At 40.9% G+C, this 144179-nt stretch overlaps 1 long non-coding RNA gene across 1 annotated transcript; it reads left to right on the top strand.

Moving 5' to 3' along the window:
- The first annotated feature begins 43060 nt into the window (after nucleotides 1-43060).
- Nucleotides 43061-127364, top strand: LOC125439704. The gene is made up of 3 exons (XR_007245566.1): nucleotides 43061-43122; nucleotides 122862-122980; nucleotides 126799-127364. It is a non-coding gene; the product is annotated as an uncharacterized LOC125439704 (long non-coding RNA).
- The last annotated feature ends 16815 nt before the right edge of the window (nucleotides 127365-144179 follow it).

Raw genomic sequence — 144179 nt, 5'->3', positions numbered from 1 at the left:
CAAAGTCCCTGCCCTTGCCTTAACCCTAACCCTAACTTATTATTTTTATTTAATTAATTCAGTCAAAAAATGTTCCCAAAATTGTAACAAAAACTCTAAACCTAAAACTGACTATCATGCTAATATTGGACTGTGCCTTAGAACTCAACATAACACTAAGACAAGCCTGAGTCCCTGCCGTTGCCTTAACTCTAACCCTAACTTATTATTTTTATTTTATTTATTCAGTGATAAATTGTTTCCAAAATTGTAACAAAAACCTGAAATCTAAAACTGACCATAGCCCTATTCTCATACTGCGCCCTAGAACTCAACGTAACACTAAGGCAAGCCCGAATCCCTGCCCTTGATTTAACCCTAACCCTAATTTATTATTTTTATTTAATTTATTCAGTGGATTAAAATCATGTGCAGGTTACTATGAAGATGACATTCCAGGAAGATATGAGACATGGTTTCAGGAGACCCACATCCGCAACGGCACAGTCTCTGGTGCTTGGGAATTTGGTGGTATCTCCCAGAAGTAACCACTGATGGGAAGCTGTTGAGGCGTGCTAACATAAATGTACAGTGTTGCTTAATAGATGACAGAGATGTGAAATAGTTAGCTCTTGCTGTGTAGCTTGGCTGTATTCCAAGGGAGCAGGGGGAGCATACAGCTGCCTTTGTGGGATAAAAAAGGTGATGCTCAGAATCCCTCAGTCCTTCCCGGATTTGGTTAAGGATATAGAGTTCGCTGTCAGTCCCAACATTATCCAAATCGATCCCTATGGTTCTGATTTTGTCTTTGATGACTTTAAACCAGCAAAACTGAAACTTATCTTTAAAAAGGTTTAAGTTTATGTCACCTGCAGAAGATCTAAAATGTAATTTAAACCAACACTTCATGGTGGCAATCCAGGCTTCTGTCTCAACAAGTGAGAGACCAACTTCAAGATACAACCTTATAAATGAGTACAGGCCTTTTTTTAAAAAAATGAAGGAAGCACTGCATAATACAGATGTCCACAAAATAAATTACCATCAGGCAATAGTCTCTGTAAAATGAAGACACAGAACAACTATCCAAGGTCTATGGAAGTTAAACCAGATAGTTGAGGCTAACTAGTCTTCTTGCTGCCAAGGACTAACCTGTAGAAGGCAAGGTGTTTTTAATGAGCTAAGTAAGTTTTAATGAGCAAGTAGATATAATATCTCTACCTTAGCTACTTAAACATTATACAAGAATCTGCAGTCACACAAATCAAATGAAAACCATTTATTCAGTTATGTATTTTGATGGTTTCATACAGAAGCCTACCATATAAATAATTTCTTAAAGGGAGACACCCAGTCTGACTGCTTTTTTCCCAGTTACAACTGCATAATGCTGCAAAAAAGGCTTCTGTTTTCCAGTTTTCATGGCTCTTTGAATACCAAACATGCAGCCTGTATTGCACTCCTGGCTCCCTGATCTGCATTGTAATTCCTTTCCTGTCATTTGCTTATGCTATAAAATGCCATCATAGAGAAAAGTCGGTTACAGGAACAGATCTACTGTTTTTGGATGTGTTCCCCCCAGTCCAAAATACAACATTCACAGTAATATGTAAAAGCAAAGGGAGAAAACATAGCATCAAACAGCTGCTTGAATAATACAATATTTTAATTGATGATTCTGAACAGATGCTTTGAATAATGCTCAGTTATATCCCAGAACATTATTTTTATTTACATGAGCAAGAGCTCCATAAGCCTCAGCTTTAGTTGATTCTATACAACATTTTGAGTCAACAGGAAAAGGATAGTAATACTAATATGCATAGGATAGGCACAGGGAAAAAGAAAAAAATTCTTAGTGCACATTTGACATCATCAGGGAATGTATATTTGTAATGTTGATTTGATGCTGTATTTTCCATTAATTATCTTATAGCAGATTCTTCCAGCATCAGACATAAAAATGAAAGGCTTTGTCATTTTGCATTAATTGCTGTCTTTGTGATAGAGCATTTTTTTGCTCCTGCTGGTGGTAAAATAATCAATAACAAGGGTATGTATGAGACTATTTGCTTTGGATTCATTTCAAAGTATATAAATGAGGCAGATTTTCATATGCATGAAGAATTGGTTTAAAACACTATAACACGTTGCTTGATAAACACTTCAGAGACTCACATTACGGTTTGCAACCTACCAACTGAACAGAATGCCCTTTTCTATTAGAAGCACTTTTAATCAGGAAAACCAATCTAGGAGTTTTATATTTAGGTAGCATATTATCATGATGATTATGAAATCAGAAACTGACACTGCCAAAGTGTTCATAGAATTTTAATGTATCTAAAAAATAATTGCATCGTTATCTCTGAGCCTGTGGAATAACGGATATTGGGGCGACAGTCATGTTGTTAGCATGGAGGATTATGCTACCTAGGGATGAACAAAGGTTTTTTCATTGATACATGTTCATTGATACTGTTGCCAACGATTTTAATTTTCTGTTTTCACTGTTGGTTTTTAGATCTATTTGTATTTTGTACGCATGTTTTAGGGTTTTTATATAGAATGCATATAATATGATTGTGACACCCACAGTATACATCAGACACAGACAGACAGACAGACAGACAGACAGACAGACAGACAGACAGACAGACAGACAGACAGACAGACAGACAGACAGACAGACAGACAGACAGACAGACAGATAGATAGATAGATAGATAGATAGATAGATAGATAGATAGATAGATAGATAGATAGATAGATAGATAGATAGATAGATAGATAGATAGATAGATGATATCTAAGATGGTAATTTATAAATACACCAAGTGTATTAAAATGCAGATATATTGTAGGCAGGAAAATTTTAGTGTGAGTAAACAGAATGATATCAAAGGAGAGAAATGTGGATCTTATACAACAGAGAAACAAAATTGAAACAAGGATTTTCAGGCTGAAATGACATTATTAAGAAATTAAAATCATCCCTAGGGAAATCTGGTATGCACACTTCCACATTCTCAAACTGGTTTATGAAAGGGAAAAAATAATCTCTCAAATTTAGGCAGCTTTTGCAACACAGCTAATAATGTCCTGATATTCATTAGCTCATTATATGTAGCTGTGTTTGTCTGTAGCAGTAGAAAAGAGCAAGAGTCCAGTAGCACCTTAAAGACCAAAACAATTTCTGGCAGGATATGAGGTTTCACAGATGAAGAAGTGAGCTGTGACTCAGGAAGGTTCATGCTATGCCAAAAATTATATTATTTTTTAAAGTGCTACTGACTGGACTTTTTCTCTTTTCTACTGATAACTGTGTGTTTGGAGGGGAGGGGGGAATGACTAGCCCCATTCAGCTATTGCCATCTGACTTCTATGTGTAAAAATAGTCTTTTAATAAGATGTTTTAATATTAAATACTTTCCCATTGTACCCTTATTTTGTGCTAAGTTACTGTTTCAAATTTCTCAAAGTGCTTTTTATGTTCTTCAATTTTTTTGATAAACTACCTACTTCTATTCATATTCTTTCTGGGTTTTATGATTATTTTAAACTTTCAACAATTTAAATAATTTCTAATGAGAACATAAGATGTGTCTGCTGAATGAGATCACTAGTCTATTTAGTACAAAGTCCTTCTTCATGCAGGAGCCATAGAGGTCAGTGAAACAAGGCTTCCCCTTGATCTTGTTTTCTAGCACTGGCAGGCATAGATTTACTACTGCTGGATGTAGATTCTCCCTTTAGTCATCATGGTTAATAGCCAGTGATGAACCTATTGTCTATGAATCTCTATAATCCTTTTTGAAAGAGAATCTTTACTAGTGGCTCACTGGCAGCAAATTTCACAATTTACAGTGCCAATCTAAACTGAATTATAGTGTTCTATGTCCATTGATTTCAATGTACTCAGAAGGCTATAGCTTTATTTAGGATGACACTGTTAATTCCTCATTGAGTGAAAAGCTTCCTTTTGTTTCTCCTGTCAGGGAGTTTCCCTGGTCCATGAGAAGCTCAGGCAAAGACCAGAACCCTCAAAAGGCAAGCCCTGCAAGGTAGGCTCACAAATTCTTAAGCCAAATTGGTAGAGTCTCGCCAAGGGTTAGCCGGGTTTTAGACTGAAGATGACTGAAAGCAGAAAAAAGATGTATTTAAAATTGTGCAAGAAAAATGTAGCCAAATACAAGGAGGAAGAGCAGCACAGATACAAAATACTGAACACCTGTTTCCAGAAATGAACTAATTAAACATAAGCACTTACTGATCCAAGCACAAGACAGAGTCACAACAAGATGTTACCATTCCAAGGTCCTTTCTGTGCACAGTAAAGGTTTTCATGACCAGCCAATCAGGTGGTCCTATCACCCTAATCCAGGGGTCTTCAAACTATGGCCCTCCAGATGTTCATAGACTACAATTCCCATGAGCCCCACCACTTGGCCATGCTGGCAGGGGCTGATGGGAATTGTAGTCCATGAGCATCTGGAGGGCCATAGTTTGAAGACCCCTGCCCTAATCTAAGGGTTCAAAGTGGCGACCTGGGAATTTGTTGTAAGACAGCACACCTGGTCAAAGAAAACCAGCCATTTTATCACATATGCCCACGAGGACCTTGATACGGCAATCAATTGCATGAAGGCTGGATGGTCAGGCATTAATTCTCGCGCCCCTCAGTTTGATTGTTCATTATTCATTAATCAGTTTCATCAATCTGTTTAATGAAAAGTTCTAATATTATTTCTGTTTTCACTTGAATTCAGTTTTTGAAACAATTTTTTGGTTTCAGAGAAGGCAAAGACTTGGCTATATATTTTGCTACAGAAATCTTGTCATGTCCTTGTAGGGAAAGCAAAATAAAATAAAAGTTAATTCTCCTAGGCTTTGTTCTCCCCTTTGCAGTGCAGAGGCTAAACATGGGTCCCACGTTGACATAGGAGCCTGGCTCTTGCAACAGCTGGCTCCTGCAACAACTGCTACTAGCTTGCCAATAACATCATCAGCAACAAAGTGCATGGGCACAGGATCAAGCAGAGGAAAGTACCAGTGCCAAGAAAGCCTTAGTGACTATTCAGAGACAGGACAGCTGGGACACAGTGGTGTGAGGGGAGCATCCAGTGAGATGCAGAGCCAGTTGAATTGCAGGCTCAGAAGCCAAAAAGAACCCAAGGGATTGCTTACAATCAAGCAACCAGGGCCCCTGGATCTAAAGCTATTGGTGTCAGCCAGCCAGTGGTGGGCTGTTCTAGTACTTCCCAATTTTTCTTTGTTGAATGGATGAAATGTTCATGTTGACTGGAGTGTTGTATTGCAAAACTCTGGTGATCTGTGCATGAATAGCTTCTTTCTTCCCCTTCATTTGGCAAAAGTACAATGGTTCCCTGCAACACAACCTGATGGTCTTCTTGCCTTGCACAGTGTTTCTCCTGCTGTTTTTGTGGATCCTTGGGTACCATAAGGAGGGCACATGTGTGTGAAAAATCAGGATGAATAAGTAAAAAAATACCCCTCTCCCTCAAGCCCCATGTGATTGCCATAAGATGACACTTTGCAGACATACAGTACTGGTGAAAGGAGGGGTGGTGTATCCAAAAGAGATGGGAGAAATGAATCTCTGCCAAACATGGTTCTCCTGTTACTATGACTGAAAATGTGAACCAATCTTCAATTTGGTCACCAAACCTATATGTATTAGTTTTATTAAGATTTTGAAACTTTTATTAAAATTTTAGTAAAATTTTATTAAGATATTAAAATTACCTAGTGTTACCATGGCTACACTAGAGGCAGTTTTGAGGGAGAAGGAGGAGAGTTAAAAATGCAAATGACAAACTTTGTAAAACCGTTCCTGCCCCAAAAACATCTGTGTTAGATTTAAACTTGGCTGCAAAACAAAGAAATCTGCCCACGTGGCAGCCCAATCAGACTGTAAAAATATGCACATGTGTATTTGTGTGCTGTTGAACAACCAACCCCCCCCCCCCAGCAAACTCTGTGGTATGTGTTAGAAAATAGCCACTCCGATCATTGATAAACTGGTGGCATAATTTCCACTGGTAATAGGGGCATGATTCAAAGCTGCAGGACTGAATCTGTGTTTAAAAATAACATGCCTATACAAACCAGGATACCAGCAGTAGGAATGAATCACCATGAATCATCAGTGTGTGCTTGTACTGTAATATCTGCGGGAATCCTTATGTACAATGGGCAAAGACTATCCTGTATGTAGTTCAAAGCAGGGACATTTAGCCCTATATTTGGAATTCTGCATGTACAAAGGAATTCACAAGTTTGAATAGAATCACCTTATTTTGACAGAAAAACTAACTTGGGGTAATCCCCACTACAACATGGAAAAAGTGCATAACAAACTCTTGGGTGGGCGGGGGACAACACTGCCTCTGTATTTTATTGGAAAGAGTGGAGTAAACCAGTGAATGAGCAGTCCAAGTACAGATAAATCTAAACAGATGCTGCCCAGCATAAAATGCAGGGAAGAAACTGTAGGTGTAAGGTGGAGAATGAAGAACCGTCAGTCAGTCAGTATGGTTTGTGTGGAAGTAGAGCCAGGGACAAGAAATAAAAGAACAGAATACCCTTCCCAGAGGTGGAAATGCAATGGGGACATCTGGGGCAGCTTACCCCATGCGCTGCCATTGCAGTCACATGTAAAGGCGGGGCCAGGGGCGTGTCGGGGGCAGGGTGTGGCAGAGGGGGCTCACAGGCAGTTCATGTCCCAGGCACAGTTTCCCTTCCCTTCATCACTGCCCCTTTCCCATGAGTCTCTATGAGTCTCCATTATTTAATTTCAATTTGTGTGTCTGAGTGGGCGGGGATATACCTGTATATATATGTTGTGTTTTTATTGCTTCATCTAAATCTAATCTCTATCAGTTGAGTGATAAAACATTGCAAGAGAGACACCCCAAGGATTTGTAGAGAACTCCATATTTAACATCCTCATTATTTTCCTTCCCTGGCAGCCCTCCTAGCACCTTTCTGTCCTGATTCCTTCTATTCTTCCCATCTATTTACCATTATCTCCCTTCCCCTTTTAAGCTTTCACCCCTTCCATATCCTTTTCAGTCTCTGGTCTGGAAAACTATGGGCAAGTTGCGTAGTGATGGCTGCTAGGCTTTGTTGCACTGTAGGGAACCCATAAAAATTTTCAGGGTATACTGAAATTTTCACTTTCCCCACCCAAATCCTCTTCTCCACACTATGTTCTCTTTCTGTCTCCTGGCAACATAACCTTTTCCTGCTTTTTTGATTTTGTGCCCTTTCCACACAACAATCCAACAACCAACATTTTTGTCCCCACTCCCCATCTTAAGTTATATTGATATTTATTATTTCATTTATACCCTGTCTTTCTCCACAGTGGGAACTCATTGTAGCTTACATCATTTTTCCTTATCTCCATTTAATCCTCACAACTACCCTGTGAGTTAGATTAGACAGAGGCCCCTTCCGTACATGTAACCTCTAACTGTGGGTTCTGTGGGGCAGAACTTGGAAGGAGTTGCAAAGAACTGAATTTTAAAACAAAATTTAGTTTACTTAACAAATAAAACTTTTAACATTTACATTTAACATTAACAATTTACAGTCCTTCTAAGTTGCATTTCAAGTCCTTATCTTGAAAAACTACTGATAAATGCAAAGTCCAATTCTTCCTGCTGGTGGTTGGCTTATGAGACTTCAGAGGCTTGGTGAATGGGATCCAAGATGATGAAGGTCCCCAAACGAACTCCCATCAATTACATACATAGCAAGCCCTGAAACAATAAATTCCTAGCATTTACAATTATGGCAAAAATAACCAACTCCCTTCCCACTGATTTCCAACAACTTTGCAATTACCTTAAACAAGGTGTTAAGAGCTTATAACGGATTAAATCAAGGTCCCAGCCTGGTAGCCTTGCTTCCTCCAACTTCACCAGTTTTTTTGCAGCCTTCTCCGGCTTAGAGTCTCTACCCCTTTCTGGGTCAACCCATTCTGATCATAGGGGTTACATACACACAAAATAATGTGTTTTCAAACCACTTTCACAACTGTTTGCAAGTGGATTTTGCTATTCCTCACAGCTTCAAAGAGCACTGAAAGCAGTTTGAAAGTGCATTATTCTGCATGTGCGGAATGAGCCTAAGAATGTGTGACTGGCCCAAAATCAACCAGTAAGCTTTCACAGCAGAAGGAAAATTTGAACCTGGATCTTTCAGATCTTATTCTGAAATCCTAATCACTGCACCATATTGACATTTATAAGGCGATTGCTATTGGAAAGCACTAAACAGTACTATGATTTATGCAGGTCATGTGGTATGAAGTTGCCGAGTGGTTGTTGGAGTTGGTCGTGATGAGTCCTTTCTCAAAGTCCAAAATGGTCTTATAAAGGGTCCTATCCCTCACCCTGCCTTTTACTGACAGAAACTTAGGATTGGATGCTGCCACTTTTGTGGTGATTGCCTAGAACTGAGTGTATTCATTTCTTAAAAATAAAATGCTGCTTCTATTATTTCAGAAGGTTTTATCCAGCTATTCATTTATTTGTTTTCTTTTTTCATTTATTTTAGATTTTTATCTAAAACTAAAGCTTTTTCAGGTTTGCAGAAAGATCTGTCTAACTGGTTCATGGCACCACTGTGAGTTTAAATATCCACAGATCTGTCCATGGTGAGAATTAGATACATTGATCACAGAAAAAGCATTTGAGATTGAAACCAATGGAAATGTCCCCTAAACAACTGTCAACACATGGACATAATTCAAACAGAAATGTTAGTAAAAGAAAATGCATCAGACCTGAACAAAATTGCTTAAGATTAGGTATTGTCTGTCCTTCTTTATGATTTTCCAGTTTCATATCTATATACTCTTTCTTCTAACCTATACTCCAGTGCTTCTTGATTTGTTCTGTTTTCCTTATTATTTGATCATATCACACCTCTTATTTTTCCTTTCCTCTTGTTGCTTCCTTTATTTTGGTATCTTTTGATTTGCAAATATTTACATTCTATTGTTTCAATATAGCTTTTGTATTTTCTTTGTTAGTTTGCTCTCATCTGCTTTACTTTGTTAGTTTACTGGTATGTCACCAACTACCTTGGACTTTTTTCCTCTTTGAATTTGTTTTCTTGGGAATTCTTTCCCTTTTTGCATTTGCATGGTTATGTTGCTTCTTTTATTTCAAATGTGCTACTTTTCAAAAGACTCTTCAAAAAGTGTTTATTCTTTGGACAATCTTCCAGTCCCTCATTCTTATGTCTTCTATTATCTACTTTAGCTAGAAAATGGATATCCTGTCTCTCCAGAGACCACACAAAGGGTCTCTAAAACTATATATCAATATTCAATGAGCCATGGCATAAAAACAGCTCAAAACAAATATTTCACAACTTAAATTGACATTCCTAAAATTATTAGAATATGAATACAGCATAAAGTAACAAAAATGGGTAAATTGAAATACTGGGTAAATATTTCGGCTTGGCATCTTATTGACATTAAGAGAGTTGTTAGGTAGCCTCTAGAGAGGACATTCTTCAGGTGAATTTCTATAATTGAAAAAACCCTGTTTCTAGTTAACCCTCAGCTCAGCTCTGAAGGTGGGGCTGTGACCCAAAGCGAGCAAAAAGCCAAGGTAGAGCAAGGTAAGAACTAGCACTGTGAATTGTGATACAATCCGGGGTTTTTTTGTCACTCACAAAGCCTGGCTGATGCATTTTGGACCAACTGAAGTTTTTGAAAAGAGAGCTGCAGATACAGTACATTACAATAATCTAACTTGGATGTGATAAGAGCATGCATTGCTGATGGCCAGTTCATTCTTTTTGAGGAACAGCTGTAGATGGTGTATTAGATGATGCTGATAAATTGTACTGTCTCAAAGAGCCTCCTATGATCCAGAAACACCTCTAAGTTATCAATCTACAACTTCAGGGGAAGGGAAAACCACTCACTCCTCAGTGCCATTGTGCCATTGACCAAAGAGGAGGTATGGCTTATTTAAACAAACTATCCACACTCTAACTCTACCAAGGCTCCACCAAACTCCACAAAGGAGTGAAAGCAAATCTTCCTGCAACAGGCACTCAGGAACTGGGAAACAACAATCTGTGTTTACCAGTTTACACTGGATTTGCTCTTTGGCAGAAGGGTAGATGTGGGTCTAGTCTCAATTGATAGAATGTCATGGTCAGACCACTTTGCCCTGAATGCTCAGTTGGGTACACCAGTTCCTCCCTGCATAGGTGGCAAGCTGATTTATGGTAACCCACAAAGCCTAACGGATCCTACTGGATTTCAGAATGCTCTGTGGGATCTGAGCCCCTCCCTACAGCAACTTGTTGGATGTTCTGGTAGAGGACTGGCACAGCTTTCTTTCTGAAACCATTGATGTGATTGCGCCCTGATGTCCTCTTCACATCCGATCCAAACTAGCCCCATGGTATACTATAAAGATAAAGGAGAAAAGAGGAACTTGGAGGACTAGAACAAGTTTGACAGTGTACTCTTGATGAAGCTACAAGAGCACCTTTAGGATGTTTATGCCTATTCAATGGCAGTGAAGGCCAATAAAAAGCAATGCTATGTGCCTCCATTGCATCTGCAAGCCCTCACCCAGCACAGGCATTTAGATTAATTTGCTCTTTACCCTCTCTCAGGGGGATTTCAGTGAAATGGTGATTTGGCTATTAGTTGTGAGATTTTTATGAGAGTTTTGTGTGTGAATAAAATCTTGCTGTTGTACCAGGATTTTCTTTCCAATGTTGATACAGTGAGCAAACTGGAGATCCCTTGGCTGCCTTCAGGTCCAGGTTGGACCAATTCAGTCAACTCTCCTGGGCCTATGTTGACAGGATCCTGACAGCTGCAAAGCCTACCATATGCCCTTGGACCCATGTCCATCATGGCTGATGAAAACCAGTGGTGATAGGATATAGCCCCCTCTAGTAAACATTATTAATCTGTCCCTAAATTCAGAGGTATTTCCAGGAGGATTGAAAGAGACAGTGGTAAGGTTGCTATTAAATAAACTATCCTTGGATTCTACGGATGCATCCAACTACAGCCCAGTATCAAATTTTCCAATCCTGGTTAAAGTAGTTGGCAGAACAGCAATGAAACAGTTCCAACATTTTCTGGAGGACATTTCTCTGGACTCATTTCATTGCAGCTTCCATGGAACAGAGACAGGACTGGTGATCTCTGTAGATAGCTGGATCAAGGCTGATCAGACATTTGATCTGATGAGCATTTGGCACAGTAATGAACTATTGGATCTTGCCAGCATGGGTATACGTGAGACAGCCTTGCAAAGGCTAGTCTCATTTCTCTAAGGTCAGGGACAGAGGACATCACAAAGGCCAAAGATGCAAAATTTCTCAAGGGATATATCATTCCCTCATATTATTTGAGATCTACATTTTTAGGCTCCTCAATCTTCATCATGTCACAATATGTTCTACAAGAATTCAGTTTAGAAAAATTGTTCATGTTAATCATTTGTTATTAGCATTAATAAGCTGGTTATACTTCTTATTCTAATTCAGCATGTTGCTCATTCTTCTTTTGCAGTGCTGGTCTACTGTACAATTTCAGATAAGAAAAGTCATTATGAGAATTGACAGCAGCTTTTCTGCCTGAAACTATGTGCATCACCTTTGTTTTCCAGTAGGAAGATTATACTGAAATACCTAACATCATTTTCTCAACTGTGTGCACTATGGAATGTATCAAGGTGCTGTTACATTTTCCAGAACATAATATAAAACAGAATATTCTGTGTATGACCACTTACATATAAGATTAACTTCATTAAACAAATGTCATATACACAATCAAGCAAATAATATATACATTTCAATCACTTACCCTTTCAGGCAAGGCAACATAAAAGAACCATGGTTAGCAATAATGGAATAACACCAATGAAGATTGCTGAGTTGGAACAAGATATGTTATTTCTGTGATAAGTATTAATGCCTTGTTACATTGCAAAGTCATTAAGCAGATCAGTTTGCTGACTTTGGTAGGCAAACTCCTGTCAATCACCTGCACCTCGCCGCTGCTGCACAAGAGGGTGGTGAGAAAAAATAGAGTAAAATGGTATCAAACAACACCACAACATCACTTGAAACACAATGGGAATCCCAAGCTGAAAATATACATGAAAATCACTGTTTTGGTTATTATGGTTGGTTACTGGAACAGTATTAGAAATCCATGATTTTTAGTGAGATGAAATAACCATTGCTGGAAAAAAAATCTGTGTTGTTTTCAAGTTTGGGTGCTTAGCAAGTTCACAGCAGAATGTCCAAATAGCCCCCTACTAAACAATGATATCCTTGCAAGGATAAATGAATGGTGTCTGCAGTGTTCCTATGTAAAAACTTGCCTACTGTGGGGCTCATTAAAATGACAACAGTTTGCTAAATATGTTTGAAAGTCGGGATTTTGGGAGAAAAGTCAATTCACTCATTCAGAGTACATTTGGTGGGGTTATCTATAATAACTGCTGCCCCTTGAATTGGCTGTCCATTGAAAAGAATAGTTCCAGTAATCTGGAATCCAGAAGTGGTGTCATATCACTGGGGTGACATTGAGTTGATTTGGACAAAACTCTACAGTAAAACCACAGAATTTTGTCCAAATTCTACAACTTTGCCTGATCATCATTCTGGCATGTTATGTCACTTCCAAGTATTTGCCATTCAGGGATGTAGCTCTGCTGTCATGATGCATCTTAAGACAAATTTTCTCCCTCTGGCCCTCAGCAGTCTGATGGCAACATAAAGTAGGAGGTCTACCCAGAAATAGATTTTGCTAAGAGTGTAAATAGCAGAAGATCATCCTGCAAGTTTCCATGGCAGAGTGCAGATCTGAACCTGGAGTTTTTCATATCGTTGTCTGACATTTTAACTATGATACCACAGATAACACTCAGGTAAACACCAAATGGTAAGACATGGCATTTTTCATGAAACTATTATTTCTTATGTCTATGTGTTCTTCTTTGAAACTGTTGGTAACTGTGGGCACAGATGGTGGTGATTTGCTTCACTAATATAAGTCCCTAACATGAAAAACGACCCAGACAACAGGCTTATTTGTGAATAACCTGTGATGGCCATGCACAATTGAACTGGCAGTTGTTTGAGCTTGCCCATTTGAAATAGGGGTCTTCTTCAGACTACTCAAAGCAGCAGAAACACTGTTTCTTTTGGAATATGGCCATCTTACTCAAGCTTCATTCTTCATTCATTCCCCTCTTGCCACAGTTATGCTGATCCAGAGCTTGTTTTTTGTGATATGTAAAATTATTTTCAGTCTCTGGAGTCTTTAGCATGCATAGTACTGTTTATTATAATGTGAAGTTGTCAAAGGCAATTAACACCTTCATAAATTATATGTCACAAAATACCCACAGAATGATGTTTTTGTACAGTGTTTCATACACTGTACTAATCAGCTTGAAGAGTTCACAAACACTTGGTTCATCTCAAGGACATTGTGGCATGTAATTATCTTCAAATAATTCATGGTGGCTTCTTACAATCTGCTGCATTTGATTTTTTTTAAACTAAAGAAGGTGTTGGGGAGAACTTTTTTAAGCAGCAAAGTAGGAAATTATCTGGGAAATATTAATAAGCATGACTGATGCTTGATACTTGAAAAGTATTGCTTTAAGTATTTGATCCATAGCTGAACTTCATTCATCTTGAACTACTCAAGGAGATAATGATGAATAACAGAGCTACAGAGAAAGACAACATAGAGAACTTACTGAGATGTTGTTAATAGACATTAACAGTTTTGTTTACAGGAATTTAAAAAAGTTTTTATTCTGCTTCTGGGGATAAATGGAGATTGCTTATTTTTCCAGTCATGACTTTGTAAAGAGCAAAGTCAAGCACAGTAGAGAACATTGTGGCAAGGCACTCCATCTTAATTAACTGTCTTAAGTCTGGTCAGTGAGGTAAACTTTAAAAATTCCCGGTCCTCATATTGTATTCCAGACGTTTTGAAGAAGACTGGCTATTGTAACTGAGCTCTAGTGTAACTGGCTATTGTAACTGGGCTCTAAAATGGTGAGTCTGTGGTACTATGCTGAAAGCCTGAGGCATATTTCTTCTATGAAATAACAGGCCACAGTAGCCTATGACTTTCTCTGCCCCCCACCCAGTGGTGGGATTCAGCAGGTTTGCACCACTTCAGCAGAACTGGTTGTTAAAATGATGCTTGTAAACAACCAGTTGTTAAATTATTTGAATCCCACTACTGTCCCCACCTCAACAATGTGTCCCAACCAAAATGTTCAATTACCTACAGTCAACCTTTGAACAAACATAGTGTTTAAATTGTTTGAGCATGCTTGATTGTGCTCAAATACCAATCTTGTATGCATAAACTTATATAATTTTTTCACAGCTTTCCATCCTAGATGTTACTGCATCTCTCACTGCTTTCTCTTTTTAAGTAAAAGAGAATCCTTATGGACATGAGACATCTCTGTATCACTTATGGCTGCTTGACTTTTGTTTCATTAATACCAAAAGCAGGGGAAGTATATGGATGTGGATGAATTTGTTCATGCTTGTTCTTACACTGTCTCATGGAAATTTTTGTCCTGTGTCCTGGCATCCACTGAATTTCAGAGTAAAGTCTCAGGGAGGCAGGGTTTGGGGCAAAGAGAGGCTTCAATTGGATACAATTTCATGGAATTCTGTTGGTCCATAAATCCTTCTTAGTTGACCCAAAAGGGATCAACAAGGAACTCCTGACTTTCCTATATTTTCCTAAGAATTACCACTTGCTCCCTAATTACAATTATGAAATTATAATTCCATTAATTCTTTACTATTATTAGTAATTGAGTAATAAATTATGGTCAGCAACTACAATGTTTGCCTGAAGGCTTATTGTCTGCTGTCCCAATTCATCAACATAACATAACACAGCCATGATATGCTGGCAAAAAGCTTTTGGGCTGAAGCTGTTAACTACATCCTCAGAATGAGAGAATAATTTGTACAGTTGATATTATTAGTTTATCAATTACACGAATAATTCACACACTAAGGTCAGATACCCATGTCTCTCACTTGCAGATTCAACACATTCAGACATGTCTGCTAACTGATGGAATCCAAAGAGCGCACAAGGCCCATGGCACAGTGGAATTGTGTATATGCTGCTTAAGAAATTCAAATTCACACGAAGCCTTTAATCTTAATAATAAATCACAGTCTCAATAATAAATCACAATTGTTTAATAATAAATGACAATTGTTTGTGTCTGTTGTGCTCTTTTAGTCTGAGACTGCTTCTTGGGCAGGTCTGACTGCCTTCCTCTGCCCCACTAGGGGCAGTGATCCCTTGCCCAGTTGTACTTTGTCTCTGCCATGGTTACCTTATTCATGGTAACTGTCTGGGACTAACCAACTCTCTTTCTTTTCTCCCCCACTCTCTTGACAGCTTCCCCTGAACATTGTCCCCCTGGAGAGTTTTTAGAGAACTCTAGAGGCCCAAGCTAGCCCCATCTCATAAATTCTCAGGATCAGCTCCGATTAGTACTGAGATGGGAGACCCCTCAAGGAAGCTCAATGTTGCTACACAGAAGCAGGCAATAGCACCTTTGCCCACATGCCTTGAAAACTCTGACATCACCATAGGTCAGCTATTACTTGATGGGACTTTCCACCAGTATAAATATACTGCTTTTTTATCAACACATTTCAAGTGGATGACTAACAAAAAGCCTTGTGAGATAATTGAAATGACAGAGGGGTTCCCCTTGGATATGTCCCTCTCCAACAACAGTTCCCCTCTGCAGTGAGATGGGCACAATGTACACTCTGACATCCTATCTGCTGGCACATAATGCACACTGTTTCAGTATGTTTGCTCAAGAACAGTTGTCTCTGGGTTCAGTGGAGTTTCTACCTTAGGTAAGTGTATGTTAGGATTACTGGACGTGGGGAGGATGAGATCTTAGCAGGAATTCTTTGTCCGTGTTTTCCCTTTGTCATGCTTCATGGCTTGTCTGGGTTATTTGGTGTAGTGATGGCATCTTGCTGTAATGGGGCATTTCTCTGTCAGATGTTTGGAGAGGAGAAACACAATTTCAGAGCTTGCCCTGGACACCATTTCCCATAGGTACGCTTTTGGATAGCTACCATTCTGTAGTCAGGAGAAATTTTAATTGCCATTAAAACTACATAGTTTATACACTGAAATTATTGTACCTGACATTTTCCATCTGTGGCAGGAATAGGCACCTCCCAGACAGCCTGTAGTACTGCAGCCCATAGCCAGCTGTGGAACAGTCTGGAGTTCTTGATAACAGTCCAATTCTGCCAGTCATATATTCAGATCTTCATCCATACATTTCAAAGAAGAAGTTGACAGCACTCCTTCCCCATATCCCACATGTTCCCATTGCTATTCCACCAGTAGCCTTAACAAGCACCCTGGCTAGGCTGATCAGGTGCTCCACCTACTCCCAGCAGCTGTTAATTGCTTCTGACTCAGTGGCGTAGCAAGGGGGGAAAGCGCCCAGTGCACTGGTTCCCCAGAATGCCCCTGCCCTGCCCCAGAATACCCCCAGAACTCCCTCACCACACCCCCACAGGGGACCACACCTGGTACATCGCCCCCCCCCCCTGTTCCCTTGGAGCTATGCCTCTGTTCTGGCTTATATGCTTCCTGGGTTGTTAGCCCTCAACATCTTCTCCTGGGGCTTGTCTTGTCTAATCTTGCTTTGTGAGAGTAGACTTCTCAAAGCTGTTTGTACACAATTTTGCTTCTAGATGCACCTCCTGGCTCAGGTGAGTGGGTTCCCTCTCTGATCTGTCCCTGTCACATCACTTATTTGATTATAAAATTTAGAAGGAGAAAATGTGCCACACTACCGAATAGCTTGAAGAATTCCAGAAGAATAGTGAAACAAAGTCAGGATGAAGCAATGGCTGTATTGTTAGTTTTAGATGGGTGAAATCCTGACTCAAATCTTGTCTGTCCACAAAGTGTAGTGGGTGATAATGGCCAGTACTAGTCTTGCAGCCCAACCAACCTCTGTTGCTTGATAAATGCAGGATGACCACATTTTCTACCCGTACAAGGAAAGAAATAAAATACAATATAATAACCAATGCTGATATGCTGGATGCAAAGTGCTTTAAATCCTAATTCATAAACATCATTAAATGAATAACTATTGGATCTCAAAGAACACAGTGCATCAGCAGACAGAACTATCACTTACCATTTCATATGTGTTATATCCCTATGGGATAAATACCTTTATTTTAACAAATTGCTTTTCATTTATTTGTATATACATGTCTGCTTAGTGTTGCTCAGATACTTCAGCAAAGCTTTCAGATGTGCTTATTAGCTAATCAGCCTTTAAAATAATATCTACACTGACACACTTGATTTACACGCAAACTGGAGATTTGATTTCCAGGGCCATTTCATGTTATTATAAGCATCTGATTGAATCAGTCACTGTTTGGTGTCAAGGCTTGTTACCTTCTTAACCATTAGGAATTCTCAGGTGATTTCTCTATAGTTTAACATACTGGTGTTTCTTCAACATCTGGCCTAGTATGCCTACTGCTTTTTTTTTTTATGATGGCTCCCCCAACTCCTTCTATAATACTCACTACGATGAATATTGAAGAAATGAATTCATTTATTTTTATCTTTGTTCCTCCTTCAACAGTCAGGGTATTATTTTGCAATCTCCCCAAGGATGAGCTCTTCCCTTTCCTAATCTCTAGTTTCTAAGGTACTTGGGGAGAAAGTTTTAATTATGTTCACCTCTTGTGCAATTCATTTCCATTCTCTGTATTAGCTTTTGTTATCTTTGCTTAATTCCATTCTGCTATCTCCACATTCCTCATATCTAGCTCTACCTGTTTCATACAGAACATCATCTATCCCTTTTTCATTCTTGATTACATTATGCAAGTCTGATTTATTCACATCAATTTCTTTTTTCCCCTAGTACATTTATGATGTGGCATGCAAGAAAAAAGGAGTATAATGAACATCTCTGTGTATTCATTTGGCTACTGAATCTTCATGTTTGAATATCTAAATAACAATTACATCATGTAGCTAGTCACATCTCTTATGCTAATAAACCAATATCTGGGTTCTTAACCATTGTTGAGAACAAATTATCATACATCTATGACGCAATTTAGATACTGCTTGATTTGCAGTGGTTTTGCAGGATTAGATTGGCTGTTTGATCAATGGCAGTTGAAATCAATGTTTGCTCATCTGTGGGAACATGCATGTTGTCAGTAATGTCTTTTTTGTTCTCAGTAGGTATTTGGTAAGTGGAGTGAAAACATTGCTCTAAGACTGTTCCCCAATGGATCAACTTTCCACCCCTGGGACTCCTGGCATATTTTGAGGTCTATCAGGGGCCCTTTCCATACAGACACTTTAAAACATTTTGGGGCAGAAAATAAAATGTTTCGAAGAAGAAGAAAGAAAGAAAGAAAGAAAGAAAGAAAGAAAGAAAGAAAGAAAGAAAGAAAGAAAGAAAGAAAGAAAGAAAGAAAGAATTGGATACATATTCCCCCTGTCTCTTCAGTAAGGACACCCAAAAGGATTGACAAACTCCTTTCCCTTTCCCCCTTACAACAAACACCCTGTGAGGTAGGTGGGGCTGAGAGAACTCAGAAGAACTGTGACTAGCCCAAGGTTACCCAGCTGGCGTGTGTGGGAGTACACAGGCAATCTGAATTCCCCAGATAAGCTTCCACAGCTCAAGCAGCAGAACAGGGAATTAAACCCATTTTCTCCAGATTAGAGTACACCTGCTCTTAACCATGACACCACTGCTGCTCCTGCAGTGTTCTGCATTGTTTTAAATACATCTACTTTTCTAGCAGTTCTTTTGGTTGAAATATTTTTAAAGCCTTTTGCCCTGTTTTTGGAGCATTTCAGAGCATTTTTGAGATTTTGGGGGGTTTAATCTTCACAGCAACAACTACAGAAGACTCAGGGAACTGCAGCATGAGGCTGTGAAGCATGAAGCACTGATTTGTCCACACACTGAGAAAAAAACAAGGGGAAACAGAATATGAAAGCCAGGAATCATTTCAAGGGGGTAAGTGCAAACAAAAGTGAGGGAGGAGGGTTGAAACTTTTACAAATGTTTTACAAATGCTTGAGGAGATTTGTGTTGAAAGGACCTATTTCAAGAACATCAATGTAGGCATTTTGTCAGTGTTTTTTAAATTTTTACCTGTTATCTCATGGTGACTTTTATGGCTGGGTTGAAGGAACACATTGAAGAACAGCTGTTTAGATTAGTGGAAGAAAGAAGATGAGGTAAAATGACTCCCCTTTCCTCTTCCGTGAATACAGCTCTTGTCTTCTTCCTCCTTACTCCAGCCAATTGACCCTCATGGCATATTTCATCTGTAACCTTGCAAAACAAAGAGCAGCAGTGGCGTAGGAGGTTAAGAGCTCATGTATCTAATCTGGAGGAACCAGGTTTGATTCCCAGCTCTGCCGCGGGAGCTGTGGAGGCTTATCTGGGGAATTAAGATTAGCCTGTACACTCCCACACACGCCAGATGGGTGACCATGGGCTAGTTACATCTTTCCAGAGCTCTTTCAGCCCTACCTACCTCACAGGGTGTTTGTTGTGAGGGGTGAAGGACAAGGAGATTGTAAGCCCCTTTGAGTCTCCTACAGGAGAGAAAGGGAAATATAAATCCAAACTCTTCTTCTTCTTCATACTGTCTTGGGTTTCAGGTTTGTTTTTTTACTGGGAATATTAAAACTGCAGGAATATTATGAGGCATTTCAAATAAAAAGTTTGATGGGAATTCAAACAGACAAAAAAGACAGATGGGTTAAATTTGAAAATGAGATAAATCAGAGTATTGGTAGCTTTGGAATATATTCAAGCTGTTCAAAAACAAAAAGACAAAAACTAATTGGTCCTCAAAAAGTGATGCTGGAAATATGGGAGAAATGGAAAGTGGTATGGATGCCAGGGATTCTGGATACCAGGGATTCTGGACCATTAGGAAGCATGGTCGGGAAGGAGGGAGGCCAAGATCTCTACAAAGACAAGGAATACCTAAAGTAGCACATTTGTATGATGAAAGAGGGGATTTGATTACGTTCCCAAATTTTATGGAAAAAGGAGGTACTGAGAACTGGTTGGTATTAAGAGGCATTTGGGAGAAGATAAAAACATCCAGGATTAAACATGAATGTATAATGGAGAATTGTATAAAAATATATGATGAAATTAAAGGGAAAATATTAGGGGTTTTATATAAACATATGATTGAAGATCAAGAGTTTATGGTAAGAGTGGTGATGGAAAAATGGCAACAAGATGGAGTAAAAGACATAGATTCTATAAAACAAATAATAGAAAATATAAATAAGATAAAAATTGAAAAATATGCTGAATTAGAGAACACCGAAACAATTGGCATATATGATAAGAGGATTCAGTCCGAAGTGGCTGGAATGTCCAGAGGTAAAACAATTGTGGAATAATGTTATATTGTATATTGAAAAATATGTGAAAGTAAAAATAAAGATAAATATAGATCTATTATTCATAGGTATAATGGAGTATACAATAATAGAACAAAGAAAGAAAATGTTATTTAAATTTATGATCAGAGCGGCTCATGCATTAATATCATTGGGTTGGAAAGATAAAAGAACTTGGACTATACAGAAATCGATGGAACATATATGGGAACAAATACAATTGAAAATTTTTGATATAATGTCAAGAAATCAAATATGGCAATAAAAACAAAGGGATATGTTGTGGATCTGGACTGAATTCAAAGACTGGTTAAATGAAATTGGAATCACAGAAGAAAACTGGAAAAGAAGACTAGAAAGAATGAACCTGCTGCTGCACATTTAAAGAAGAGAAGAAGGGGGGGGGTCGGGGAAAAGGGGGTAAAAGGATATGGAGGATGGAATATAGTGTTGTATAGCATAAACATGTAACAATCCAAAATACCAATAAAAATTATTTTAAAAAAGGAAAATGTCAGGTGCAAGTTGAGGATGAAACTGACTAGAGAGCAAGACAGTTGGGTGGGAAAAATAAGATACCTCCTGAGCTCTGCATTCCACACAGCCAGGCAGGAAATGTCTTTTTTGGAGAACACTTCAAACACCTTGAGCTAAAATAAGATATCCTGAAGACATCTTGGGAAGAAAGCTATGCTAAGTACCCTCCCAGGATACCTTTTGTAATATTCCTAGGATGTCTTATTTAGGCGGTGTGAAACAGATCAGTAGCATTCATATTGGATTTATGCTTCCATGCAAGAAACAAGAACATTTATTTTTTTTAATTTAATCAAATATATATATTTTAATTGCTGTGAATTAGCTGGGGAATATCATACCCCAATAGCTGATGGACACAGCAGTTTTTATAGGGGGAAAATGAAGGGAAAGTATTTCTTTATCAAAGACAAAAGAGAAGTACCTAAAAATATTCACTAAATTTTGTGCATATGTAACTGTTCAGAGGTTTAATTAGCTGACATCAAGATGTTTTTGAGGAGCAGCTAGGCATGTTAATTTGCAATGATATAATACTATGTACTCAAGAGGAAAAATAGAATGATTTATGGTACAGAATTAGCAGATTAACAAATTTCCTTGTTCTTTTTTCCCCACTGAGCTTATAAACATAAATATCAGCCATTATACTCAAATATGCTTTGCTCATTAGGATGATCTTTAATGATGCTGACTCAGCCAATGCTAATGAGATTTTAAACCTTAAACGCTGTTGATTTGAAAGATCACAGTGTGTTGGGGCCTAACAGCTAATCTATGTGGGCTAGTAACTGTATTAATTTTATTGACAAATTTTCATACCATCATATCACTACTTTTTATAATACCGTCTTTTCAGTCTGATTTTGTGCATGTTTTCTCAGAAGTAAATTTAGAGTCAAATGGGACTTACTGGTATGTATTGTCGAAGGCTTCTATGGCCGGAATCACTGGAGTGTTATAGGATTTCTGGGCTGTGTGGCTGTGTTTCAGTAGCATTTTCTCCTGACATTTCACCTGCATCTGTGGCTGGCATGTTCAGATGATAGTAAAGCAACTGGAGTATATATACCTGGAGTATATATACCTGGAGTATAACTCCCACCCTGGTCATTCCACAGGTATATATACTCCACTTGCTTTACTACCATTAGATCCTCTGAAGATGCCAGCCACAGATGCAGCTGAAACATCAGGAAAAAATGCTACTGGAACATGGCCATACAGCCCAGAAACCCCACAACACCACAAATGGGACTTGGTCTGTAACAAGTTAGCAGATGACTGCAGTCTGATCATTCATATGACAACTTGGAAATAAGTCTTACTAGGTTCAATGCAAACCCTTCTCTGTAAGTATTTTTATTTACATAATTTACACTATTCCTTCCTTCCCAATAGACACCCAAAGCAGCTTATATCCTTCTCCTGTCATCTATTTTATCTCACTACAGCCCTGTGAAGTAGATTAGGCTGGGAGTTTGTGACTTGCCCAAATTCCCCCAGCAAACTTCCATGGTAGATTGGGGATTGAAACCATGGTTTCCCAGAGCCGATCTGACACTAACCACTATACCACATTGGCTCTCAATAAATGCACACAAAGTTGTAGCCTACGTAATTTTAAATTTAAATATTCAGGACTCAGAATAGGTTGTCAATTTGATTTCCCCATCGCATTTTCTCACTTTAGTAATTAGCTACTTACAGTATTGGCTAAAACATTTTAGCATATTTGGCTAATGTGCTGTTTTTCATTAAGAGTTCTTGACCTTTTAACTACTGTCTTTCAGGGTAGCTTCTGGCAAGAATGTAGCTTTTTTTGTCTCTACCCAACAAACAAGAAGTTCAGATCATAATGAAAAATGCTCTCTGACAATCTGCATTGAAAGTTCAGCTTTAAGCAACACAATTCTGAGGGCTACTTCAGTGGTGAAAGCCAGTTACTGTTGTAAAAACAGCATTGCTGGCCCATTCCCTTTGGATATTCCTCAGGCAACACACATTCCTCCTCAAGATACAGATGGCATTGTGAGCACATTGGAGCAATCAGAGCATGACATCTAATGACACCCCTATGTGTGCCATACAAATGCACAGCCAATCACCACTAATTCGTCCAGTCACTGTCCTCAATGCCACCTTTCATGAAGAGTCAGCAGACAAGGAGGAGAGACTCAGCAACTGCACTATCAAAACAGATGTGTATGGCCCATGTGCTCCTCTTTGTTCATAAAAAAGGTCTCCCATGTGACAGGCATATGGTTTACAGGTGGATGCCCCCAGTGAGCCAGATCTCCTGCTCCCAGTGAGCCTTGCTTGTAGGCACTCTGGCAGCTAACAGGAGAGAAATCTTAAAAATGGCCATTGGTGATGGTGTGACATCACTTCCATGAAAACTCCAATACTGCAAGGCAGTGGCTCTTGTTGTGTTAGAACACATGATCTAGAGAGCACAGTAGAATAGCATCTGGGTGCCCAAAGCCACAGCTGCAACCTGTTCCCCATCTGGTATGAATGGGCACCCTGGCAAAGGAATATGCTAACAGACCAATGGTGGTCTGCCAACATCCTTGCTCTCTGCCTCATAGGCAGCTCTCTTGGCTGCATTCCCTGGAAGTGTTCCTGGGGGTTAGGGTTGCCAATTTCCAGGTGGCACATGATGTTCTCTTTGATCTCCAGACGACTGAGATCATTCCCTTGGAGAACATGGCTGCTTTGGAGCATCAGTGCTATAGCATTATCCTCTCCCCTCCTCATGATCCACCTCCGAAATCTCTAGGTTTTTCCTGATCCAAAGCTGGCAATCCTAGGGAGGCAGGCACAGAGGAGGCAGGCGCAGACTCCCAGACAGGTGACATTGGATCTGGGGACATACCACTAGGCCTGCCCATGGAGCTCATGCTCTGGTGCCCTACTCAATTACCTAGGTCCAACTATCAGGCAGCATGCCCTTGACAGTAAATTACAGTGGCATGGTGGAAGGAATTGGAACTAACTATTCAGTGAACTAATTATTAATTGGATTGGATCTTGCTTTAAATTGGGCTCTATTTTTTTATACACACTATCTCTCTCTTGTTGCGTACATAGATTGGGTGTATACCCCATGCATCAAGGATTGCAAACTTCCAGACAGTGATTGGAGATCTCCTGCTATTATAACTGATCTCCAGATAACCTAGATCAGTTTACCTTGAGAAAATGGCCAATTTGAAGGGTGGATGCTATGGCATTATTCCACTTTGAAATTCCTTCCTTCCCTAACCTCCCATCCTCCTCAGGCTCTACTCCAACTCCAGGTATTTCCCAACCAAGAGCTGGCAACTTTTCATACATCTGAGGAAGTGATCTCTGTCTGAGACATCTGTCTGGAACAAATATGGTTAGTCTTTAAGGTCATACTGAATATCTGTTTTATATTTTCAAAAGATGCTCAATTTCAGTTGTTAAACACTGAAATTATTGCTGGTCTTTTTTATAACTATTAATATTGGTCTTCTTTGTTTAGGATTTTTAAAAACAGAAAATAAACATTATAATGTTCAGATTTTGTTATCAAAGAAGTATCACTGCCCAATCTCCAGTAGAACATTACATTCAATAATAGAACACACACACACAGCAAACATATTTATTCTTGGATAGATTATTTTATTATATTTATATGCTGCCCTTCTCCTTGCAGGCTCAGTCAGCTTCCAACGTTTAAAATACAATCAACACATTAAACCATGTCCATAATTTAACTCAGATAATATTTTATTTCATATCAGTATGAAATGTTCCACATGGATTGGTTTCAGTATAACATTATGATCTACATTAGTTTATTTAAAAATGTGTTTTAATTAATGTCTATTAGATTTGTTAAACTATAGAGAGACCTAATATTTTGATGATGTGTCCCTTTTGGTCTTTCATATGGAGTTTGTAAACTTCCTCAGAAAGCTTGAAGCAGGTATGCACTTAGATAATTTCTTCCCAATGTTCAATTAAACTGCTAATTAGTGGATGTTTGTGGCCTTTCATGCTTGACATTTAGTAAAAGTAAATAACATGGAGGGAACAAAATAGTGCTCAATGCTAATGAATTATAGCTGTCATTTTTTTCAATTCCATCTGTCTTTCTGTAAATAAGACAGGAAATAAAAAGGATTAAAAGGATAAGCATATGTACCAGAGTAATTTAACAATTCCTCAATGATTCTCAACTTTTAGCATTTTTCATATTATAATATCTGCTTGATATTATGTGAAATATTATTTGTTTCCTTCACATAGATTATTTTACCAGGATCACTGGACTGATGCAATCTCATCTGTGATTATGTTAGACAAAATAATTATGGTATTCTAATGGCCCAGCCTTGTTTCTTGCAATGGAAAATTGTGGATTATTTCTAGCATTTTAGCATATCTGATCCATGATCTTCGATTAGGTTTCAAAGATTACCAATTCTCCCTCAGTTTTACTCTAGACAAGGGCTAAGTAATTATAGATTGTAATGCAACAGAATGGAATGCTTATTTCCATTAACATTTTAGTGGGCAGATTTCAAGAAACAATGCAGTACGGTGGTTCGCCACGTATCCAGCCAAAAAAACTATCCTTAGCTAGAAAGCCCTCAATGAAAAGAGAATTGCAGTATAAGAACTGTAAATAAACCACTGATTTGAATCACAAGCTTCAGGCTTCTATCTTTGTTCTGGAATATCCCATTTTTAGGCTTGGGATGTGAATATGATTTTTTTTTCTGAATGCTTTTCTTTAAATCCAATATATTCATGCCTGTCATCTGCAACTCTACTCTCCTAATTTTGTATCATTGGATAAATATTGAAAACACAAGCCTTCTACTATCAAGTGCAACCAAAAATAATATAACAGTACTTGGTATTATAGAGATACATTTTGCTTTTGTTTTTAGATTTTGACACGAACCAGCATAACGACATACTTCTTTTGGTATGTATTAGCAGAATGTTGAGACTTTGCATAGTAAAAGTGCTGAAATATATGTTATGGAAAAGTTCTCTTTTAAGCTACAAAGATTTAGAGAAGGATAAGAGATAGTGGTCAAAATTCTACTTATCAAAGACATTTATGAAAACTGTGCAACTGTAGAATAAGATTCAGGTTAAACAGCAAGATTAGCAAAAAAAATATAGAATGAGAACAGAAAATGCAAAGCTGTCCATGAAACATTTTACTTTAAGGTTCACCTGTATTTATTTATTTATAAAATTCGTATGCCACCATTACAAAGTCTGTTCAGGATGGTTTCAAAATATATATATTTTAAAAATCAATATTAAACCAAGCCAGATCCATAAAAGGAGCAAAATATAACCACTGAGCAGCTTTAAAACTAAGCATAGTCCAAGACTAAAAATAGGCTGTAAAACAGCTTTTTTAAAAAGGAAAAAAACTGGGTTCAAAGAAATGTTTTGGTAGGTGTCAGGTGAGTCTCAAGGGGAATGGCATTCCAAATTTCAGAATATCCACAGACGTACACGGCCCCCTATTCATAACCCAGTCAGTCTCCCCAGGATGATATCATAGCTGATGGAATTAAATGTTTTGGTCTGCCCTCTAAAAGATAAGGTAGGTGCCAGTTAAGTCTCAAGAGCAAGAGCTGCCCCAACAGAAAGAGACCTGATCTTGCCATCTGCCTCCACAGGCAAGAAACAAGAAGCAGCATTTGGGACCAGGGACAGAGGTAGAGGGAACTGCGGCCGGAGCATGACCTGTCCAAGTGTGCTTCCCTGCCCCACCCTGATCCACTCACACCCAGCCCACACCTCACCCCTGGGAGGTGGGGGTCTGGGGTGTGATTTTCTACCCCCACGTGACACCAGTGGTGCACACCCTGGGTGCAGTGCACCCCCCCATCCTGTTGCAGCTTCACCACTGTTTGTGACAGAATAGGAGTCTTTAGTACTCTGTTCTGTTCCCCAAGCAAACTAATATCAGGTGCCTTCCACTTGGCCAGAACAGAATGTAAGACCCACAGACAAATGAGCAACAGTTAAAAAAAAGGAGTTTAATAGTATTGAGGCTTTAGGACTCTAACTCTTCTCAGGAAGTCTAATAAGAAATACTTGTACTGCTGCAAACAACTGGAGATTGGAACCACTTGGAGGGCTTGCAGGTGCCAATGCTTGCTTGCTTTGCTCTGCTTGTGCCTCTTCTGACTTTCTGTCCCAAGGAATACTATACAAAAACAGTTAAGCCCATTCTACCTAAGGGTATAACTGAGACCTAAACAAAGAAAATGGTGAAGGCATCTGAAGGGGCATTTCATACTCAGCCTCAAACTACTCAAGTCCTTAAGGTAAGAACTATCACATTGAATTCTACCTAGAAACAAGTGGACAGTTGGCACACATATTTTTTGCCAGAATATTATCCTTTGGTCTAGCTTCTGACAATAGACTGACTACTGCATTTTGAACCATCTGAAGTTTTTGGGCAGTTTTAAGAGCGTATTACAGTAATCTAATCTGGATGTGATTACAGAATGAATCATCAAAGCTAACAAATGGCTATTGGTGGTGTATCAGCTGAAGTTGGTAAAATACGTTAACTGTAAAGGACACCAAAGCCTCAAATAATGGATCACCAGCAGCAAACTATAGCTAAAAACCTGCTCTTTCAGAGGCAAGGCAACTTCCTTCCAGACAGGCTAACTCCTCAGCCTTCTAAAAGTCTGGCTTGAGTTTCAGTTTATTAGCTCTAAGCCATCTCATTACCTTATCCAGGCACTCTTTAGAACTACCACAGACCTTTCTGATTTAGCTCTTTAGGAGGAATTGAGGTGGGCATCAGTCCCATATTGTTGGCACCTTATTTTCCATTCTATGAAAATCTGTTTTAGCCATTCAATGCAGATGATACATTCAGCAAAAATCGCCAAGCAGCAGTTTCCTCAACACCAGAGGCAAAGCTACCAAAGGGGTAGTGGTGGGATTCAAATAATTTAACAACTGGTTGTTTGCAAGCACCATTTTAACAACTGGTTCTGCCAAAGTTGTGCGAACCTGCTGAATCCCACCACTGCGTGGGGGCTGCGCATTGCACCAGGCACATGCCCGGGGGACGGTAATTGCCCCCCGCCTCCTGAGGCGCCCCTCGCCCCCTGCACTTACCTTAGTTCAGCCTGAAAGTGCAGGCTGGAAGAGCGGCATGTTCATTTGAGGCTGAAAATGGCCTGGTGGAAACTACGCTTCCCAGGAGATCTTGCGAGCCCCAAGGTCTTCTGGGTAATGTAGTTCCCACCAAGGCTTTTTTCAGCCTCAAGTGAACAAGCTGCTTTTTCCAGCCTGCACTTTCAGGCAGAGCTAAGGTAAGTGTGTGGAGTGTGGAGTGGGGCGGAGGGCAGAAAACACAGAGTGGGCACTGGGCCCAGCATGGCCCAGCTATGCCTCTGCACAACACTACTTCCTTCAGTCAGTAAACAAAGATAGAGTGAAACCACAGAAGCACAGGGCCCCCTGCTCATAACCCAGTCAAACTCTCTAGGAAAATACCATAGCAGATGGAATCAAAAGTCACTGAGAAGTCTAGCAGAATCACTCCTCCTGTTACTCTCCCAGCAAAGATCATCAGTCAGAGTGACCCAGGCTATTTCCATTCCAAAATCAGACTTGAGTCCCAATATTTGTCTCCATAATCCATCTTTCCCAACCCATGTAAAGCTATGTATAATCCCCTACCACACACCCCGGAACCTTGCTGAGAATTGTAACTAACCAGGTTATTTAAACCATTCAGGACCAGGGAGGTCTTTTGAAAAAGTGTCTCACATCCACCTTATTTATGGTCGAATCCCCACTACCATCTTAGCCAGGTTTCAGAACACAAACTAACCAGGGTTGAGGGACGACCTCCCCGGTCGAATCCCCACTACTATCTTAGCCAGGTTTCAGAACACAAACTAACCAGTTTGAGGTCGTTTGTGTTCTGAAACCTGGCTAAGACGGTAGTGGGGATTTGACCTATATGTCCCAACTACACCCTTATTTACATGTTCCAACTACAAAAGGGCATTTGTTACCTCCCTGACCATTCAACTGACTCATGTAGCATGTTCTTACCCACTGGCATAAATAATGATGTTCCACACAGCTGAAATAAGACATCCTGAGAATGCAAAAAGAGACATCTTGGGAAGGCACACCACACAGCTGTTTCCCCAGGATGTCCTCAGGATGCCTTATTTCAGCTCAAGGACTCTTTTTCTTTGAGAAAGCTACAAAGGGCACCTTTTCCCCCCTAAGTCGCCTGCAAGATGTCTCCTGCCTGGCTGTGCAGCACAGAAAAACATTTGGTTCATGGTGGGCCGATCTACCCAATGCTTTTCAATGGGTGGCAGACCAGTCTTCCAAGCATCTAAGATTCTGGATTCTGTGTCTGCGAAGCTACAAAGATAGCCCCTCAAAAAGAAAAAGAAAGAAAGAAAGAAAGAAAGAAAGAAAGAAAGAAAGAAAGAAAGAAAGAAAGAAAGAAAGAAAGAAAGAAAGAAAGAAAGAAAGAAAGAAAGAAAGAAAGAAAGAAAGAAAGAAATTGAAAAAAAAACTATATATTGCTGGATTTGGCATGACCAGCAGAGTACAACTACCATATACACTCGCATATAAGTTGAATTTTTCAGCACATTTTTGTGCTGAAAAAGCCCCCCTCGACTTATACGCGAGTGAGGTGTATTTTAAAAAATATTTTAGGGTTTTTACTTTGTTGACCTCCATGGGGTGCAGTTTTTAGGCTAGTGACACCAAAATTTCAGGGTATCATCAGATGACACTCCTGATGGTACCAGCCAGGTTTGGTAAATTTTGGTTCAGGGGGTCCAAAATTGTGGACCTCCAAAGTGGGTGCCCCCATCCCCCATTGTTTCCAATGGGAGCTACCGGTAATAGTAGATGGGTCTACATTTTGAGGGCCCATAACTTTGGTCCCCTTGAACCAAACTTCACTAAACCTGGGTAGCATCATCAGGGTAATCTGTTGCTGATACCAGCCAGGTTTGGTGATGTTTGGTTCAGGGGATCTAAAGTTATGGACCCCCAAATGGGTGCTCTCATCCCCCATTGTTTCCAATGGAACCTAATGGTAGATGGGGCTACACTTTTGAGGGTCCATAACTGTGGACCCTCTGAACCAAACTTCACCAAACCTGGGTGGTATCATCAGGAGGGTCTCCTAAAGATAATCTGAAATGTTGGTACTGCTAACATAAACATTCCTCCCCTAACTGGCACCCTCAAATTTTCCCCAGATTCTCCCTTTAAATCACCCACCCTTCTGAGTGGATTTAAAGCACAGGTGTCAAACTCGCAGCCCTCCAGATGTTATGGACTACAGTTTCCATCATCCCCTGCCAGCAGGATGGGTGGAAAAAGCCTCTTTTTCTCTTCTGACGCCTATGCTGTGCAGAACAAATATGAGAGGTGCCTTTTTAAAAGATGTCCTCAGGACATTTTATTTTGGAAATGTGGAATGAAAAGAGTCAGCCCCCTCTTTTTAAGTCATCCCACAATCATCTTTTTTTTTTGGTGCTATGCAGAATGGACCAATATCTCATTTTGTAACTATATCTAAATGGAAAATACCAGATATATGGGATCAACTAATATTTTAGTCTATATATTTAATAGTTCACATGGCCACTTGCAGATATTTAAATCCATGGATGGGAACTTGTGGATAGAAGAGATATGTATACAAATCTAGGGGGAAGTATGGATTAAATAAAAACCCTGAAAGTAAAAAGAGGATGGGTTATAAAACACACACAAAAAACCCCCAGCTGCCTGAGCAAGCACACATATCTGTGCACTGGTTGCAGGGGACCCCAGATAAGTAGGAGGTTGGAAGAGAAGGAAAAGAAGCCAGTAATTAACCCTAACTGACACTTAAGGTGGGCAGGGAAGAAAGCATGGGATACATGAACTAAATCAAATAAATGCTTCCATAAAGAATAAGGTGAGTTATTAACTAACTTGCCTGGTACTCAGCAGTTTGAACAGATATCCAAATGATCTGGAACTGGAGATGATGATACCATATTTTTTCAGTTGGAAACTGGACCAGTTTGTAAAGGGCTCCAAGAAGATCTCTCCAAAGTGTGCGAACAAAAATGCCCTAACTGAAATTTAATGTAAGAAAGTGCGAAGTGTTGCACATTGGAACAAACGATAGGTTTAAATTAATGTGATGGGGTCTAAACTGGCAGTCTCTGAAGGAAAAAAAGATTTTGGGGCTGTAGTGGATAGCTCAATGAAAAGGCTGACTTAGTATGCAGCAGTGGTGGAAAAGGAAAATTCTATGCTAGGTATGCCTAAAAAAGGGACTAAAAATAAAATGGCTAATACTGTACTGCCCCTGTTATAGATGGCCACAGTACTTCAGAAAAAAAATATTACAGAACTGGAAAAAAGTGCAAAAAGGGAGAAACCAAGATCAGCATATTTCTTACAAGGGAAGGTTAAACGTCTACAGCTTTTAGTTTAAAGAAAAGATGACTAAAACATCATAGTGAAGCTTTATGAAATTATGCATGGAGTAAAGAAAGTAGGAGAAAATTTTTTATCCCTCTCCCATTATATTTGTAGTCAGGGACACACAATTATGTTAATGAGCAATTGATTCTAGATGAACAAAGGAAAACACATTTCACTCAACAAATAATTAAATTGTGGGATTATTTGCCTATAGATATAGTAACAAACACTTGCATAAATTTCCTTTGAAAAGAGTTAGGCAGATTCATGGAGTTGTCCATAAATAGCTACTAGCCATGATGACTAAAGGGGACCTCTGTGTCCTGCAGCAGGAAACCAGGACTAGAAGGCAACATCAAGAGAAGACTTCGATTCTCCAGGCAGCTAGTTGACCACTTCAGGAAACCAGATGCTGGATTAGATGGACGAATGGCCTCATCCAGCAGGACACCTCTCATGTAGGTAATTTATACCATGCCCATATATTCCATGCTTAAATAATTTTAAGGTACAGTATAAAAAATTGGATTGGCTGTGAGAAGAATACTGAATGAACTGAACTGCAGCATTGTAAGATGTGCAGAAAAGTATGCTTTAGCTCTCCTTAGCATCTAGTCTATATGTCTAAAAACACAGTAAGGAATCTTGTCGCATCTTAAAACCTAAACTTTCAATCCACAAAATATGCAGTAATTATTAAGCTTTCAGTGTTCCACAAGATTCTTTACTGATCCAAAGAAGTGTATTGGCTGAGGCAGTGACTGTGTTCTGCAACTAAATTTTACCATGGTGAGTTTTAGGGTGTTTTTCAAAGTGACTTTGAGATAGATTGTCTCATCTGATCAACATATATATCCCCAAGACTATTCATTCAAACAAGCATGGGCTTATTGGTAAAGCAAAAATATGCTGTGCCAGGCAAAACTGAAGTGTAAATAATTATTCTGCTGGTGAGTATGACTAGAATGTAAATTGTGCATTTTCTTCAGCTTTTGTGATGCTTGGAAAATAATGCTGCAATCTTCTCATTTTCTCTGGACCTGAGTTTTTGCTGACATACAGGTTTTGTCAGGATCAGTATTCCAATATATGAAAGAAATGGTACACTCAATCAAAGCTACAACTTTTTTTTTCATTGAAATATGGAATTTAATAGGACAAACTGAGTTGGTTGGTAAGTGAAAGTCTCACAGCAGTATGTTAGTGTCATAAGTGAAAATCCTTACATTAATTAATTCTTAATAAGAATATGTAACTTCAGATTTTGTCACTTGCAGAAGAAAATAAATTATCATTATTCATAGCTAGAACCAGACAGCTTGGTTAGTGCAACAGCTGTTTGAAAACCAAGCACTTCAGCAGGATCTCAACTATGTACAGAGAAACACATTTTTCATTGTTTCAAGACATTCTTTTTAATTTGTTTGAATATGAAAGTGAGCAATACCGCCCCCAGTTCTCTGGCTTAGATTTTATATCTGAACCACAGAATAATTCATCATTGATTTCCCTTTCTCAATATTTTTCTTCGTTCCCTGCCCCCCCCCCCCCCCCCCACTTACAGATATAACTTTATTCTGGTGTTCTGTTAGGCAGGATGGCATGCAAGGCTAAAGGAAAGAGTCCCTATTTCAAATCCCAATTTCATTAGTATTGTGCCTGTGCACAGGTCTACCAACTGGTAGAGTTTTCCTAGCTCTCTAGATAGGGAGGAGGTGCCCTTCCTATCCAGCTCAGAAATGCAGTAGATTTTCCCGCTTTCAGTCATATGTGCCGGATGGAGGTGCTCCCACCACCCTCAGTTCTATCTTTGCCACCAAGAGAGACGACCTCAAGTTTGTACAATTTCTTTGGGTTACAGTGAGTTTGTTTATCCAGCTAGCTCTTCCTGGTGAAGGCAAGGATGGCCTTCAAAACCTTTTCAATAAATGTACCACTTGTGGTACCAATCGACAAGATCTGATGATCATGACTCTTGCCTGTTGTGCCTGGGAAAAACCACTAACACAGAAACCTGTAAGATCTGCCAGAAATTCATCAACAAAGCAAGGTCCAATACAGCTTTTTGCTTGAAGGCAACTCTGTGTAGTGGTGGGATTCCGCAGGTTTGCACCACTTCAGCAGCCCCGGTTGTTAAAATGGTGCTTGTAAACAACCAGTTGTTAAATCATTTGAATCCCACCACTGGAACCGATTGTTAAATTATTTGAATCCCACCACTAGCTCTGTGGGAGAAAACCCTGCTAGCTGTCCTCATCCAGGTGCCCAAATTGCTCTTTGAGTCAGCAGCTGCCATGTCAGTTAGTGTGAAACTCGTGTCCCACTTGGTTCCATGTTCACCCAATCTGGAGCTTGTCGCTCCAACAAACAAAACCTCATCTGTTTAGGGCTCACCCCCATTCCAAAACCTGCTTCTGACCTGCAAGGGATTCCGCAAAGGCACCCAACTTTGGTTCAAGAGTAGCACGTGACCCACTGTCATTACGAGATGCTTTCCAAGTGAGATGTCATAGTGATAGATTTTCTGCAGTAAAATTCTACACCACAGTATAGCACACCTCCATTTGATGGCTTGGTTCATTTGAGTCACTACTATAACTGCCCAAAGGAATAAGGGAGGTGCATATAGAATTCTGTAAACCATCTATGAGATATTCCTATGCCACAAAGTGGCATAGTTCAAAAAATGGTCCAAAGAGAAGGGCTTATCCTCTATAAGCCCCCATTGCCCACTAGTATTAAACTGTGTCTTTCTATTAGCAGTGTGGGGATTGGCTACTATGTCCATAAAAGTACACTTGGCAGTTATTTCAGCCCTTCATGAAGGAGTGTATCAGGAATCTCTTTTCAGCAGTGGCGTAGGAGGTTAAGAGCTTGTATATCTAATCTGGAGGAACCGGGTTTGATTCCCAGCTCTGCCGCCTGAGTTGTGGAGGCTTATTTGGGGAATTCAGGTTAGCCTGTACACTCCCACACATGCCAGCTGGGCTGTACACTCCCACACCTTGGGCTAGTCACAGCTTCTCGGAGCTCTCTCAGCCCCACCTACCTCACAAGGTGTTTGTTGTGAGGGGGGAAGGGCAAGGAGATTGTAAGCCCCTTTGAGAGAAAGGGGGGATATAAATCCAAACTCCTCCTCCTCCTCCTCCTCCTCCTCCTCCTCCTCCTCTTCTTCTTCTTCTTCTTCTTCTTCTTCTTCTTCTTCTTCTTCTTCTTCTTCTTCTTCTTCTTCTTCTTCTTCCTATGTAAACACTTTTTGAAAGGGCTTAATAACACATTTTTCCCATATCCCACAATAGTACCGCAATGGTCCCTATCTCCAGTACTGTCTAAATTGATGGGGACCCTGTTTGAATCCCTAGCTCATTGCTTACTATCCTTTCTTACTATTCAGGTAGCATTCCTGATAGCAGTCATATCCATGCGTAGGATGAGTGAACTTGCTGTTCTGAGGGTAGATCCCCATTCCTTTAAAAAAATTGATACCGGGGTAGTACTTCTTAGCTTCTTAGCTTAAGAAGTCTTAGTTTCTTACCCATGACTGTACCATGATTTCATATGACCCAAGAAGTGGTTCCTTTTTCCTACACTTATTGCCAAGGCACAAAAAACAGTCCACACTTTTGATGTGAGGAGGGCATTCTTTATTATATCCCCAGAATTACAGAGTTCATAATTTTCCAAAAATGCATTTGTTTGCTACTGTGGTTCAAAAAAGGTAAGGCAGCCTCTTCCCAGTGCACAGTGTCAGGTCTGGCTCCCACCTGGCCTGGCAACACAGGGCTGGTGCCAAGGTCACACCTACACTTGCTGTTACCTGTGTGGTAAATTAGATGCACCCGAATAACCGGGGGCAGCCATTGCTGCCGGGGTGAGCAACGCAGCAAAATAAGAGGCTTGCATGGCCTGGTGGCATGCTGCAGAACCGGGTGCAATGATTGGCTCCCAGCCGAAAAGGCGGGAGGAGCCAGGGTATATTAAGACGCCTCTCCCAGTCCGCGCCCTTCCCGGCGGCAAGACCCAGCAAGGCGTGGTGTTGTTGTTTGGCGTCTCTTGTAAGGCCTGGAAGGAGACTGGTTGCGGCCTCTTAGCTTGCCTCTCTTTTCTCCTTCTACCTTGCTCTTCCGCGACTCTCTCTTAACCGTTTCCAACTTTCATTTCTTCTCTCTTTCACTCCTTTCACAATGGTCGCGACTGGTCTCAAGCATGGCTTGCTATAGGCGGGGCCGAAGCGGGCCAAGAGCAGGGAGCCTCCCGCTGGGGACCGGGTGCACCTTCGGGCAGAGCCTCGGCAAGCCCTCCTTAACAGGGTGCGGGCTCCAGACCCATTACCTGAGGGCCATCGGAGGCCTGCGGTGGTCGGCGCGTGATCGTGGAGCAGCATGCGCTGGGCGGGCAGCGGTCTCCTGCTTGTCCCCCATTGGCCGGAGCAGGCCCGCTGGCCCACCGGAGCAGTCTCACTCCCCAAAGGGGAGGTCCCTCCCATCAGTCCTCCGGGGCGCCGACCCGACCTCCCTCCCGGCCCGAGCTTGCCAGCGAACCAGGCCCCAATCCTGTCCTGGTCCGCAACCTGGCGGGATCACGGCTTCCTGCACCTTTCCCGGGCCCTCCAGCGGAGCGGCACGGTGAATCCGACACCCCGTCCAGGTACAGGGAGTCCCGGAGCCACCAGCCGGGCGGCTGCCGGCGTGGCCTGGGCGGCAGCGCGAGCGGAGGCGGTGGAGGAGATCCAGCTTTAGCCACCGGTCAGCGGCGTCCACATCGGGTGGACAGCATCCGTCGGCCCCCTCTGAGCAAGAGGGTGTGGCAGGAGGAGTGAAGCTGATGCGTCGATGCGTTCCCGTTCCTCCAGGCGATCTTCCCAGCTCTTCATGCGTCGGGTGAGTCTACCGAGGACGGTAATGACGCCGCGAGAAGCTAGCGTGGGAGTTTTTTGGTACCATGGTGAAAAGGTGCCCGCTCTCCCACTTTGGATTGCAAAGCGCAGGCGTTTGGGGGGCAGGGAGGCGCCATCCCCCGGCCAGGCCCAGGATGACCGCGGCAACCCTCCCGGGTCCCATCTCCCCAGGAAGCTCAGGGAGCGGGCGCTGGATGGGTACTACATTGATATCTTTAAGTTCCTACGGCGGGAAGGGGAACATGGCTTGTCGGGTGGGAAGGCCCGACCAGAAAGCGGGAAGGGGACCCGGTGGCAGCCGAGCGGAATTTCAACAACTGGCTGCAGGGTTTCCACGCGAATTTTGGCCACCCCTCATCGGGGCCACTTACCCCCTGCAGAAGCTTGGCACTTCAGCTGACCCATATGGCAAACCGTGCTCGCGGGCTCGGGCGCTGGCCAGGCGAACCCGCTTGACCATAGCTTATGACGGGAGGCCATTCACAAGAACGCTTCCCACAAGAGCCGGGTTCTGCTGGGATCATTCACGCATCAAAACCTGGATGGTCGTGGGTCCAGCCTGCCATGGAAGAGTCAAGTGAGCCATCCCGTCCCAGAAATAAACCCAGCAGAGCTTACCCGGGGCGGGCGGGGGCGAAAGGGCTTTGTTGGGAATTCAACAGAGAGCGCTTGCCAGCGGTCGAAGTGCAAAATCACGTAGTACGTTTGCTCCAACTGTTCTGGCAGTCACAGCAGAGTAGAGGCTGCCCCAAGCCGGCCGGGTGCTCTCCCTTTCGGCAGGCCCGGTCCCCCGGCGCCGGGCCCTCCCAAAAAGAAGCCGGTGGCCAGAGGCAGCCCCTGCCCTCGCAAAACACTGAAACCCTCGGCTCAGCTGCAGTCTTTTTTGGCTCCCACTCCCATCCAGTTGGGGGGTGCTGTTGGGAATGGCTGCAGCATTATCCTGACAGGCGTTTCTGCGCTGCATGCTGGGGAAAGAGCTTCTCCATGGAGTTTCTAGGGATTCTCATCGAGGCCCCGAGGGTCTACCCAGGCAAGCAACTTGAAGGCAGTTCATGATCTCCCTGGCGTGGTGGCTGATAAGCTTAACACAGAGCTCAGGGCCGGTCGCATTGCTGGCCCTTACATGCCGCACCCTCGCCTCTCCCCAACCTCAGGGTCTCCCATTTCAGTGTGTCGTGGCCTAAGAAGACCCCGGGGGAGTTTGGATTTAATTCAACACCTTTCTCCCCACCCCTCGGGCGATTCAGCCAATCACTTCGCGATAGACCCCGAGGGTTCTGCTCAGTCGCGGTATGCCACCTTGGACCGCAGGCCATAGTTTCCATCAGGCGAAGGTGGCGGGCCCGGGTGCTTACCTAGAAAAATCGTGACATCCAGTCCGCCTTCCGGCTCTGCCCATTTCCCCCCTCGATTTTTTTGAGCTGCTGGGCATCCATTTCCAAGGCAATTGCATGCGTGGACAAGGCCATGCCCCATGGGCTGTTCTTTTCGCCTGTGCTGCTGCTGCTTTGAACTTTCCAGCACTTTCCTCGAATGGGCTTTCAGGCAGAGGGTGCCCTCCGGGCTGGAAACGACCCATTATTTAAGATGTGACTTCCTGTTCATTGGCAGGCAGGGCACCAGGGAATGCTGGACTCCGCCTCTGCAGAGCTTCTTCCAGGCCCCCTGGTCAGCCGGTAGCTGGGGGTCCCTTTGGCTCCCAACAAGACGGAGGGGCCTTCCACTGCCCTCAGCTATCTGGGCATTCACCTGGACACGGTTCGGGGTACTTCATCTCTCCCTGCAGACAAGCTCATGGCCCTTACCACCCTGCTTCAATCTGTCCTCCTCCTGCGAAAATGCAAGGTACACCGGGTGCAGTCCTTACTGGAGCCACCTCAATCTTCGCATGCTGCAGGGTGGTGAAAGGCCAGGCAGGGCTTTCTGCTAGGCAAGGCTGGCGAGGTCTTTGACTGGCTGCAAGTCCCCTGACCATCACATCAGGGTATCTCGGGCCCTGAAAGAAGATCTGCAGGTCTGGTTGTCCTTCATCCAAGGCTTCAGTGGCATTTCCCTATGGCAGACGCCTCTGGAACCCGGCCTGGAGCTGCAGGTGCACTCTGACGCATCCGGGGCCTTTGGCTTTGGTGTGTATTTCCAGGGTCAGTGGGCACAGGGCCTCTGGCCTCCAGCCTGGCACTCGCTGGGGCATCACCAGGGATCTCACACAATTTCTGGAGAGCTGTTTCCCTATCTTGAGTGGCCCGGTACATATCTGGCACGACCTCTGAAAGCTTAATAGGAGGGTACTTTTTGCTGGTGCAAACAACCAGGCTGTGAGATGCTTGGCGTGGGTGAATAGGCAGTCGAAAGCAAGAAGTCGGGCACGGGTCATGCGTTTGAGTTCGCAATTTGGTGCTCCACGTGCCTCACCTCTATAACCATTTCTTTCAAAAGCTGCTTTTGTTCCAGGTTTGCACAAAATGAGATTGCTGACGCCTTTGTCTATAGCCAGCAGGTGGATGGATTTCCCACCTTCCTGGCCCCCGGGCCGGAGCTGTTCCCGGCACAGTGCCGGGCGTCCCTCTGGAACCTTTGGCAGCGTAGGACGTCATCACAGGTGTTTTGAACTTCGTTGGCACCGACCACGCCGGGCAAGCCATGGTCACGACAGAGCCGTCGGCGGCTGACTCTCCGAGGAACCACGAAGCGTCCAAGGGCCTTCCGTCTGTGGCGGGATGGACACAGGCCTCCTGCTCTGAAGTGCATTTGGTGTTACATCTCCATGGGCGGGGGATGCACCCACACTCCATGGGGGTGCAACTGGCGGGCATCGCCTTCTATTGCAGGATTTCGGGCTTCCCTGACGTGACCAAGTTGTTTGTAGTTCGCCGGCTGGTGGCAGGCTGGTGGCGGGTGGGCCCCAGGCAGAGGGACCTAAGACGCCCTGTTACCAGGGGGGTGTTAAGGGCAGTCACCAGGGAGCTGCAGCAGGTGTGCGCGTCACATTATGAGCGCTTGCTTTTCACAGCCGCTTTCCACCTGGCCCACCACGGGGCTTTCAGGCCTGGGGAACTGGTCGCCCCGTCCAGGGACCAGCCGTCCTCCACCGTGCTCCAAAAAGAGCACCTCGTCTTGTCCGGGGACATGGTCTACGCGTGGCTTGCCCATTCCAAGACTGACCAGGAGGGCCACGGCGCCTGGGTCTGGTGACTGGGTCTGGTGACTGGGTCACCATGCCAGTCTTGCCGGGCGACGCCATCTGCCCCCTCGCCTACCTCATTGCTTGGCCCCGGCATAGGCCACGGTTGGGCGGTATGCTCCTGGTGCATGAGGACGGGTCCCCCCTCACCAGGTTCCAGATGCTTGCAGTGTTCCGGGCATGTTTGGCCCGGGCTGGGTTGCCAGCCGCCGAGTTCGACCTGCATTCCTTTTGGATAGGGGCCGCCACGACCGCAGCTCAGGAGGGCAGGGCCCAGGAGGACATCCGCTTGCAGCTGGGCAGGTTGGCGGTGCGGGGGGCTTTTTTCGAGGCGTACATTGCAGCCCACATCTGGACTTGTTGATCTCCTTTCGTAGTGCCTCCAGGGGACGCCGCAGACTGTCTATACGCAGGTGTGGGTCGTGCGACACAGCCTCGTCAACAGAGTCAGGGACTACGCTCTGCACAGATTCCGACTGGGGCCGGCATCTCGGACTCGGAGCGCACGTAAGGATTGCCTGGATGGGGCAGGGGCGCATGCTTTGGCACAGGAGCTGGAGCTCCAAGATCATAGAAGTACATTTTTTCTGAACTGGCCACGCCCGGATCTCCTGGTTATCCACCTGGGGAGGAGGATCTCCCGGCCAGGTCGTAGGGCCTTGACACTCCGTTCGTGGTGGTAGCCACCACTCTCAGGAGCTTTGCCAGGCATGCGGCCTGGTAATGACTTTGGTGTGAAGTCCGAGATGCTGCAGTGGGTCCACCTGGAGTGGGAGCTGTGGGATCCCACTGCCGTGGACAGGGCCTGCAGAAAAGTTAACAAGGCAGCCGCCAAGGTGGTGCTCTCCCTCGGGGGAGTGGGTGGAAGGGACCACGGAGCAATCACCAGGGACAATAAGCCAGGCCTCTTTGAGCAGGATGGCATCCGCTTCGTCCCAGTGGGGGGCTCCAGTCGGTCACGACATACCCTCCTCCCGCTGGAGTTCGATCTGGACACAGGCTCAGGCTTGAGGGAGCTTAGGCGGGGAGCTGCGAAGGGAGGGTGCAGCTCATCGGCGAGGCGGGGTTGCAACGGTGTCGCGCATCTGGGGAGAGAATGAGCCTTCCGGCTGGGGCTCCCAGGCTTGTTGCCCCAAGCGGAAGGGCTGGGGGGTGGGGCGGCAGGCTGGCAGGCCGGCAGGCCGGGTACGCCGCCTGACACCCCAGGGAGTGGGGTTGGGTCGGGCCGATAGGCGGCCGAGGGCTTAGCCGGTGCCCGGCCACCCCAGCAAGCATCGGGAGGGAGGACAGGTCGTTAGGCGGGCCTTTGGGCTTAGCCGGTGCCCGTCTCCTCAGTGCATGGGCGGGAAGGGTAAAAGCAAGCAGGATGTTTGTCTCCTGGGGCTTCCCTTCCCGCCAGTTTCCCAATGGAGATTGGGATGTGATGTGCGACCCGTTTGCCGCCCAGCTCTCATGTATATAGTTCATGTTGTTATGTTATTGATTATTAATAAACGGGCTGCGGCCCATTCCTTTCCAGCCTGTCGTTGTTGTGTGTTTATTGAGCGAAGTAAGTCTCACCATCTGCAGCAATGAGTTTCAATCACTGCTTGTAATTAGAGAAATATGCATCCCCATTACTCCTCCTCCCTGGGACAGGAGTGAGTTCAATCACTGTCCTTGAGTTTGGAAACACGTAAAAATACTGTCTAACATGGTCCTTTCTTATGCTGCCCATTGTGGGAACAGGTGGGGGGGCATCCGAAGTGGGAAAACTAGAGATATATGTTAGCTGGAAAACCTGAGCACCCAGATCTGGCTTTCTGCAGCTAAGGTCCTGACACAGTTCAGTAAAGCTCTTGAACCTTTCTTGAGCCTTAATTATTGACTGGTGTAACAGACTCTTAGGCCCCTTCCGCACATGCAAAATAATGTGTTTTCAAACCACTTTCACAACTGTTTGCAAGTGGATTTTGCTATTCTGCACAGCTTCAAAGAGCACTGAAAGCAGTTTGAAGGTGCATTATTCTGCATGTGCAGAATGAGCCTTACACACAGGTGGGTGGATAGTTATGGCAGTCAGGAAGTGTTACAAGGTTGCAGGTGCAACACGCCTGCTAGATGTGAAAGAGCATTTTACCAGAGCACAATGCTCTTTAGCTGGGTTCCATGGCAGAGTACCACTGACTGACATCTGTAGAGCTGCCACTTGGCCTACAGAGACTACCTTCATGAATGCTATGCCTTAAGTAGGCAGTTGGGGAAAGATGCAGCTGTGGGCAGAGCAGTTCTACAGACGCTGTTTCAATGAGAGCACCACCCCACCTTCAAATAAGTCAAGCTTGTTAGAATCCCAATATTGGGTGGCACCAGGAGATCAAAATTGAAACAGAGTTGCTTACCTGTAACTCCTGTTCGTGGAGGTCTTCATTCAATGAACAGCAGTTACAGGTAAGCAACTGTGTTTTTCTTTTTCTCCTACCTCATTCTCAGGTTCAAAAAGCTTCTATCTTCTCAAATACCATTGTGGCCTCTAAGGCATTAGGTTCTGCATGCTTTGCATTTCATTTGTCCAAAATTCTAGTGCAAACAAAAACAAAAATCTAACATTAATTCTTGACAGATCAGTTTGCTTCAGATTTCTGTTCCTTTAGCGAATTTGCATATTTTTCTCTCTTCTACATTACGGATGCATGCATGTTCAAGTACTCAAACATCAGATACCACAACTCACATACCATAAAGCACTAAACTGTCCAGCTGACTTGGGAATGAACTTACTTCTCAACAGCAAAAACAGGAGACACTGGAAAAGACTGCTAAATTTCTCCTGCAAGTGATTGCTGAACAGAATCAAGGAAAACAGAAGGGAATATGACCTGTTTCATATTTATTCACTGCAACACCTTTTTTTATTCTGTATGCCTAATAAAGGTTATTGACTTGAATCTGCATATTAAAATCATTATAAAACATATTTCTTTTTTAAAGAGTTTGATGTTTTCTTTCTGTATTGTAATAAAGTTTTATATAGTTTATTATACTACCTGTTTATTTTCTTACTGAACCTTGCAACACATATATCATATAATAGTATTTTAAAATTTCTCCTGAATTACAAATTGTGATTTAGAAAGTGTTGTCACTAGGGCCCTTTCTGCATGGGCCAATTAAACCTAAATAAACCCGGTAAAAAAACTGGGTTGGGGGGAACTTTGCTCAGATCCTGATCCTTAAGCGGATCCACTCTGCGTTTTACCCCCAAAGTGGATTTTTCAACAATTGCGTCATGCACGATTCTTTTGTTTTAACGTGGATGACAGCCACAGCTGAGTAAACGGCCGCGGCTGTGAGCTGCTTTAAAACAGAGAATCGCACATAACACGATTCTTGAAAACCCCTTTCCCAGCTCCCATCTGAAGAACTCTGAAGGAGAATGGACCGTATCATGGCTATGGCTGTCAAGATTTCAGAAAGATAAAGGTATTTACTTCTTAACATCCTTAACTGAAGATGCCAAGACTGTATATTGGCCCATCAATATCTAAAGGGTATTATCTTCCTCTCAGCAATCACTATATGAATATCAAAGTGAGTAAGTTTGCCAGAATTCTTCATTAGACCATATTCTAAGCATGAAAATTGAGGTGCAGAGTCCAGGGGGTGGAGGGTGGATATTGTAGATCATTACTGAAAAACCTCAGCCTGCAGTTTGTAAAAGTTTTTTAAATGGAATGATGTGCTATATATTCTTATACTGCAGTCCTATGCATCTGTAAAGAAATGCATTTACTTATTTTCATCAAGGATTGCTATGTGTCCAGGGTTGGCACTCAAAATTAACTCTTTCCCCACCCGCCCCCCCTAGACTCTGCATAGCACTCTCACCACCTGAATATCAGCAAAGCCACAGACACGCAGCCAGTACCTTATCGAGTGTCAGGAGGAGCAGGCTTGTGGAATAGGGAGGGTTGGTATAAATTTAATTTTAAAAAATTCACCCTTCCCCACGGATACTTCTTCACTAACTCTGACCAGACACTTATTTCTTCACCTACTGTTTTTTTGAAAATTCTTCTTAGATTCATTTGGGTATCTTGATCTTCGTAAAATACTATTACTTTTCCTGTGCCTGTGGTGACTAAGTGCCAAACTACACATTAAGTCAGCACAGGTCCAGCCTGTGGTCACTGATATTGTTTTAGAGGAAAATGTAGCTGTCCTAAAATTGCTGCAGCATGCTATGGCAGTTCTGATCAATCTTATCTCTCCCCACCTGTGCCTTTTCAAATCCAGAAACAGCTTTGAGGGATCTCCTAGGCCCCTTCTGCACATGCAGAATAATGCACTTTCCATCCACTTTCACAATTGTTTGCAAGTGGATTTGGCTATTCTGCACAGCTGCAAAGTGCATTGAAAGTGGATTGAAACTGCAATATTCTACATGTGTGGAAGGGGCCCTAGTGCAACTACAGTCAGGGTTATGACCATGCAAAAATGTAAATGGCTAAAATTCCCTCTAAAATGGTAATGGCAGCCATAGGTTGGACTAACAGCTGTTGTAACATGTTGTTTGGCCTGGAGAATGTGTTTGTGTGTGTTTGTGTGTGTGTGTGTGTGTGTGTGGGTACAAGCTTCTGTTTTCTCCAGGTTGTTGATGATCTTAGGTGTAGGATAAAGTGATCTGAAAATCTTCAGAATTCAAGAGGCTTGAGAGACTGGAGATTTCAAAGATTTTTTTTTTTTAAAAAAAAGATTAGATACCACAGCCTATCTTTGGTTCACTCAGGATCCTGGACCATTTCCCAGCTCCAGCAAAGGAACACAATAGATAATAGGGCAAAATTAATCTCCTTCCTGGCTTCTCTAGAGCAGCATTGCTTAGAAATCTGCAAGCAGTTTGCAGAGAGCTCAGTAAAATATGTAAAAACAAAAACATTACTTAGGTATCCATCAGAGAAAGACTGGAGGGGATGTCAATAAGAACTTGGATAAAATTGGCAAAGATAAAAGAAAAATAAATGCATAAACATATCACTTTACTGGATATTTCCTGTGGCGATCCATAAAAAGGCTTGTGCTGGAATAAAAGCATTGTGTTCCAGATTTCCTTGCTCTTCCCACAATGATCAGGAACTGAATAAAGGAATAAAGGAAACTGGTATAGCCAAGGCTTAAGTACTTGTGAACAGAGGAGACACAAAGTCAATCACTTCTTCCTCAGCTGTTACTAATTAGCATGAATTCCTCATTTTGTCCCTACAAGAACTGATGACAGGAGGGAGGGATGAAATGCCCTCTGACACTATATGGTTCCTGGTTTTATTATTGCTAATTATTTGGTTTATGTTATGTTTTTAAGCTGTTTTTATTACTGTTGTCCACTGCCCTGAGCCTCTAGGGGGAGGGCGATTTAGAAATTCAAACAAACAAACAAACAAACAAACAAACAAATAAATAAATCTCAAAACACCTCAGGAACAGATTCTGATTGAGTCTGAAGTATCCAAGTGTTTTACAGATGCCCTTGTCATTATTTTCCTGTCATGGCAGACTCCACACTTCATGCTCTGACATGCATCCTTCAAAATATACATCTTGATTTTTTTCCCTGATGATTGCCTCAACTTCATATGTTATATCATATTTTTAATATTCAACAAATAATTTTAATATTTTTGTTACTGACAATGTATGTTTATATTTCTTTATGAAATAATGTACTTCCTTGTTTCTAAGGAAAGTTCTTCTGAAAATATAATCACTTAGCATGGTAAGTGCACAAAGCAAATGAAATGAGAGTGTGTAATGAGAGAAAAATGGCATTGTAATTTTACAGTCCAAATACATTACATGGTCATGATAAATGAATGTACATTTTAAGGAGGTAGATTTTTGTGGAGCAATAAAATGAGAAAGGCAGAAAACTCTTCAAGAACGATGCTTATTTCAATGCACACTAATATTTAATCACCCATTTATACAAAATAAATGGATTCATGCACATTACATTCCTACTGTATGATACCTTTAGAATTACTAAGTCAATAAAATGCATATTAAAACAAAACAATAATATCTCATTGATTTACGTATTATTTGTGAAACTACTAAATACACAAAAGCTGTTGTACTGAACTTTCTCATGTCAAGATTCCAGAGACCATATTAACTGCATGATTAGGGGGAAACGGCGGCTGGGGACGACACTTGCTCCGGGTGCCCCCCTGTCCCCGTTCAGAAACAGGCTGCATTGTCTTGCCATGGACTTGCCTGCTAGCATGTTGGGGAAAGCAGCAATGGCAGACAAAGAATAAGCTGTAGCCCAAAGGCTGCCTGCTGAATGCTTGTATCAGGTGACAGGCTCTGATTCATCCTGGCTCCTGGCCACCTGGCAGCTATCCTGTTCTATCTTCATATCCAAGTCTTTGTTCTCCTTTCCTATTTCTCAACCAAAGGGTGCCCTCCTCTCCAACAAAGTGAAACAGTGGTTACAGGGAAAAGAGATGGGCAAAGGGGTCAGGATCCCCCTGCCCAACACATGTGGTGGTCATGTGTGCCTGGAGATGGCCTTCCCCCATGCAACCAGCTCCCTTAATTTTTCCCCACCTGCCTCATTGCTCACCCCTCCTGGCACCCCCATGCCCTTGTGGTCAACTATCCAGTGAAACCAGGTGGAGCTAGATGAGAGAGCTTTCCCATGGGGATGGTATTCCACCTATCTGTTAGGTTCTGGCTGTTGTTTGCCAGCCACACAACCTAAAAAAAATAAGTTTGGAGGGAGGGATCAGCCACACAGGGCATGTGGACTTTGCTCTCTCAGAATGATAGTTGTGAGCTGGGTAAGCTGTGCACTGCCAGTCCATTGAACTCAAAGAGCAAAGTGCAGATGATGCAAAGTGCTAGCTCTGAGTGTTTGTCCTCCCTTCATCAAGGATGCCCCATGTCCATCCTAAGTCTGCATGTTCGGTAGCACCCCAGACCATGCATCTTACCTGCTGGAAGATCTTTGAAATAGTGTCTATGAAGGGAGAGGGTCCCCAACATTGACTGCTGCTTTGGAGGCAGACCTGGCTTCTGATGTCACCCCACTGGTCAGCCACTTAGTTGGGTTCCAGAGCTGACTGCAACCATGGAGCCAATGGGGGGGGGGCTTTTTCACAGTCCAATAATACAGCTCTGTGGGCTGTGCCACAGTTTTTGCTGGTGTAAGTTTGAACTGGAAAAAATGGATATTCCAGGTCCAAAAGTGCACAGAGAGCCCTGTTCCTAAGAATGCCCCTCTTGCTGCAAAGCAGGGGCCTGCAACCAATTGGCCATGCTGGCAGGGGCTGATGGGAATTGTAGTCCATGATCATCTGGAGAGCTTCAGGTTGCAGACCCCTGAGCTATAGGATCAAGAGGTATATTGCCACAATGGTGAGTTGGAGCCCCTGTGTTGAGCTCCCATGCTTCTCCCCAGCATAGTCATATGTGCTCTGACACCATTGTAAGTGCCTTTTATGCCAGCACAAGTGGCATTAATGCTGGCACCAGAGTCACACCATCTGTACAGCACTCTTCTCTCTTCTTTGAATTGCACAGTAAATCATAAATATTACATTATAGATTTTCAATTTACAAGTTTGTTGATTCATGCTTCAATTCTGCCATAGATTATACAGATGCATATCCATTTGGTGTTTAAATTTAGTGAAAGGGTTAACTATGGGCCAAAATGACATAAATCTTGATAAAGTATTTTCAAGAGTCTGAAACATTTCTACTAAATTAACTCAATTATATGAACAGGTCGAACTTCAATTGTCATCTGCAAACCACTTTACATGAAGTTTCCATGGATGAAATCAATGTAGATAAGTGATTTCTTCTCATTATATTTCCAGCTATATTTTTTTCTATACCAGTTTAAAGATTTATGAATTCCATAGCTATCAAGAATCATGATTGTATAATTAATCCTTTTGATTAAAATATATTAATACTGCTAAGCAGATAGATGAGTTATTAGTAGATGATTTATTATTCTAGGCCCTCAGTATAAGAAGACAATACATTGCTATCTTTGCAGATAAATCTGCACACATTTGCCTATTGATCAGATATTCTGCCAGATTTGGCCCCTCATCCTGTTCCCAGACAGGAGAATGGCACTGTCAAAAGTGACAGTACAGATCATTTAATCAGGGTGGCGTAAGCAGCCTTGATCTAGCAGTCAGATTTGTGTGTGCAGCCCTGGTGTTAGGTGTAACCGTTATTTCATGGAGCCATTATACACATCTTGAGGAAGACTTGCATTACCATAAATTTGTTTCTGTGAAGGAAGTTTCTTTACGAACTATAGATTAATATTATTATTTTATTTTAATTGACATGATGATATAGCCTGGTAGTTGTATACTTTGGTCCCAAAATATTTTGAACTGCGATATAAGAACACATTTACCAATTTTAGCAAAAATTTGTTTTCAAAAATGCAGTGTAAATTATTGCAATGTAATAGAATTAAAGGGATATATAACTACATTCATTTATAATATCTTTTCAAAATTCAAACACTGGAAGCATCATTTAAAATAGTTAATGAAGTAAAACCCTGGAAATTAAATGTCATTAAAGATCATAATAATGACCAGGACATTAATTTTCTGCATGGTTGCAACTGTACCATGAATTGTGCAGTTTGCTTTCTGGAAGTGCATACATTAAATTGCTAACAACTCCAATGTTCAAAATGCTTCTAGCCCTAACAATTATACATGAGAATGTAATAAAACCTACAGGTGAAGCAGTTTTAGCTTTTGAGCTGTTCATTGTGAGCCTCAGCTTTGTGCTTTCAAAAGGAAAGGGAAACATTGCATATAGTCTTTGAAGTTACATCTGCCTGAGAAAGCTCATACTAAACGTGTAGTGGAGTATAGACAATAAATATTTTTCCTTCAAGCACCATTGTTGGGTTGTGTTTTGTGTCTTGTTTTGTTGCTGTTTCTTCGAGTAGAATAGGCCACAACTTTACTGGTTACAGCTGAAGAGTATGGGGCAATGAATCCAACCATCTAGGAACCAACATGCCAGCTGATGACCAGACGGTCTTGCCTAAGCCTTTCTTCCCGGGAATGAATCCTGGAATTCAGAAATGTAACATTCCACATGGGTTTGGCCACTTCATGGTTTCCTCTGTCACTTGGAATGAGGGTTCCCTAACAGTCCCCAAGCTGGGCATGTCCCCTGCAAGTACTTACCACCATATCCTTAAGGGAAACCCCAAAACTAGAGAAAGGGATATGTAAACTAATTTTCCCCCAAAGGGATCTAGCTCCATGTTAACACTGCCAACAAGTTGCAACAGAACAGGTGAACAGAGCACAGTGCATTACAGAACAATGAAGGGTGATATGTGCAGGATGAAGACATGAGGTCGGCAGCAAGCCCTTTAAATCCCAGGGAAGCAGACCAGAGGGAGAAGTCCCGTGCTGTATTCCACCAGCTTGCATACTGCTCTCTCCCAACCACATCAGGCACAGCCTGATTGCCCAAGCTGGGAGAGACCACATCAGGAAGCCTGCTCAGCCCCAGCCCCAGAAGTCACACTGGCAGAGGACTGGAGAACAGAACTGTGTCATCTCCCTCCTGCTCCATGCAGGCATGTAGATGAAGCCCAGGCTAAGCCAAAGGTCCCTTGTTTCCAAATCCTGTTGGAATTTTTCTATTATCTGAAAAATTAAGACAAAGCATTATACTCAATGTGATTTGTACTGCTTGTCTATTAGAACACATAACTATATCAAATGCAGACTCTAGGGCAACAACAAGGGAACATATAACTTCATATTCACAAAAGACTGTCCTGCCAACTCTCCAGTAGCTGACTGGACAAAGGAAGTAGCAGGACTTTCATATAAGGAATTTCAGAGCAACTATGACTGAATTATGCACATCATTCGCTACATTAATGCTGACCCTTAAGCATGACTATTCTATGCAGAAAGAAAAGTTTCTACAAAGGAAATCTACAATTTTTTGAAAATATTCAAAGCCTGCAGGTATGGATATCTATGGCCAGGAATGTATTTCACCAGCTTTGATTGGTTACCAAGCTGGGGCTTTTCGTGAGCAGAGAAGATCTGGCCTCTGTGGTACCTGCCCTGCTTACATCTGAATTACATTATTGAAATATACTGTACATTGAGATGCCCTTGAAAAGTGTTTGGAAACTTCAGTTGATGCAGAATGCTGAAGACAGGATTTTTACAAGAGCGGAAATAAGAGCTATATCACTCCATCTACACTGGCTCCAGTATCTCTTAGGTGCAGTCTAACAAAACTACCTTCTATTAAGGCCCAGATGACACAGTTCCCCTACAGTTGGAGAAGTTGGCAGCATATCATATGCTACAACAATGTCTACTTTAATTTTAGATAATTTCTGAACGTGAATGAAACAGTCAAGCTGGTTGAAGTCACAATGTATGATGTGACCTAAATGAAGCTGAAGCTGTCAAAGGAATTTGTTCAAAAGTGATATTTAGACTGAAAGGGGTGTGAATCAGAATTTTCTTCTTACATAGCAAAATAAATTGCAAAATGGAAAACATTAATTTAGAGATGTAGCTAAGCTATTAGTTATCTGGATCAGAATATTTTTCCCAATCTTTAATGCTTTGTTGTATTATGAATCAAGTGTCATTTTTGCCAGAATTATTGTTCATTTGCTTGTTTTCTAACTTCCAAAGTTAGAAACTATTCCAAATATTTTGCATGATACTATTGGAGTTCAGGCTAGTTAGGCTGCTTTGTAGGCACACACATACATAACTCTTTAAATTTCTCTTTTTGCTCTTGATGAAACCACTACCAAAACTCATACTGATAATTATTAAATTACCAGTGGAGAACCCACAAGAACTTGTGGGGTGCAGGGGGTCACCTAATTTCCCCCACTTCATTTCCTCTTTATTGCCTTTTGGGAGGTCCCATATCCTTTTGTCTTTCACTGCTTCCTTCTGTCCTTCCCATTTACCAACAAACCTTCTTTTTATTTTCCCTACAATCGTTATTATTAATTATCCATGGACTTCCTTTATACCACCCTTTCTCCCCAATGGCAATCAAAAACAGCATGCATCATTTTTCTCTCCACCATTTTATCCTCACATTTTTAAGACAGATCTGATTGAGGGAGAGTTACAGGTCCAAGGTCACCCAGCAAGTTTGTATGACAGAATGGGTATTTAAACCTGTCTGTCCTACCACATGTGTTCTCCTTAGAACTTGGGTTTGGACCACAACTAATTTGGGGAATTTATATGTCAGAAACCCAGACTTGAAGGATGACAATACTGTTGTGATTGCTTGGAAATCCCTAAAATGGCCACTGCAGCAGCAAAGACTTGAAAGATGGCAATACTGTTCTGTTTGCTTCAGGTGCTGCTGTTAAAATTTTGGATATGTTGGATATGTTGTATTTAAGTTGGATATGTTGTATTTGGATATGTTGTATTTGGATATGTTGTATTTGGATATGTTGTATCCAAAATTTTGGATATGTTGTATTTAAGATTTTCTGCAAAATTATTTACCCCTCCCCCCAGGTTTTTTATATTGCTCTATCTTGTCTGCTCATAGCTCCAGTCTTTGGAGTTGTATATGTGCAGAACCTCTTACTATCGATGAAAAACTTTTTGATTGTTTCAACCATGTGATCAGATCTGTCACGGAGTATCTACAATCCAAAATTTCATGGAGGAGGAGATATTAATGGCAAATAGTCTTTTTACAAATTACATTTACTTATTTTATTCTACTTCCACCCAAGGAGCTCAGGGCTTGTACAAAATTTGTAGCAGGTTTTGTATTTTTTAGTGTTTTTTCCAGTTTTTGGCCTGTAGGGGGTGCAGCTGTCAGGCTAGCAGCACCACAATTTCAGGGATTTTTGGGAGATTCTTCTGAAGATACCACCCAGGTTTGATGAGGTTTGGTTCAGGGGGTCCAAAGTTATGGACTACCAAAGGGGGTGCCCCATCCCCCATTGTTTCCAATGGGAGTTAATAGAAGATGGGGGCTACACCTTTGAGGGTCCATAACTTTAGATCCTCTGAACCAAACTTCACCAAACCAGGGTGGTGTCATCAGGAGAGTCTCCTAAAGATACCCTGAAGGTTTGGTGCTGCTACCTTAACAATTGCACTACTGACAGCAGGCATTCTCCAAATTTCCCCAGATTCTCCTTTTAAATTCACCCCCTTCGGCATGGATTTAAAGGGAGAATCTGAGGACCCCAGTTTAAAGTGATGCTGTTTCAGGGTGGGGGATAATCCACCCCAAACAGCATCACTTTCAATGTTGTTTTAACTGGGGACCCCAAGTTCTCCCTTTAGATGGATTTAAAAGGAGAATCTGGGCTTCCTAGTTTAAATACCATTGAAAGTAATGCTGTTTGGGGGTGGATTCCAGCATCACAGCGACAGCCCAAGGGGGCCCCTGCAAACCTCAGATTTTGCACCATGCTCCATGTTTCCTAGCTACGCCTCAGCCTGGGATGGAAGGCAGAAGGGACCACCAGCTGCCGGCTGGGAGCCCAGCTGGTTGGGGGGGGGCGAGCAGGGAAGGGGAGTCTGCCATCCCTGGCCTTGGAGAGCTGCTTTTATAAGCACTGAGGCTAAGGGCGGGGCTTGGGAAGGCATGGCCATGCCCCCAGGGGTGAGTGGGAGTGTGGCCCTGTCCCCTGAACCCACCCCATAAAAAATCTATACCTACATCACTGGTCTAGATGTCAAAAGAGAGGGGTATTAATCAAGTTTACCCCTACCACCACATATCGCATTTAGAGACCGTTTTGGGAGGCTAAGCATACAACAACCCACCTAAGCCTGCTCAATAAGCTCTCTCAGTGGGAAACACTGGGAGCACTTCTCAAAGGCTTCTATGACAAGGTGCCATCTTCCTCAACTCAAGTAGTTCTTTATCATTGGTGTTCCATGGAAATAGGAGGGAACTCAGTGGATAGTTAATAGAAAAGATGCCATTTAGCTAATTTCAGGCAATTTTATTTCCATCATTTCAGTGGATAATTTAAGTGAATGTCGATATTCTAAGTTAAAAATGTGCAATGCTTTCAGGAAATAACTTTTTAAAAATTCCATAAAAATGGAGAATAATGTATAAAGGGCACTGCTATATTCTCACCTTTAAGTCTTCAAAAAGACGTGAATTACTGTCATGCATTTTTATAGTAATATTGTTATCGATGACTAATCCAGAAAGCCAGTTACAAAAGCCCCCACCAAATTTTGAATCAATTCTTCCTTTGGATCTGTGCATATATTTTACTAGACCCTTGCAGAGTAGTCTTTGTTGGTTCCTGAAAATCTAATTATTGCTTTTTGAAAGATCAGAAGAAGTTCAAGCTGTATATTCATAGATTACAAGGCTAAGTGGCACAACACATTGACATCAGTTGCAAGATAACTTCCAGGCTCTGGGCAAATCTTTTCATCTTTTGTGGAATTTATGTGTTCTTTCTAGGGAAAAATTACAGCTTAATTTCTCTATTAGAAAAGGTTTTTTTTTTTTTAAAAAAAAGTGTTCTACCTAGTTTCTGTGCTTCTCTGAAATGGTTCTGCCAAAAACAAATAAACAAACAGAACACCAAGGGATTTTAGCATATCTTCAGACAAAACCTTCTAATACAACAAAAAGACACCCTGGGGAATAGAGGCAATCAGAAGCATAGGCTTATGAATGGTTCTCTAGTTGTTTTTTAAGTTTGCTGCTGGTGTAGCTCTTCAATTAAAATAGTTCTGAAATGGTAGAAACAACAATAACAAAAAGTTTTTTTTAAAAAAACACAGTTATAGATTTAACACATTGTAAGTCAGCAGCATGATGGACAGTGCAATTCCAAGGACTGCCTATGCTGCAGGGGTCAGCTGCCAACATAACCATGGCACTGAAAAACTGGTGCCCTGAATGGGTTGGTTAGTGAGTGGGTGGCAGTAAAAAGAGTTTGTAGCTGTTTTTTTGAGGGTACTGCCACATTTGCATCCTTAGCAACCATACTATAGAATTCCAGCCAGGTGTTGTGTTGTGACGGCTGGACCATGATGGATAGAGCAGGCAAAATCAATCAGGGCCCAGCAGACCTACTGCTTGTTACAGCTAAGTGTCAGGAAAGACCATGGCCAATGATGCTGGCCTTGCATCTGCAGCCCTTAAAGGAACCGAATCCTGTCACAAATCTCTGATCAGCTGTCAGAGTTGGCAAAGGCATCAGTAATCTCTCTAGTCAAGCAGACCCTTGGCCTATATGGTGCAAAGAGTGCCCTCACTTCAGAAGGGGCATGGGGAGATGCTGGGGAGAGTTTGTACAGCTGTGGGTGATCTCTGCTTGCTGGTGGCCAGGAAATGATGCCAAAAGTGCCCCCAGGCCATCTTCTAGGACACCTGAACCAGCAGCACAGCAGGAGAGGGGAGCACTGAGGTAGGTTCAGACGTGGGATACATAGCACCACCAAAAGATTTGCCAATAGCCTCTTCAATGAACCAGAAGCATGCTAGGACTGAAATTATCATCTTTCCATGCTGGATACAGTCATTCAAGTCCCAGAGCAACCGATCTTTACCTAGAGACTGACATACTAAATCCATTTTGCACACATTGCATCTGTTGCCCTATGTGTCATCGGTTTATCTGAAAATCTGCCAGTCCCCTCCCAGGTTTACTGGACGTCATCCACCTAATTTATTAATTATGGAAAGGTTATTGCTGCTACTGTTTTTATTGTATTTATTGTTTTAATTGGGATTATTCTATTGTTTTAGTTGCAATGTATTGTGTTTGGTTGCCTGTAAACCACCTTGAGCCCTTCGGGGGTAGGGCTGTCTAATTAATCGAATTAATAACAATAACAATAACAACAATAACAACAACAACAACAACAACAACAACAACAACAACAACAACAATAATAATAATAATAATAATAATAATAATAATAATAATAATAATAATAATAATAATAATAATAAATGTACTCTTCAAAACGTTGCTTGCAATTCAAAATGAACAGTGTTGTAAATAGTTTTTCATGTTTACAGTGTTAGTATTCAGCATGGTATCTTGCTGTGTAACAGTATATTGGCTTGCTTGGATGTGTATGATTCAGGGTCATCATGGACAAATTATGAAGCTTTGTAGAATATCTGTTCCATTTTTGCACCAGCACATTTAAGGGCATTCAAAAGTTGGGGCATTCTTCATGCTGGTGGGTGTTCAGAACTTATTGGATTGAACTATAGTTCTCAGGAAGCAGTGTGAGGATGCATAAATCATCTCCAAAGTCAAGCAGGGGAACAAAATAAAAAGGCTGGGAGACTATAAAGGCAAGGCTCACCAACATCTTTGCCAGCAAGATCCAAACAGGGAAATCCACAATAGTGGTAAATAGAAATTTTCTCCACCTTTCAAATGTGATGGACAAATGAATGAGGCAAGGAAGCACCCATGGTAAAATATTTGTGATCAGAATAAATGGCCAGCAGCAGAATATTCTCCCCAAGCAAGATTTTGAGTGCCCTCCTCAAAATTTGTGAACTTCAATCCTAATAGATAATTGAGCTACTCTGATAAGTGGTACTGATATATACACCTCAGAATAAGTTCTTTACATTCATATATTATTAGTATTTAAATAGTTTGATTCTATTTTTTCTTCTACTTTTCTTTTGATTCTATTTTTTCTAAAACAAGATATAAATACAGAAAGTCCATTCTGAATTTAATGAAAATGCATTGGCAGATTTCCTTATGGTTGCAGAATAAAGACAAAATCATCTTCCCAGCCTGCAAGGACTCTTCTAGTTCACTCTCATCACCTTTGAGTTGCTTTGGGGCAGCTGCCTCCTTCCAGCAGTTGCTGGATTAGGTACTTACAGGATTAGTGTTACCTGACCAACCTATGGTGTGTGTTCCCTCCCTTAGAACACTATACAAAAGGAATTAAACCCATATTAGCTATAGGGACAACTGAGACTTAATAAAGAAATAGTAAGAGCTTCTCTAGGGGCATGACAAACTATCTTTGAAGCTACACCAACACACATAAGAGATACTTCGCTGCTTGGAAGATGGGTCTGCTGTCCATTAAAAAGCATTGGTTTGACCTGCCCTCCATGAACTGACTCCATTTGACTTGGTTTTTTTCTTACTGCATACAGAGAAACTGGTCTGTGTAGTATCTCACCCTCTTTATGATCACATATGGACATTTTTTGCTTGGTCTTTTTTTATTCAGAGTTTGTTTTCCCATCATGAATACACTGCTAATTTAAATATTTCTGTTTTCTTCCCTATGGGATTTTTATGGTTAGCGAAGCCAGAATGTTAGTTGAGTTTGATATGTAGCACCACTCCCAGCTGGCTAATTAGGTAAGTTGCTTTCCTTAAGCCTTTCAGGACTGAATCCCAAGTATTCATTCCTATAAATACTTGACTTGCCAAAACTTACTCTGCTTTACTGGAGTCCCCATAATACATAATGTGAATACTTTATATTTCCCAGTTTTATAGCCTCCAGGTATTGGTCATGTGCCACAAATTCTATCTTAAAGCCATCCAAAAATACTCTTTCCCTCACTTCCCACCATAAAAGACAATCGGTGTTTGGGCAAAATGCACAAATGCTGTATTCAAGACTTTTCTTTAATAGTTCACATTTTATGTTGATATATATTGCTCTATATTGATCGATATATTGATTGATATATTGATCTATTTATAAGATTAAAGATAAATATTAAAGATTATACTAAAACTAAAGCACACATGAACAATAGAGAACTTGCAATCAACCCCCCACCCCCACCCCCACCCCGATGCAAGTAAAAAGCCATCTGATGGTTAATGCCTGTCCCTCTGCAAACAGGATGGTGGGCAATGCTGGTGGGTAATGCAGCCCTGGAATTAATATTGGAAAACATCTAGCTAAACCAGATACAAGAGGTATGGAAGGTGAAACAGAGCAAAAATATTACTTATGGACTAAAATAGAAAAGTCCACTCTTGCCTATATTGTGGCTTACTCATGTCTCTCATGCAAGTTCACTGGGGAGGTGAAGAGGACATTCTCAAATCTCGCTCTAGAGGAATGGCACAAGCCTTCATTTTGCATGGCATGAGGGAGATGGAAATAAGAACTGCGTCCGAGAAACTTGAATTCCTAAAACAGCTCTGATGTTAAGTGCATATTAAATAGGTAACCATTTGCCTCTTGTTTTTTAAGACACAGTAAATGATAGGCTAAGGGAATAGTGAATGGTATCTCCCCACAGTAGCTATTTTGCAGGTATAGAAACCAAGAAATAATGTATGTAAGACTTTTACATCCCATTTCACTAAGTTTTAAGAGTCAGTTCTTTATGCAGGCTCATTTTTCAGAGGAGTGTTAGAACTGCATGATCAAAAGGGAACAGGCTGCTAATGTAAAGGTCTAGATTCTCTGATCTTACTCCTGTACAATGATATCTGATTCTATAATGCTCTGCTTTGAAGTCAATAGATTCATTCACATCATTGGGAATTATTTAAGATGATCAAGAGCATCTAGAGCAGAGCTTCAACTGTTCAGAGTGATACACTGTGGTATGAAAGGAAACAAGATGGCTAATGGAAACTAAATGCACTTTTTATGTTTAAACATTTGCACATTTATAAATCCTTCTTCCCACTTTTTCAGAAGTACAATACAGTTTGTTTAAAGGACTCCTTAAACCACAAGGAATGTGCCTTTTCAGTTTTGAAATATAATTACACCAATGGCTAGGAAGAGCAAATGCATGTAAAGTATGAGAACTGCTGCAAGACATTCAGTGTGAGATGGGTTTTGCTCTCAGTACCATTACCCACTTAAATACATAATCTTGTGGCTATCATTGCCTGTTCAGTGCTGTGCAAACCTATGTGGAACATTTCATGCATAACTCTTGATCAAAGTACATTTCCATCTTTTTTTAAAAAAAATTTTTTTTGCTTTATTGTAGATCTTATAAAATAGATTGTAGCCTATGCAGGTTCATGCCATAATATATTTGGGGCCCTTAAAGTGAAATAGATGTATTTGACTGAGCATTGAAGCTTTCACCCTAGATATTTTACAACACCATCCTATGCAGAGTTCTACTGGTCTATGGCAATTGACTGGAATGGACTATTACTTGTCTCTTGTGTATATTCTACATGTATTCTAATCTACAGAAAAGTCTATATTTACCCTGAACTGCAAGGTTTTGTAATAAACATGTGTGTGCTATTCAACTACTTGTGTTACAATATGCATGACCACAAATGGTGGCGACAGCCACTAGCTGAGATAGCTTTAAAAGAGGATTAAACAAATTCATGGGCTATGAGGGGGCACTGATCAATACCTATTAATCAGAATGGCTACCTGAAACTTCCATGTTTGAAGGCACCTCTTAACATGGTCTTGACCTCTGTGTCTTGCTGGTAGGCTTTCAGGGACATCTGTGGGAAGCAGAATGATATACCAGATGTCCCTTGATGTAATTCAGATGGGTTCTGCTTATGTTCATACTTTGCCTTTCTGACCTTTTCACCCTACTCACCTGTAAAGCCACAATACTATGCTTACTTACTTGGGAATAAGTTCCACTCTGCTCCGTGGAACTCACAGTTCTAAAACCATTTAACCCATGAGAACATTAGCTACACTTGAAGTGTTTTGCCTTAACTAGAACAGAATTCTGGGTCTGTGGCATCTTGCAACCCATTTGATTTGAAATTTTAGGGACTGTTTTTTTCCCAAACCATTTTTGAAAGCCAACTTCCTCTGAAAATTGGTAATATGCTATACTTCTACCTGCTCCTTCCTCAGCATTCTGTCAATTAATGTAAAGGTACAGGAATGATTGATAAGGAATAATTAAATTGCTTTAAAATATTGAATATAGTTCAATGCTAAAATATTTTAGGTCATTTGTATTACTTATGGACTATTCTGAACTGTTCCCCTTTCATTCTGTAATCTTAAATCATTTTTATAAAATGTTTGGTGATAGGCCTCCCATAAACAGAAATCTGTCAATAAAAGTCCACTCTTCCCTTCCCCATCTCTACTCTCACTAAAAATCTACTAGGACAGTGTGCATTTAATTATATTTAAAGCAATATATGTGGTTATCACATACGCTTCCCCATCTTATCCCTAGAATGTCATAAATCACATTTGAGATGCATAGGTGTAAATGAATACAAAATACAACCCTTAATTGGGATGTGGGTCTGGGACATAGTTCTTTAATATGTTTAATAAGCTTTAAAAACTAGTTTCATTGGAACACCTCTGGGACCTTGTGAAGAATAACAGAGATGCCTAGAAGTGGGTTTTTAATTTCTACATGCAACTGAGGTGGAATTAAAGTGCAAAAGCAATTTCAAAGGTCTTGGCATGATGGATAGTTGGAAATTGTTCTTTACATTATGTTTTTAAAAACTGTCTATTCTTTTGTTGCAGGAAATAACAATCTAGTTTATATTTTATTAACAATCACTGTTACATGTTTGTTTGGCTATATAATCTCATTTTCACTTGAAAGTTTATGGTAGATTAGGAGAATTTGAAAAAAAAACCCATAAATGTAAAATGAATAATCTTGAAAAGACAGCATGAGAAATGTTCTCCTGGCACATTACAATTTAAGCTCCTTCCCAAACTAATTTCTGTTTCATAATGCATTTCTCTGAAGAACATAAGAGCCCAGCAGGATCAAGCCAATGGTGCATTTATTTCTGTTATTTCCATCCTGTTCCTCACAGTGGTCATACAGATACCCCCAAAAGGCCTATGAATGGCAGGGTGGTCAATGGCTTCTCCTGTTCTTGACCTCTACTCCTGGTTTTCAGAGGTATATTGTCTCTGAATGCAAGAGCTCCATTTAGTCACTGTGGTGGAATAGCCCACTCTGATCTGCAAGCCTATTCTGCCGTGCCTTCTGAGACACCTGGGTGCCAGCAGCTGCACAAGATCTCTGCCAGGCACATGCCTTCCACCTGACTGTGGAAGCCTCTCTCTCTCTCTCTCTCTCTCTCGGTTCAACCACTGTCTCAACCTGGCCTTTGTAAAAATTGCCTACTGAGAGAATCAGGGATCCAGGCTTTCTCTCCTGATTCTGAAGCCTCACTTCTGTGCCTCCCACTATCCGGGATCTGATTACCGTAGGGACGCCTTACTGCTTTGTGTGGCAAATGATGATTAGCCACTTGCTAACTGACAGGACTTCCTTTTAAAAATATTGTACACAAAATAACAGAGGCCTAATATGGTATGGACAGCAGCTACCAGCATTAAAAGTTATATAGTATTTATTTAAAAGAAAATGTCTACAGACATGCTTTCAGCACAGCCACAAATTAAGGAAGAGGTCTACAAGAAAAGAGTAAAACACAATTTCTCTATCCCTCCCACTGAACATGCCCTAGTGCAGTGGTGGCGAACCTATGGCACGAGTGCCAGAGCTGGCACGCTGAGGCCTCTCTGTGGACATGCGCGCACAGAGTTTGTCATGTGGGGGGAGCGGAAAATTGCCCCCCTCACATCTAGGCTGGCCTGGCTTCTGAGAAAACCCATGATTTTATTTATTTATTTATTTATTTATTTATTTATTTATTTATTTATTTATTTATTTATTTATTTATTTATTTATTTATTTATTCGTTCCACTTTTATACCGCCCTCCCCCAAGGGGCTCCCCCAAGGGGATTCACCCATTCTTCAACAAGCTTACTCCCGAGAAATGCGCGCCTCGGAGCAAACTGTTTTTTCAAAACCGAAAACCTCAGTATTCAGGTTAAATTGCCATGTTAGCACTTGGCGATAAGTAAGTGGGTTTGGGGTTGCAATTTGGGCACTCAGTCTCAAAAAGGTTCGCCATCACTGCCCTAGTGGATCTCTGTATAAGGCAGGCTCTTCAGCTTAAAAAGTTACAGTTGTTCTGAAGGATTCAATACCTTAAAGCCTCTTAGGTGTGCAGGCTGGCATTTGGCAATGGCTGTCTCCAACAGACCTCAGGTCTGTTTGCCTCCATAGAATTAGCACAAAATAGATCCTTCTCATACCCAGGAGTTTTATCATGTCTCTTATTCCACCCACTGGGAAAGTCAGGCTAGGTCAATGAAGCTTTTTCTGAAATCTCCAGGAAGTTTTTCCTGATTTTTTCCCTTGCACTTTGAATCCTCCAAATTTTTTTTCCCTGCTAGACGTCACCTGTCTAGTTCGCAGGTATGTGTGACTTGACCATCTCATTGTGTCTTGCCAGGCTGTCCATATGCATTTGTAAAGCTGTGGTGGGCGATGCTGGTGAGCAATTCTTCTGCTTGTACACTGCTGAGAGAAAAGCTTTTTAAAACCCAAGGTGTGGGTTTTGCTCAGTTCAAGCATCCAAAGAAAATTAATTTCTCCAGTCATTGTGGCAAGTAGTTTCCTTAAAGGGTATAAAAAAGAAGCCAAAAGAAGAAGTAATATGTCGGTTATCGCTGACAAACCTGTCACTTTAAAAAAAGTTCCTCAATTGAGATCTACAATCCAGATATTCTACTGAACTGTTCCTCAATTGAGATCTACAGATATTCTACTGAACTCGCTAGATTCAGTTCAACTGAATTTATTTCCTCATTTTGAACTTTCTCGTTTTTTTTAACATACCACATCCATCTGACTACTGTATGACTGTAAGGATTTTAATTGGACCTGGGGGAAAAACAATATTTGAATGGTATGCAAGCTCCCCAGTTCAAAGTTTTTGAATTAAATCCAGTTGTAACATTCCCCCAAAATTTAATATGAAACTAATTGCTAGAGCACTTGTAAATACCACCCAGTGAGATGAGCTACTTTGTTATATATGAGTAGGTGTGCTTAATCGCCTTAAATTCCATTATATGTGATATATAATATTCTATTCAATTGTATTTCCCAGTTCAAATGACCCATTTTGCAAATGGTGTAGCCTTCTTGCAGCACAAGATGCCTTGTGTCTCCTGTCATCAGAAGGTGTCTCACACAGGTTAGAGGAGCATAGAACCCAACCCAATGCATGTTTCCTAAAGTTACATGATGTTATGGATTTGATAGCACTCTCAAGGTGCTAAGCACCTTCAGAGGACAATCCTGGTGAGGATACAAGCTGAATGAAATAAAGCAAAGTACAATAATGTTCAGGAGGATATTGTCATGCAAATTGTCTTATGCTGTACCATTATTTTCACCACATGCAGCTGATGACAGGGCCAAGGTCTTCTATTTTCACCGTATTCATGACCCTTTTCGAAATTACTTTGAGAATGTTCCTGTCTCAATGTAATGAAATATCTGAGAAGAAAAGCATTAAAGGCCTCCACTTCTTAACCTTTTAATGAGGCCCTATTCCCAGCTCTATAGTTTTAAAAGGCCTCTTCTGCAGCAAAAAAAATTAGAAACGTTCTTTTCTGAGACTCTTTGTTTGTTGTTGCTCTGTTCTTGCAATTAATCACTTGAAGACCCTATACTGGTCCAATCATACTCAGTTTATCTGTGTCTCAATTTTCTCTTTTTCATTAACACTGTAACTGTTAATTAATTTGTTGCTCATATTAAGCAGTAGCATATTTTCCCCCTCATGCAGACTGCTAAGAGTTTACTATCAAAAATCCCACTCATTGGGACAGTGGTACAGCCTTCTAATTATCTATCCTGTGTCTTGAAAAGTGAATAAATTATTATTCATACATCCTTTTGAAATTCAAAGTAGATCTTCTTTTATTGCACACTTTGCATCCCAATGGAAATAACTTTATTATCACTTGCATAGCAAGTTCCACCCAAACACTTATTGATTGGTTCCCCAGCCTTACACATGGACGATATATACCCACTAAACATTCCTTTCTCACTGGACATAGTGTGTAACAAACTTCTCTCTGTGATACACCTCTGAAGATGCCGGCCACAGATGCAGGCAAAACAAGATCTACCAGACCATGGCCACACAGCCGGAAAACCCACAACAACCAGTTAACAATTGTCCTTTAGAACAGAGGTCCCCAAACTTTTTAAACAGGGGGCCAGTTCACTGTCCCTCAGACTGTTGGAGGGCCGGACTAAAAAAAAACTATGAACAAATTCCTATGCACAAATGATTGTAAAATGTTTGATTTCACCTTTCAGCCTTTCTGTTATGGTCTATTTTTAGAACAGTGACCAAAGTATGTCAAGTACAGGATGGGCTCCAAATATTATTGGGGAGGCTGTGGAATACCTTCCCCTGTAAAAAAAAAAGCAGAACTTTCCCAATGAAGCATTCCATCTAACCCAGGATTAGGTATCTTCCTGGGTTCTTCCTCCCTAGCAGCCAGCAAGCGATTCACCAGCCTGGCTGATGCCAATGGGAGTGAGGTGGAACAGAAAGCCTGAGAGCAACGCATGGAGTAGCCGAGAGGGAAGGGTGGAGCAGGAGTTGCCACGTGTAAGGTTTCCAACTCTGGGTCAGAAAATTCAAGGAGATTTGGGGGTGCCATCATGTAATTGCAATCAACAGCCGTTGGGGCTGGTTCCTCCTCTCCCTCGAGCCCCCACTGCACATGAATGGAGCCATCGCCGCCATGCCTGGCGGGCCGGATAAATGCCTTCAGGGGGCCACATTTGGCCCCCGGGCCGTAGTTTGGGGACCCCTGCTTTAGAATAAAGACTAGTATTACTAGGAAGAGCTAGAATGTAGTCTATACACCTAATTATTCAGTGATATGGGGGGTGAGTGTGTGTGTGTGTGTGTGTGTGTGTGTGAAGTGCCTTCAAGTTGTTTCAGATGCATGGGCTCCAAAATGTCCTGAACCCATGTAGGGAGGGCAATGTACACATAAAATTAACAGCCTTGCTGACATTTTGCAAAATGAGGCCATAGCTTTCTTTATAGAGTCAATCCATTTCATGTTGCCTCTTCCTCTTTTCCTACTGCCCATAATTTTTCCTAGCATTATTGTCTTTTTCAGTAATTCTGCCCTACATATATATAAATGTTTTATATCTGATGTGACAAGTATTCTGAGTTCAGACATATTTGCTTAGTTATACATTTTAAAATTAGTTTTGTGGATACTTTGCTTCATCTGAGGGAATGGTATATGATAGCTTTCATGTTGGAGTGCCATTGTGATATACAGATCAGAATATCAGACCAGAGTGGTTTCAGATCTCTGCTCTTCCAAAGTTCACTATATGACCTTAAAGAAAGTTACTGACTGAACCCACAGAACAGGGTTGTGAGAATAATGTGGGGGCAAATCAACTATAATACTCTGAGCTCTCTGGAGAAGGGTGTGTAAAGATATAATAGAAAAAGAAAATGTTTTATGGTGCACACTTCTTGCTGTTGCTTGGGCACCACTAGGTAGTAATCTTCATGCTTGTGGAAATATCCTTGATATTTTCAGGAAGCTAGCCATGTTAGTTTGTAGTGGCAGTGGAAAGTCCTGTCAACTGAAACATAACAACCCTATAGGGTTTTCAAGGCAAGACATGTTTAGAGTTGGTTGGACATTGCCTGCCTCTGCATAGCAACCTTGGGCTACCTTAGTGGTCTCTCACCCAATTACTAACCTGGGCCAACCTTGCAAAGCTGACCTTGTTGAGCTTCCAGTATCTGATGATATCAAGCTAGCCTGGGCTAGGTCAGGGCTAGTCTGTAGTAGAAGGACAGAATTAAAACCCAGTGTTATAATAAAGTCCAGCAAAATTTTGACTTTAATGAGTCAAAACTCACTTTGATAGACATAAATCAGGAAGAAGTTCCATCAGTTCTTATATCCAGGTCAGAAGATGAAAAGGCCTGTTGATATCAGAATGCTGAAGCACAGTGCAAAACAAAATCAACTTGATTAGACCTAGAACATTTAAATAGAGGTGCAAACAAATAACATTGGTAATACAAAAATAATCCTATGTCCCTGTTCAGTTTTGGGGGGTTCATTGTGTTGAACTTGTTAAAATTATAGTTCAGCAGTTTCACATTGTAATCTCAATTTAAAGCTTTTATGGTCAGCAGTGGAATGTCTTGGACGATTAAAATGTTCTCCAGTTGTTTGTGAGCACTGTAATAAGAACATAAGAACATAAGAACAAGCCAGCTGGATCAGACCAGAGTCCAGCTAGTCCAGCTTTCTGCTACTCGCAGTGACCCACCAGATGCCTTTGGGAGCTCACATGCAAGTTGTGAAAGCAAAGGCCTTCTGCTGCTGCTGGTCCCGAGCACCTAGTCTGCTAAGGCATTTGCAATCTCAGATCAAGAAGGATCAAGATTGGTAGCCATTGATCGACTTCTCCATAAATCTGTCCAAGCCCTTTTTAAAGCTATCCAGGTTAGTGGCCATCACCACCTCCTGTGGCAGCATATTCCAAACACCAATCACACGTTGCATGAAGAAATGTTTCCTTCTATTAGTCCTAATTCTTCCCCCCAGCATTTTCAATGAATGCCCCCTGGTTCTAGTATTGTGAGAAATAGAGAAAAATGTCTCTCTGTCAACATTTTCTACCCCATGCATAATTTTATAAGCTTCAATCATATCCCCCCTCAGATGTCTCCTCTCCAAACTAAAGAGTCCCAAATGCTGCAGCTCATCCTTGTTGCCCTTTTCTGCACTTTTTCTATCTCTTTGATATCCTTTTTTAGATGTGGCAACCAGAACTGAACACAGTACTCCAAGTGTGGTCGCACCACGGCTTTATATAAGGGCATGACAATCTTTGCAGTTTCATTATCAATTCCTTTCCTAATTATCCCCAGCATAGTGTTTGCCTTTTTCACAGCTGCCATGCATTGAGTTGACATTCCCATGGAACTATCAGCTAAGACACCCAAATCCCTTTCCTGGTCTGTGACTGACAGCATTGACCCCTGTAGCGTGTATGTGAAGTTTGGATTTTTTGCCCCTATGTGCATCACTTTACATTTTGCTACATTGAACTGGATTTGCCATTTCTTAGCCCACTCACCTAATTTATAAAAGTTCACTTGGAGCTCTTCACAATTCTTTGCGGTTCTCACCACCCTACATAATTTGGTATCGTCCGAAAACTCGGCTAAAGCATGCTACCCACCCCTACTTCCAGGTCATTTATGAATAGGTCAAAGAGCACTGGTCCCAAAATGGATCCTTAGGGGACACCACTCCCTCCGTTGTGAGAATTTCCCATTTACACCCACCCTTTGCTTCCTCTTTCTCAACCAGTTTTTAATCCATAGGAGGACTCCCCCTCTTATTCCTTCATTGATGAGTTTTCTCAATAGTTTCTGGTGAGGAACTTTGTCAAAAGCCTTTTGGAAATCCAAGTTGACAATGTCCACTGGTTCCCCCTTATCCACATGCCTGTTTACACCCTGAAAGAACTCTAGTAAGTTTGTAAGGCAGACTTGCCTCTGCAAAAGCCATGCTGACTAGGGTTGGAGATTCGGACAGTCCAAATCCAAATTTTTACTGAATTCATTGATTCGGACGGATCTCGGACGAAAGCAGGGTCCTAATCTGAGCTGTCCTGGTTCTAACAACAGATCCAATCCATGGGATTCGACTCAGCCCACTAGGCGCTTTCATTTTTGGTGTTTTCACGCTTGGTGCTCATGGGCTTTATTTAGTCATATCAGGGCAATTGTGGTTTCAGGAGACTGTCCTGATGATGTCTTCTGATTGGGGGGGGGGGTTGTGCTATGGAACGACCCCTAAAAGGTGTCCCTATTCCATTCTTCCAATGGGAACTAAGGGAGATGATGACACCTCTTTGAGGGTCCTCATAACTTTGCCCCTGGAACCAAAGTCCTGCACCACTTAGTACTACCAGGACAAATTCCCTGATGAAGATACACTGAAATATTGGTACCGGATATATCCATAACGCACCCCCCTGCATAAACAACTTCAAGAAATTTGCACAAGATTCTCAAGTCTCTGCAAGTGACTTAGCTGCATTGCTGTCATTAGAATTTTCGATAGCTGTGGAGCACACTTTTCTTGTAACTAATAAACTTTCAGGGTATTTCAGACTCTGGATGATATCTGTGGTTTGGGAACTTTACTGAGGGGCAGTGGGGAAAATTGCCCTACCCCTTTGGGGTCCCAGAATTAAACCCCCAGCTGCACCCTCAAACCTGGATGGTAAGTCAGCCTGAGACTCTCCTGAAGATAACACCCCTGAAAAGTTTCTTGTGACCACCTCAGAAATGTGCACTCATTAGTTCTTCTTTTCCAGAATTTCATTGATAAAGCATAGCAGCTATTACTGGGAGAGAACAAAGAATCTTGGGCAAAATTTGGGCGCTCTAGGGGACGATTTTTGAGATGTATTGGTACCAAATTATCATTAGGTATCATCAGGTGACTGTCCTGATGTTGCCCACCAAGTTTGGTGCAGTTTGGTTCAGGTAAGACCCCCTCAAAAGGGTGCAACTACACCCCATTGTTTCAATGGAGCTGATAGGGATGAGAGTCCATATCTGGCCTGAAACTGCACTGTCCAGAATATCAGACAGTCTCCTGATGATACCCTGTGTGTTTATGTCACTAGTTTTAAAATGTTACTTATGGTTTCACCAGCCACTCACCCAGCAGGCTTCATGCAGGAGCCGTGAAACATGAAACCGGAATTTTAAAGCAGTGGCACCAAATTTCAGGGTATCATCATGAGACTGTCCCATGACACCTCCAAGTTTCATGTGCAGTTTGGTTCAGGGGCTAAAGTTATGTGGACCCTGGGGCCTTCTATCCCATTGTTTCCAATGAGAGCTAAGTGAGATGGTGGCGCCCATTTTGAGGTGTGGTCCATAACTTTGGTCTCCAAAACTAAACTGTAATCTATTTAGTGTCATCAGGACAGTCTCCTGATGATACCCTGATATTTTGGTGCTGATATGTCTGTATCGTGCTCTCTGTGAGGTAAATCTCCCAAAAATTTGCCCAAGATTCTTTCTGCAGTGACTTCTGCATTGCTGTCAATGGGGAATTTCTCGGTGGAGAGAGCTGTGGGTGCAAGCATTTATCATATACAGTCATTGGGCTGTTCAGGGTATCTCAGAGTCTTTGGATGACACTCATCCAGGTTCTGAGGAACTCTTGCTATGGGGAGCAGTGGCTGGGACCCCACTCATAACATTGAACCCCTTTGAAGCAACGGGTCACTAAACCCGATGGTGTCACGCGAAGAGATTCCTCCTGAAGACACCCTGAAAAGTTTTGTGGGTTTACTATGAGAAATGTGCACCCACAGCCCTCTCCCACAGAAATTCCCATTGGCTGCAATGGGAGCCAGTTTCAGCTACCACAGAGCACAGAATCTGGGGAAATTTCTTTGTGATCAGAGGGTGTAGTTTTTAGAGCTGCTATCATCACTAAAATTCTTTAGGGTATTTCATACAAGTACTGTCTCTGATGATAGCCCTCTGTTTGTTTGTCTGGGGGTCCAAAGTGGACCTCAAATGTGTAGCCCCCATCCTCCTGCTTTTTTCAGCTCTCATTGGAAACAATGGGGATGGGGCACCCCTTTGAGGGTATTGGGTCACTAACTTTGCCCCTGACCTAAACTGCACCAAACTTGGGGGGAGAAACATCAGGACAGTCTCCAGGATGATATCATCCTGTACAAGGTTTAGTGCTGCTAGGGGTTTTAAAATTGCACCCCCTGCAGGCCAAAAACGTGTGTTTGCCCAAAATTCCAAAAAATTCAAAAATAATAACGTGACTCTGAATTTTTTCGGATTGCACCTTGAATTTTCGGCATGGTCCGGAATGTATATAGATTCGGGCATACAAACCATTTTATGCCCCCAAATACCCAAATCCGAATTTTACCGAATTTTTTTAGTATTGACCAACCCTAATGCTGACTCTTCCTCAGCAGGTCTTGCTTTTCTACATGTTTTATAATTTTATCTTTAATGATAGATTCTACTAATTTACCAGAAATGGATGTCAAACTGACTGGCCTGTAATTTTCTGGGTCCCTCCTAGAGCTTTTCTTAAAGATTGGTGTGACATTGGCCATCTTCCTGTCTTTAGGGATAGAGTTAATTTTTCATGTCAGATTTAGGTCAATTTATTCTTTTGCATAGGGATTGTCCTGTTTGACTGGTGCAGAGAGTAGAAAGGAACTCTGACACTTGATGACATATTTGACAGATGAACAAGTGAATGAACCTGGTATGGGTGACATTACTAAGACCAATGATAGTGTTGGTATGTGACCAACTCTACAATGTTGTCTAACGTCAAGTGCTTGAACCCTGGATGCTAACGAAGTAGGGGACAGATTCTTATAAGCAAAGCAAGAGATGTTTACATTGCCTCCATCTCTTCATCATGTTATGTACAGTGAAAATTTATATTAAATTGTTTCAGATAGTTTTAAATGCTTCCCCAGATTATATAATTACACAATGCTCCTCCACTCTCTTTTTCTCCATCTATGAAAATGCTTTTGACCACCACATCCCCAAGACGTAGAACACTGCAAAAGAAAGTTTTGTTTGATTTTTCCCTCTGTATTAACTCTGGGAAGTACAGCTTTTAATAACTTAGGGAAAATGCCATGTGGTAACTCTGTTAAGGAAAAATATGGTTTGAGCTATTAGCAGTCAAGTCTGATTGGAGGACTGATCTGTTTCCAGTGACAGCATCTGCAGGGATAACAATAATTCCATCTGCACCATAGCCAGAGACTTTAAATCTTCACATTCAGAGTTCTAAAATAATCTTACAGATGTCTTTACCTCATTATGTGGTTACTGGGGGATTGTTTCATCTGGTGTACTTTGCAACCGGGTATACCTTTAACAAGCAATCTGGCATTAGCCTTCTGTTTCTACCACTGGAAACCAACGTTTTGCTATATATCACTGGTACCGTTAATTACATTGCTGAACAAGGCATCATTAAAGCTTTGAACGCTGAAAGGCATATCACGAGGATTCTTCTTTTTTTAAAAAAAATTTCCCTTAAGCTAAACTGCATTTAACAAACCAAGATCAGTATAATAAATTATATCCAGGTTTTTATTGATCCCCATCATATGAGCCAGAGACACTTGAGCAAAAATGGCCCTTTTCTAAATCGAGAAAAGCTATTTTCTTAAAACAGTGAACAAATCCCTTTTGAGTTGCTTGAAGAACTCTCTGAAATGGATAACAAGTTATGCTGACACTTTGCCCAGATGTAATGCATCAAAGTACAACAAAAACATTAGTTCAGATTATTATAATGCTTCAAATTAATGTAGTGCTTTTTCAAAGTGATTCATATTTAGTTTCTCCTTAATCCTTGTAACAACCCTGCAAGTCGTGCCTTATTATTTTTAACCTTCTTATCCAAATTGCCTGTCCTTGTTTTGGAAGCAAAATGGATGCTATATTAATCTCCTATGGTTTCATTTTTAAACAAAATTTCATACATATGGAGAGAGTTTGAGGTCACCTCTAGGAGGTGAACTCATCAAACATCACCCCTCTTCCATCTGCAGAATTTTAACATTTAATCTTCATTGGCATAAAAAAAATACAAGGCTTTAAAAGCATCTTGGATTACACTGTTGATTTTTCAGTCTTAAAGCTAAGGAAAGAAGTGTAGCAACTGTATTAGTAACAAATGGATTGAAATCAGCTTGTTAATGGATAACAATTCTCTTGTCAGATAACTTTATTAGAGGATGTATCAAAATTTCCCAAATGTTTGCATAAAAGCAACAATGCAAAAGCATATGCTGAACAGTTTCTATCTCCTTCAAGAAGCAAGGACAGAGTCCACCTTTATATCAGATATTGTTAATTTTTTCTTGGAGGAAAAAAAAAGTAATGTGTTCATTCTGGTTAATGAGAAGGCATGTCGCTGTTGTGGGGAAATTAAGTTATTAAGATAAGGGGCTACTGATCTGAAAGATGGAAAAATGTCCAGCAACCAAGGGGAGCATAATCCTGATAGAAGAGATCCCAACTTCTGTAGTTCTATATCCATCAGTCATCTCTTCACTATGCCAAAGGCTTTATTTTCCTCAACCATACAAAGTGAATCAATATCAGTGCCAATGGACTTAATCTATTTGGCAACCAGTTTAGTCCACTGGAATTGGGTAGATGTAGCCAGTATTTGTCCATTTGCATCCATGCTCCACAGCCCCATCCAAAGAGGGGGGGATCCATAATGGGAGCAGCATGCTGGCCACCATTTCTATTGCTACCAATAAGCAATATTCCTTGTGTTATAATAGTTCTAATCAGTTTAAACTAGAAAAAAATGGTGGTGTACCTTCACTAACATCAATTAAATGACATGGAATAAAAATTATGATGATAATACAATCGAACTTCCTGTTTACATGGTAAATGTATAAATTTAAGAAATAAATAAAATAAATAAATAAAATACTTGAAGTAAATTATTTCAAAAATTAATGTCTTGATCCTCTGTTATAATTCTGCATGCAGCTAATAGCAAACAACATGTTTGTAAAAATGGTTTTAATGTGAAACCGCCATGAATTTAATTTAATCTGATGTGACCTGTTTTAATGATTTAATGATTAATTATTTAAATGATTTAATGATTAACTGTTTTTTTTATAAATATTTGTTTCATATGAATTATTATGTTGATGTTTAAAGTTTTGAAAGTCACTAGGGACCATATTTATTTAATGAAAAAAAACAAGATCCAAGTGTGGTACTCACTAGTGCAATCATAAACAGAGTGTATTCTTGTAAGTCCAATGAAGTCAGTGGGTTTGGAGGGCTATAATTTTGTTTAGGATTGTACTGTAAATTATTTATTTCAAAGTACAGCCTAAAGTTCTAGCAATATGTAGCAATTAGCATCACTTTTCCTGATTTGTACATGCAGCATCCATACTTATAGTTATGTGCTTGCACAAATCTAATGAATTTCAATCTTACTTAAGTAGATATAGCTGTGGATCCTGGATGTGCTTAGGGTGACTATTTAAGGATATACAAATGTTTCTAATACTTCTCTAATGGTAAAACTTTCATCCCGGAAATAATAAGATTTAAAATGTTTGTTTGGTTCAGCATAATCTTATTTGACATTTTAGTGTATTTTCTAGGTTGTTGAAATGAACGAAGTTTTCCTGAAGCTCTTTTTTAATCCCTTAATTGGAGCTATGCTGTCTTATTTTATTCTTTGTTTAGCATAATTAATACAAACCTGAAGCACTTCTTTTACTTTACATCCTACATCCTACATAGCAGATCAAAGCAAAACAATCTGCCTTGTGTATTATGACACATTAAAATGCTTTTACTGTGATGAGTATGTTCCTGAAAATTGTAGCAAACACTTTGTATTCTGTAAAATGGCAAACACCAAAAAGCTATTGTTTTCCTAATGCTGTCTGCCAGCAAAGGTTGAAAGCAAACAAATGCTTTTGTGAGAAATGTGCAAATTGTTCAGATAAAGACATTAAAAAATATAGGGTGAGAAATAAAGTCAAAATATTTTTACTTTGAAATAACATGGTTTTCTTCTGAAACTGTTAATCACAACAATATGGACCTTCAGGTCATACATTTTCATCTGCCTCTTGGAACTCTCTCATGGCTCTTACTAATTGACCAACCCTCTATTTGAGATTAGGCCCCTGAGTGTCATGCTAATCAGGAAAGTCATTCAAAGCTTCATGTCATCAAAAACTAATTCAACATTACTTTCATTCTCTTTTAATGGAAATACATGGTATATACTTGGCCAGTGGAGCAGAAGATGAGCCACTCTTCTTACAGGGAACATGTAACTGGGTGAACTTCTGTACCTGTGATCATGCTCATAAGTTAGGTTGGGACTGGGTTTTGATACATGAATTAGGGTTGTATGTTCAAATAGGCAATTAACAATGTGTTTAGATCTCATTTAGATCTTAGTGATCATTTCTCTGTATTTTGTATCATCAAGGACATGTAGAAATTGCTGTAGCTGAAATTCATGATAGGCCAATCCATATGAGTCCTATCACTTACCCCAAAGTAACACTGAAATTGGCTCTCTCTCTCTCTCTCTCTCTCTCTCTCTCTCTCTCTCTCCTTCTTTATGAAAGCCTAGTAGCAAGTGGGCATGTGCCCTTCAGTGTTCAAGTTTGCAGAGAGTGTACAGTTTCCAGAAAAAAGGGGCTGTGGTTTGCCATTCAGTTTGGTTTGTAGCTTATTTGCAAGTTGTAACTAGGCATGTACAAAAAAGGGGAGTACAGTTTGGGTTCAGGTCTGGTGGACCTGAATTTTTGGGGGGAGTCCTGGATATTCCTGGACACCATATTTGGATTTTTTAAGAATTGCTGAATTGGGTTCATTAGACCCAAATCTGAATTTTATTCCTCCAACCTCTACCCCCTCACTTACTTGAAGTCCAGTGGCAGTGAGGGGTAGAAATGGCCACCTCTGAGTCCCACATGAAACTTGGAGGCCACAGTGGAGAAGCTGTGCACACAGATGCAAGTCCAACTCAGTCCAGCTCAGCCTGGCTTGCAGCTCTGTGCCTACCACCACCTTGAAGTCCCATTGGAACCCAGAGGACATGGTAGAGTTGTGGTGCTCACTAGTAGGTAAATGAGAAGGAGAGGGAGGAAGAGGGGGAGGAAAGTATACTTTGTATACTGTGATATTGGCCTTTTCAGCACACACCATTTAAAACATTTTCAGTCAGGAAGTGAAACATTTCCTGTGTGGAGTTCTGCACTGTCTTTTGGTTCCAAAAATGTTTCCATCAGCTTTTTCTCTATTTTATTTGAAATCCTATATACAACAATTAGACTGAAACATTTCCAAGCCATGTTATTTTGTTGCATGGTCATATTTACAACATTTTATCTTTCCCACTGACATTTTTCACACTTGTACCATCATCCAACTTTCCCTTTGGCATTCAAAATTTCTTCCCTAAAGGGAAGCACATATGAAAAAAACCACTGCTGCTTCTCTCTTCTTTTTACTACAGCTCTATATCTAGTTTTGCTCATAGGAAAAATCATCAGCTTAGTTAGTAAGTCTGGGGAAAAGACAGATTTTTGCCATCCTTTGTGAGGTGAATTTTAAAAAAAGCAGAACTGGGGGTGTTTATGAAGAAGGAAGGTCAAGTGAATATTACTGCTTGTCTTCTTGTTTAAACTGGGAGTAGGGTGAGCAACTAGTTTCAGTTGCAAACAAAGCTCTCTGTACACAGAATGTGGGAAAATGTGGACAAAGAAGTTGAAAAGGAGGAATAGTCTTTCTTGCATACCCATAATTCAAAGAAGTAAGACCTTGCCTTTAACCAAGGCATCATAGGGGTGAGTGGGAAACATGAGCACAGAAAATCAAAGTCTCAGGAGTCAATGTGGAGGGAGAGGGAAGCAAGAGAGTGTATATAGTGAAAGAGGCAAAGTCTTTAGAAATGGAAAGAGAGGCGCATGTATCCTTCCTTCCCTAACATTCAGATTCCTATAACTGCAACAGCTGCTGGTTGGAAGGAGGGAAGAACCCAGAGGCATACCTGCAATGCGGATATCTGGGGCAGCTTGCCCAGGGCGCCACCATTGCAGTCATGTGTTAGGGATGGGGACGTTTCAGGGGTGGGGCATTTTGGAGGCAGGGTGAGGGTGGGAGGGAGCATGCCAGCAGTTCATGCCCTGGGTGCAGTTTCCCCTCCCTTTGTCACTGGAAGAACCTGGAATCATTTGGAGAAGGGGAGTGCAGACAAACATCATGGTAAAGGGTTTTTTTAAATGCATGCAACTTGTGTAGAAAAGACCATTGTATTTTAACTTGTTGACCTTAAATGATAGTTGGGCATACATCTGTTCTATTTTCTACAAGCATCCCAACAATAGACAAAGAGATTTACTGTTTAGCCTTAGCCTTTAATGTTTTACACTGTACATGCTCGTACTTACTTTATAAATTGCCTCATTAGTGCTTAAAGTACATCATGATCCCTTTGTTCTGCCTATTGATTGTTCCATTTAGTGTTTTTTGTTGGCTATGATCCATCCTTACTCTATATGTTAAATTACAACACACACACACACACACATATAGTTATAGTTTATAGTTTATAAGATTTATATGACCTGAAGAGAAACCAGAGTATACATTACAAATATATTTTAATATTATATGGTTCATATGAGAAGCTCCAGTGAGAAACTCCAGGAGCAGCAGCAGCAGAAGGCCATTACTTTTACATCCTGCATGTGAGCTCCCAAAGGCACCTGGTGGGCCACTGTGAGTAGCAGAGTGCTGGACTTGATGGACTCTGGTCTGATCCAGCAGGCTAGTTCTTATGTTCTTATTGTGGTTACAGCATTCTGTATCAATTGTTGGTTCTGCAGTATGCCACATCTGGCTCTTTTTCTCCTAGTGATAGGATTATAAAAATCAAGCTGGGTCCTGGAGTTCTTATAGAATTTTGATTCATCTCCAGACAACAGAAGTATGTTCCTCTAAACTTATTTCCCAATGACATCTTATTCTATAGAGTTTTCTCCCCTCCTATTCTTTCGTCAAACTTCCTCAAATTTCTAAAGCCACAGTGGAAAACCTCTAGGTATCATTGTGATGCCTGCAACAGTACATAGCTTGTAAGTTCAATTCTGACTTTTAAAAAAAACCAATTTCTTTGGGATGGTAAAGAGGAGGAGGTGGGCAGCAAGAGTAGTAGATTTTTGCACCACATAGCATTATCCCCTCTTACATTTTTATGCATACAACATTGCTGTACTACTGGCTGGGTGAAGTATCTCCTTCCATACAATCAGTAGTTGCCAGATCTATTCCAGCTGTTGGAAGCATGTTCAAATGCCTTGCTTGAAGCTGATTGCAGCATTTCAGAAGATGTTTCAATGAACAGAAAGGCAGAAAATTCAGTTTAAACCTAATCACCATGCCTCTGACCACAGGGGGTTGGACTGGATGGCCCTTGTAGTCTCTTCCAACTTGATGATCCTATGTCTGGAAACAGAAGAAAGCATTTTTGTATGCTGTAAGAAAGAAAAGGCCTGCTGTACAACCAAGTGGGACTGAAAGAAATGAAGCTACTCCTTATGTGTGCCATACCTGTTCATGTAGGGCAAAGGCTTTCATTCTCAAATAATGTTTGAAACCACATAAACCCACAGGGCTGTACGAAGCCAGAGATGTGCAAAAATGAGAGACCCTGATTGGGGCTTTGAGATTTCTTGTCAGCTGTAAACTGTCTTGGAAAATTCAATTAGGCATGAGCATGTCTATTTATGTGTAAAGTGAGCATGAAGTTGGGTGTGCTTTTTCAACTGTAAATCCTATACTCCCTTGTGTTTTGTCTCATGTTGCTAGGTTGTTTGAAGCATTATTTTTTCTGAGTTACCCCACCAGCTACTCAGTAAAAACCAGCAAAGAAGCTCACAGCATGACACAGAAAAGAAATACTGAAATGAAAGAGCCTGTCATAGGATCTGTATGCTTGTATGTGCAGAATGTAGTGTCATTTATGTTTTCTGTCCATTGGCCCTGGGATCTTAGTGATGGAAAACTCCTTATCACATCTCCTTTCTACAAGGAAGTATTTTAGTGGCCAATAAAATGGGCACCATTTCTCCCATCTGTAAAATGGAAGTAAAGATCCCTTGGATTAGGGTAACAGTGTTAGAATAATGCATCCCAATAAATGTATAGATAGAGCACAGGAGAAGGCAGAGAGAGAGAGAGAGAGAGAGAGAGAGAGAGAGAGAGAGAGAGAGAGAGATACCAGGAGAGAGGGAAAGGGAGAGATGGGGGGGGGGGGAGATTTCACATGTCCAAGATGTTTCTGCCAACTGGCAACAGTATCTGCCTGCTTCTTTCTCTGCCTTTTTCAAATAAAACTTCCTTTTCACACACAAACACACAAAATGGCCCCCTTCCTACACCTAAAAGCAATCTCACTTCTCCCAAGCCCTGAGGCTTCCTATGAAAAGAATATTTGCCATCACTAGGGAATCATTGCCATTCTTTTTGTCACAGGCTCTAGGTTCCTCCAATCAACAAATCAAGCCCTTGATCCACTCTTCTGCCTCTCAAGTGTCCCAATCTTCTATGAAAGTGGTAATAGAAAACACATTTGTATTAGTTTGTTTATTCCATTTTGCTCCATTTCTAAAATCATATGCAATATAGGAAGTATTTAGTACATACATGATAAGATAAGAAACCTTTTAGGGATTAAAATGTTTGATGTGCAACTAATGTATGAAATGCAACCCATAGCCTGGCATCACTTTTCTATTTTTTAAAAAACAAAGCAATTTCCAATTTTCACCAATTTATTAGAAAGGGAACATCAATGAATGCACATCCAGGTATTTAAGTCCTGCTGTTCATGTGCCTCACACGTTCTTGGATCCTGGACATTGCTGAAATTAGCACTATCCTTCAGCTTTCAAATAAGAAAGTAGACTGTGATCTGAGCTGTGGGTTTTTCTCAAGAACACTGGGCAGTGAACAACTTCAGCAGCACACTTTTTTTCCACACTGGAAAAATCCTGTTAATTAAACCACAGCCAGAGGTCCTATCTGTCCGAGATTTTACTCTATAGTGTACTTAGTATCACAGTATTGCCAGCCCTAATCAAGGAAATTCTTTTTCAGATTTTTCTTGCTTAGAACAGCTCTGTGTTTTGTTGTGGGGAGGTTGAAGTGGGCTGATTATGTGATGCGTGAAAATGACTGAACAAAAAGCTTAAAAGATCCTTATCTTGAAGATTACATTTCAGGCATACACCCAACTGCAAAGTGGGTTATTTCTGACAGAGAATCATTATGGGGCTCATTGTCAGTAATTCATTTGTGAGTTAACCTAGAGATGGTCAAAAGACAGCTGTTCTTTTTTAAAAAATTGAAAAAAACATCCATCCAGAACAGTGATTTCAGATAAAAATGCTTGGAGGGACTTTTTTCCCTAAAGCCTGTTAATCTCCTGACACCAAATTACTGAAACAAAATGTTCATGTTCAAAAAAGTACTTGCTTGAGAAAGGATGCTCTGTTCTTTCAGGGATGGCAGCTTTCTGAAAGGGAAAGCAAAATGAATAATAAGTTTGGAATATTATTAATTGATTGCTGATGTAATAAGATTAACTGATATCCACCATTTCAGAAGTAACCATTATAGCATAAATGTACACACAACTAACTCTTTAAACCTCAAGCAACACTTGGGGGACATTTCCATATACTGGATGTTCTTTTGGGACAGAACGTAGGGAAAAAAACCAGGTCTAGAACTTCATTTTAGAAAAAAATGTCAGTTGTCACCGTCACTGTAGTAAACAATGTCACCAAAGTACAGCCAGTTATTACTTTCAGCTTGCTTTCTAAAAACAAAAAGTACTCTTGGAAAAAAAAAACCTCCAGAAATTATATTTTCACCCCAGCCATCGACAACAGGAGAGTAGAGAGGAATGCCTTAAGAAAGCTCTGATCCAGCACAAAGTTTTCAAGTGTTCTAGACGTAGACCTTCATGACACCTTCAAGATCCTTCCTGATAACATGAAAAATGTATTGTCGAAGGCTTTCACGGCCGGAATCACTTGTGTGCTGTGTGGTTTCCAGTATTCAATTGAAGAACACGGCCTTACAGCCCGGAAACCACACAGCACCCAACATGAAGAATATTTGCTTGCTTTATTTGTATGGTATGAAAACACCCCAAGTATGAAAAACATTCGGAATAATTAACTTTAGATGCTATACCCCAAATGCAGTATGTGTAAGGTTAAGGTTTCATTACAATATTGTTTGAGGGTTGACTTGATAACTGTGCACGACATATTTAATTTAACGGTCATGTGTTTTTGAGAACGCTCTTAATGAATAACATTTTTTTACCGAAAATAAAGTGACTTAATTAAAAGGTCAATTTGCAAAACTATTCAGCCCATCTACATAATCTTCTAAGTGAACACAATGCTGTATCTGTGCCAAGAGAGAAAAATGTGATATCAGTGCATCTAGACAGCAACAGTAGGTACCTGACTACTGAGTAAAATAGAACTCAAAACGAAGGCAGTGCCCAGAGTAAGGTTGCCAGCAGACCTGGAGAAAAATATCCTATTATTTTGATAGGATGATGATGTAATCTATTTCCATGCCTTGAAAATCTTCAAGTGCTCATTTCCAAGCCTCTACTAAAGAAGACTGTATTTTTCTATAAGTCTACTGCCATCTCTAGACCTGGGAAAGGATAGATAACTTTTTTTCTGGGTTACTCCTCTGTTACGATGTGCAGCATTCCATGACAAACAATGCTAGTCTTTTAAATTTATTTTATATTATAAACTTAAAAAAAGAAATGAAAAATAAAACTATAAGTCAGCAGCTCCAGAGACATGCCTTCTTCAAAAAGAACTCCTGTAATATCTGTGATGATAGTTTGTTTTAAAGCTATATTGAAAGAAAGAAAATACCGTACAGTCTAATATCCCAATAATCTGTACATCTGATAGCTAAGCTTGGTCTTATCTGCAGGTCTCTAATTCTGTGGATTTAGCCCAGGGGTAGGGAACCTGCGGCTCTAAATGGAACAATCTTCTGCCCTTGCACTGCGGCTCCACGAGCCGAGCCGCTGGCCCCATCCTTGCCCGTGGGCTTCCCCTCTCGCTTGCCCCGTTGGAGCGGGGCGGGCGCTTTCCTGGTGGCTGGCGAGGCCGAGCCGCTGGCCCCATCCTTGCCCACCCTGCAGGCAGCAGGGCGGATGCATCCATGCACTTCTCAGAATGAGCGAAGTAAAAGGTAAAAAAACCCCAATATATACAGCGTTATCTTTATTTTAAATGTCAAAAAGTGTTTTCTTTTCCCATGGAAAATGGGTCCAAATGGCTCTTTGAGTGTTAAAGGTTCCCTACCCCTGATTTAGCCTATGCTGACAAGTTAAGGAGACAGCTACAAGTTTCTATAAAAATCTGAAAACTTACAAAATTATATTGGGGGGGGGGTGTGTGTTAAATCAAAGACTTTGGAAACTAGGGTGGGAAAAGGAGAGCGCCAACTGAATGCTGGAATGCTGGACTTTAGCTGAAGCTTTCCCCACTATGAGTTGCCAGGACCATGTAAACTTGGGAAACCGCAGCAGAGACCACAGAGCTTCAATTGAATACTGGATTAGAGTCCAGTATTCAGTTGAAGCTTCCCCACCCCCTGGTATCCTCCATTTCCCATGTCCATGTGACCTTGGGAAATGGTGGCAGGGTGGCAGGGGAGAGAAGCACAATCTTTTTTTTATTTGGTAATATTTGGGTTTGAGCATGGTGACTTCCATAAGCTTTCCAACCAATGCAGAAACATTTTTAACAAGGGCAGCTCCAAAAGCCCAAGAGGAAGTCAAAATAAAGAGGGAAGAGGGGGAAAGAAAGATGGATGATTCCACACTGGTAAATATAGGAAATCCATTTACTACAATCAACTTATAACCTAAGTTTTTGTTCTAATTTTTAAAAACATGTCAAATTACCTTTACCTATGAAAGTGAAATAGAGCTTCTCAAGTTAAAACAGTAGGTTCACTGTTTTGTTGAAGGCTTTTATGGCTGGAATCACTAGGATGTTGTGGTTTTTCCTGGTTGTGTGGCCATGTTCCAGTAGTATTTTCTCTTCCCCTGCATTTGTGGCAACTTCAGAGGATCTGGTGGCAATAAAGGGAGTTTGCATAGTAGTTTGCTTCAGCATTTAAGTACTCATTTACCCTCCATTTTATTGCTTCCTGCAGAGAGACATCCTGAGTCTGGGTGGTGTTCATTAACCATTGTGTCTGCCCCACAGAAGTCTCAACCAGCCTATTCTTGTGCTGCTTCCCTTAAAAACACTACAATCAATATTTAATGAACACCACCCATGAGTACTTATGGGTGAGATGTCAGGAGAAAATACTTCATGGCTCCATAACCTGGAAAAACCACAACATCCTAGTAAAACAGTAGGTTGAGAAATTCAGAATCATTCCTACTTCTTTTCAGTAGCAAATAAAAAAATTAATGAAATCCAATAGATGGTTGATAAAGACAAACAACATTCATTTGCTAACTATTCTTGATTCTGGAAAAAGACCTTTTGTTGATCGAGTGATTTAAAAGAGTTTGGTCAACTACTAGTTTTAATACTTCCATATGATGACATTGTGCCCATTTTCTTTCCTGATTTTCTCTGTTTGTACTTTATGCCATTCATACAGCATTTGTATTCAAGTGGCAAAATACCATTTTCAAAAAGGTTGTATGTGAGACATACCAGTTCATGAGCTGCTTTTAAATGATTGACCATTTTTATACTTCTAGAGTTCTTTAGAACAGCAGAAAGTAGTCAGTGTTTTATTAGAATGATTGTTACAGTCAATGGCTGAAAACATCCCAATAATACTGATATTGTATCTTGTGAACTTGAAACCAGGACTCTTCATGTAGGATGGAATTCCTCATTAGTTAAGATGTGGGAAGCTCAGAACACAATTTTCCTCCCTACATAAAAGAAAATGCTGCTAAACTATATAAGAAAGAATGACAGCAATAAGCAGGCTTTCTAACTTAGTTGAACCAGCAAGAACTTTGATTGCTTCATTTCTGATGAGAAAAAAATACCACACAACACCTTATAATTGTGTTGCCATTTTTTCCTTTCAATTGCACTCATGCAACAGACACGGGACAAAATCATTATGATATCATATGTTCCTTCTCATTTTCAGACTTTTGGTCTTCGCTCTGAAGACCTTACATGTTATATACCTCTATCTCTACCTTCCTTTCACATTGAGCCTTTTCATTCTAACATTCAACTTCCATCACATTTCTAATTATAATGGAATTGGGTCTATCTCAACTTTTGCCCCTCATAAAAATTTTCTACAGAAGGCTTATATGAATTTCAGACTCAGTATGGACAGCTTCTGATCTCCTCTTCTATTCCTGCCTCCCTTTCACTAGGGGTGTGCATTTGGTAAAGCTGAACTGAAAAAAATAACAAATACCTAACCAATATTTTTCTTCTATTTTTCAGCTGGGGAAAAAAAAACTTCTGCAGAATCCAATAGTAGCTGGCAATCCAAATCCTGAAAAAGATTTAAAAACCAGCTTTTATGAGGATTGTGTTTGCCTGCTACAAGATACAAAAGGAAGTGCTCCACTTTCAGCTGCACTTCTGTTGTCAGAGTGTGCCTTGATTCTGCAGGACTTGAGCATGTCACAATGGGTTCTGCAGAGCCTTAATACCACTCCTTCAATATGTTTTCAGAGTAGACTTTATCCTGGGTCCTGCAGGGCTTTGGCAAGTTATAGTAGGTTATGTTGTACTTGCACTGCCAGAGTGTGCCTGGGTTCTGCTTGGCATGTACACATTGCATTTGGTTTTGCTGTGCGAAGCCAAGTTCCTTCCTTCATTTAGTTTACACTTCAGACAGTCTCTAGGGCTGAGTGTGTCCTACTGTGCTGCACTGCCTGAATGGTCTTGTGTTTTATCGGGCCTCCACACATTATAATGTGTACTGCTGAACTTGTACTCCCCTGCCCCCCCAAAACCCTCTGGCATTTGTGTTTTGAAAATAATTCTGGTGGGTTTGCACTGCAAGAGTGGGCAATCTGCACATTGCCTTGGTTTCTCTGGGCTTGCAAAAGTGCCCTCCCCACTTGATTTTTGTAGGTGTTGTGATTTTGTAGTTTGCCACATAGGCTTATGGTTCTGATGGATCTCTGGATTCTAGTTTAGCTCTAGTTGGCTTGTGTTGGTTTGGTATGGTATGGTATGGTATATTTAATTTATATACCATCCTTCCCCAAAAGGCTCAGAGTGGTGCACAACTGGATAATAACAATATCTGCAATCAAATATCATACTACAAACATTGAAAACATAATATCAATAAACAAGGGTCAATAAAACATAGCATCATAACATCATAAGCATAACATCATAGACATAACATCATAAATATAACTATAAAACAATAAGCATAGAATCATAAAATATAACATTAAGAACAATGATAAACCTAGCATGATAAACAACAGGCATTGGTAATGACAATATCATAAACCATGAAGCAATACAATAGTCACAGCAATATACATAATCAAGATAACTAGGTAATGATGAGCACAGATGGTAACTTTCCCTATAATGACCTAGGAACTAACCCCTAACCGACTACAGCTGTGTTAGTGCAAAGCCTAGCCCAGTGAATAATCTAAAAATACAATATCTTGTCACTAAATTAAAATCAAACAAAACTAACAACACTCAACACTAACACATTAGAATTTACAACAGTACAGTGACACACTACCTAAACTAATAAATATCAAACAGGAGGGAGTTCAGTAACTAATTACCCACCCTCACATACTTCACACCAGCAACAAGCAGTCCACGGGTCCAAAGTCTCCTCTGTGTCCATGTTCTATCAGGACTCAGCCACCCAGCATCTACAGTTGGCTCAGTTGTTGCCAGCACACACTGTCTCTCGCTTACCACTCACTGGTACACAGTTTGGGGTGGTGGTGGAAGGCATTGATGTGTGGTGGATCACAGGCATGCCATTTTGTTTTTCCATGGGAAAAAACTCTGTTCCCCCACCCTTCCATTGGAACTGGGAAGAATGAGGAGCAATAGCTTCTGATCCAATCTTTCCCAAACTTGGGGAGTCTTCTTAGAAGACGAGCAAGAACCTTAATCTCCGGGGGAGGGCGGTATATAAATATAATAAATAAATAAATAAACTGAAAATTTGGTGCCTCTACCTTTTCTTTTTTTCTTTTGTTTTAAAAAGCATCCCCCTAAATCCCTGGAAATATTTCCCACAGGGTGTAATGGAGAAAAAAAGGGAATTTCCATACTCCCCCTCCACCCTTCACCAAAAAAAATGCCAGTATGGGAATTTTAGAACATTTAGTAATTGGAATCTGAAAAATCCCCTTTTTTGTGCATGCCCCTACCCTTTACATAGATTAGTAACTTAGCATCATGCCATATATTTATAACTCTATTGGAAAAGTCAAATGTTTTAACCATAAAATGAGTTACAAAGATACTAAATATATTCCATTCTTTTTAATTTTATTTATTTTTTGGTGCTTATTATTTTTGCATGTATAGAAGCAATATGTGAATCAACAGATTTTAATGTACTTGACATTTTATTTTAGGTGCACTTCTTTCCACATTTTATGTATAGTCTACATTCCTTAAGCATCTAAGCAAAATATAGCTTTTCATTATCAAATATAATTTTATTCAAGGCATTTGCATCAAGTTGCCTATTGACCTTTAACTGTTTCAGAATATATTCTTTGGCATACACATATAACTGATATCTCCATTAATAGGAGCTAAGTAGGCAAATATATTAAGCATGGATGGAAAAGAACTTTATTTTAAAAATGTATGCCTCTAGGTGACCAATACCTGCATTAATTTACAGCTGGACCAAATATACTGACAGAATTATAAAGAGGAATAGTAAAGGTCACAATAATGAAAACAGTTGTAAATTATGCAAAGAAATGTAAAGATGCACATAAATGTAAAGCATATGTCATGTAAAAAACAGTGAGAGTTAATAAAAGTATTTCATGAAATAAGGTTGCTAGTCTGCAGGAGTTCTCTGATATGTTGATGAAAGTGGTACAATATGAATTAAAACCTTATTTTTCTATAAAGATTTAAAATCCTATTTTGTATTAACTTGAAAACACATATAGTTAACACATTACTTTACCTTTTCTAATATCCCTGTGGTTTATATGGTCAGTTTTTACACATATTGCGACATGTATCCTTAACATCATGAACCCACAGGAAGAAGTAATCAGACTTGCCAGAACATGTCTGATTACTTCAGGAATATAAGTTAAAAAAAATAAATATACACCATTTTGACACCAGATTTAAGTAATTGCTCCTTTGCTTGTCATTTCCACACATAAAGGTGACCTTTGTTGAATTTAGGGTGAACAAATAACTTTTTCTTGAAGACACTGATTGTGAACCATTTTTGAATGTAGTAATTGGTTGTTTGGGCCTTTCTGCACGGGCCATTTACGGCGTCCTGGGGACGGAAAAAACGCCCCCCAGGGAGCCGTTCGCACAGGCGGCGCTGCAAAAATGCTGCAGCGCTGAACTGGCTCCCCTCCCCCTCCCTCCAGGGGTCGGAGGACAGTGAGGGAGGGTCTTAGGAGGCCAGCAGGGCGATGAAAGTGACGAGGTGAGTGGGAGAGGGACGGGGAAGAGGCGGCTCCGTGCGAAGCCACCTCTCTTGCGCCGGCCTCACCGGGGGCCGCTCGCATGCTCCCGTGCGAACGGCCCCCACCCCTCCACCGGCAGAATTCCTGCTGGTGCAGGGGTGCCCAAAGGCCCATGCGGAAAGGGCCTTGGTTTCTTACCTATTGCCTGTTTTTTCAGCAGGCATGAGACTGGATTACTAAGTTTACAATTCCACACTCTAGCCAACTACTTTGCTAAACTTGTATTAACTATAGCTTCCTCTTCTGGCTGTCCCCCTCCATGGAGAACAAATTAAGAAGAGGCTATATTAGGAATCTGGTTTGAAATCTTTGGCCAATTACGCAGGGAACACTTACCTCAGGATTCTTCTCTGTGCAGTGGGCTTGCAAAGGGATCTCCTAGCGCTTCTCTGTTTATGTGCAAGGAGACAGTCCAGTGCCTGCCCCACAGAAGTCTCAACCATCCTGTCCTTTTTGTGCTTCTCTCTACTCTGCCATCACTAGCCTTAAAGGCACAGATGTCTCTGATATCCACTTCACCTCCCTTCCCCAACACACACACACAGACAGACACAGACACACACAGATACACACACACACACACACACACACACACACACACTCCCACACACACACTCCCACACATTGAATCTCTTTCTCTCACTGCTGCTGTAAGAGAGAGGCTTGTTTTTAAAATAGAAACTTGTCTGAAAGTTTAAAAAATGCCCTCCTGATCATCAGGGAGGGCTGAAGCAGACCAGGGAATGTGGGGTTGAGCCAGAAAGAGATGCAAAAAAACCCAACTCTCTGTTAATACTGTATCAATGTATCAATACAAGCATTTAGAGAAATGGGAAGGAGTTAACAATAGGAAGGCAAGGGAGAAGCATGCAAAGCAGCATGAGGGGGGTGAGACTAAGCGGGCTGACTGTGAGCAGAGGGAAGAGTTCTGGGGAAAAGCTATGCTCACTGGGAAATCTGCCCTCTCTGGCTGCAAAACAAAACTTAAATTCATGCTAGGAGTGGTCTTGCTTGCCGTGGGGAGAATAGAAAGTGAAAGCTGTGCTTGAAGGAATATGTCAATACAAGAAATCTTGTGGTGGTGCACATTTGCTCTCACCACACAGCAGATGCTTTGTGTGTAATTGGCTCATTACTAAAAGTGTGGTGAGGTTGGCCTTATTTAAATAGGACAGTGACAACAAGAAAACATACATCCTTATAAATGTTCCATGCACATCTCACCATATTTAGAAGCAACATTTGTATTCATCCATTTGTATATCAATATTAATATCCTATAGATTGATGGTCTTAAAAGTATGCCAGAATCAAACATATGAATTTGTACATTGGTAACTGGTTTTAGAGAGAAAAGGGCATGTAAGGAAAGTTAATGTGGGTAAGGGTTTTTCTACATGAACCACTCGGCATAATCAACACTGTTCTTTCTGTCCTTCTTATATTGACTCCCTTGAGCACATCTTGATCTTCTGCCCCAAGTACAACAGCTTTAGGCCCGACTTCTCTGCCTTAACCATAGTTGGGTTCTCTGATCTTCCTATCAGTGCAAAGATGACTTTTTTTGCTCAACAATCCCAAGGTTGAAATAATGCAATTGTAGCCAAATTTTTGCTGCACATTTTGAACTAGGTTCCCTTAGCTTCTGTTCACATTACAGTCACTGTTCTTTCCTGGATTTACTCTTCTTCTTTGTCCCTCTGTAACCCCCATGCTCAGAATGGGTTGACCCAGTAAGGGGTGGAGACTCAAAGCAGCAACAGGCTGCAGACCTCATGTAGTTTGGAGGAGACAAGGCTACCTTGCTTTGTATAAGCCCTTAACACCTTGTTAAGGGTTTTTTGTGATTGTAATGGGTGAGAGTTCTCATGGAAACCTTCATCATGTTGAATTCTGTTCATCAAGCCCTTGGAGTCTTCAGGAGCCAACCCACTTGCAAAGAAGAATTGGACTTGACAGTATCAGTAGACTGTAAATATAAGGACTTGAAAATGCAACCTGAACAGGACCTTGAAGTGTGATGTTAAATGTTGATGTTTGATGTTATATGTTAAGAAAGTAAACCATTTTGTTTTTAAAATTTGTTGTTGCAAACTCATTCCAAGTTCTGCCCCACAGAACCCACAGATAGAGGTTACTCCTCCATTGTGCATGCCTAGTAAAGGTCTCTGAATCTGAATCTACATAAACCACATTTTGTCTACATCAGGCCTAAATCAGGCCAAATACAAGTGGTATCACATGGAAAAAAACTAGTTAAAGGATAATTTTGATCTGTTAAATTCTGAGTGGGAAAAAGGAACAAAAATATTCCCTGAATCTTATAAATTAAGTTTTCAGGGGAATTTTATATTCAACATTGACCAAGGGTGGTGTGTTCATAACCTTGATAATTTAATTACTAACAGTTGATTAGTAATATATAGTACAGTGGAGGATTTCTCTAGAACTGAGTGTTTTTACCTGTGCATTATTTTTTAGTTTGTTAGTTGTCAATGTAAAACAAGGTAGATTATAAATATCTAAATAAATAAGCAAGATAAAAAAAGACTGGTGTCTTATGTGTAGCCAACTGACCTGGGTTAACGCAAAAAGTGAAAGAATGCTCTTTCTCCTGGAATGCTGCCCTGTCAGACCTGGCATAACAGTGCCCTGAAATGTAGGAGTCTGTTTCAGAAACTCCATATTGGGACTGTGTCTGGCAAGAATGCCTCAAGGACTCCCCCCACCCACACCCACAACTTCATGCCTGGCTCATACTCAGAAATAGCATTTGAATATGAACAACAGCACACCTGGGCAAAGCCAATTCTCTTTTGTCTATATTTGTTAAACCTTTCCTGTGACTCATCCCCTTGTGACCATCTTATGTTGCAACACCCATTAAGGGTTGTTACCTGTTTTGTCCAACAGCCAGCAAAACCCATCAAAGATAATGGGTCAGCCATCAGCTCAATGGTTTGATATTCAGGACCATCAACTCACATGGAACAGCAGGAAGAATCCTTTGTTCAAGGATTTCCTTGGCCCCAAGAAATGCTTTTCCCCTATAAAAAGCATGTCTCAAACCCCAGTCAGTTGTTCAATATTCATGCCACCATGGTGGTCCATGATATTGTTCCATCTGCACAGATCATCAAGAGCCTAGCCATTAGGTCTCTGTTTCCTGGACATCACCTACAAGATGGTAACATAATCTCTGATATCCCATCCCTTCTCTCTATATATCCAAAACCTGGGTAAAAACACATGCATTCAAGATTGCTAGGATATAATTTAGAGGTGAAAGACAAAATGGTGTCCCACCATTTTGGGTAACATATGTGTGTTCACTGGTGATGCCAATTCTTCCTCAGCATAATGAACAGATTCAGACCACTTTTTGTCACTGCATTTTGGATCTGTATCATGAGTTTTCCAAATGTTTCCTTTTCTAGTTGGAATAGTTTTAAGCCTATCTTACAGGATGATAAATAACAAAAAACAAGGGAAGTGGAACTCAGATTGGACATGGAAAAGCTCTGTGTAACAGGTGCTGTTAGTACCATATCAGAGCTGAAGTGAGATAATGTTGAAAGCTCCTATATTTCATTTCAGATCTGAAGTAGGTGTTTGAAATGATTATGTGGCAGGCTTACAACCATATATCAAAGGGTAAGACATGCAATAGCCATCTATTTGGATATTTAGCACATGGCTGAAAGTTTAATACACAAGATCACTGGAGTCAAGTAGTTTTTTGTCTTGTCCTTGGCTATAGCCTTTGTCATTTGACTGATGATTATAGCAATGTCTCTAGAAAGAAATTTTGAATGTCAGGAGGATAATGTTCTAGGAACCTCATCAGGTCCCCTGTTGATTACTTGTTTTCAAAGAAGAGTGGGTGAACCAAAATATTTCTTCCAACTCAAATTGGCTTTTTTTCTGAAGCCTGGTATTCTGTCTCAATCCTTTCCCTTTATTAACTATTTACGGGTGAAATTCCTTAAGAGGTTATTTTTGTCCTCTTCCTCTCTTATAGGATCTAGCTTTTCTACCAAAACCCTCTTGCTGAAGATTATATATAACAAGAAAATCAATCCTGAAATATAGAGCCATCTTCACTGCTATGCAGAGACATTTTCCTGTTCTTTTAAAGCTAGTTTCTGGGTCTCTGCTAGGCCTTTTCTAGGCAGAGTTCAGCCATGTTCAAATATTCTAGACTTCCTTTCTAGACTCTTCCTTTCCTAGAAGCACAAAGGAAACCTGTCTCTTAGTAAAGTGATGTGTCAGCAAGAGATAGCCAGGAAATGGGCTTATTGTCCCAAAGGTCATTCATTTGTAACAGAATAGTATGATTTCCCAGAGGCCTGGCCTAGAACAAAAGTCTAGTGCCAAAAGTCTAGATAAGAATCCAGAAGGATGTGCCCTGTTCTATCCTGTCCAACCTGTAACATACACTGAACATGCAGATCATGCATGTGTTCATCATGACCAGGGTGAGATTATGTAGGCATGAGAGACAGTTACTTCAAACACCCTGTAAAAGGAGGGCCTTTAGACAAGCTAAGAGTCACCCCTTCTCTTGTTAAATGGGAGTGGCTGCCATTACACTATTTGATCCCTGAGCATCATAAGTGTCATAAGATAATTTAAGGAACAAGAAAATCTTACATCTCTATTTGTGTGTGTGTGGTTCGGTGACAGAGGCTGCCTTGTGAAGCTACCACAGGGCGGAGGGCACCACACCCCGGGTGTGCTCCATTGGGGTCACGTGGGGGGTAGAAAATCTCCCACACACCCCTCCCCTTTCACCTGCCTCGACAGGCCCAGAAGAAGCTGCTGCCAGGCTGACCTCTCTGGGACAGGCCTGGTGGAGGCTGCTGCTGGATGCCCCTGCCCAGTCCTACCCTACCAGCCAGGCTGCATGGCCCAGAGCAGCCTTGCAGGGCCTGGTCTCAGGGCTTGGTGGCTGCCCAACCAGGCTGCTTTTTCAGTTGGCTGAACTAAGGTAAGTGGGAGTGAGGATCCCATGGGGTGGGAGGTCTGGGTGCCATTTTGCTCCGAGCACCATTCTTCTCCCCCCCCCCCATGCAACTGGAACCTGGGAAGCATTTTGATAAGGTGATGATCTCTTGCTTCTTGGGAGGTAATGGGATAATTGCTTTTTGTTCTCTGTTTAACTTTCTGTTTGCTAAATAAAATGTGTTTTACCTGTGAGACTGTTTCTGAGTGTTACTGGAACAGAAGAATTGGGGGAATTTTTACAGAAGTGCATGATCCTGCTTTCTCTGAGTGAGATGTGATTCTCTTCAGTCCAAGTGGAGGCTGTTGTCCAATTTGATATCCCTTTGGGAGCAGTGCTAAATGGTATGTCTGCCCACTGCAGGCCATTCCAGCAATGTAGGACAGTTCCAGGAAACACTCAAATCCTAATTATTTTTTTCTTGGATTACCAGATGCGTAGTGGCAATGGGGACATCCAGGGCAGCTTCTTCTGGGCACCGCCATTGCCGTCACCTGTCGGGGGCGGGGGCAGGGTGGGAAGTTTTAAGCTGTTTCAGGGCAAGGCAGAGCGGGGGCAGGAGGAGGCACAGGGACAGCTCATGCCCCTGCACAGACAGACAGTCTGTCTGTCTGTCTGTCTGTCTGTCTGTCTGTCTGTCTGTCTGTCTGTCAACTGCCCTCCCCCTAGGGGCTCAGGGTGGTGGACAACAATTTTAAAACATCTTTTAAAAACACAGTATAAAATCAATTAATATATACTCAGTAAAACCAGAACCATATAACGCAGTTGGCGTATTTTTCTCTCCTCCCCACCCTTGCACCCATGGGAGGCCAGATGGAATAGATGTACTTAATCAGGCTGGCCAAATGCCTGGAAGGTCCATCTTGCAGGCCCTGTGGAAGCTCTACAAGTCCCACAGGGCCATGATCCCCTTTGGGAGCCTGTTCCACCAGGTGGAGGCCACCTTTGTAGAGGCCAGCCTGATCGCTTTTGGGCCAGGGATCACTAGTAAGTCCTCCTCCAAGGAGCGGAGGGGCCTAACGGGGCAATATGGGGAGAGGCGGTCCCTCAGGTATGCAGTTCCAAGGCCGTGAATGGCTTTAAAGGTCATAACCAACACTTTAAACATGATCTGGTACTCGATCGGCAGCCAGTGCAGATGATATAGGACCAGCGTAATCCAGTGCCTACTCAAAGTTCCGATAAAAAGCCTGGCACCCGGTAAGGAGTTTTCCCTCCATTCATCACTGCTGGAAGTCCCTGACCTGAGAGCCATTCAATTGCCCTCATCCAGGGCCAGGATTTTTTTTGACTATGGCTCTCGCCTGTTGGAATTTTCTGTCTAAGGAGATCAAGGCCCTGAGGAATCTGGCAAGTTTTGCAAGGCCTACAGGACAGAGCTGTTTCATCAGTTACATAGTTGAGGACTTTCAGCTACTCTATTACATCCCTCACTTACTTTGTGGAGGATTTGTTATTCTCATGAGTCTGCTCTGCTTTTGCCATCTTTATTATTTGTATAATGTTATGGATTTTAATCTATTTTAATTGTTTTTGTTTTAAAATGTATATTTGATGCACTGTTATCCATCCTGAGCTCAATTTCAATGGGGATGGGATGGGTGGTGGGATATAAATCTAAAATATAGCATGATCCTAAAAAGAATTACATTTTTCTATACCTATTGAAATCTTCTGCACCTTTTTTCTTGTGACTAACTGGCAAAAGTCTGTCCTGTCGTGTATTGATTAGTTTAGTTCATTAAATATTCCTAAAAATGCAGATTTGCATAAATTATTCCAGTTAGAAAACGGTAGGAATGTTTTTTTTAAAAAATGGCTAATTTATTTTTTATTTGAAAATCAAAAGCAGTTACCATATGCTAATGTTAAAAAGAGTTCAGAAGTTGTCTCATTCATAATTTCTGCCTTCTTCATATTTGTGCATAGATTTTGACTTATGTTTATGTATTATACATTTAGCGCTATCACTTTACATAATGCTTTTACATTCATTAGTAATTTATTGCTATGCCTTTCACACACACATACATACACGTACTCATATACACACAACATGTAACTAGCTTTTGGAATTCATTTCACAGCAGGATGTTTTAAAGTTAAACATGTTGGCAATACATATATTATATACATTTTATAATGTGCTTAGAATAACTCTGATGAATGGGACTGTCCAGTCTTAAACAGGCTGTGTCTTAAACAGGCTGTATGTAGTTTTTTCCCCCCCAATTTAGTAGTATTTAGGTTAGAAATAAAATGAGCTGAGCATACTTTTCTGGATAAACATTCTATGTAGAAAACTTAAGATTTACTGTGATAAGAACAAGAGACTTGGAATAAAGGCCCAGATACATCATGCAGTCATAAGTCAGTGAGTTAGGCACTGCAGGTGGAGAATTTAACTTAATACATCAGGGAAAGTATACGTGGTCAGTAATAGCAGGCAGTGTAGAGAACAGGGTCAGAGCAGCTATGATGAACTGATATCAGCATTTGTTTAATTCTAGGTGGGATTTCAGCCACTAACTTAGTGCGAGAGATATTTCTGGGTCATTCATCATTGTAAACTAAACAGGCTGTTTCATTCAAGCAGAGAAGAAGAAATCTGCCAGGTGAAGGACACCACATTATCAGACAAGCTTGAGGAAGGAAAGGAACTTGAGAGCGGGCTCAGCCCCTGACAGCTGTTGTCGTGGGTGTCGCCTGTAAATTATGAATGGATAATTTAACATGTTTCTGCTCACATGTGGTGCAATATTTCATGGCAACCTGCCATAGGTAGCACGTATTTCAACTCCTTTTAAGGTTAGCACAACTATCATGTCAAACTAGTATTCTGTTTGTTTTCTTTTTCTAAATTGTAGCTTGATGATTTCAAAATTGTTATGGTGTGTGTGTGTGTGTGTGTGTGTGTGGATAGAGAGTGGGAAAGGGAAGGGAAGGGAAAGAAAAAGAAAGTGAAAATAATGTTTTTGAAAACATGGCAGGGCTCTTGGGCTTCCATAACTGTACGACAACACAGATGTCTCTGTGCCATTTAATAGCTTTCAGGTGAGATAACGTAGCAGTCAAATGCTGGAACTGACACGCCGTATGTTGGTGAGAAAGCTTGGCAGTGTCACCTTGTGAATGATGCTTTCAGCATTCTTGCCTGCTCATTCAGGGTAAAAGGAAATGTACTTCATACTTACTTTTTCACAATTACAATATTTCCTCAAGTAAGGGCAGTGGTTTATTAGAGCAAATTCAGTGTTGTGATTTGGCTTTATTAAGATGTTTCTCTGAAGTGTGTACTTTGAGAATCTTTCTCCTTAAGGGGAGGAAAACAATGGGCTTTGCCAGTGTTGTAATGCAGCCCAACAGCAAGAAAAGCTCATTCAGTCTGTGCCTCTTAGCACATGTAGAGCGTCTTTATACCAGGTGGGTATAATTAGGATAGAATATGGTTTGGCGGACACATTATTTCCTGTTGGCTGGGTAATTCCTTTGCTGAATCAGAAAGAAAAGACTTGAAAGAGAGGTGGGAGAGATTTACTGGAGGGAAAAAACATTTGAAAGTTGGTCATAGATAAAAGTGGTAAATGGGTAATTTGCAAAATTACAAAACTGATTTAAAGACTGAACTGGGCTCCTTTTCACTGTTGCTTTTTTCCATATTTCAAAATACTTTCTAGAAATAATAATCGGGATAGTTTGGAAAAGAAAAATCATCTTCGGTAACACATTCATTTTTATTACTGCAATTCTGCCTAATATCGAGAGTTCTAATTTTGTCTATCTTTCTAAATCTTTTCTAATTTCATCCCAAACGTTTTCATAATTATTTTGAAATAGTAGTGAGTTATGGTTCGACAGATTTATTCCTAAGTACTTTATGATCTTTTCTTTTTTGAACTTGATCTTTTTAGTGTCTCTTCTTGTTGTTTGTTTGTCTTCCAGCATTAATACTAAATCGTCTGCAAAAGACCTGAATTTATACTCATAGTCATTAACTTTGACTCCTCTAAGTTGTTTGTCTTCCCTTATTCTTACGACCAATACTTCTAACGATAAAATAAATAAAAGGGGTGAGAGAGGGCAGCCCTGTCTAGTTCCTTTCCCAATTTGTATCCAGTCTGATAATTCATTATTTATTTTAATTTTTGCTTTCTGCTGATTGTATATTGCTTCTATCCAATTAACAAAATTTTGTTCGCAATTTACAATTTCTAAAGTTTTTTTATAAACAGCCAAATCAAATTATCAAATGCTTTCTCCAAATCAATAAATAGAAGGACCGCTTGCTTTCCTACTTTTTTGTTCAGATATTCCATTATGTCTAAGGCCAAGTCATTTTATTTACAGTCAGCGACCAGTAGTACCGTTACCATAGTATATATATATATAGACAAAAGAGTATTAGAAGCACTATTCAAAATGTTACATAATCTGTAATCTATAATGAGAGTACTAGAAGCACTATACAAAATATTACATTGTCTATGGTATTTACAAGAAGGAATATTTGCGACACTAATATAATTATTATTGTACTTATACACAGTCGGTGAGCTCAAGCGTAGTATCTGTTCTGTTATGTCTAATATTGTTTGTGCATTATTGCTTAGATACCCTTTGGGTAGAAAGCCATTTTGTTCTGTCCCTATTATTCTTTCCAAAGCTCCCTTTAATCTATTGGCCAAAATTGCCACAAGTATCTTGTAGTCCGAATTTAATAATAAAATTGGATGACAGCTTTTTACAGATGTCCCATCTTGACCTTCTTTTGGTATCAGGGATACTATAGCTTCTTTCCAAGAATTTGGAATTTGTTTTGTTTCTTTTATTAACTACTTCATAGAATGTATCTATAAATTGCTCTTGAAATTTTATATAGAATATGTTTGGTAGACCATCAGGTCCAGGGGATTTATGTAATTTCAATCTTTTAGTGGATTCTCTTTGTTATCTCTTAACTTTTACGGATCTTTCTTTGTTATCTCTTCATTCATTTGTAATTTACATTCCTCTGTCAATTTTATCAATAAGTTTCTTTGTATGTAATCTTGAACTTCTTCTTCTACATTTCCTGAGTCCTGTTGTAATATTTTACAAACTTCCATATAATTTCTTCCTGTTTGGTGAAGCTTGTTATATCTTCTCTAATCTCTGTTACAGAATATACACATTATGAATGGCAGAATGACCAGTATTCAAAAACACACACACACCCATATGGATCCTTAGGCATTTTGAGTAAGGAAAGAGTAAACTGGCAAGGAAGTCAAAGAATTGATTACTTTTCCAGGAATTCAACAAAAAGATAAGAGAGGCTTGATGAGTTGTCAAGACCCAAAAGGATTCCTGGATTATTCTCTTGAATAATTTGTCTTTAACTGTCTTCTGAAGACTTAAAGTGAGAGGGCCAGTCCCTTCCTGGGAAACTTGTTCCATAATCATGGAGGTGCCACTAAAAAGACTCTCCCTCATGAGCTATCTGATGAGCTTTTTTGACTGGTGAAAGAATCAGGAAGGCCTCTCCTTGTGATTTTAATTTCAGGGTGGGGTATATGGGAAAAGATGGTCATTTAGTTTCCCTAGTCCAAAGCCATGTGGTGCTTTAAAGGAATAGATGTAATAAGGGGGAAGAGGAGGACTTGAGCTCCAGGAACCCCCTGAGCAGAGTGCAGGCAAGCCTCCACCCACCTAGAATCCCCCACCCAGAATCTAGCATCCCAGCTGAACTTAGATGCTAGAGGGAGACAGATGCTCCAGCCAGGAAGGGCCACCAAGTAGAATAATCAGCCTAAAGTGGGTTTGGTTCAAAACGTTTGGTTTAAAGTACTGAGCATTGGTTGATTTTTCTTTGGGGCAGGGGGCAACGCCCCGGTTACTGCTGTGGTGGGGGTGTGGCCGGGCCATGGAGGGGATGTAGCAGGGGCATTCCAAAGGCATTCTGGGGCAGGGGTGGGGGTGATGTGGCAGGGACACAGGGCATGTGCATGCCCCAGGTGCAGTTCCCTTTCGCTCCGTCCCTGCCTATATTCTGGTGGATATGATTAGTGTTCAGACAGCATTAGGAGATTTTCCTTTTGATGTCCCAGTTGACTTTTGGAATAAGGAAATGACCTAAGAAACTGACACAATCGCACTAAATACTTCCTGTTATGTTGAAGTCTTTGTTCAGGCCAGCAGTATACGGCCTAGCAATGACAGCCTTCAGCAGGAGCCCAGGTACAAGAACACCTTTTCCCTAAATAGAATTAGTCATCATGCCAAGAGGTTTTATTATCTATGTTGGTTCCCTTCCTCCTCTGTTCAAAAAGCTTTTCTCAAATCTCAAGGAAGATGCCTCCCCAGCCTAAGCTAGCCTTAGTAACTTAAAACTTTGAAATTTCTGCCACCTTCTAGGTGTCAGCTTCTAGCCAGAGGTGTGAGCTGACCATTTCATTATGTGTGTTCAGGGAGGTCATTAGTATTTCTAAAGGGCTGTTGGATGATGCTGGAGAGCAATTGATTTCTTCCCTCCTGCTTGTTCCCTCCTAAGAGAGTGAAAACTTTTAAATATATATTGGAAGTGAAAGTTTTGTATAATCCAAATCTCCAAAGTAAAATGCTTTTTTCTCAGTGTTTACATGTTTTAATTGATATATACATACATATATCTATATATCTATATATCTATATATCTATATATCTATATATCTATATGTTTGATATTCACTATATGTTTGATATTCACTATCTTGGAGACCCTATTTGGGTAAAAATTATAGCATAGAAGTTTAAAACAACAACAGCAATACATATAGCAGTGCTTCTGTGCTAATTCAACAATACCTGTTTCACATGCGTACATTTTTTTTGCAGTCTGAGAACACTACATTAAAAACTAGATCTTTTCGTTCTGAAAAAGTATATATTTCAATAATTCTTAGGCACAGAAACAACATGGAGAGAGTTTTGATCTCTCTGGCCCTGCATGTATTTCCAAACAATAAAATTCTGAAGGAAAGAAACAACAGGAAGAAAGTTTGATGTCTCTGGGCCTGCATGTGAACCTTCCAGGGTATCTAGTTGGCAACTGAAGGAAAGAGAATGCTAAATGAGATGGACCATTGACCTGCTTCAGCAGTATTCTTGTTTATATGCTCACTCCATTCTTCATAAGCAGCAGAATAGATTCATCGTGTAAGCGTTCTTATTATCTGTTTGTGAATACCAAGTAAGCATAGAACTGGGGTGCTGTGTGGTTTCTGGGCTGTATGGCCGTGTTCTAGCAGCATTCCCTCCTGACATTTCTCCTGCATCTGTGGCTGGCATCTTCAGAGGATCTGATCTGCTTTCCTTTCCTACTATCAGATCACCCCAGTGATTCTGGCAGTGAAAACCTTTGACAATACATTAAGTATAGAATTTTTTCTTACTTCTTATCATCTAGGTTCATTAGAGAAAATAATCTGGGTCCACCAAAGATTTGCAACTGCTATTGAATGTGGATAGACTTTATGAGACATGTTTATTGATTTTTAGAGAGATTCACAACAACAAAGCTCAAGGTCCCTAGCAGTATTGTGGTTATGCTGCTTTAAAATTAAAGCCAGATAGAACATAATGCTCAGTAGTTTAATCCATAAAAATATAGGTGAGAGAGAATTTTGAGGATATTTTACTAACTCTGTCTTTAAGGGAACATTTTATCCACAGAATGCAGCACAGTATATTGGACACAAATTTATAACTTCATAAATTAGAAATGATTAACTTATACATAAATTATAATAAAAAGATTTTATACAGCCCACAGTCATATCTCCATGTCACATGAAAGCATTTTCAAGGGGAAATTACCTACTTAATTTGATAAAGGTTTTTCGCTTCCTGTTTTACAATGTGGAAGAATGGGTATCGCAACTGTTATAATTCTACCTCCTACAAACAAGAAGGCCAAAAACTGGAAATAGTTAGTATTATTTATTTATACTTTTATATAAAACTGATCCAAGGTTCTTTTTCTTTTTTAAAAGATCTAGTCAACTTGAAAGCAGGGAATGGCAGGTATACCGAGAAAGCGGCCCAAATGAGAAAATGGGGGAGGGGGAATATCCTACACTTACATTTGCCAGGTATGGCCTGGCAACTTGCAGAAGACCAGAGGCTGGAATATGGGAAAGTGTCTGTCAGTAACAGCATGATGTCACCTCCTGTAAAAACATGGAAGTGGTGTTGTGCCTATCTAGAAGTCAAAATAAATTCTACAACAAAACCATAGAACTTGCAGCAATTATTGTACAGACATAATGTTAATTCCAATTTTTCCTGAAAGCGATATGCTGTCACTCATGGTGTTTTATTATTTTTACCTCCCACTGGCTGCTGGAGTCCTGGGGGTGGATAATCCTCCCATCCACAGTGAGCATATGACAGATTTCCAGTTCCTTTTAACCATTCTATTTCATTACTGATTTATCCAGTGTTTTCTCTTTTTTTTCAGAGAACCTGACAGAATTGTCTAGTGTTGTGAACAACAAGAAGGAGAGAGAAAAAACAGTAGACTTATCTCTAAGCCTTTTGCTAATGTTGTCAACTATAGTGTGGGAAATTCCTGGATATTTGTGGGGCATTTCCTGTGGGGAAGGGAAATTTGAGGATGAATTTCACCTAGAACCCATGTTGGAAATTGCCCTCTGCATATGTTATTTACTCCAGGGGAACTGTTCTACTATTTAGGAATATGTTTAATCCCCACATGTCTGTCTATTTTTAGGTTTCAGATCTTTCTACAAATTTTGGACTTTCTTAAGGTTTGTAGAGAAACAACTTATTCATCCCAAACTCTATTTTGCTGATCTGTTAATCCACACTGTGTCCAATTCAGAATTAGATTTTGAAACAGCAGAATTATACCTTGGCTATACCCAATTTAGGGAATAAGTTCACACTGGGGCTTGTTACTTTAAAAAAGAAACAGGTTTTTAAATTGCTATTGTAAGAGAATTCCATACTTAACAGCAAAGATAAAGTTTTCTAGATGTCTATTTAAGCTGGTATGGATAGAGATGCATAACAGCATGTGCAGCCCTCATGGTACACAAAGGGGAAGGAAGAAGGAAGGTAGCTGGAAGGAAAGAACTAAGAATTGGAATGTGGGTAACAAAGGAACAGCAGTAGAGTGGACTGAAAGGAAGGCACAAGATGTGTAGCTATCTGCTTGTAAAGACTTTACTGCTTTTCTATGAAATCCTGATGACTGTGCATTAAGCAACTTTGTGCAGTCCATTCCTTTCAATAGATATATGATAGATATATAACAGTGGAACAGAAGGGTTTCAACTGGTCTCCTCCTGCACAGTTTAGGACTTTAGAATACAAATAGGGATTTTTTTGTACTGCTAGAATGGCCTTATTACTTCAAGTGGTCAGGCCTAAGCTATCTTGACAGTGTTTGTAACAGAAACACTGAATGGGAACGATAACGTTGGTGAAGATGAATGTGGTGGTACCAATGGCACTCTCTGCATATGTTTTTGGCAATGGCCTATGGTAATAAGATTATTATAATAACGCCACTGCACTTGTTAAAAAACAGAACACAATTTCATTAGAATTTCAGCAAAACATCTGGATAACAGCTACAGCTAGCAACCAATACAAGTGAAGATAGAAACTGAAGCAAAAGCTTAAGGGATCATGTTAAGACAACTATACCATAAATTGAGGGAACATTAACAAATTCACAGTTGCCCACAAGAGAGAACTGTGACAGGCAGTGACGTAGGTATAGATTTTTATGGGGGGGGGTTGGGGGCAATGTCGGACACCTCCCTAAGCCACGCCCCTGGCCTCAGTGCTTATAAAAGCAGCTCTCTGAGGCCAGAGTTGGCAGACTCCCCTGCCCTGCCCCCCTCACCCTGCCCCCCAACTGGCTGGGCTCCCAGCTGGTAGCCAACAGTCCCTTCTCCCTCCCCTTCAGGCAGAGGGGTAGCTAGGTAAAATGGAGCCTGGTGCAAAACCTGAGGTTTGCACCCCCCCCCATGGGCGGCTGCTGTGATGCTGAAATCCACCCCCAATCACTTTCAATGGTGTTTAAATTAGGGAGCCCAGATCCTCCTTTTAAATCCATCTTAAAGGAAGAGTCTGGGGCCTCCAGTTAGAACAACATTGAAAGTGATGCTGTTTTGGGGTGGATTATCCTCTACCCTGAAACAGCAACACTTTCAATGTTTAAACTGAGGACCTCAGATTCTCCCTTTAAATCTATGCCGAAGGGGTTGGATTCAAAAGGAGAATCTGGGGAAATTTGGGGGGTGCCTGCTGTCAGGGGTCAATTGTTAAGCTAGCAGCACCAAACTTTCAGAAGTTTGGTTCATGGGGGCCAAAGTTATGGACCTTCAAAGCTGTAGCCCCCATCTTCTATTAGCTCCAATTGGAAACAATGTGAGATGAGGCACCCCTTTTGGGAGTCCATAACTTTGGACCCCCTGAGCCAACCTTCACCAAACCTGGGTGGAGTCAGCAGCAGACTATCCTGATACCACCTAGGTTTAATGAATTTTGGTTCAGGGGGTCCAAAGATATGGACCCTCAAAAGGGTAGCCCCATCTACTATTAGCTCCCATTGGAAACAATGAGGGATGCGGGCACCCCCTTTTGGGGTCCATAACTTTGGACCCCCCTGAACCAAACTTCACCAAACTTGGCTGCTATCATCAGGCATGTCACCTGACATTATCCTGAAATTTTGGTGCTGCTAGCCTAAAAAATGAACACCCCCCCACAGGTCAAAAAACACTTTAAAATACTAAAAACCCACAAACAGGGGGGCGGAGCTTCAGACATGCAAGGGGGGGTTGAACCCGAGAACCCTCCCTTACCTACGTCGTTGGTGACAGGCCCAAAGTCACTCAGAAGCCTTCATTTGGAGGAGTGGGTAACTGAAATCGAGTTCTCCAGATTAGAGTTTTCCCTATACCACACTGGCTCTGTCTATATATAATACCTATATACATCGTTCCATACAGTGAACTTTGGTAGGCTGCTGCACAGAATCTGGCAACTCTATCTGACCTTTCAAACTGAAAGGAGATATACTGTTCATTCAATCTTGCCAGGATTTTTTGTAGCGTATGTATAATAAATATGTATCTAAGGTCATTGTTAAGGAACAATGCAGCAGCGTATGTCCAACCATTTCTATTTCCCCATTGCACAAGGCCATAAATGTTTCTGAAGCAGTACATCATGCTACTTCATTCCTGTTCAAGCAGATGGAAGAATATTGAGACAGACCTGAGTGAAGCTATCCTGTGCTTGGGAATAAGTAAATCAGCTATAAAATTTGATAACATTAATTTCTTGTTCCTGAAATGATGGTATTTTGCAGCATAACTTAAATGGAGTTGAAATTGGAGATCTCATATCTTTTTCTCAATCAGTTTTAGCTTTGGAGTAACCAAAGGCTTTTAAGATAAAAAGCGGATCACAGTTCTCTCTGAAAGAAACCTTTTCCATTTTGACTGAAAAGTGTCTGTTACTGTTAAAGATGCAATATATTAGCATCTATAGTTGTAGTGCAATCCTAAGCAGGTCTGTTTAGAAGTTTAATGTTAGTCAATAGGACTTGTTTCAAGTTCCAGGAAAATCTCTTTAAATCTGCAGTCTTAATGAGATATCACATGGATGTGCAAGAAAGCCTCACTCACTATAGAGTCTAATATCTTGCTTATCCTTGTGTATATTTAGGTATATTTTTGAAAATCTTTACAAAACCAACACATGTCTATGTATCTGACAATTGCCACCCGCTACCTCTTTTACAAGAAGAGAGCTCAGTGGATTTATGGAGGATACAGCAGAGCCAGCTATCCTCATTCCTTTTTCCTTTTCAGTTTTAGCTATCCAACAATATGCCCACTTTTTAGCTTCAGTGACAAAGGTTAATACCTGCATGTACATCATTGGGGATAGAAGGTTGGCTGGTCCCATATAAGTGTGGAACCCACAAGCCTTTCACTAAGGGAAATGGCCAAGCACATTGTTGTTTACATGGTCCTGGTCAGAGAGAGGAAAATAAAAGTGATAAATTGTGCTCCTGATTTCTAGAACAAACTTCTACCATTCAATATACTTTGCAAATTCTCTTCCTACCCCCATCCCCCACTTCTACTGACTTACAAAATATCTTGTGTACTGGGGAGAAATTACCTGACCAGCCTGCAAAGATTTGTAGGGTGTGTTTTTTTTTTGGTGTGATTTATTTTGTAATACAAAACAAAGTATGTTATCCATTGTCACTCAATATACCACCTTTAATAATAACATTGCTTTCTGAGTATCTCCACTCCATGATTTTAAAACTCCTCATTAGGTTAATGGAAGATCACCAGCTTTCACCTGCATTTTATTTCCTGTAATGAGGCCCTTTTTATACAATAAGGTTTATGAAAGGCGAAAACGTTGGCTCATAGGGAAGAGATGGATGAACATAATAAGGCTCCTGTTGGAGGGATTTATGATGTATATTTAGCATCGCAGACAACATAGTAAATCACTGCCACAGCCAATGTGAAAGATACATTAGTTGCCATTTGTTTTTCACCAGCCTATCTGGGTCTTTTTCAAATGTCATTCGAAAGATTTATACAGCAGCCTCATTTTTATATTATTAAAAAGACTATTACACAGTATAATGAAACTCTAAAAACATGGCAAATTATTTCAGGAGTGTTTATGGGTGTGATCTCTCTCTCTCTCTCTCTCTCTCTCTCTCTCTCTCTCTCTCACACACACACACACACACACACACACACACACCCCAAAGATAACTAAAATCACTGCTGACAATATTTTGACTATAGTTCCATGACAGATAACCTAGAGAAAGAACGTTTTTGAGAGATGGAGTTATCAAAAGTTATCCCCTTGCTGTCTGGGACACATATAGAGTAAAAACCATGAACAGGCCCTGTTTATCAACTTCTGAAATCAGAAGCTTCTATTTCCTTGGGAATTTGAACAGGGAGCACAGTGTCACATATTTTACAGATTTGAGTTAGGTTCTATAACTCTTGTGCTGAATACTCTAAATCACCAAGGTTTCAGTCTCATGCACACTTACTTATAAGCATGTGTCGCTGGCTGAGATCCATCATTCCCTGTCTGCTTGGAAGGGCACTTGAGATGGGATTTTTGCCCATTTCACTTCTTTATCGCTGTTTACCCTACTTCATAATCCATGCTTAACCCCAGAAACAACTTTTCAGAGAATGTAGAGGGTGCAATAGGAACCTAGAAATTGGAAATATTTATTCTGCAAGCAGAAGACCACTTGTTCTTTAGATCTAGTTCATTTAATTTAATTTGACTCATGTCTAAGTGATCATGCTTTAGATCACAGTCAACAAAAAGTATTGTAAAAAGAGATCTTAATAGTATAAATAGATCACAAATAGCTGCTTACCTTCACACAATGGACTTTCAGTAGCCTAGTGGAGTTTTTGAGTTTGTATCTATGTCCATGTCTCCTACATATTTGGAGACATGTTTGCCTTGTGATGTGTTGTAAAGATGGAACTAATCTAAGAGGGTCAAAAAACAAACAAAAACTCTGAGGTCTGAATTCACAAAGTTTAGCACAGAAGCCAAGGGGCAAGCTTCCAACATTATTGGAATTACAATTAAGAAAGTCAGCCCTGCAAGTTAAACCATTTGCAGTCATTTTCACAAATCAAATTAATTTGTTAAATATAACCATGAGGGCCTGGGACTGCATTTAAATTGAAGCTACCTAAAGACAAAACACAATAAAAATATGACTGAAGACAATTTATTAAAACTGTGCAAGAACACTATCAAAATAGCATTAGCAGTGAGGAATAAAATGGTATTGCCCAATGCTTCCCAATTGGCAGTAGACCTATCCTCTGTGTTTTTCAGGGGGAGTCCTCTGAATGGCTAAAATTCTCTTAAGTTTGTCTGCATATCTTTGATGATAGTTCCTCCAAAATAATAATTTAAAAATAGGAAAACTATATGTTGCTGGAATCGGCAGGAAAAGCTGAGTACAACTGTGTACATTTTGGGCTGAAAATGTGCCCAGGATCAAAGCCTGCAGAGCAAACATTCTTCAGCAAATGTGGCAGGGAGAACTTCAGCAGCACACAAAATGTCGGACACAAGAAGAGGGTAAAACTGACCAGAGAGCTTATCACTCGGGCGGGAAAAATAAAAGGCCTCCTGAGCACTGCATTCTGCTCAGTCAGGCATGGGATGTCTTGCTGGCACCTTAAAGAAAAAGGTTCACTTTAAAACATCCTCAAATTAGGATGCCTGAGCAGAAATAAACATTCTGAGCATATCTTGGGGGAAAAAAGTTCTTCCCAAGACACCTTTTTTTTGGATTCTCAGGACATCTTATTTGTGGTGTACAGAATGGACCTCCGTTTCTTGGCATATGTAGACTCCTGTTTGAGCATGGGTTAAAACTATGAGAGAGGTTTCCAGTACAGATGTCAGAGGGAAGTCTGGACTGGAAGGTCTTTGAAGGGAAACAAGAATGAAAGCCTAGACTATAAAGTTAGTTAAGGCAGTCCAGTTTCTGCTACTAGCAAGTAGCTATAGGAGTGTGTGTGTGTGTGTGTGGGGGGGGGTGCTGTGGACTGGATGCTTGCCAATAAATGTGGAAAATTGCCCCACACCCCTTCCCCTCTTGCCCCATTCGGCCCCACTTCACCAGGCCTGTCTCACCCCACCAACCTGGCCCGTTTTCAGCAAGCAGAAAGCTGTTTTCAGTCAGCAGAAAAAGGTAAGTGCAGGGCCAGTGCCTGGGCGCCATTTTACCCTGGGTGCCATTTTCTCCCCCTACGCCCCTGCTAGGGAGGGCAGGATAAATATCTCTTGTAAAGCATAACCTAAGTATTCTGATTTGTGGGATCTGTGCTTTAGGCAGATTTCACGTGGGTTAAAAACAGTGGTGTGAAAATGATGTAAACCCTTTTACACCATTTTAAACCATTTTACACCATTTTCACTCCACTGTTTTTGGCCCATGTGGAATCCGCCTTAGATTGGCTGGAAGATTGTGGTTCATCTGCTATGTGAGAACCTAACCAAAACCAAATCCACAAAACTGGATCAGGAAAAGCTTTTTTCCAACAAAGGCTGAAAGGGTTAAGGTGGTAGCAGGATGGGCCTTGGAGTTTCCCAGAGTTTTGGTGGTGCAGGACTTCAACTTCAATGCTGACAATGTTGCCTCCAGACCAGCTTTGGATCTGGTGTCATCCATGACTGCATTGTTTCACATTTTATGTATGAAGCATGCTGCACCCTGGATTTAATTTTTTTGGAGTGGGTTTGGGTGGGGGTCCAACTGATAAAATCCAGGTGCCATGGTCAGGCCATTATGTCATGTAAGCTCATTTAAATTGTCTAAACTCTTCTTCTGACCAACATTTTTCTGAACCTGGTAGCAGATGGATGTCTCTTGGCACATTGTGCATAGGTGATTGTAAACAAAGTTTACAAGGGATGTTGGCTCTATTTGAAGTCAGAGTGGATCTGTCAGAAAAGGCAGAGGTGGACAGACTGTCCTAGCACAGCTCACCTATTTAAATATGTTAGCATATTTAAATATTATGCAGATAAACTAATTCAGCCTGTCCTGTTGTTTCATATTTTCTTTGAATGGGTACCTGGTGCCAACTGTTCAGTGATGTCACACTGTTTTAGGAATCACCACAAATTTTATGGTAAAACTAAATAGTCGCTGGTGATTCCTAGAGAGGTATGATGTCACACTACCTTCCATAAATCACCTGTGTTAAATCACTCTGAAAAAAGAAATCTTTATGCAATTATATCACTGACAAGATTTTTTTGAAAGGTGATGTAATCAGTTTGTATGTATAGTGGAATATATTAATAAATTAGTAAACTTTAAAGGGATATAAAAGACAGTAACTGAACAACATGGAAATCTGCCATAGGCAGCAATATGAACAAATTCCAGAAAATAGTAAGGGGAAGAACTGCAGACACCTAATACATCTGGGCTACTTTTGAAATAAATTTAACTAATAGTTCAATATAAGGCAGTCCTGTAGCTTTTTAAGAGGACAATACTTAGTCTGGGGTACTTTGGAAAATGGGAAGGGAAAACCTCAGCAGAATTCATATGTAAGAGAGGACAAACAATCCCAGAAATTTTGCTGGCTACATTTGGATCAAGAGTCATGTTGCTGACATGTTGTGAGCTATGAAAGACTGCACAGCTCACGTGCCCTTAAGGGAATAGATTATACCATTGATTGGCTATTTGAATAAAGTAATTAAACCCAAATTTAGTTGCTTGTATTTGATTTGAGAGAGAAGGTGCTACAACCAAGACTGAGAATGAACAATGTTGCAAGACATCCCTAACACTGCAGTGTTCAGAAACTTTACTCATAGTCCTCATGGCTAACCTGAACTCCCCACTCTTCTAACTTAACACAAGAAGAATACATTTCACACAATATTTAAGGAAGGAAAATTTCTTGCCTCAAACTTGGCTTGCTGTAAATATATTCCCTCCTTTATAAGATGTAACTTCTCCATGTCACTTTTTGACACTTTTTCAACAGATGCTGGCTATATCTCCCATACATGTAGCAAGGGTGCATACAGTCAGGTACTTCTCCTCTGCAGTGGAGACTTGTGAGGAGAAGGTAGTCCAACACAGTCTCTCAGCAAGAATAGATACAGTTATGAAAGACTGGTTTCTAAACACTTACAAAATCCACCAACAGTTTCATAAAGTAAAAGCTTAATTCAGCAACCACTATCAATAGCATCAGCTCCATAAAAAAAAGAAATAAAAGTGTCCCTGAACTCACAGAAACTATGCATACAAACACTGTATAATCACTGCTTCATTAGCGTGGAATTTCTGGATGATGTCTTAATGAACTGAAGACTGGATGTGAATTGAGCCTGTTGCAGCACTGCTGCCCAAGTATCCATTTCAGTGCTAGTATTTGACTGACAACTGCTGGTTGCCAAATGATTTCAGTTTTCCACCCCATCTGCTAGAGTCTATTAATTCACATTTATGTCTCAATGCTAGTGCTTTCCTTTTCCAGATGGTGTATGCAGAAATCAAGTCTTCATGGTGCGACAGGAAATAGTAGTGTCTAACACATTCTGAAATAAATTAAACTCAGCATAATAAATTTTAAAAAGAGGCATCAAATCAGTAATTTAGAAAGTCTAAAAATTTATTTTATCCATTGTGATGAACTTCATTACATCTGCCTTTGATTTATGGCTTGATAGACCATTACAATGTTGTTTATCAAACCCTTTGTCCTAATGGTGAATTTTCTAATTTACCCATAGAAACTGAGACAAAATAAAAACTCAATTAATCAGATTACACTTTGACTTTTAGGAAAAGATTCTTGGTTGGACAGACAGACAGACAGACAGACAGACAGACAGACAGACAGACAGACAGACAGACAGAGATGATGATGACACACACACACACACACACACAGAGAGAGAGAGAGAGAGAGCCCCAGGATGAAGAACAATACGTCTGAGGGGGGATATAATTGAAGTCTAGAAAATTATGCATGGGGTTGAAAATGTCAACAGAGAAATTGTTCTTTCTTTCTCACAATACTAAAACCAGGGGGTATACATTGAAAATGCTGGGGGGAAGAATTATGACTAATAAAAGGAATCATTTCTTCACGCAACACATGATGGGTGTTTGGAATATGCTACCACAGGAGGTGGTGATGGCCACTAACCTGATAGCTTTAAAGGGGGCTTGGCAGATTTATGGAGAAGTCGATCTATGGCTACCAATCTTGATCCTCTTTGATCTGAGATTGCAAATGCCTTAGCAGACCAGGTGCTTGGGAGCAGCAGTAGCAGAAGACCATTGCTTTCACATCATGCATGTGAGCTCCCAACGACATCTGGTGGGCCACTGTGAGTAGATGGACTCTGGTCTGATCCAGCAGGCTCTTTCTTATGTTCTTACTGTTATGCCAAAACATCTGCCAGACTCCAGAATAAACAGGTCAGCATTTGGAGTCAGGGTGCCATCTTGGTCTGACCTGGCCCTCATTTTAATATACAATTTTCACCCAAAGACCTAGGTGTGTCTTTTCAATCATGGAAGAGGTGGGTGACAGGATGTCTTTCAGTTACTCAAGGTAGCCTTGAGTGTGAATCTTTGTACCTATTTTGCTTATATCTTTAGCATCAGCTTTGCAACAATATTTGTAATGTTAACAGGGTTTTTTTTGAACTCTTTATATTGGGTACCCCAATGTAACATTATTTTGGAGGGAAACCAGAGGACCTATTTCACAAGATCAACATCCACCATTCTTAACTACAACTCCATACGAAGATCATTGAGGGGAAAAGATAACAGATACATATCCTGGGGGATGGAGTTCTATAATTTTGTTGCCACAATGAAGTTAGGAGGAGATACATTTGGATTAATTTCCTAAAAAGATCTCCTTCATCAATAACCTGAATTGGCAATCTGAAAAATGGGAGAGGTTCCCGGAAAGCATGGAATCTTACCACGGACCATGTTCATATGCTATATCCATGCCGATCTTCATACTGATGGAATAAGTATTACCCAGTCTTTTTGATGAGCCTTGTGATGAGCCATTTGCGTGCAGATGTGTGGAGACTCGTTCCATTCATGAAAAACAACACACACTTGATGGAAAGAAATCGGCCGCAGCCCAATTTATTTAACTATAATAACCTTGAAGCTGAGCAAGCATAAGAGAGCACATCCTGACCCCCAGGCAGCAAACTGCTTAACCTGGTTATAGGGCAGCCCCAGCTGATCCCTCAGGCCCTTCGGACAGAACCCCTGTCTGGCAAATCCCACAAGGGTACTGGAACAGGAAGTTACTAGGTGCCACATGGATGCAAACCCAATTTGTGACATCCCTTCCTGCAGGGCAGCGAGCTCTCAGCGTGCCCCAAGGCTGGCCCTCATGAGCTCTATCACCACCTCATATGGAGGCCCCTGATGTGGGAAGGTCCGGCATGCAAGCTACTGCCTTCCCAAATAGGATGTGCTCTTATGCCCGAACCTCCCAGTGAACTTTGACAAAACATAACAGTGAAAACCCCAATAACTGTTCAAACAGGGAGGGAAGGAAGGGCCTTTTCTGCTGCCGATGCAGCCTCTTATAGGTTGCCTGCCCCCCGTCATGTTGTGGTTCCTGGCCACGTGATTGCTTCGGCCGGCCAGCAGGGAGGAGGCATTGAACTCCTTCCTCTCCCGCTGCAATGGCACCACCAGGCTGAAGCCTGGGGCGCAATTTGTTGGCAGTTATGAAATTAGTTTCTAATTCCATTGCTTGTTCTACTACATACCTATGTTTGTGAGGCTGATGGGACAATTGGCTACCATTTATGAACTAAAAACAACTAATCTCCCTATTGAGGACATTGGTAGAACAATTGAAGATTTCCAACAGCATTGAAAAATTTCCCAAGAGGCTCTGGGACATTCTTGGAGAATTGGATAGAACCTTTTTGTGTTGAATAATTGTCATATTCCCTTATTTCCTTTCTATTGTAACAAGTTTAAGTGGTATATTTTTATATCAGCTAATTAGAGAAATTCTAAGGAAATATTTTGTAAAAGGTGTTTGAGAGTTTGTTGGTATGAATGTGGTGTATGTATGAATGGATAACTGGTTGTAACAATTATTTTTCTCACAATATTATTTTTTTGCACTTTGTAATATTGAAGTTTGCTAAGTGAGGTGTAATGTTTATTTCTGGCCCTTTCCGCACTGCGGAAAGGGCGCCCCTGCACCAGCAGGAATCCTGCTGGTGGAGGGTGGGGGCCATTGGCACGGGAGTGTGCGAGCGGCCCCCACAGAGGATGGCGCGGGAGAGGCGGCTCCGCACGAAACTGCCTCTTCCCCATCCCCCCCACACTCACCTCGTCGTCCTGCGTTGCCAGGCTGGACTACTAAGACCCGCCCACGTTGCCCTCTGACCTCCAGGGGTTGGAGGACAGCAAGGGAGGGTCTCAGCAGTCCGGTAGAGCGGCGCAGGACAGAACACGCTGTTTTAAAAAACCTCCCTCCAGGAGGGAGGCTTTTTGGGGCGGCTTGACACTGCTCTGGGGGAGGTGGAGGGAAGCCAGGTCAGCGCTGCTGAGTTTCAGCAGCGCCGCCTGTGCGAATGGCGGCTTAGGGATGGCATTTTTGCCGTCCCTAAGGCGTCTTATTTGGGCTGTGCGGAAACGGCCTCTGTTTGGATCTGTTGCCCCCCCTCCCCGCTCTATTTCTCTATAAAAATCAGAAATATGGCACAAGAGAGACTTAAATAAATAAAACTCCAAAATTGCTTGATTTGTCTCTCTTGGGGAAATTGTTAAGAACATAAGAACATAAGAACAAGCCAGCTGGATCAGACCAAAGTCCATCTAGTCCAGCTCTCTGCTACTCGCAGTGCCCCACCAGGTGCCTTTGGGAGCTCACATGTAGGATGTGAACGCAATGGCCTTCTGCGGCTGTTGCTCCCAATCACCTGGTCTGTTAAGGCATTTGCAATCTCAGATCAAAGAGGATCAAGATTGGTAGCCATAAATCGACTTCTCCTCCATAAATCTGTCCAAGCCCCTTTTAAAGCTATCCAGGTTAGTGGCCATCACCACCTCTTGTGGCAGCATATTCCAAACACCAATCACACGTTGCGTGGAGAAGTGTTTCCTTTTATTAGTCCTAATTCTTCCCCCCAGCATTTTCAATGAATGCCCCCTGGTTCTAGTATTGTGAGAAAGAGAGAAAAATTTCTCTCTGTCAACATTTTCTACCCCATGCATAATTTTGTAGACTTCAATCATATCCCCCCTTAGCCGCCTCCTCTCCAAACTAAAGAGTCCCAAACGTTGCAGCCTCTCCTCATAGGGAAGGTGCTCCAGTCCCTCAATCATCCTTGTTGCCCTTCTCTGCACTTTTTCTATCTCCGCAATATCCTTTTTTGAGATCGCGTGACCAGAACTGGACACAGTACTCCAAGTGCGGTCGCACCACTGCTTTATATAAGGGCATGACAATCTTTGCAGTTTTATTATCAATTCCTTTCTAATGATCCCCAGCATAGAGTTTGCCTTTTTCACAGCTGCCATGCATTGAGTTGACATTCCCATGGAACTATCAACTAAGGCGCCTAAATCCTTTTCCTGGTCTGTGACTGATAGCACTGACCCCTGTAGCGTGTATGTGAAGTTTGGATTTTTTGCCCCTATGTGCATGACTGTACATTTTGCTACATTGAACTGCATTTGCCATTTCTGGAGCCCACTCACCTAATTTATCAAGGTCCGATTGGAGCTCTTCGCAATCCTTTGTGCTTCTCACCGCCCTACATAATTTGGTATCATCTGCAAACTTGGCCACCACGCTACCCACCCTACTTCCAGGTCATTTTATGAATAGGTTAAAGAGCACTGGTCCCAAAACGGATCCTTGGGGACACCACTCCCGACATCTCTCCATTGTGAGAACTTCCCATTTACACCCACTCTTTGTTTCCTGTTTCTCAACCAGTTTTTAATCCATAGGAGGACTTCCCCTCTTATTCCTTCATTGCTCAGTTTTCTCAACAGTCTCTGGTGAGGAACTTTGTCAAAAGCCTTTGTGAAATCCAAGTAGACAATGTCCACGGTTCACCCCTGTCCACATGCCTGTTTCTTACACCCTCAAAGAACTCTAGTAAGTTTGTAAGACAGGATTTGCCTCTGCAAAAGCCATGCTGACTCCTTCTCAGCAGGTCTTGCTTTTCTACATGTTTTATAATTTTATCTTTAATGAAAGATTCTACTAATTTACCAGGAACAGATGTCAAACTGACTGGCCTGTAATTTCCCTCGGTCCCCTAGATCCTTTCTTGAAGATTGGTGTGAGATTGGGCATCTTCCAGTCTTGGGGGATGCAGGCTGATTTGAGGGATGAGTTGCATAGTAAAATGAGAAGATCAGCAAGGTCATGCTTGAGCTCTTTAAGAACTCTTGGGTGAATGCAATCTGGGCCAGGGGATTTGGTAACATTTAGTTTATCAATGGCTGCCAGAACTTCTTCCTTGTCTATCACTATCTTCGCTAGTTCCTCGGATTCGCCTCCTAAGAAGCTTGGTTCAGGTGCAGGAATGTTCCTCACCTCCTCTTGGGTGAAGACAGATGCAAAGAATTCATTCAGCTTCTCTGCAATCTCCCTGCCATCTTTTAGCACACCCTTTGTTCCTTTGTCATCTAACGGGCCTACCGCTTCCCTTGCTGGCTTCCTGCTTTTGATGTACTTGAAGAACTGTTTGTTGCTGGTCTTGATGTTCGCAGCCATGCGTTCCTCATAATCCTTTTTTGCCTCCCTTACAGCTAACTTGCTTCTCTTTTGCCACCATTTGTGTTCCCTCTCATATTCTTCATCAGCCAAACTGGACTTCCATTTTCTAAAAGACATTTTCTTTTTTCTGATAATTTCCTCTGTTGAATTAGATGTGAAGGTGGGGAATCATGAAGGGAACAATCTCCCTCCTCTCAATACCCAAAGGCAATGAATGTTCCCTAATTCTCTTAATATCTTATTTTCTTTGTGGCTGGTTAGCTTTTCTAATTGTATGTATATCTTTATGGCGGTTCTCTTCAGTTTATCCAACCTGGCCCTCTTTAAATGAAATGTTTAACTGAACCAACTTAGGAAACTTACATAATCCCTCCTTCACCCTCTTCATCTATTTTACCTCAGATAACCATGTAAAAAGGAGTTTTTTTAAGTTTAACAATAAACAGAAGAATTATATTAACAACTTCAGGGGAACAACTTGGGAGGGAGTATCGTCAAAAGCAAAGAAGCAGCTTTATTTACAGATACTAGGGTGTTTTCAAAAGTCATCACTGATGGTAGTTGGCTGTTTGAACAGATGTCAGAATTCTTATTTTTTTTAAAAAAAGTTGTAGTCTTTCTAGATGTTTCACAGATTATATCTAAGCTACCGCCCAAAGGTTCATGTGTTTGCTCTGGTGCCCATAAACTACATGGAAATGAGTATTTCCAACAAAATGCTTTCCCTTCAGACCCTTCAAAAATTGACAGCATTTGAAATAAATCTTTCTAAAGAACTATGAATGGGAATTCTTCTCCCCCATGCAGTGTGATTTCCTCTTCTGACAAGAGGATGAACCCTCTCAGACACAAATTATTTCTAAAACTGGTCCCTAGTTCTACCCGCTTTGTCCAGAATACAACTATATCTGCTCTATGAACCTGGGCTGGGATTTCTTCTCTCCCTAGATGTAAATTCTCTTCCTGGCTAATGTAAGGGTCTCAACTTCACCAATACTTTCTTACCAGCAAAACCACAGGTCTTTTACAGATAATAAACACATATGTACTCTCTGGAACTCAAGAATTGAACTTCCCTCACATCTTTTCTGAAGCACTCTAACTCCTCCTAAAACTCCACCCAGTCCCAGCCTGTCACACACACTATCAGACTTCGTGAGGGATTAACACTTTACATCCTTATATTCATCACATTTGAATGATATTTTAGAAAACAAATTTGGCAGATTAACAATACACCAGGAATGAGAAAACATAGGATGATTATTGATAATAGATATTTTGTAATCAGGATGTATCTGATGTATTTCACAGGCAGGTGTTATACTTCCAATTAGTACTGAGATAAAGTTCATTTAGCCGTCACTGCTTAGTTGAATAAATGTAAGTTTCTTGAAATAATATTTTTTAAATTGGAGAAATTAAGAACAAACATACATTTTCTCTCAGTTTTCTTCTTAAATGCTGGTTAGGGATCACCCTCTTTATTGAGGAGCTGTTTTCTTTAGGAAAGAATACACAAATCACTCCTTTCACACATGGGATTCTTCTTGATCAGTTTTCAACTGTTTTCACTGTCAGTTTTCACTGTCAGTTTTCAACTGTTGGGCCATTTCCGCAAGGAGGCAGAAGCGGCTGGGTCGGCGCATTTTGCGCCAACCCGACGACCCTGGGACCGTCCACATGGACGGTCCCAGAAAGAGCCGGGACGACGGCACCGCAGAGCGCTGTCGCCTGGCCGACCCGGCATGTCCCCGGGCCTCCGGCACGTCACCGAGGCCTGAGGACACGCTCCCCCCGGCCCTGCCCGCCTGCTCCAGCGCGATGCAGGAGCAGGGGTGTGTCCCAGGCACCGGCGGCCAGCGCACCGACAAGACTAAGCAAGATGCAGGAGGGAGTGGGGGAGGCACCTTGAAGCCGCTGCCGTTCTAAACTACTGTAGGTCATATCATTCTGTTACTGTTATGTTTCTTATCTTTCTTCCAGGTTGTCCTATTCTTAATCTCTGAATTTCCTTAATTGATATTTAACTGAGATCATGACACCTCTATTTCTATCCCTCAAAGGATCGTTTGTAATCATTTTGGTCAAGAACAAAAGTTCTATATTCCTGGCCTTATCTGTGATATATTGAACCATCTAGTAATAGTTTCCAGTTTTGAAAATATAAAGTTCACTTTATCTTACAGGTAATGCTGATGAAGGATTGGTAAACATGACACATTAGTATTTCTAAATAGGTTTGATAAATTTGTATTAGGTTATTGTGGCTTTTGGGGATATTTTGAAAATTTATAAGGCAGCATATTTTACCTTAAGATTGCTTGCTTTCAGAAGCTAGCTAATGCCTAATAAAAATTAAATGCATCTGGAAATACCAGATGGTGCTTCAGGGCTTGTCAATCATAGCCATGACTTCTCTTATTGTGAAGAACAAGAGGGAAGAAGAACAGGTTAGTTCCCAGTGCATAAATTAAACTACAGCAAAAACCTCATGTTTGCTCTCTCTTTCCCAAGTGAAAAGGCCCAGACAATTATTCTTTAAAATTGAAAGCCAAGTATCTAAGGCCGTTTCCGCACGGGCAATGATTGGCCTGGAGACCAGAAAAATGCCGTGATCTCAGGGTGCCATTCGCTAGGGTGCAGCTGCATTGCATACACGCCCTTCGCGTCGCCCGACCATCGAGGCGAACACCAGAAGCTTGGAAGCTCTTTTGAAATGCAGCCTCCGAAGCCGCTGTCGGCGAGCGGCGGTAACCCAGCGGCCTCCCCACCCAGCACTTACCTTGTCCGCGGGCCTCCGGTGCGTCGCCGAGACCTGGGGACATGCCCGCTGCCCTAAGCCACTGGAGCAGGCGCAGGAGGAGCCAGGGGCATGTCCCCAGGCCTCGGCGACATGCCGGAGGCCCAGGGACATGCCGGGTTGGCCAGGTGCCGGCGCTCTGCGGCGCCGGCTGCCCAGCTGTTTCCAGGACCGTCCGTGTGGATTGTGTGGAGCATCTGAATAGAAGTATGAGTAACAATGAAGACTATAGCATGGGAGTAACAATGGAGATAGCAAGGTCACTGGTGGGAGCATCTGAATAGAAGTATCCTAGCCTTTGTTTCTTTTGTCTATGGTCATCCTGTGTTTGTGTGGAGCTGGTTAGACACTGTCTTAACTCTAGTATTTTTCAACACTGGCAGCCAAGTTCTGTTCAATTTCATAGTTTTTTCCTTTCTGTTCACAGATTCTGTTTGCACGATGTACCAAAGTTTTTATGGTGTTCCTTTTTTGCCCTGGATGGTGATTGGAGTTTTTCTGTAGATATCTGTCCGTGTGCGTAGGTTTTCTGTATACAGTGTTTTTTGCACCAACCAGGGCAAAAAAGGAGCACATAAAAATTTTGGTACATCGCGCAAACAGAATCTGTGAACCTCACCTCCTACAAGATAAATTGAATCACCTAAACAGGGCTCTACAGGCTAATGGTTACTCTAATACAGAAATCAGAAGGGCTGCAAGACCAAGAACAAGCCACATGAACAAAGATAAAGAACCATCTAGAGGGAAAGTGTTCTTACCATACATCAAGGGAACCACTGATCGCATAGGAAAACTGATGAAGAAGCACAACCTACAAACAATCTACAGACCCACTAAGAAAATTCAACAGATGCTATGTTCAGCAAAGGATAAGAGGGATCCTTTAGCTACTGCAGGAGTCTATCGCATACCATGCAGCTGTGGACAAGTCTACATAGGAACCACCAAACGCAGCGCGCAGACACGTATCAAAGAACACGAAAGGCACTGCAGACTATTTCAGCCAGAAAAACCAGCAATAGCAGAACACATGATAATCCAACCTGGACATAGAATATTATTTGAAAAAACAGAAATTCTGGACCACTCTGAAAGCCACTACATCAGACTACACAGAGAAGCAATTGAAATCCATAAGCACATGGACAATTTTAACAGAAAGGAAGAAACTATGAAATTGAACAGAACTTGGCTGCCAGTGTTGAAAAATACTAGAGTTAAGACAGTGTCTAACCAGCTCCACACAAACACAGGATGACCACAGACAAAAGAAACAAAGGCTAGGATACTTCTATTCAGATGCTCCCACCAGTGACCTTGCTATCTCCATTGTTACTCCCATGCTATAGTCTTCATTGTTACTCATACTTCTATTCAGATGCCCTCAACTATTGACCTGGTTGCCTTCTTTGTTACTGACAGACAATGTTTCTCCACCTACCCTGGACACTCCAACAGATATATATACTCCACTTGCTTTTCCAACATCAGATCCTCTGAAGATGCCAGCCACAGATGCAGGCGAAACGTCAGGAGAGAATACTGCTAGAACATGGCCATACAGCCCGGAAACCACACAGCACTCAAGTGATTCCGGCCGTGAAAGCCTTCGACAATACATTGATAATTTTTTTCTTACGAGTTCATAGGAGAAGTACATTTTTCACAGGGCTAGCATCAGCATACCCTGAGGTGGTCATCTGCCAGGTTCTAATAAAGTAGCTGGGGCTCACAATTGCTGAGCCACTCATGCACTTTCCCTGCCCACCTGTCCATGTGTCCTTCCCTTGCTATTCTCTTGCAAGTATTCCACGAGCCATGCTCCCAGCATCTTAACATTGATGAAAAGGTGTATGTAGGTGGTGCACAGCTGCAGCACAACTAATGGCCACAGCAGCAGCACACCAGCCAGTGCTATCAGGAAAAGGGCATGGAGACAGGTGGTGGGAGGGCTGGTGAGTAAAGGAAGGATGGACAATTAGGTGAAGGACACACCAGTGGCCTTTGCTGTTGAATAAGATTGTACTGAAAATCTTCTATTCTTATCACTTGAGCCATTGGATGATCCCTAATCTGGAGAACGGGGTTGGATTCCCCACTTCTCCACCTGAGTGGCAGAGGCTTATCTGGGGAATCAGATGTGTTTCTGCACTCCTACATTCCTGCTGGGTGACCTTGGGCAAGTCACAGTTCTTCAGAACTCTCTGAGCTCCATGTACCTCACACGGTGTCTGTTGTGGGAAGAGGAACGGAAATGAGCTTGTAAGCCACCTAGTGTCTCCTTACAGAGAGAAAGATAGGATTTAAATCCAAACTCTTCTTCATCTCTCGGACCTTAGTAAAGATACCCAAATCATTTCACACATTAGGTAACATCCCCTCCCCTGAATTTGTAGCTGTATAGGTATTTATAGTGTAGTGACAAATCTACAGTATCTATACCATTTAAAGAGCTAAAAATACTGAATATCAGAATATGACAAGATATTATGCCTAGTGGCAATTAGAACTTTGAAATCTCCAAGGAGAAATCCTCTGTTCATTCCAGATTTTAAAGCCCTCTTGTTCAATATTCTGACTATAACTAGGTATTTTCCTTAGAAGAATTCTTAGAACTTTGAGCCATTCTCACTATATTCCTAGCCAGTAGACTGATCTTTTGATATATCTGCTGAGATATTCCCTGAGACCTTTTGCTTGGCTGATTACCCTTTTCTTCCAATGATTTAAAAAATGTTTTGAAAATACAAGTTGTTATCAAAGTTCTGCAATGATGTATTCATACAAAGTTACACAACAATGTATGAATTTGTTTCAAAGTATTCAGAATGCTGCTGTCTTCTATTATTATAGAAAATAGGATAAAATCAATGTAACTGACTGCATCAGTGTCTGAATGTGCTCAATTAGGCACGGGTGGGTGATAGTTGGTGAAATAAAGATTTTAAAATCAAGCAAATATATGTAATGACAGTGAAATAGCAGTACAATAGCAGCTGAATTTACATTATGCTAACGTACACAGGACCTTCAGTGAGCTTAAACCGCCCCATGTAGTTCAGTGTCAAAGGAAGTTCATGTTAAAAGGAAGGAAGAAAGGGAGGGAGGGAGGAGGGAAGTCTGTGCAAGCATTGTATTCATATTGAACATGGGGCATTTTATGAGCTGGATAACTGTAGATGTGCCAAATAATTAGAAGGGAAATAAGCATTATCATTACCAAAATCAGCAAACAACTCTTTATTGCCTTTTCCACACCTTGCATTGTTCTTGCCTGCTTTCTGGTTATTTCTTCTTTTGTTTCTTCATTCCTCATATAACTATACCCAAATTTATTAAGAGCCAAGCCCCACTGAGGCCAATGACCCATGTTCCCCAATAATATATTAGTCATAAAAATAGTGTAATTTTTATTTTGCTTTGACCTAGACTTTATATATGATTGATAGCCAAAGCTAACTGAAGGAGTGTGTGAACTTGTTGGGAAAGTATGAAAATGCTCATGAAGCTCAATACATATGGATCAGGGACATAGGTATAGATTTTTATGGGGGGTTCGGGGGTGGGGCCACACCCCCACCCACCCCTAGGGCATGGCCATGCCTCCCCAAGCCCCGCCCCTGGCCTAGCCCTTATAAAAGCAGCTCTCTGAGGTCAGGGATGGCAGACTCTTCTGCCCTGCCCTGCCCCTCCCCTCTGGGCAGAGGCATAGAGGGAAAATGGAGCCTGGTGCAAAATCTGAGTCCCCCCCCCAGACAGCCACTGTGATGCTGGGATCCACCCCCAAACAGCAACACTTTCAATGGTGTTTAAACTAGAGAGCCCAAATTCTCCTTTTGAATCCACCTTAAAGGGAGAATCTGGGGTCCCTAGATAAACAACATTGAAAGTGATGCTGTTTTGGGGTAGATTATCCCCCGCCCTAAAACAGCATCACTTTCAATGTGGGGTAGTGGTTAAGAGCAGGTGCATTCTAATCTGGAGGAACCAGGTTTGATTCCCTGCTCTGCCACTTGAGCTGTGGAGGCTTATCTGGGGAATTCAGGTTAGCCTGTACACTCCCACACATGCCAGCTGGGTGACCTTGGTCTAGTCACAGCTTTTCGGAGCTCTCTCAGCCCCACCCACCTGACAGGGTGTTTGTTGTGAGGGAGCAAGGTCAAGGAGATTGTAAGCCCCTTTGAGTCTCCTACAGGAAAGGGGGATATAAATCCAAACTCTTCTTCTTCTTCTAAACTGAGGACCTCAGATTCTCCCTTTAAATCCATGCTGAAGCGGGTGGATTTAAAAGGAGAATCTGGGGAAAATTGGGGGGTGCCTGCTGTCAGGGGTGCAATGGTTAAGCTAGAATCACCAAACTTTCAGGGTATCTTTAGGAGTCTTTCCTAATAATACCACCCAGGTTTGGTGAAGTTTGGTTCAGGGGGTCCAAAATTATGGACCCTCAAAGGTGTAGCCCCATCTCCTATTAGCTCCCATTGGAAACAATGGGGGATGGGCACCCCCTTTGGGAGTCCATATCTTTGGACTCCATGGACCAAACTTCACAAAACCTGGGTAGTATAAATACAAGACGTTCCTGATAGTACATCCCAGGTTTGGTGAAGTTTGGGTCAGGATGTCCAAAGTTATGGACCCTCAAAGATGTAGCCTTCATCTTCGATTAGCTCCCATTGAAAACAATGGAGGATGGGGCACTCCTTTGGGAGTCCATAGCTTTGGACCCCCTAAACCAAACCTCACCAAACCTGGGTAGTATCACCAGGAGAGTCCCCCAAACACTCCCTGAAAGTTTGGTGCTGCTAGCCCAAACAATGCGCCCCCTGCAGGCCAAAAACAAAAAAAATCACTAAAATGTTTTTAAAACCCACAAATGGAGGGGCGGAGCTTCGGACATGAATGGGGAGTTCAAACCCGAGAACCCCCCCTTTCCTACGTCCATGATATGGATAACCCAAGTGTTCTAAGCTCAGCAACGTATCAGAGAATCCAGAGAAAGATTGGACATATACTGTTAAGAATTTACAAGGAAATCGAACCAGGACATTAGACTTTACAACACATGTTTCTGAGATTTGCTGTACTTGTAAAGAAACATTTGAATAGGAGCTTGCTCATTGCTGCTGTTCGTGCTATGTCAGCAGCTGTGATGTTATATGGGCATAATTATACATCAGCCAGTTTAATCTACAGCACCGTTATGGTGTTAGCCCAAGAGAATGGTAGACAGAAAATGGACAAAAATTATTCCTTTTATAGAACCAATTTTTGTTCATGAGCAAGTCCAAAATTTATTTCTTTATAGAAATGTAAATACCCTGTGAAAATTGCTGATTTCCCTTTTTCTGATCAGCAGAACCATAAATACATATCCATCAAAATATATATACTGTGCCTAGTAATTCTGAACATCTCTCATGTAATTTAAACTGTAGCATCAAACAATATACTGGTTAAAAACATCTCTGATAGCAATCCTATTTCTATTGCACCATTACTTCATGTACTTTAAGCTTTTTTTAAAAGGAGGATTTAGAAGCTTATTGATGTTGCTGCATAGACCAGATGAAAGTCATTCCAAGAATACATGAATTCATGCTTCAAACAGGAAGGACATCTTTCTGGGTCAAAGTCTGTGCATGTTGTAGGACTGAGTATCAGAGGAAGATGGAAGTGGCTGTAAGTACATGTATGCTGTTTGTTTGTTTGGTCCACAGAAGGGCTGCAGAATGGGTGATGACACCGTTAGCAGAACTGACCTTGTTTGACCGGTTGTATCATCAGTAGGCAATGTTTCCTGTCTTCTAAATGACAGGGAAGTAAATGAACACACTTAGTGAAGGAAAAATAGATTTTATTAATGTAGTCTAAAGTAGTTTATAGAAAAAAAAACGTTTACAGAAAAAAACATGATGCAGGCTCTGCTATTGTACCATACCTGGCAGAGAAATTAGCTCTCTTCCTTTGACTCTGTAGCTTATGCCACTGTCTCCGCCTCCTTTGCACAGCTGGCTCATCACAGAGCTTGGTGGAGAACTGTGCAGGTTCTCTCAGCTGCATGGTATCAGGTTAGGAAGGGCTAGTAGCTGACTCTGCTGCCTGAACTTCCTCTTGAGCAGCCTGCTTTGGCTGAACAGAGTGGTCAGCTTCTGCTTCCTCATGAGGAGCTGCTTCTGAGTGCCTGGCATTAGCAGGTTCTGTATCTGAGTCATCTGAGTCCAGGTAACTGCCCACAGGCTGGCCCATGACATGGAGGAACAAACTTTTCCTGTCGCCTCCCACTGCTATTTCAGCCACGGAGGAGTCACAAGGCACCCAGCCATGGTGGCTAAGGTTAAGCCCGCTTTATTCCTCCTCTGCTTCCTAAGCCGATCCCGCCCTGGAGCTATATGTACCCGCAATCTTGCCTTCCCCCTAGCTGGACCTCCCTTTTGGCAGCCTACCAAAGCTGCAAGTGTGGCTTCTCCTCCACCATGGCAGGTGGGTGCCCACCTCCCACCAGTGAGCACTACTTTTGGGGACAAAGTCATTTCCCCCAAATTTCTTCTTCTCCACAGCCCCACCTTCTGTTCCCTCTGCGGGGGTTGGGCAGATGCATGCAGGGCTGTTTGCACATCTGGAGAGACTGAATGCATGTCCTTGACTGAGCATTCGGAAAAAGGACCCCATAATCCTAATGGATTTTTTGGGGGGGGAGGGGGCTGTAATCAGGGAAGAGGGGGATGAAGTTATTTCCTGAACTATTTCAGGAAGGGGTTGTTTGGTTGTGGTGTGGGAGGGTGGGAAACGAAGATTTTGCACTGGGCTACCTTTTCCCTAATGCCGCTGGCTTACACCCCTTCAGCTGTTGAGAACCCTCAAGAAAATGATATTGGCCTCACCCCCTGGGGTAAAGTGCACAGCATTATTCCATGGTATCAATCTTGGCTTAGCTGTGAACCTCTGAGCTATTCTTTAAGCTTTTATTAATTTTGTCATCATATTCGCCTTGCCAAGAGTAAAACATTTCAGACTGTCCCAGGCTAACTAATTGGATGTGACCACCATCCATTTAGATAAGAATGCCATTCTTCTTTCAACCTCTTGCAGGGAGGAACATAGGTTAACCCAGGGGGGAAAATACAATAGATTAACACTGAAAAGATAGCACTGAAAAAAATGTTCAGTCCTGGCCAAAAAGAGCTGGGTGGTGGGGAAAAGGAGAGGGGGGAATAGGGAAAAATGGCTGCCCACCACCCTAACTTCTCAAGGCTACAACAGTTTTCTGCAAATGGCACTACAAAGGTGAGGAATGAATGCAAACACATTTTAAATCCCCAAGGCCATGCATTTGGGGGTGAGGTGCATGTGCAAATGATCAGACATATGTACCTCCTCCTGATCCTAGCATAACATGCAACTCTTAACATTCATGCAATTCATAGAGGACGAGTACACTTATGATATGAGTTGTTCTCAGGACAGAAGTATTTCATTCCAGTTTTTGTAAGTGAAGTGATTAACATTTTTTTTTAAAAAATAGTGTTAATATAAATGTTAGTGCTAATATAAATAAATATTTATTGAAGAAGATCCAAATAATGCTAAACTGTTAAGATGAAGAAGAAAATCTCACCTGAATGTGGATCATTATATGATTTTGATATATGATAATTTGAAAGACAAGGTATATTGGATATGTATTTAAAACAGAAGTACATATTTCAGTTGTTTTACAAGTTTGCTTATGTTTGACAGAAAGTTAATGATGGTGGGGAAACGAAGAAGTGGACACACACTTACTTGGTCTGACTTTTTATCAGTGCACTAGACTGCCTCAGCACAATTGAAAATATTACTGATGGAAAATCATGAAGGTAAGAAGTAGATACTGCCAAATGCCAGTCAATAGAACAACAGAGAGAGAGAGAGAGAAATTCTGTCACAATGACTGCTAGTGTGTGGGAGTGAAGAAGGGAGAGAGTGAAAATGAAATGACAATATGCATCATGTATGCATCAACTAAAGATGGTAAAAGTTCTCTAAATGCTTACTTCGTTATGTGACATGATAGTTGAGAACAAAAACTCATTTCAACACTGACTAACAACACTGTATTACTTTCAATTGATCCATTTATAAGAAAGTTAACTCCATAGTACGTATTTCCCCTCTTTGGAAACAGTTACTTGAAACATTTTCTTTTTAATATCTGAAGTTTCATTGTACACTTGCAGTACAGTTTTGCTACTCTGACAGTCAAATCCAGACAAATGCTAAGGCTGCTGACACTTCAGTATGGAATTATGTATGTTGGTGAACTGAAGAGACCATTGAGACTAAGGGCAGAAAATCTGCTGGGGATTTTTTTTCCTGCAGAGACCCTGTTGAAATGAATTGGAACTGCTCTTCTGTTGATTTCAATCTGTCCTGGAAGTTTGTTCCCATTATGTTTATTTTGACATTTGCAAAGCTAATGAGGAAGTAAATTTTCGATTCTTCTGTTTCTCTTGGAATATAAATGAGATAAAAGATCAAATAGAGAACTGCAAAAGTTTTGAATATATTCATACTGGATCACTCAAGTCCTATTTATTTTTCCTTGACAAATACTGGTTTTTGTTGCCTTTGCTCTGGCCATGTATCTCTGTAGTAGAAGAGAACATGAAGATCCCCAGAAAACAACCACAATTGTCAAAATATCTCCATCTGTACATCACATAAAACTATAGTTAAGACATGCTTAATAAATAAACTTCAAACCATAGTTTTATGTTCTGGTTTGACAGAACCGAAAAAAACCCCCATAGCTAACTGGCTTCCAATTAGATTACAACACTAACTAGTTTAATCACACCATGCTTTTGCATGGTCCAAATGAAAACACTATATTTTCCTATCCAACATAGAACATGTAAAGCAGAATATGAGGTTGTGTAAATGTGGTGGAAGTCAGAGCAATATTGAAAAGTCAGAACAAAATGAAAAAAAATGAAAAAAATATTCTTTTTTTTCAGTTACAATCATCCTAATGCAACATTAAACTTGATTTTATGACTATGAGTTCAGGTGCAGTACACATATGAGAAAGCTCTGTCCTCACTGTTCTAACCTGGTGCATGAATGGAGATCAAATATGATTTGTTAACAAAATAGGAAGGGCAAAGAATGAATTAAAATGAGAGGAAAGCAGATTTGGAAATGATGTTTTGAAATAAATGAACAATCCAGATGCAAGAAAAATGTTCAAATCACAGTACTGAATACTAAAGAAGGTATTTCATGAACTGGGAAAAATCCTCTTGTGCTGATAATAACTATATGAAGGAACAGAAAGACAAAGGAACAGAAGAAACACTGTGAAAAGACAAAGGGCAGTTTTAAATTTTGAAGTCAGACATGATACCAATGGTGACCCTTTGGAGTTGCATTAGCTATTTTGTAAGGTCACCCGCTCACCCACCAATAGATCAGTCCCCCACGTGCAACCTGCCAACAGGCTATGACAAAGGAAGAAAACATAAAACAGAAACATTGAAATAAAGGGAAAGGAGGGTGGGAATGCAGCTTACTCAGGAGCAACTGGCCTGGGCAAGGCTGGGCCCAGCCTTATAAAAGCTCATCTGGCCCGCCCCATTCTGACGTCCTGATGTCACAAAATTGCCTGAGGCCAGCCCGCGCATGCTCGTATGAAGCACCATGAGACCTGGGGAGGGGAGCAGAGTGTGCTCATGATGCCCCTTCCCTAGCAGCAATGGCAGCCGCAATAAGTCACGGCCACTTCTTTCTTTTAGTGGTTAGAACATCAAGACTAATTATGCTCAGAAGCTTCTAGTATATTCTCAAGCAAAAGCCCTTGATTGAGTCATTAAAAAATTGTGAACCTGATAACTGGGAATGAAAAAAAACATGTCAGTTTCAGAATTTTCAAGTCTATCAGCAGCAACAATTTTGGTTGCTTTCGTAGAGAAAAATTATCAAACAAAATTATCAAACAAATGCAAAATTATCAAACAAATGTGAAATAATACTTTGTACAGAGAAAAAGCTGTTGTTTTCCTTATACAGATAGCTTTATTGTTAAGTGACAGTCATTCTTATTAGCAACAGATGGACAGAAAGTAACTAATAAACACATTCATATTTAAGCAGGGTATTTACTGGTAGGCCTTCATTTTTTATTTGAAAAAGAATAGGAGCTATCAGTAGAGAATAGGATTATTCATTAGAGGATCGCTGAAGTCTCTGAAGCATAGCACACATGATAATTCTGTTAAAGTATTATTATCTGTATCTCTAGAGGCATTTAAAACTTCTGGATGTTCTGTACATTTCTTTTCTAAAAAATATGTTTAAAAAGTGAGAAGTGCTGCATTTGGGTTCTACCTGGTTTTACAATTCCGTTAGGACTTAATGGAACCTGTTTGATACCTTTTTATCTGAATGCCTGTCTGGTGCTTAAGGAGGAGTTCAGATGGTCTATCAACAATCCATTCACAGAGTGATATGCTTATGATAAGCAAGAATGATATGCTTATGATAAGCAAGCCTTTATTAGTCTGATTGTGCACTGTTAGCCACAATAGAAAACCACTATTCTGGGGACAGTCAACTAATAATGAATGTGTCAGTTAGGATATCATGTGATAATTACTATCATCACACAAGTAGTATGCCTATGTGAATACTTCCTCCCATTTTGGAGCTTTTCTTTTTATAAAGAAGCACAAATAAACCTGAAACATTTTTCTTTAGAAAACGTGGTCCACATATTATTGTAAAATTCCTTGGGACGCCTTTGAAGCTGGAAGTGCACCCACACCATTTCTACACCAGTGTCCCTGTGTAACACTCCAATGCCACTTCCCGGCACCAGCATATGTGCCACAGCTCTAGTGTAAATGTCCCTTATGGCAGCCCAATTGGTACCTATGTCAGTACTGGGGCCATGCTGCTTCCTCAGCCTCAGCCTCTGATTCTATTTTTGTCCTCTTTACTTTTGCTTCTTATCTATTTTTAGCAATAATAAGGACTTTCATTAGTCACCCATTGAAACTTTTCATTTCTTTTGGTCTGAGGAATAGTCTTTATGCATTCTTCTTTGATAATATCTCTGGTTACAACTGCAATGGGGACTAGGCTTGGTAAATACTCTAAAAATTCGGTAAAATTCAGATTCGGATTTATTTGGGCATAAAATTATCTGTAGGCCCAAATAAAACAAATAATAGATTCTTATACACCCAAAAATTCGGGTACATCCGAAAAATTGTCTAGTGAGGGTTTCAACTGACGCTTTTGGCATTTGTTGAATTTTTGTTTCTGTCTTTCATTGTGGTTAGCCATGTCTTTGTCCATTTTTCTGTAGGTGAAGTTGTCAATTTTTATTCCAATCTTGGATGCTCACTTTTTGGCTAGTACTGATATGGAGGAATAACAGCTCCTTGTCTATGTTTGCAGGTTCTTTGTGGGTAGTGTGAATTCTCTCCCATAAGAGTGTGTGTTCTAGGAGGTCATAGATATGGTTAGCCTATGGTGATTTGAATGTCCTTTTGGCTGTGAGAAACGATGGGGGAATTCCACAATACATGCAAATTACCTTTAACACTTTTAACAATTGCAAATAGTTCCTTCTCCCACTCTGGGTATTTCACAAACATATATATATATACTCTGCTTGCTTTACTACCACCAGATCCTCTGAAGATGCCAGCCACAGAAGCAGACGAAACATCAGGAGAAAATACTACTGGAACGTACAACCATATGGGCCATATAACCTGGACAACCCACAACCTCTAGTGATTCCAGCCATGAAAGTCTTCGATAATACATTAATTGAGATCTATTCTTTACCTGGTCCTTAAATTCTTCTGATTGTAGTTTAGCACCATGAATGTTTTGATGTTTTTCTTCAACATTATTTGAATTTTCAGCACTAACAGTTCATAATCTGTACCACAAAAAGTTCCTAGTCTTGTTTTAGCTGAAAGAATAGAGCATCTCCATCTTCTGCTTCTGATTATGTATCTATTTGATTTCAGTATTGGCCGTCCAATGCTGTCCATACATACAGTCATAAATACAGTTGCCTGAAACATGTGTTCACAATGAACAAAGTATTGTCTTCACAGAATTCTATGGGTCATTCTCGTGCTCCATTTTGTGCTCCTAGCCCAACTTTTCTGACCATTTTTATTCTACTTCTGCATTCTAGACACCTAAAATTATCAGCACAAATTGTTTTGGTGTACAGTCCATTTCTTCCTGGGCACGTGCATAGAAGCTTTCAATTATTTCAATATCTGTAGTTCTGGCTTGAACTTGTATGTTTATAGGCTTTCCATGAAGTCTGACTGATATTAGTTGGTCAAACTTTGCATTATAGCTCAATTGCTTGTGCTGTATTTATAAATACTGGAACAACATTATTTATTCTGTATTTATCATTTCCAAAGTGAAACATTTTATAATTCTCTGACTGAATGTGTCACAGTTGAGTCCATTTTCATTTACTCTCAGGATTGCAGTGTTTAAACTTTCAATTTCTCATTATACAATTTAAAGCTTATTGTTTCAGACAGTTTCCCACATAAGAGCAAAAAGGAAATACAAAAAAAATCTGCAGCCAATCAGTTAAAATGCACCTTTCACACAATCACAAGAACCATACAATCAAACAGACCCACAAGTCTCACAAGGATTTTTGCCTGACTTCTCCCTTTCCACACCACAAGAATACAAGAGTCTCCAACCATAAGATAGACATGGTGAAAAAAGATCCCTCCAAAAACACCCCAAAAACCAGCTCGGGGGTGGTGGTGGCATTGAAGAGCCATCCACACATACAAGTCCTCATAATTGAAACAAACCATGAATGCTTTGCAGTCATTGGGCAAATAGGAAACCTCTAGTGATACCTTCTGTTTCTTTGAGATGACTCTCCCCCTTCCTCCTGTTGCCCTGGAAACCAGCCACAGGGCAGGAAAAAGGCAACAGGGCATGGCTTCAGAGCAATATGGCAAAGGAGGGTGCACATTTGCCAGCTCAGCAGAACCCATCTGGAAAGCCACCAGAGTGCCAGCCAAGGTAAAGTTTGTTCTTTTCTTTTGGAGGGGGGAGGATGAGGGAGGGAGTTAAAATTTAAAGACCAATTGCCAGTCTTGAGACTGGAATTTGTTTATTTATTTACAAAATTTTGAAAAAAAAATGTTTGCCATATGCCCTTACCATGGGGAAAGCTGAAAAAAATTGGGAAAAAAAGCTTTTAACTTCTTAACTGCACAGCTGATTTTTCTGGTTTGGCTGATCTAATCACAGTTCTAGGAGCTACAATTCAAGAATTTCCTCATCACCATTCACCATTCACCACTGAATATGCATTCACGTCTGATGAATGTAACTAATAATTCCTGAATGGAGTGGATCCATTCATCTGGTGTCTCACCTTTGACCATTGAGTGACTCTGATAGGAGTTTAGCCTCTTGACAAAATGTAACCTCTTTACAGTATTTCTGTCAGCTTCACTGATGCATTCAAACTCCCTCACTAGAATAAGATGTGCATCCAAGAACAGAAACAGATCAGACAAAATGAAATTCAAAGAAGAAAATTGCAAGTAAAGGAGTACTTTAATATTTTGTGAAATAATATGAATTTGCTGTCTGTTTTTCTTCCCTCTTCTTCAGCCTCTAAAGACATGCCACTTAGTCTTCTTTAAAAAGGAAAAAAAATGTTAAAGAACAGCCGAAGAGTTGAGATGAGCAGAAAATTTATTTTTACTCCTGCAAAAGAGTTTAGAAGAAATGAGTAGACTTTTGACCCTGACTGCCTTTTTTTTACCTGAGGAGTATGATATAAAAGGAGCCAGTTATCTGTTCTCATGCAAGCAGAGAAGAAGCCAGGAGCGAAGGCTTGAATGGGCAAATGACGAAGGATTGAGCCATGCCTGTTAACTGTCTCTCTTGATTGAATCCTCTGAGAAACTTTTATATTAAAAAATCAAATCTGACAGATATATGATTACATGTCATGTAAATATTTAAGATAAGATATAGTATAGTTTACTGAAAATGTAATATGACAATATACTTTATACCATTATAACAGCCAAGTCCAGATTTCACAGTCAAGCAAATGGGTCAAGGCTATTTACATATGGAGTTATTAACATTAACTAGTCCCTTTAACATTTTCTTTAATATGAGATGGCTTTGCATCAATTTTCAAGCAATATTTTTAGCTCTATGCTATGAAAAGCTTCCACTGTCCATTCTTGTTAAACCCCTCTCAAATGAGCAGGACATTTTTTCGTGACCTGCTGAAAGCCTTATCTATTCATACAGCAAAATGAGGTTGTAAAACCATGAAGGGGTAGAAGGTGCTGCACCATTTTAGATTGCAGTGGGGGAGGAAGGAGAAGAATCACATTTCTAACTCTCCCTATGTTAAAAAAACCTGCATATTTTGTAGAAGCACACAAGGGAGAAAGTTTCAAGCTTGGCCCTTCTCATGCTGTACTACTTTTCCGTTTATAAGTAATGATTAATGTAAGGGGACTTAAAATACATATAACTCATCCCCTGCAGTCTGAAGTAGTACCATCCATTTTACTACTTCAGTAATTTTCTATCTAGGCTTGAGCACTGATATAAAATATCACTAACTTTCAGGTTCAGGTATTTTTAACCTGAATTTTTTTTGGTAAAGCCAAATTAAAGCTGATATGGGTTCAAAAATCTGAACCTGAAACTTGTCAGCTCTCCCCTCATTGCCATTTTTCAAGCCCTGGAGGGAGGGCTAGGAAAATGGCAGGAGGGAGAGAACTACCCCTACCCATACTTTCCAGCTAAAGAGAGCTTGAGAAGCAGGGATGGAAAAGCAATCCTCCATGTGGGACTGAACTCACATGGAGGATAATGCCGTCTCTCCCCTGGCCCCCTTGTTTTCCAAGACATAATAGATACAAAATAAATAATTAAACAATTGACAGTTAAAATAAGCTTAAAATGACATAGAAATTCAGTAGAAAATTTTAATATCATCTGCTCTCAATATATCTGATTCCCTTATAGCTCTTGATGACACCTGCAGTTTGATTTGGATGGGGGCTGTAGCAGAGGGAATCAGTAGCATGGAAATAAGGCATGGTTAGGGGAGGAAGGTTAGGGATACAGGGAAGGGTAAAGAGGAGATGGGAAGGACAAGGGAAGAAATGAGAAGAAAAGGGGAGGGATTATGATGATGATTTGTATGGGAACAGAAAAATAGGCTTGAATATTATATTTGATATAAAAGAATAAGGGATCTATATAAACTGAAAATCAAGGAGTCTCTCTCTCAGTAGTAAAAGTAACTGGTCAGCAAGTTACAAATCAGGGAAGATCTTATCATCACTAAGCAATTTATAACATCCCAGTTCAGGACTAAAGATATGAGATAGAGCATGTGTTATAGACCTAAAGGCATCCTCAGCTAGATAAGAGGGACTAAGTTAATAAACACAGAAATGAAGATGTCAAAGGTTAGATAGATAAATCTGATGAGACAATTAAAATGTGTTTTTCTATATTTTAATGAACTCTGAAATGATAGTGAAATATATTAAAAGTATGCATAGGATGTGTTCTAGGGAAACCACATATCATGCATAGGATGTGTTCTAGGGAAACCACATATCATAAGTAATTGTTACAATCATTTTCACCTTTTTAGAAAATAAGATGTGAAATCGTGCTATCCTTGAGAAGTTTCTCTTTGGACATAGTCCTTTTCAGGAATGTTGGAAACTGGTTATCTTGATTGAAACCAGGAAGCCTGGAATTATTTTTATTGCCTTACCTATGGAAGGGACAAACAAGCCAAAGAGCAGAGGAAAATTCCAGCTTTGCATTAAAAAGTCAAACTAGATAGATCTGGGCTAGATAGAGATTATCACCCCACAATAGTAGCAGCCTTAACTGTAGTCCTGGTGGAACAATTCTGTCTTACAGGCCTGGTAGAATTGTGCTGTCCCATGCTAAGCAGGGGCCAGGGCCAAAAAAGCCCTGGCCCTGGTTGGGGCTAGCCAGATCTTTCTTAGGCCAGGGATCACCAGCAGATTTTTGTTTGCTGATCATAGTGACCCTCAAAGGAAATACAGTAATCCTTACTAATGAGCAGTAACTGAAGAAAGCCAATTATACTTAAGAATTTCTTTTTCTCTGAAGTATTACATCACAAAAGGGAGTAAGGCTGGTCATTCTTTTTTCCAACTACTTGCCCCAAAACAAATATTATTCTGCTTGGTTTAACAGGCAGTTTAACATTACTATTAAGCAAATTAGAGAAATTAGAAACAGCATAATTGACCATTCTTGACCATAACTGACCATACTTATTCATACTCCCTCCCTCCCTCCCTCTCTCATCACAAGAGAGAACACACAAAACATTAAAACATATAGAAAAGAAAAAAGAAACAAAATACTACTCATTACACATCATATAGTTATGTTCAGCTACATCATCTTTGATTAAAAATTAACTTTTTAATTAATTTAATTTTTTCAGAGCCCAGGCATCACAACAGTTATTAACTTTAAATTCTATGCATATAATTAACATGTGATTTATTAATCTTTTTTCTTAAATATATTCTGGTAATTACAATTTACTGTTTTCTTTAGCTTTCAAACCCTGTCATTCTCTATTTGAATAGTTTTTCAAAAGTTATTCTATACAGGGTTTTCCCTTATGAAGATAGAACTGAAAATATTTGAGCACACAATCGTAAGAAAATAGCCAGAATAAAAGTTGATAATTTGACACTGTTATAATATCATAAATAATATCACAAGATTTAATAGTAGATGAAAAACAAAAGGCATGATATGGAACCCCTGAGGAACTCCCATATATTGAGTAAAGGGAGAAGTCAAGTAAAAGTGACGTTGCAAACCTTGAAAATAATGTGCTCAAAAATCTTAGTCTGCCTGTACTGTCTGTTTTTTTTTCTTTTGAGTGATTTCAATATGCTTTCAAATGCTAGATATGGGTAACAATATAAAATGAGTTTTGATTTAATGTGCTGCTTTTCTTGTTCAGTTGGTGGAATTTACCATCCATCATCACATTAGGCTGCCAGCCAGTAGCCACATGCTCAGAATTTACTAGATAATTGGAAAACCGTGTATCCCCCAAGGTTATGGCAGCCACACATTATTTAAAAGCAGAAGGGCCACTGGAAAAAAAATAAACAAAACAAAAAAATCTTTCTTTGGTGAGACTGTTTCTGTTTTAAAAAAACCTTCCACCAACCATATTTAAACTTTGCCAGACATATTCATGGTGCCCCACAGTTACCTAGGCAACACAATGCTTTCTTCCATACCCAAAACACAGTTCACAAGCAGTAGGGAAAAACACATCTGCACAAAATATTTAAAATGGACAGCTTTTTCTGAATGTTCTACTATACTGCTCATAATTTACAATTAAATTACATCTTGAACTGAGATGAATTTGCTGATCACTAATGATTAAAAGTAATTTGAGAACACACACGAGATACGTTCCACAGGTTAATGAAATTATCTTTCTTTCCATCTCGTCTCCACAACTATGATCACAACTATGCTCATTTATGATCACTGTGGTTTTTTGGTGCATCTGCTTGCTAACATGTGCCTTTTCCAGAGGTTTTTTTTTTATGATCACCTAGGAAACTCACCAAAATGGTTTCTTCCTTTCTTGTTCAGAATGGAAAAAGTTGCCATAAAATATTTTTTCCTTTTTACATTCACTGAAGAGGAGTTTCCTTCTCATTTAGGGATTTTCTGACATATACACTGAAATAATTTTATTTGCTGTGTTTATTTTCTTCTTCAATCAAGCTCCTGAAGCAAGTTGCAACTTATGGGTAACTTAAGGAGGGGACCAAACCATGTAACCAAACATAACTACTTAATTACTTCTTTGTTAAGAAACACACATACAGAAAGGGGAGGAAGGGAGGACATTGTATTTATTTTGAAATATATCCTCCTTTTATCTCCAATAGGGACTTAAACAGTTTACAACCTCATTTCCCCCTTCTTCATTTTATCCTCACAATTACCACCTTGTGGAGTTGGCTAGAATAAGATGGAGTAACAAGGGGGGGGTACGCTGAAAAATGTTTTTGGTATTTTTTGGATTTGGATATATTGGAGCTGAAAGTGTTTAGATTTATTGAAAAAAATCCAAAACTTTACACCAGTGTGGGCTTTCCCAGATTTTGGGGGGAATTTTTTGAGTCTATTATACTTTTTGTGGGAATTTTGCAAGACTCTGGGGGTTGGTTTTTTAAGGTAGAAGCACTAGATTTAGAGCTCCCCAAGTTTTAGAAAGATTGGGTCAGGGGGTCCACTTTTATGAGCCCCCAAAGAGGGTTCCCCATCACCCAGAAGTGGGATGACATTAAGACAACTGCCTCCCCTCGAAGTCTGGTGGTGAAAAAGCGGAAGCTAGTTCCATAACATTCCCTGCACACCATGCCACAAAATGCTAACCTCAGACCCAACTGTGTTCCTTACTTGCAGGCAGCTGCCCTACTGCTTGACCAAAAGACAACAGAATGGCCCATCAACTGTACCCTGATTGGTTTCTTTGATATTCTCACACGTGCAAATTATAAGTGATAGTGGATTATCTAATATAAGACTGAAATGCTACTGGTAACCATTTGCCAGCCTTATGGATTGTCTGGCTTAGCAGGCCCAAATGTGCAAGACTAGAAATCACCCTGATTTGAAAAAAATGGGTGCCAAATTTATGGGCTAGCAACGCTTCATTCACTAGGATGTGGTGAGTTACTGCCAAACATTGACACTAAGGCTGATTCCACATGGGCCAGCAGTGTGAAAATGGTGTGAAAACAGTATAAACCCTTTTGCACCATTTAAAACCTTTTTACACCATTTTCACACCTTCACACAGAATCAACCTATGTCAAGGGTGACCTACCATTGTGCTGAAAACAACAACTCTACATCTGTGGAAATGCCTGGAGCACCTGAACTGGGAAAAGTAGGGGATCCAGCAGTGCTGAAAATCATAATAACCCTTGTCTATGGATCACCAACACTGCCTTGTACATCTTAAGGTTTGCAAACTGTAGGGCTATACATGACATGTCCCATTGGGAGCCAGCCAGCAACTTAGTAATCTGTACAGTGTCATATAATGCTGTCATTGCTGCTGCTTAGAACAGTTCTGTCTCACCAAGATCACAACACCATACTCCATGTCCCCTCACCAATAATCTCATGAGTTCAAGGTAAAAGGGTACTTAGAATCTTACTGCATTGGTGCTTCATGCCTTCTAGTATCTTCCATACGCTAAAAACTACTATGAGGTCCCTACACCCATATGCCTTAGATGCCAATTCAACCTGGTAATTCTTCATAAATCTGCCTGTTAATTGTTGTTGTTATTGTGGAACTTAGGGCAGTGTACAACAAATTTTAAAACAGATATATCAATATCAAAATACCATATCAAGGAGTGATACTTCTAGTCTAGTCTAGACGTATATCCCTCAGGAACACAAAAAAATGTGCTGCACATTAATACCTTAAAAATTCAGTAAAATTTGGATTTGGATTTATTTGGGCATAAAATTCTATGTATGCCCAAATAAGACAAATAACAGATTCGGATATACCCGAAAATTCAGGTATATCCAAAAAATTCAGGTTCATTTGAATTTTTTTTGTATTTTGGGGTGTTTTTTACGTTTTGGCCTGCAGGAGGTGCATTTTAAAGCTAACGGCACCAAAAAAAATTCAGGGTATCATCTGGAGACTGTCCTGATAACAGCCATATTTGGTGAAGTTTGGTTCAGGGTTCAGGCCAAAGTTATGGACCCTCAAAAGGGTAGCCCCATCTCCTGTTAGCTTCAATTGGAAACCTCCCCTTGGGGGTCCATAACTTTGGCCCCCCTGAACCAAACTTCATGAAACTTGGTGGTACTATCAGAACAGTCTCTGGCTGATACCCTGACATTTTGGTGCCACTAGCTTTAAAAATGCGCCCCCCCTGAAGGCCAAAACGCAAAAATACCAAAAATACCCCAAAATGCCTGAATACCTTGCATTCGGATTAGTTCATATTTGGGCAGGACATATTTGGACAATTTTTATTAGAATACACCTGAATTTGCCCAGATTCGGGCCAAATCTGGTATTTGTTTCATCCAAATCTCCAACCCTAATGCCCATGATTTCTCTAAGACTGCACAGTCCCCAAACCCCATAAACTCCCTACATTGCCTTTTGTACACTGCCCAGGACCACATGATGCAGTCACAGTGTATTGTGCCTCAGACTTCCAAGCTGCTGCAACTTGACTGGCATTGGCATTGGGCATGCTGTACCTGGCATCAATTCATCAAAGCATTGGTCCTGGAATCAAGACAGCATCAGCAATACTGTTATCTAAATATGGGACATGCCTTACCTCAAGCAGTATATTAGCACTACAACATGAAATCACTAAGCAGTTGCATTACTTTGATGTTCCTGAAGTACCTGCACCAAACTAACACAGCTGAGTTTTCAGGACTTTTGCCCAGACAAACACTGTGGCTACAATTGGAAAGAATTCAAGGAAAGGTCACTGCAATTGCTCCTATTCCCAGCCATTTGCACAGCATTGGGAACATCATTGGCCTGAAAATATACATCGAAATCATGGGCAGCCGCAGAATCAGACTGCACCTGAAAATCACCAGCCAATGCTTTTCCAAAATGACAAGACGTTAAAACTGTCTAAGACATTTAACCAGGTGTGGCCATTTGCCTTTATCTGGCCTGAATTCCTAAATTTAACGGTCCTAGTTGACTCTGCCATGCACCTCAGAAAAGCCCTGCCTGAATATATAATCTTCTGTGAAAAATTCAAAAGGTCTAAGACTACTTGCATTTACCTAACGGTCACTTTTCCACTATAGCATAAGACTCCCAGAATGCCTCTGCACCACTTTCATTTCTGCACTGGCAATCAATATAACTGCATGCTAGAAGTTATTTCCCCAGGAAAACTGGGAACTGCATCTGGACTTCCATTTTTCCCTATGCCAATGGGATACCCAATTCCAAGACCAGTCTCATAAAAACAGTCAGTAGTCATATACATTCTCCCATGGCTGATGGGCCAGGAAACAGAAAATCATCCTGCTATGGCATTACTTAATCAGACCTGCTTCTTGCCTAAATGCCCATCCTAGCATTGTGCTAAACCATTCGAAAGCCAAAATACAAATAAAGCATTTGGAACTGCCTTATCAAAATAAAAGTATTCTTCAAACTGAAACCCTAATAAAGCAAAATCATCTGGGTAGACTGGTAGAAGCCTAAAGGCATATTTAATATAATGCTTCCCCATCATTACACTCTGACCACAAGACCTGATAATGTCTGTAGCTATATCAAAAAAGGCATAATAAACCAAAGTTCATCAGGAATGCCATCATTAACTGCTGGATAAGACAAATGATGTATAATACTATGCTCACCCTGGGCTTTCTATGGAACCAAGCCCAGTGGGGAAACTTCAGATTCTTCAAAGGAGCTGTCACAAAAAAGCTCAGCAATTCTATCTTCTCTTTCAACAATTTCTTCCTGACTATACTCTGGCCCTAATACTGATTTCATTTTTTTAACCTAGCAGAAATGCCATGGATTTGAGCACAAAATGCTAAAACTGTCCTTGAAACCATCTAACAAATATGCTCCAGATACCTTATTGAAGAAGAAGAAGAAGAAGAGTTTGGATTTATATCCCCCCCTTTCTCTCCTGCAGGAGACTCAAAGGGTCTTACAATCTTCTTGCCCTTCCCCCCTCACAACAAACACCCTGTGAGGTAGGTGGGGTTGAGAGAGCTCCTAGAAGCTGTGACTAGCCCAAGGTCACCCAGCTGGTGTGTGTGGGAGTGTACAGGCTAATCTGAATTCCCCAGATAAGCCTCCACAGCTCAGCAGCAGAGCTGGGAATAAAACCCGGTTCCTCCAGATTAGATACTCAAGCTCTTAACCTCCTATGCCACTGCTGATCCTATTGAGCTATCAGTGGAGACATTAGGGCCTCAAACTGTCCTGGGTGCCTATAATAATAATAATAATAATAATAATAATAATAATAATAATAATAATAATAATAATAATAATAATAATAATAATAATAATAATAAAGTCTTGATAGACCACCCAACCCCCAAAGGGCTCTGGGGAGTGTACAATGAAACATAAAACAGATACAATACAAATATCATAAATACAATATACCATAAAACATTAATATACATTATAGCAGCGAATTCATATAAAACTACAGATACAGGCACAGGTGGTGCCCAAACCAAAGGCCAGGAGGACCAGCATTGCCCAAAGATAGATGGAGTCAGCAATCAGGCAATGCTGGAGTTGGCAAGGGAGCTTCTGAGGGGGGCGTGCAGTCTGCGGTTGGCATCCCCAAAGCCCCAGTGGAATAACTCGGTCTTACAGGCCCTGTGGAACTCACCAAGGTCCCGCAGGGCCTGGACAGCAGATGGTAGAGCATTCCACCGGGACTGGGCCAGGGCTGTAAAGGCCCTGGCCCGGGTAGAGGCCAGCCGCATCGACGAGGGGCGAGGACTACCAGCAAATTGGCCTCCGCTGAGCGCAGAGGCCTATTCAGGAAATATGGGGTAAGACGGTCTTGCAGGTCTTGCATCACCTCTCCTACTGCCTCTGGGGTCATCATCTCCTTGACAAACCTCAGAATGTTGCGCAGATTGATCTGGAGTGGATTCCTCCATGCCAATTATAGACCTGTTTAAATCTACAGTTAATTCTCCCTACGAGTCAATTCTCGAACGGTTATGTTTAGCCAACTGCCTGTTGCCACCCATCATATATGGTTCAGACATCTTGTTTGAAATAATATGTTCACTATGGAAATATCTTCTTGATGAAGGGCAGCAGGATGCAGGGGTAACCCATGTCCCTGGGTGCACATAGAGCTGGGTGCCAGCACCAGCTCTGGGCAGTAGACCTGGACGCCGGTGTTGGCTCCGAGTGGTAGACCTGGACGCCAGCGCATGTTCCAGGTAGTAGGCCTGGATGCTGCCGCAAGCTCCAGGCAGTAAACCTGGATGCCAGTGTAGGGTCCAGGCGGTAGACCTTGGGTGGTAGACCTAGGTACCTGGTGTGTGTGTGTGTGTATGTGTGTGTGTATGTGTGTGTGTGTGTGTGTGTGTGTGTGTGTGTGTGTGTGTGTGTGTGTGTGCGGAAAATTCAGATTTTGTCTCCAGGCTCCATTGTTCCTAGATATGTTTCTGGCGGGACCCAGACACTGAGAATACAGATGTTGGTTTTCCTTGTGCTATGCCAACTAAAGATCTTTTAGTGAAATCATGAAGATCCAGTGTTTTTAGTACATAGTCTAATCAGGAACTTTTCCAGATTCCCTTGGACGACCTATCAATCGATAATTTATTGTAGTCACAAATTTTCTATCACCTGAAAGATTACCACCCATATATATTATATATATATATATATCATATATAACACACACAAGACACAAAATATACAGCTTTGCCAACTACTGAGGGGGAAAAGACACAATGAAAAGATGTAATTTAAATCCAGTTGAGTGGAATAACTGGGTCACCTTAAACTGTCTATGAAGCATGTGCTCTTTTTGTAGGCCTCAGATCCCTTGCTTTATTTGCTTTGCCAAACAATTCCAGTAAATAAAATTATAGGTAACCCTGACTACGGGGTTTTTTTTTTTTGTGGGGAGAGGTATTTAATATCTACTAATGATTTGTCTGCTTTGCTGCTTAACTGCCTAGTTATCTATCCTTAACAACTGCTTTGTATTATTTTGTTATGTAAGACACTTACATACAGGCAAAAGTAATACATTTCTGTGCTACCCTCCAATGAAACCATGAAATAGGAACATTGAAGTAGGAAAATGCCAGATGGATTTTTTGAAAGAACACAGCAAAAAAGTGGGGGGAAGGAGGGGTGTCACTTAGAACAAAATACAGCAGCACTGCCATTCTAGAAGGGAAGCACCAGTATTTTTAAATGCTATTTGAGTAATGGGCTATCCAAGGGAAAGGATAATACTTCCCACTAGTAAATATTCTCCCTTCCTTTCTTGCTTTTTATACACACACAAATGCTGTCACTCATCCAAACTCACTCAATACAATATAAAAGACAATACCCAAAATATATTCAACTGTATCACAACCAGTGTCCTCCATCATTCTGAATGGTCAGCAGCCAGGAGTAAAATTCTGGCTGTGGGAGGTACAGTTAGAATATTCTTGATATTCTTTCCCTAGCAAGGAAGGCCTATTGTTGGAAAAAAATTACTTAGGATAAAAGCTTGTAAAGTCCACCTGGAATCTGTGGCAAGTTCAGCACTCCCTAGAAATCTTATCCCTTGCCAGGTAATATTGTTCTGCTATGATAATTGTCAAAGGCTAGCATGCCAGCTGGCTGGTTGGAAAGTAATTTCCCTTCCTACTTCTTGTACAGGTGTGTTGCCTATTCCAGCATTGTTTGAGGCACTATGTTTATACTGGGAAATGTAGCTTCCAGGATGACACTGACATTTCAGATATTCTGGGAATTAAATTTGTTAGCAGGCATATGATACCTCTGTTGGAAACAGAATAGGCAGAGTGTCAGGACATAAAGAGAGCTTACTTACTGCTGCCACCAGCAGGGTAGCTGCAAAGTGGCAAGAAAACTAGAATGGGGCAGGGGGGAGTATGCAGAATTTCAAGGCAGGGTAGCTATATGAAAAATGGCTTGTCAACCAAAAGATTCCCCAGTAACTACTGTAAGTTCTTAGAGGCCTAGGCTGGCCAGTTTTACATCTCCCAAAATCCCCTTCAACTGTCCTCAATATTCTATACAATATTAAGGTTACTGTGCATGTTGAGTTCTCATCAGTCCTTTGCAGGGAGATCTTCTTCTTTAAATTCCTAAAGTGATTTTTGTTTACATATCAGGGCAGTCTCCCAAGCCTGCTGAAAATCCTACTTTAGTTATAGCTGACCTTGTTGTCCCCCTTTACTAACCCAGGAACATGAAATTTGGTATTAGAAAAAGTGACTTACACACTTGAAACTTTCTCTTCAGACTGATGCTCTTGATTAGCTGCCCTTGCCTCATTCTGAACAATATTAATTCAGCATATAGCTGGAAAGTAACAAAGAAAGGGAATGAAATTCATTTTATTTTAACTGGAAGTTTTTATCTTTTCCACCCTGAAGGAGGCCAAAAGCTCCCAGGTGCCAGGCAGGGCAGAGCGGAGAGCACTCTAAAAGTGCACATACATATGCAACTGCAGCCGAGAGGACAATGAGCAGCAGCAAGGGCTCGTCAGACACAATATGCCAGATGATTGTCTCATAAGAAATGTCGTTCTCCTCCCTCTAGCAATCAAGGAAGAGAAAATTGTTTGTCACAGTCAGAGTCCAGACTGAAAGTGCAGGAAGTGCCAGTACCAAGGGAAATGTGGATCACACGGCACATTTTTAATGTATTCATAGTGAATACGTTATAATATAGTCTGGATAAGTGGCCCAGCATTATCTGTTGGCCTGTTTTCCTGGCTGCAAATATCTGGGCAACTTCACCATGGTTCCAAATGCAGCCAGCGATTTAGTCCTGGCTTCATTTATCCTCACCTGCATGTGGGTATTTTCTTTTTTTTAATTTTTATTGTTTAAATGAAATGATACATAAGAAAAATAGTCAAAATTTTGAAATACAAAGATAAACCCATCAAAACTTTAGTGACCGCCCCAAAACAAGCAAACAAAAATAGACAAGAGAGAAGGACATATTCATTCTATTAGGTAACAAACCAAACATCAAGTTAGATTCAGGTGGGCAGCTGTGTTGATCTGATGAAGCACAAAAAAGTTGGAGTCCAGTGGCATCTTTAAGGCCAACAAAGTTTTATCCTTGGTATGAGCTCTCATGTGCATACCACATTAGGCTGACTATTTGGGTAAACCCAATCAGCGAAAACCCTGAACAAAAGCCATTTTGGCTTTTTTCTTATTGTATTCTTGTTTTACTTAAAAAAAGAGCTAAGCAGAGCTGAAAAGCTATTTGGCTTTTCTTGGCTTTTGGCTGGCATCAGTCAGCATAGCTCACTCCCTCATCTCTAAAGTTGGACCCTCCTTCGAAAGTGGGGAGCCAGCCAGGAATGCTGTTTGCTAGGTTTGGGTGACCTGACCCTTGCAAACAGCCCTCTTCTACCTCTGAAGTCAAAGCCAGTTCAGGGGCAGGGAGCCAGCCAGGAATGCTGTTTGCAGGTGTTGAGCAACCTGATCCCTGCAAACAGCTCTCCCAGCTGGGATTTTATCAGGTTTGGCTTTAAAAAAGTATAAATTTTGAAAACGCTGAAATAGCCAACATGGGGTTTGGCTCTTTTTTGGCTTTTTCAAAATTTTACAGGTGTTTTAAAGCTGAATCTGAAAAATATCCTTCAAATGGTACCCACCCCCTAATACACAGATTACAATTTTATTGATTGTAAAAGTACCACTGGACATACATTGTTTTTTTAAAAATGTTAAGTGTAAAGCATTCTATATTTTATGTATATGATTTGTGTATCATCCCAAACTTCCTGTAAAGCAGGGAACTTTAATAATACAAAAAACTGTCTTTGGATTATTTGCAGTCTTTTTTTAGGAGATAACTTAGATACCAAACATTTGGCAAAGATTAATTATATACAGGATAATTTGCTGATTTGCAAGTGATTGTAACAACATAGTTCAATAGATGCAAGTACTCAGCAGAGGATTGCAGGTTAATACCAGAAGAAATTGACAACAACCTTGTCATCATTACCTCAAAACAATTGGACTTCATACATTTCCAAAATGTATACAAAAACATTGGCTTTGCTTTCTGCACAAAACCAGCAGCTACTTGACTTTTTAAAAATAAATTCTTACTAATCTCAAAGGACTTCAATACCAATGGTGCAATATTTTACATATTTTAACCAAAAAAGGTAAACTGTGGATTAATAGATAAAATCAAACACTAAAATTAACACCATAATTTAAGGAGTTTTTCCATTTTATAACAGAAATAAGCAGAGGTCTAGAATTACCATCTTACAGGAAAACACAGAAGTTTTACAAATCTTAATTTCATTTTTAATAAACAAATTTCAGATTTACACATTTCACCCTTTACTTCATTCCTATGCAATTTTTGAAATATTATTTTTATTGGTAAATAATGAAAAGGAAGGATTGGTAAATTATGAAAAGGAAGGATGTTACAATTATTTTTTCATGACACCTCCTGAAATTACTCAATTGTAAATCTTTAATGAAGTCCAAACACTGAGAATGCCTTTAGTCTGCCCAAGATTACAATATGTGGTAAGATGTTGTACACTGCCCAGAACCCTCCAGGGGAGGGTGGTATATAAACAAACAAACAAAAATAAATAAATAAATAACAACAACAACAACAACTTGAGAGGGCACATCAAGCAGAATAAATCCAATTAGCCAAAATTCAAGCAGAAAGAGAAGTGGCAAAGATAGAACAGGAAGAAAAGATAGAACAGGAGGAAAAGAGTGGGAAGTTAAGATGTTACAACATGAGACTAGGGCTGTTTCCGCATGGGCGGAATACAGAGCCCCAGGGATGTCAAAAACACCATCCCTGGGGAGGCATTCACACAGCAGGCGCTGCTGCAACACAGCAGCGCCATGCTGACACTACCCAAGCGGCATGGAAATGCCACTTTTGAACCTTGCTCCATGAGTGAGGTTTTTCAAAAGTGGCGCTTTCCAGCTGCTGCCGTGCAAATGGCAGCAGCTGGAAGGCAGCGTTTCCCTCCCGCCTTCCCCAGCCGGCTTACCTTCTCCTGCTGGCTTCCATCGCGTTGTGGAGACCAGAGTACACGCCCCCTGGCCTCTGTCTCCAGAGCCGTCACTCTGGCCTCCACATGTCCCCCTGGCCTCCACAACACGATGGAAGCCAGCAGGAGAAGGTAAGCTGGCTGGGGAAGGCGCAGCCTGTATGAAGGCTGTGCCTTCCTCTGTGCCCCTACCGGGACTATCTGTGCAAATGGTCCATGTGTGTGTGTGTGTGCATTGGCATAATTTATGCTGATGCACCCCTGCTCAGCGCCTGTGCAGAAAGGGCCTGAGAAGAAACGCAGAAAAGAAACGTATAACTTAAAGATGTAGGAATTATAAAGGGCAGAGTTACCAATTCTACAGAGAAGTGGGAAATTTACTTCAGTGGAGCCAAAGAAAGGGGATGATGTGGAGAGATCTCTGTTCAGTTTTGAGAAGGCTTGTAAAGATCTACAAGTTCCAGATGAAGCCAGAATCTTCACCCACAGAGATGTGGTGGCCTTAGTGAGGTTTATTCAGCAATGAGGGATGAAAGAACCTCAGATTATGTACTCTTTACATAAAGACTGAGAGTGCATTTTGGGCTTACTGCTGAGCACAGCAGGAAAACATTTAGACAAAATGAAAAGAAAGCCTGGTTTGCCCAGTTGAGTCGAAGACTAGATATACCTTAAACATATGGATAGAGGAAAGTAAAATAGGCTACATAAAGCCTTAAATAGATAGATTGATGGAAGTAAACAGCTAATAGAGCAGTTCTATAAGCTAATGGAGCAGTTCTATAAGCAGATTCCCCCACTATTTTGTTGGTTTCTGAGGGATAAGAAGTTGAAAATTGTAGAAGATGTCACCAATTTACTTGACAAATAGAAGAGGACTTGGGAGAGTTTCTATTCCCATCCCTTATAAAAAGATCGTCTCAGAAAAAGTTGAACCTGAAAGGTGGTACACTTCAATACCATAAATGAGGGAGAAATTACTTGTTACTACTGTCAGGAAGAGGGACATATTAAATCCCTGTGTCTAAAACTGCAGAAAGTTAAAACTCAAACTACTGCCAAAATGGTCAGTTTTGTAAAAAAAACAAAACAGAACCTGTCACAGACCAACCCACAGATTCAGAACAACCAAAGGAGTGGCTTA

This window comes from Sphaerodactylus townsendi, linkage group LG10 (genome assembly GCF_021028975.2).
Source record: "Sphaerodactylus townsendi isolate TG3544 linkage group LG10, MPM_Stown_v2.3, whole genome shotgun sequence".
Taxonomy (NCBI): Eukaryota; Metazoa; Chordata; class Lepidosauria; order Squamata; family Sphaerodactylidae; genus Sphaerodactylus; species Sphaerodactylus townsendi.
The sequence above is the reverse complement of the archived record's forward strand: the minus strand, read 5'-3'. Positions and strand labels throughout refer to the sequence as shown.